Here is a 105,155-nt window from a genome sequence, read left to right as displayed (position 1 = left end):
ATGCTAAATAAGCCACGCCTACAGGGTCTGATTTAACCCGATTAAATCATCAGTCTGTATTGGAATGGGCGGAATGGTTTATAAGCCACGCCCACATGGTCTGATTTAACCCGGTTAAATCATCAGTCTGTATTGGAAAGGGCGGAATGGTTAAGAAGCCACGCCTACAGGGTCTGATTTAACCCGGTTAAATCATCAGTCTGTATTGGAATGGGCGGAATGGTAAATAAGCCACGCCCACAGGGACTGATTTATGCTTCTTTAGAAGCCACAAGTTAAAGAAGTTAACTCCTATTTTTTTTTGTTCGATCCCTCAAAATGTGTAGCCCACATGCAGTGCTTTATTTTGACGAGTTTTTGAGTTTTTTTTTATTATTAGCATATTTTCATATTGATACCTCCTCGAGGAACAAAATTATTACGTTTATGAGGAAAAAATTGCATAAATTGTAGTTATATATATAATACTTTCAAGCGGTTTAATTCGGAGTGCACTGCTAAAAGAAAAGCACAAACATGTCCTATGCATGTGTTGACGCCATGTGTTGATAACAGATGCACTGAAACTCCGCAGGAGGGCAGTAATGAGTCTATTGCGTGAGAAATCAATGCGAGACATTGCTTCCTGGGAAAGCAGTGAAGCACCGAAGGCAACACAGGCGCAGAGCAGACCTGAATAAACGGGCACGTATGTCTGTTCAAAATATACACAGGCTACGAATGGTTTCGGTGTTACATACCAACGACAATATGGGCAATTTGACAACCTTTCAACCAGCAAGAAGAAAGACGGGAGCAAATGGCATAGCGCAGCAACAGCAGGGATTGTCTGTATAGTAGACCTTTATCAACAGATGTGTCTGTGTCATAGTATAAGCACTGCGGCTGTGCAACCGGGAAGAGAGAGCTACACATAGTGCTTATCCACCAAGGTAGGATTTGTCTTCTATGCTACTTTAACGTGTCATTGCCTCCTCACATATGCAATTTAATCCCAATGTCGTTTTTCTCTTGAGTCTGAAGGGTTTTGTGCATGCGCCACTTCATTTTCTGACCTAGCCCTACGTCTATGCAACCTTGAGGATGCAGACGTGTCTGGTTTCGACCAACATCACTTTGCTACAATAAACACTAGTCCTGTCTGCGGGCTGGTATTTGATTGGGTGGAATATATTCCTGATCGTGAAAGTAAATTTACTTGAGGGGCACGTGAACACATAGCCACAAATCCTAAAGCCACACAAGTCCTGCTTGTTCTCCTCCAGCACCGTATGTTCTAGCCGTTTTTATGCAGAAGAAGCAGCAGTAGCCCTCACTGCGTTGTTCTGGTTCCGCGTGTTTTCCCTGCGAGATTGACAAGCGTCTCCCCTGCGTGATTGACATGCGCCTCTCCTGCGTGATTGACATGCGTCTTCCCTGCGTGTTTGGCATGTCTTACCTGCGTGTTGTCAGGTGTGTTCAGTTTGATCGAAGCGCGTGCGGGTAGACAACAACAGTTTTATTTAGAAGGCGGCCGTGATCGTTGAACGGCTGGTAACGAAGCAGACCATGGCAAGGGGAAGCACCACTAACTGGATGAGTCTTTTTGGATACGCCTTCGAGGTAGATTTGCGGAAATGTTTTTAATTGTTTCTCATTGTAGCCCTCGCGCAATGTCAGGGCATGATAGCACGGTTGTGCATTTGGGGAAATACATTACACAGTATTGTTACTACCGAAATCCTTGTAGGGAGGTAGGGCTCGGATCCGGGCACAAGAGAAACATTGTACGCCGTCTAGCTACTAGCCAAGTGGGTTTGTATATATGTTTTTGTAACACATATTTGTCTTATATGTTCCATAAAGAATCAACAACGCACAATTGATCAGCACTCAATGTAAATTTAGGAGAGTTGGTGTCTATATTGATTGAACCATTGGTAAAAGTTTAAAAGCAACCTTTAAACAACGCAATGGAAAACTATCCTGCGTGTGTGACAATCTGTGATGCAGCATGTCTGAGCCAGTCAGGGAAAAACACACTGGAATGTCAGTTTCCTAGGCGATCCTGTTTTATATGGAACCCACTGTTTCCTTCAATACTAATCCTTTCCAATCCCAGATTATGGTTTTATAATTTCTCATGCCTTCAGGGATTGGATAGAACCAAAGAGAGGATCATATTTGGTTGACCCCCACCCCCTCCCCCTCCCCCTCCCACCCAGGAGCTCTTTGACACCAGATCAGGCCAGATACATCCTCTACTCACCTGGCCCACGTGGATGTCTTGCTGTTGAATTCAACAGAGGTACAGACCGACCGCAACTCCAATATGGAAATGATTCCGTTTAGACTAATGTTGACTTTGGGAGAACTAAACAAAAGTGGTTGCACTTTGCCACAGGGAGCAATGGGGTTATACGAGCTATGGCAAGATTAGATCCTTGTGATAGGCCCGGTTTATTTTCATAATTGCTATTCCTGTTCCAATACTGAATGTACACAAGTGTAGCAAGCAGCTACCTTTTAGAGCAGTTAGAAATACAGAAATAAAGACAGAACGTGGTCGCTCAAGCCTGACTCCTCTATTTGGTAAACTGGTGCCGTCGTATTCATATACAACCTGTGGTCTTTGTTTTGTCATTTTGGAATACTAAGAGACGTCATTTTTTGCTGAGCAACACACCGGCTCTGCAGACTTGGTAAATAACATCTCATGTTGTGCCTTGGGAAGGATTTGGGGAAAAAAAAATTGAACTGAACCTTAAGCCTTAATGGTACGCACTCTTACCTGGTGAACCACCAGAGCGTCCCATTAGTGTATTTTTCTTACGGTGATATGACCAGATAAATACATATTTCTTCCATAAATAACACATGATATAACCTTTTGACTTCATCGACCACACCTTTGGTCAACAGAGATTCAGACAGAGCAGAGAGCAGGTTCATTATAATGCGACTCATTATGTCATGAGTCTGTTTTGCTTTAGAAAGTGACCACGTCACTAGAAGCTGTGTGACTGGGGTCCTGTGACTAAGACGGAAGGATCCAGTCAAATAGAAACCGTGCCTGAAAGATTTTTTGTTAGTATTTTGCTTGTTAGTAATTTGCTTGTATTTGTTGATGGTTGTTATGAATGGTGTTGCAACTTCAGTATCTTTATTAAGAGAACAGAGATCACATGTACAGTATGTGTTTCAAACAGGAAATGTAAAAAAATGCATGACTCTCTCCTCTCAGGAACATGGAGGCCCTCGCCACCCTTGCCCCCCAGCAGAGGGGCTGAAATCAACCCCCACAACCAGCACCGGGCTGAACTGACCGACCACCCCCTCCGCCTCGCCCCACCACCACCACCACCATGTCTGCCGGGAGTCCCGCCATGGCCCAGCCAGCCACAGGGGACTCCAGCCAGGTCACAGCCGAGGCCGGTGGGACGCCCCCCCATTCCAGTCCCGGGGGGACACCCCCCCGACCCAGCTCCGGTGGGACGCCCCCCCGGCCCAGCCCTGCTGGCACGCCCCCCCGGCCCAGCCCCGGTGTCCACTGCAAGCTGTGCCTTAGCGAGCAGCCCCCGGCAGCCACCCACAGACTGGACTCCTGCAGCTGTGTCTTCTGCACCGCCGTACGTACAAACGCACCAGGCTCTGCTGCCATATCACACCCTAGTACCCACTGTGGTGGGATCCAAGGGTTTCTGGAGAAACCCCAGTCACTGGCTGAAAATCCCCCTGTTTAGAGGCTGAACCTAAGCGAGTCCCATCCGATATTTAATCTAGAAATGTCATTCAAGCCCGTACCTCTTTGGGACTCTGTTACACTATAACTATTTCATGAACATTCCAAAGTCTAATTCCTATGGTAAAGATGAGGTCTTACAGGATATGTTGTATTACCTGTATAGCTTGTTTGTTGGGTTTGACTACTTTAGCAAGGGTGGTTGAGCACAAGAGAAAACACGGATGACTTCTGTCCAAGTCCTTTTTCGAGACTGGACTTATTTACTTGGTTGTGTGATGTTGTTATGATTTGGGCGCCTATCTGCTCTGGAAGGGAGCTTTTACGTTATCAATGTACACTTGTTTTCCCTCGATTCCCAACCTTTTATTTGGGACATCATGTGGGTGTATTGCCAATATATTGCTTTTACATAATTTCTTTATAATTCAGAAAGTGGCAGACTTTGTGGGCCATTATTAGGGCTGAAATACTCCCTCATGCATTTGCATTCAACAATGATTTCATTCTTTATTACAGGATTATAACAATGCCATGCATTTGAACCATGTTCAACACCAAGACCCACTCCACCAAGTTTTCACCCACAGTTCTTGCCCTCTACTCACATGAAAGGTTTCCCTGAGTCAGGAAGTCTGCAACTAGCCCGGTCCCTTCTAGGGTTGGCTCTCCCTAGGCCTCGGGTGTTGTTATTGGTTGTAACAATCTCTTCCGTTATTGGGGGAGGATTTTCCTCAGTGTCAGCAGTGGGCAGTGTTACACCTAGGCGTTGCCTGATATGCAACGTTTACACTTACATTTACGCTTCCTTCAGGAAGCCCGCCTAGTAACCTCTTTTCCGCTGGGGTAGTGCTAGTACCCGCATGTATGGTGCTAGTCCCCACAGGTGTAGTGCTAGTACCCGCATGTGTGGTGCTAGTACCCACAGATGTAGCGCTAGTACCCACAGGTGTGGTGCTAGTCCCCACAGGTGTAGTGCTAGTCCCCACAGGTGTAGTGCTAATACCTACAGGTGTAGTGCTAATACCTACAGGTGTAGTGCTAGTACCCACAGGTGTGGTGCTAGTACCGACAGGTGTAGTGCAAGTACCCACAGGTGATGTTAGTGGTGCATACTCTACTTTACCCTCTCCTACTCTCCCATGCCCCACTCTACCCTAACCCACCATCAAACCTACTTTGTACTCCCAACGTATCTCGTCATGGGCTTTACTCTTCCCTACATTACAATACCATACCCTTCTACCTCTCCTCTCCTCTAAAACCACCATCTGACGCACCCCTTTTCTGCATTATGGACTCCAACCATCAGTATGACTTGAGTACCTCTTCATCGACACCAAACTATAAATGTCTTGTGAACTGATATTATGCTATTATTATGTAAGTAAGCATCATTATTAATATTGTCTGGGCCTTGGTGTTTAAAAGGGGGGAATCTCAGGCACACTATTAACACACACTATTATTCAGCAATATAAATAATCTCATACAAATGTGAAAGAATACTGCGTAGTAAATTTCCGGCTGCTAAATTGTTGCTCTTGCACACGTTCCACTTGGGGTAGGTGACATGGGTACAGGTTTTTTGTAGCCTACTCCACTCTTTCATAACCTACTCCATCGTACACCTCTCCTTAAGCTTCTCTACGTCATCATACAATCTATGCAAAGTTGGAAACCTGGAATTTTTCTGCCCAAAATGACCTGTCATACAATGTTGCTTTGTTCACCTACAATAACATCTGAACCACAATGTTGGTTGTCTTTCTCCAAGTATGAGGGCACACCCACCCAGAGCATCGTAGGTATGCAGGAAGTGAGACTAAACATCTTATCAGAGGTTTCTATTGTTTATCAAGCTGCTGGCCACATACGCAGGAGGTCAGAGGATTTATGAGGCTCTGCTTGTCACATTTTTGTGGGTTTGTGGGAGTGATGATTACAGGAAAACCCATGTACTGTATTTGATATGACATATTCAACACTAGACTGATTTTATTAAACCTTCTCCAGTGACTCTGATTACAGAATAAATTCAAAATTGGGGTTGTTGAGTTCCTGAAAACTGTCCATTCTTTCGCAACATCCAACTTTCTGTCATGACCGCAGCTCAAGACAATCAAATGTATTTCACAACAGATCATCAGATTGCTGTGCTTGACAGTCTCACACACACACACACACACACACACACACACACACACACACACACACACACACACCCCCTAATGCCGCTGTTGTTTCCCCTGTGCTGGTCCAGTGTCTGCAGCAGTATGTAGGGCTGGCGGTTATGGAGGGCGGGGGCGCAGCAGTCACCTGCCCAGACATGGCCTGTCACAGGACTGGAGTACTACTGGACTCTGAGGTGAGGGTGTGCTTTTAAAAAAAAAAAAGCTTCTGTAGATCAGGTCAGAAAACAACTACCCTGTAAGAGCACAGCTGTTATTTCCCAATAAAAGCACTGGAATGTTTTGTTGTGTGCGGGCAAAGTTTCTTCTCTTCTCATCTTTTAGGTGTGAGGGAATGAATTGTATAGTAGTTTCCCCCACCCCCTTTTACTTGTTTGACGGGGAGAGTGTGGTTACTACACATGCAACTGTTTGACAACAAGGCAAGGGAACTCCAACGGAAATTCAAAATGTTTGCACTGCACTACTTGAAGGTTAAATGAAATGTTGCGGCATCTGTTGGCCCCAGAAGAGATATTTGAGAGGGGGAATACCTGCGGGTGTTTACTTGGAGCAGTGTTGCAGAAGCAGTCCACTGCATTTATTATGGACACACTTTCCATTGCCTATCTCTAACCAGAGATGTCTTCTAACCTTGACAATATATCTACCCATAGTGGAAGCACTATTTGGAGTATATTTAACATTTGGCCCGCTAAAGTTTTCAATGTGAACTTAGTAAAGACTATTTTTGGAATCTAGATTCTAGTGAATGCTGGGTATTTGGCTCCCAGTGATGCCTAACCACTACCTGCTCCTTGATGACGTGATGCATTTAAATGTAGTTCTAAATAACTAAAAGTGGCTGACATAGAAATTATGTTCATCAAACCTTGGCTAATGCTTTTTAGCTAATTGCTTTTTTTTTCTACATAAAGAACACAGCTCTCTGGCCAAATTTGTTACATATAATTAATTAAATTATTATTTTTTATTATATTTTTCTTCTCTGTGATTGCAGATCGCTAGTTTGGTCACTGGCGAACAATTGGAGCTGTACCAGCGTCTAAAGTTTGAGAGAGGTAGGTGTTGGCCTAAGAAGAGCACTGACCAATAGTGGTCTATGTCCTGTCCACCCCAGCCATTGATAGGCCTTACATCAATGGCTGGAAGTCTGTCACATAAATACCCAAATAATAAATCAACCACTAGACATATCTATACATGAATACTACATTGACCTCCAGCTTGGTTGTTGTATGCTTTAAACATAGTATTTTTTTGTGCTGAGGAATGGCATTGCATCTTTGTCTACAAGTGGCAATAGCAGTGTACTTGAGGGACCGGAAAATCCTGTGTCAACATCTCTGAATTAGATTTCATTGTTTGTTTACCTCGGCTATATTGCTCTTTCCCTATAGTCGAGTAATAAAACACTGTGTATCCACAAACAGTAATTGTTCAGGCAGGCCATCAATCACGACACCTTCATTCGATATTGGACTTGGAATAAACAGTAAGGCATACTAGTCTATTGGCAATGGGAAAAGATTAAAGTCCATTTTTGTGTGTGTGTGGCTCTCTCTCTCTCTCAGGTGTGAAGCTGGACCCCAGCAGGGCCTGGTGTCCGGTGCTGGAGTGCCAGGCCGTGTGCAGCCTGAGCCCCAGCACCACCGAGGGCGTGCCCACCTCCGTGCCCTGCCCCACCTGCCAGACCGTCTTCTGCTCCACCTGCAGGGGGCCGTGGGGGGGCCACGACCACAGCTGCTCCGAGACTCAGCCCATAATGTCTGCTTCCTCCTCCCCCAAGAGCAGGCAGGGCCCCTCCCACCACAGCTACAGTGTGTGTGTGTGTGTGTGTGTGTGTGTGTGTGTGTGTGTGTGTGTGTGTGTGTGTGTGTGTGTGTGTGTGTGTGTGTGTGTGTGTGTGTGTGTGTGCGTACATACACACGGCTCCGCTGTCCATATTGTGTAGTACTCAACCCTCTCTCCGCCCCCAGGGAGCGCACCAGCAGCGACTGTGACACGGCCATAAAGCAGTGTCCCATGTGTGACATCTACATCGAAAGGAACCAGGGCTGTGCCCAGATGTTATGCAAGAGCTGCAAGCACACCTTCTGCTGGTACTGCCTGCAGAACCTGGACGTGAGTCCCACACCTGCTCATTACCCTGCCTCTCAACACTTTGGTCGTACATTTTGCCAACATATAATCGACATGCAATATTTCAGGTTTTTTTTTTTGTTATCATTATGCTTTCATGATCAAGATTATCATCACTTAATTATATCAAAGTATTGGCAAATGATGATGACATCATGTGGGACAAGTCAGTCTAAGGTGAATTTCATTTAAATGAGTCTGCTTACACATCAGAATTCAGGATGTCTGTTGTCTATCTGTTGTTTTTTATTAACTGAGTACCACGTTACATTACAATTCATCCGTTTCCTGATGATATGAAACACCTCAAACCAAAGGCAGGCCAACTCCATCTCATCCTGGACACCTTGCCTTTTATCTTGAAACTGCAGGGTGACATCTTCCTGCGGCACTATGACAAGGGGCCATGCAGAAACAAGCTGGGCCACTCCAGAGCATCAGTCATGTGGAACAGAACACAGGTAAGAGCTTCTCCCAGCATGCCTCCCTGCCATGAGGCCACCGGGTAGTATTGACTGGCAACACACCAGCAGTGTCTGATGTGGTCCCATGTCTTGTATTGTTAGCTGCCTGGCTAACGAGGACAATGCTACAGTGATTATTAACCCACATCACTGAGATCTTAAGGAATATACATGTGGTTGCTCTAGTCTGCTATATCAACTAAGGACATAGAAGTAAGAGAACGTATAAGTTAACATTGACTTTTGAGTTGTTTAGGGTTTTCTGTATCAACTTCAGCGTAATCACATTTAGAGAGAGCAATTGTCGTGTTCTACTCATTAAAGTAAACTCAGTCTGGAATTAGTGCTTTGGGAAGATGTCAGCTGTTGACCAAATCAGTTTTTATCGTTTCCATGACTACATATACTCTACTATCCTCGTAGTCCTCCTTTTTTATTACAAAAATTCCCAAGTGTTTATAAGACCTCAACTGGTTTTAGCCAGAATACTTGACTACTCATTCAGCAAACAGGACCTATAAAGTGTTTGTAATCCGCTTGTCTCAAATTCCCTTACTTTCCCACTTAAGCTTCCTCCAGGATACTCGATTAGAAAGACCTTTGGGAGGCATTGTATAAATCTATGTGTTTATGAAACGAGTGACCCATTTCCGTTTCTATGATGGGATGATATGATGATTTCACTTGGGCGTCTATCCAATAATCTGCAGCAATCACCGCATAGCATCCGCCTTCATGTGTAAATTTTTATTTATTGCTTTTTTCATTATAGCGTTTCGGGCAACAATGATCTACTCGCACCTGGTTTTAACTTCCTGTGCATGTGTCAAACAGGGATAGACTGAGCACCACGGGCTAATATGATCCCCTCACTTGTATGAATGTCATTCCTTCCAGGTGGTGGGGATCCTGGTGGGAGTGAGTCTCATTGCACTGGTGACATCTCCTCTCCTGCTGCTCGTGTCTCCGTGCATCCTCTGCTGCGTCTGCAAGCCCTGCGACGCCGGCCAGAAGCTGAGGAAGAGGAAGAGGAAGAAGAAACAGAAGCCAGGGGAAGAGCGGGAGATGGACCTCAGCCAGGCGGACTCCTCTACATCATAGCAGAGCGTCTTCCTTCTGCTTGGACGGTTGGAAGAAGGAGAGTGGGCAAAAAAGACACACAAACCAGGACATGATGTCATGTTCAGATATAAATGTTAAACAGAGTGATGGACGTTGATGAGCGGAGGTCTTGTGTGTTAGCTGCAGAAATGCAAGGTTTTTTCAGCGGTTCCCTGCAAGGAGACTATCGAACTACTGTTGAACTGTTTTTGAGAAGTGCCCAGTGGAATAACAGACTTCAGGAGTCCGGAATGAGGAAGAGTATTTCTGAGCTGTGCTGCTAGTGGGTCCAGGGACAAAAGCAAAGATGCCACCATTTCTTCCTTGGTGTGTAAGAACAAAGCTCTTAAAACGATTTCACATGGACAGCACATTTTTTTCTTGCTATGAAACACACACAAAACACAGAAACTAGAAGCCTAACTGATTAGTTTCAGTTCATAGGATTAAAGGAGGGGCTTGGTAGCTTCATACATCATGTGATTCACAAACCTCACTTCCTGTTTCATTTTGGTTCCGATGTCACAAAATTAAAATGGATGTCATAAAAACGGAGTAGACAAAGAAGACGAGGCACCCACACGCCCAGTTCAGTACACAGTCCTGACTCCACCCTTGTGTGTGAAATGTCATCATGGCCAAACCAGTCGTGTTGAAGGTTCTATTTAGTGCCTCTCTCTACAGTGCCTGGTATTTAGTCGTTAAGTTTTTGCCTTTCATTCAATGTTCTTTATCTTATGCAATATGTTTAAACATTGTTGTTCATAGCGAGGAACAGCTGTTAAGTTGATGCTGGGACCCATGTCCTGAAACCATGCAAAACATCCTTCCATAGTTGTGAGAAGGTGTGTGTGTGTGTGTGTGTGTGTGTGTGTGTGTGTGTGTGTGTGTGTGTGTGTGTGTGTGTGTGTGTGTGTGTGTGTGTGTGTGTGTGTGTGTGTGTGTGTGTGTGTGTGTGTGCGCCGTGCGTTCTGTGCTGCAGAATTGCAATAGGGCTTTAATGGTGCACAGGGGTATACTCTGCTGTAAATGTTTGTTTTCACCTGGCATGTGTCAGACCAAAGGCTCTAAAAAATTGATGTGTGTTATTTATGGGTAATGTAAGTACGGTGTCCTATTATTGTTTCTACTTTTTTGTTGGTTTAATTTTGTCAGTACGATTTTGTAAAGCATAATTGTAATTTAAATAAACATGTTAAACATGTTTACTTAATGTGTTCTCTATACTTGCATCACATTTTGTGGTTCATATCCTTCCTCTAAAAACTCCAATGAATCGACTACTTCTTCATTTCTGACGTAGCAAATGTGCAAAGATGGATATTGACATTCTTTCCTGCCTAAGTCAGAAATTGTGTGGCACTTTGAAAACAGAGGGCGCTTAGTGACACCAGGTGGCTGCGGACAGGATTGCAGTTTTTTGGTTGCCGAGGAAGACGACAACTAGCACGTACAACTCCACAACATTACTTCGAAGTTACGCAGATTAACATGGCAACCGAAAAGGAATATTTCAAGGGTAATGGCCTTAACCACCGATAAACTGCGACATTGTGAAAAGTCTTCCTTTTAATGTGTATCTGGGTAGGCATTTTCTGCAGAAAGTCTTTTTTGCAGAGCGATTGAAATGAAAACACATGGAGTTATTGGACTCTGTCCCCTCCATTTCCTGCTGTCTGTTATCTTTTGCATGCTTAATGTTGTGTATTTCATACAAGATATCCACTTTCATTGCTTTAAAATAATTCGATTATTTGACTGTCTCACGCAGGTATTTCCAAAATCCCTTACTTGCCTAGCGCTGGACCTCATGACGTCATGTGCTTTAAGCAATACAATGCTCAGGAGGTAGGGGGCATCACAGCCTATATAAACATTGAAATGTAAACACCTTACGCTTCCAATTGAAGACATGTCGATATACAGTGCTCCTGATTTACTCTGTTTAGGTGCTGCTGGGCAGAAAGATGGAAGACTGGTTGAGATTCTCAGTCTGTTACTGGCATTCCTTCTGCGGAACTGGTACACACACACACACACACGCGCACGCACACGCACAATAAATGTGTGTGTACACAGTATTGCTCCATCAGGCCAAAGCATTACACCTAATATAAAGCATAATGAAATTAGGCGACTTGCCGGTTCTCTTTTTCTCCATCAGGTGCGGACCCTTTTGGTTCCCAAACCCTGCATAGACCCTGGAACCAGGGAACCCCAATGGAATCCGCCAGGAATCGTCTCAATGCGGCCTTCGAGTTCTTCACCAAGCTAGGGGTCAGTGAAATGGCTGCCATTGAATTTGAGTATATGTAAATTGTGTGTATCCTCCTGAGTCACCAGAGGGGTATTCCATCAACCAAGCTAAGCTTTCTCATAGGCTGTGTTGCACCAACATGGATTAACTCTTAAACTGGATTAAATCAAGGTTTAACTGTTAACCGTGTTGCACCAAACTTTAAACCTAGTTTCAACGTAGTTTAATATTAATGCTGATTATATTTAACCCTTTGGTAATCTTAACCTGGTTTAATGGTTATATTTAAACCACCTCTGGAGGAGGTTTATGTTAGGTTTATCACAGTTTTCTTGACAACATGGCTGTATATCTTCGCTGAATGGGGTTAGAGTAAAGAGTTAATCGCAGGAAAATTAGAGATAGGTTAAACCCAATTTAAATTTATGAAAATAGTTTTCACAGCTGCAGGATCATATCAATGATTTTCTTTGACCTGAGCTACCATGTTGGGGGAACCCAGCTAGAGGGTCCGTAATCATTGGTGGTCCTCCGCCAGTTTGAAACATCCGCCTCCTCTCTCCTGCCGCGTCCTTTTTTGCCTTTGCATTGTAATTCAAGGCCGACCTGGGCTGTGCCACTTAGGCAGGAGCCACTCATTTTCTCCCCTCTGTAAATATAGACTTGGACGCTGTAAATAAAAGCAACAAGTTAATCATTTATTCACGAGAGAGCTGGTGAATACATTGTGGTCCATCTTTATCAAGCATACATCGTAATTTTGTTCACATTTCGCCAGAATCCATCATCGCAGACACTGAACACAAACTAATCCTATTTTAATCCTTGTTTAAACTAGTTTAACTAATCCAGGGTTAAAACTAAGATGTGCAACGCGTCTCTGATTAATTATAAACCAGTTTAAACCTAGATTTGCTAACCCTAGATTAACCCTAAACCAGGATTAATTTAATCCATGTTGGTGCAACCCAGCCTTAGCCTCGCTTCTTTCAGCTAGAGTTGCGTTCCATTAACGTGACTTAAGGGAATCTCCACTAAGTAACCATGGCAACTTATCCGACCAAACTAACCTGAGGGGTATTCCATCAACCAGGCTAAGCGCAAAGCCGGGCTTATTTAGCTTAGCCGGGCTTCTTTCAGCTAGTGTTGCGTTCCATGAACGTGACTTAAGGGAATCTCCGCTAAGTAACCATGGCAATTTATCCGACCAAACTAACCTGGTCGGGAGCAGGTTAACTGTCAGGCTAACTTGAGCGGTGTTTCAGAGAAATCCATCTGTCAGCAACAATTGTACCATCAGAAGGTTCCGCCAAGCCTAGTCCTCACAATTTTGTCATAAATGTACATGAAGTACAAACAGCGTATATTTTCACTAAGGGTCTAAGATTAAATGATGCAAATGAAATAATTCAATGAATTGCTATCTATTATTACTGTGGCTATTTTTTCAACACATTTTTACACAAATCTATGTATTATCGCGTAATCTGGAATCAGCGGCTGGGTGAATGGTCTAGCACTTGCCCTGTGATAGGCGCGACCCGAGTTTGCGTCCAGAGTATGTCATAGTATTCTTGGCGTTGGCTTCATTTTGTAATTCCCTTTATTAATTTTATTAATTCCCTAATTAAGAATATTCAAAGAAATGGAAAATAAATGGCATGAAAAGTTATTTGATTTCTCTAGTAATCCTTCCTATATTACTAATTGTGTGGGGATAGAACCCCGGACGACCGGGTGCAAGTCTGACACGTTAACTCGAGACTATCTCCCTGCTTTCAAATCCATGGTCAATATTAAATTAAAATATGTTACGCTTAATACTACTTATGCATTCAACAGATCGCCGATTTTTGTGCCAGGCAGCCTCCCTGTTTCTATTAATGGTTACGGTGTTCCCTTTTTGAGTTAGCCTATTATATGCTTGTACTCCTCATAGACCTCCACAAGCAGCTTCTGTTCGCCGCTGGAAAAGATCCCACTTGGTCCTTTTCGGACATTTGATCCATGATTCGACATTCACGGTTATGGGTTGGTTACATATCTTGTGAATGCGCGTAATCCAGGATAACGTTAGCCTGGCTTGAACTAACCCGAGCAAGGCGCGGCTGAACTGCGTTGATGGAACGGCTTAAGCCTTAAGTGGAAGTTGGCACTAGTTCTAACCGGATTTAATCAACTAAGCGCCACTTTCGTTGCGACTTTGATGGAATACCCTTCAGGTCATCATGTCATCTCATCATATGTGTTTATTGTTTTTTGTTTTGACAGGTGAAATATTACACCTTTCATGACAGGTAAAGTAAATGAGAACTCTTTGTGCTTTTGTTTGGATTGAGGTTTGAACATCATATTCTAATTGTCTTGGGCACTGCCTGCAGGCAAAAGTGTTAACTTGTTGCTTCCTCATTGACTTAGTGTATAATGATGATTCAACCATTGTGAGGATTCACAACTTTAATTCATTTAAGAATATCACAAATATAAGTTTTTGTTAAAATGACAACCAAAAACCTTTTGCTTAGTTATATTTTCATATTGTGATCATCTTCATTATAACTATCCATATTCTTCTTCTTATTATTATTATTTTAATTTCAAGCTAACCGTTTAAATGACCGGGAGCAGTGTGCGAAATACCCTTCAATATTCGGGGGGGTCCCCATCTCCCGATTGTTGCGCAATATCTATCTAAAATTTTCTCATGCAGTAGGCCTATAGCATACTTAGCAGACATCAAGGCGCAAAGTCAAAGTACTTTGTGGGCGGTTCAATGGTGCTGTTGCTATTATGACGGCGAGATAAATTAGCTTTGTGCCTGGCGCAAATCTAAAATGGGTTGGGCTGAAACCCGTAGGTGTGTTAAACCAATGAGAGTGGAATCTCCCATCCCCTTTAAGAGCCAGCGCATTTTGACTTGACGAGTTGATTTTTGACAGCGCATTTGCAGTCTCCGCAGAGACAGGTGCATGACCACATGAATTTCAAACTTCAAATGGCTCAGTTTATGGCCAAATAATAGGCATAATTAACACATGTAATAGCGTTTTCTTCTCCAACTTCAGAAACACTGATTCGTCATGTAGGCCTAAATTGCGGCAAAGACAACTTAAAACATCCGGACGCATTCCTCGATGGCCGCAACTGTGGGTCTATTTAATGATATGCGGCAATACATTAACAAACATTGTTTGTTACCAGTATTGTATACATTATCGTTGTTGACTTGTGTTCATAATATGCATGTGTCCCCCTGTTAATATACATCACCATGGACTGCATTATGCGTTACGTGTTTAATTTGCGTGTGTTTAGACAGATGGGCGTGCACACACACACGCACCAAGCATCACCCACATTCATTCATTCTTTTAAACACTCACTCGCGGTAAAACAATGTTTTCTTACGATCAAATACTCATCAATCCTAAAAGTAATGGGCTTGTACACAATGTCTGGGTCAAGAACATATGTGTTTGCTGTACGGTGTTTGCAGATGCATTGATTCTTTCCCAAATCATTTAACCAATCATTTACCCTAAAACTAGATTTTGTTTTGGAAGCCTGGAATATACTTTGCTCGAATGTATTATTGTTATTATTATAATTTTAACGCATGACATAGCCTACTATACTTCATTCATGTTCATTCATGCAGCCCTATGGAAAAAAAGTTTCCACAATCCACACGCTATTTCTATGCAGTTTCACACGTATGAATAATCTTGGACATCATAATATTGAAATCAGGTTAATAGTTTGCATGTTTGTGCTGTGTTAGGCATGCAAACTGGTTTGGGGTAAAAAGACGCATTAGGGGGTTCCAGGGTTATACTCCGGGGAGTTAAATTTATTATTATTATTTTTTTAATTATTAAAAAAAAAATTATATATAAAAAAAGATATATATGAAAAAAATTCTAAAAAAATAATTATATTAAAAAATTTATATAATAAAAAAATAATAATAATAATAATAAATATCATTTAAAATAAAAAATACAAAAAATAAAAATAAAAAATCTAACATGCGTGCGCATGTTTTTTTTTTTTTGGACCTGCGCATGCAGGTTTTTTTTTTTGGACCTGTGCGCATGTTTTTTTTTTACCTTTTTTTTTGGACGTGCATGCAGGTAAAAAAAAAAACATGCGTGCAGGTCAAAAAAAAACGCGCGCAGGTCCAAAAAAAAACATATATATTTTTTAGATAATTAAAAAAAATTATATACATTTTTTTTATCATTATTTAAAAAAAAAATTTAATTCTTTTTTTTACTTCTAAAATTAAGGATTTTTTTTTCACAAATAAAAAATAATTGACCTGCGCGCATGTTTTTTTTTACCTGCGCGCAAATAAACGTGAAACAACTTTATTTATCTTATAACCAAGTCTCATATAAAAAAGAAATATGGCCTTGCTTTTTCTTTGCAGAAAAATAAAAAATTGCAAAAACACCAATGATGATTCATAATTTTTGTCAATCAGGTGCTTATTAGTTTTCTGGGGAACAGTCAGCCTCCTATCAACTATCAATCATTAAAACAAAGTCCTCATCTTCAATCATTGGGACTGCTAATCCTGTGTGTACAATGCATTTTGCTCTGGCGTCCTCCTTGGTCTGTTGTTCTGGGATGCACTAGCTTTATTTGCACTCACGCCTTCTGTACCTGTGAGGTAGAATGGAGGGGGGTCCGATTTTTCTGTCTCATCCACTCCCGTCTCTCACTCAAACATACGCGCACACACAGCTCCAAGTTGTCTCTATACTATATTTCTGCTCCTTTCTCCCGTCATAAGAACATTACTGTATGTAACCGTGGCTATCTGTTGCGTGGCTTTCCCACTAAGATAGTTTTCTTTATAAAACATTAGTATTCATTTTTAGTGTTTCTCATGTCACAGAAACCACAGTGAATCCTGTGTTTCTGTGCCCCGCTGTGGTGTCGACAGCACAGAGCTCCGGTACCGTTACAGGACAGCGGTGGTTTCTTTCAGCTTGTATTGTAATCCAATTTTAGCAAAAACACACATAACATTAGCTTGAAAGAAAAAAACTAAGTATGCACAGTTTTAAGTATGCACATGAATTTCGGGATGACTGAAGTTGGTTGTGTTTTAACCGGTGATTGTTGCGGCAAACTGTTTACAAAGGGACACTTGCTTGCAACGCAGCAAGCGCCTGCTAGTTGACCTGCCGGGCGGGATGATCAGTACTTCCCCACATAAAGAGCTTAGTTCTGATTCTATCGCTTCCCAAATCGTCCTGCTTACATTTTCGTCTCGTTTTTATTCGTTAACGAAAGTGTCAAAAGATTTTGTTGTAGTTTTTGTCATCCTAAATTGATTTTTATTTAGTTATCGTCTTGTTTTCGTCAGACTGTAGACCCCCCCCCTCCCCACCCCCAATGTTTTCTCAATGGATCTCCACAAATCACACAAGTAGCCAATTTTGTTAAAAAAACGGCGAATTTCACCGAAAGGTGACTAGTTTGCATGCCTGTGTGTATAGCCTACATGTGTGTAAGAGTAGGCTATGTTGTAGTTCCGACCTTCCATGGCACGTAAAAATAGCAAAAACAACTGCGCTATCCGCTATAGACCAGGTATTTTTCGGTCAGTGGCGCAATTGCATTGGCGCATTTTTTAGATCACTAAAATAGCACCAAGTATCATTTGCGCCGGAACACGCCCCTGCTTTTCGCCGACACGCCTCTCCAGGCGCAAGTGTAGTGGTGCCTGGTTGCTGCGGGAGAAAATCAGCTTTGCGCCGGGTGCAAACTAGCAACGACGCATGCGTCGGTGTAGAAAGTCAATTGCACCGGGCGCAAGATAGGGCCCTTCTTCTGTTTGGCGCACATGGCTAATTTGCATATGCGCACAGGACTGGCTGGCTCCGCTTGGCAAAAAATAGAACATATTTGTGAATAAATGTTTAAAATTCTGAATACTAGACATGGTGAGCTTAAACACATTTAAATGACCATTAGTGACAATAAAAAAAAATATATAATAATTTTGATGAAATTTGAGACCCCCTTCAAATTTTGCTTTTGAGGCTTTCAGGGGGTCTCATGGGTTAATCGGGCCCCTCCCCCCCCCGTATTTCGCACACTGACCGGGGGAGTGAACCCCCCTCCCGGGTAGAATAATAGTTAATTACAATTAAAATCATTATAACAAATTATTTTGGAAAAAAAACTGATTGATTTGATAATTCAATTGCAGTGGACCATCACATTCAGGTGCCTGTGGTGAGGACCCATGTTTCCCCTCTGCAGAGACATGGCCCCTGAGGGCTCCACTCTGGAGGAGAGCAACAGGAACCTGGACCAGCTGACAGACCTGGCCCTGCAGCTGCAGGCCCAGACCGGAGTCCAGGTGCTGTGGGTCACCTGCAACCTCTTCGCTCACCCGAGGTCAGCTGGGGTTATAGACACTCACCAACTGGGGCAGTGCTGTAGTGGGTTACATAGCAGTGGAGTGATCCTCCTGGTCCAAACCCTAATTTAAAAATGTAGTTTAACATGGAAATATGGACTCAAATGGCCTTCTATAGATTAAATGCATGCTATTGCATGGGTTAATTGTTACTGGCAGGTTTTTGTTCCGATGTTGCTGGATGAGATGACTCCCTGTCTAGGTTAAACACAATGCTTTTGCATACACAACCTAACTACAGTGTAAAATGTACAATTCCAGTACCAAAGCGTATGTTTACATTGAGCATCTGCAATTGTTTGACAGGTACATGAATGGTGCCGCCACCAACCCTGACTGTCATGTTGTGGCATATGCCGGGGCACAAGTGAAGAAAGGCCTAGACGTTGCCAAGAAGCTGGGGGCAGAGAATTTTGGTAGAAGAGATTAAGAACATACATTACACACTGTACACATTTTCCTCAGTTATAAATTTTCAAGTTAGTTGAGTTCTTCACTCAAATATTTTTCATCATTTCAGTATTTTGGGGAGGCCGTGAGGGCTTCTATTCCATTCTCAACACCGATGTAGCCGCTGAACTGAAGCACATGGCCAACTTCTTCAAAATGGCTGTCAGTAAGTATGGGGACTAATCAGATCTTATTCTCTCTGTGAAATTGCTTAATCTTGTCGTATTCATGCATTTGGGCAATGTCTGTGCCACTGTGATTTTGTTCTCAGGGTACAAAGAAAAGATTGGACTTAAGTGTCAATTCCTGATTGAGCCGAAGCCCAAAGAGCCTTGCAAGCACCAGTACGACTACGGTACGGCTGCTCCATTTACTAAAGCAAGAAGACAAATTTACTGATTGGAGCTTGCATGTATTCAAAAATAAACATGGCATTAAACATCCCATGTTTTTTAACGTTCACCAAGATGCCATGAGTGTCATAGGATTTTTGAAACACTATGGACTGGACAACCACTTCAAGCTGAACATTGAGCCCAACCACACCACCTTGGCAGGCCACTCTTATGAACATGACATCGTCATGGCCTCTGCGTAAGATGCCCTTTATTGTCCCCAAGAAATGTCTCGCCTGTACTGAATGTAAACCAGAGAAACAGCATGTATTTATTTTTCATTGGGTTTGAGTATGCCTACAAAAGCAATCAGCTTTTTCGTTTGAGCGCCCTATTGGCTGTGTCTCTTCTGTCTCTGCTTCCATGTGGACCAGTTTTGGCATGCTGGGATCGGTTGACTCTAATACCGGCAGCCCAGACTTGGGCTGGGACACTGACCAGTTCCCTATGGACACCAAAAACACCACTCTGGTCATGAAGGTGAGACAAGCCATTGGATTAAGAGGAAAAACCCAGAGCAGTAGGATGCTGATAAGTTCACAGTGCAGTCCCGTTGTTTCTGGTGGGTAAGGCATAATTTGCTAGCCTGACATCGCCAGAGCAATTAGTAAATGTGTATAAGTCTGGAACCTCTCAGTACATTTTCGACTTCCGAGGGGATGAAAATACATCACTATAATGTTTACATTTGTCAACCGATTGTTTGACAAATTGTTCTTGTTTATTCAAGGGTTTATGATCAATGTGTATAGGAAAATTCAAAAAAGCACATAAAATATATATATAAAATATATATAATATGATTTTATATGAATATACAACTTATTGAAATCAGTTAAGAAATGTAAACGCCATAGTTCCTTTTAGCCATAAAGAAATGCAGCTCCCTTCCCTGTATTTGTTTACAGCCCAGCATGTCGCCAGTCCAACATAGCAGCGACATTGACGTTCGCTTCAACGGCCGACGCTTGTCTAATATGTCGATGCATTAAAGTAGCAGACCCCTAATTAGTGTAATGAGCGACCCCTGTGTTTGTCCTGTGATGACTCCTCTGTGAAAATGGTCTCCAGGCAGTCATTGAACAAGGTGGCCTGCAACCAGGAGGGCTCAACTTTGATGCCAAGGTGCGGCGAGAGTCCACGGACCTGGAGGACCTGTTTATCGCTCACATCGGCGCCATGGACACCTTCGCCAGGGGCCTGCGCAACGCCGTGTGGCTCATGGAGGAAGGCCTCCTTCCTGGCATGGTGAAGGTACGACCGCCAGGGATGTTATCCGCCCGTTACCTTAGTAACGGGAGGACAGGATCTCAAATTAAAGTATCACAAAAGGATGTATCCATTACACACTTACAAATATCGTGTCCTGAAAATGTCAACAAGTTTATTAATAGTTTATTAAGTTCATTAATATACATCTCAATGTCAGCCGATAGCTCAGTCTTGGAAAGACTCAGGATTGTAGGGGAACGGTCTGAATTTACTGATTTTGCCTCTAATTATGTTTAATTATGAGTTTATTAGCTGACTTTGAGATGTATATACCTAGTAGTATATTACAGTTATAGCCAATTATGTATTTCTGTTGTCTGACTTATTATGTCATCCACCGCTAAAGGGATAATAACTAACGTGCTAACTCCAACAGGAGCGCTACTCGAGCTTCGCCCAGGGCCTCGGACTGACAGTGGAGGAGGGCACTGCCACTTTAGAGGACATGGAGGTGAGGGGCAGGCCCAGAGGTCCTTTGTACACATTACACCCTGGATAACATTATACACTATTTATCATTCCAGAACTAATGCTTCTTATCGTGTTGTATTGTCTTATCCCCAGGCTTTCATCAAACAGAATGGGGAACCAAGTCACATCTGGGAAGCAAGAAAAATATGAATCCATCTTTAACCATTATATTTAATATTGGTATTATAGTTTGTATATTGGACACATATTCCAGTATAAAGTATTCAGTGGACAATTGCCATTTTGTGTCCTGTTTTATGCAGGTGACTAATCCATGGATTATGCTATAGTATTTCTTTCACTTCAGTAACCTAAGAATGACTGTTTAGCTTGGTAGGCTAGATTCAGGATATTGTGCACAGTGGTGGAAACCATGTCAACTGGGGGGCTGGGTTGGGCCCAGTTAAAGGGTTAGTCCTCTATTGTTCTCTTAGTTTTACCCACTGCATTGCAGTAATTAAGAAACCACAAAACAAACTTAAATACTACTTAACATCGCACAGAACAGTGTTATATATCATGTATAGTCCTACATAAACATTTGTTAATCGTTGTTTACGTTTTGAAATGCACATAAAAATGCATCGATAATAAAAGATAAGCTATGCTGTCGAACTGGCAAAAGCATAATTTGCTATCAATAAAAATAAGTAAGACAAAAAGGCTAAACTTTTGAAGTTATTAATGTTACATCATGGCAAAGTGTTGTATCACCGTATGAAACCTGCACTTTGACGGTGACGTCACATCATACTACTGGCCGGCCAGCCAGCTGTCCAATCAGTGGCCGGGGGTTTTCCCGCTGCCAATAGCGCCGTCCTATCCGAGGATAGCGTGAGCTCTGCTCACTAACACGTCGTCTGTAATTGGACAGTGAGTGTGTGGAGAAGGTGGGAGATACAAAACATCAAATCCCAATTTAGCCGGCGTCCTAATTTGCATAATATATTCCATTGACTGTTCACAGGTTCCTAAATGATTCTGGTCCGAGGTTTGTTATTGTCTGGCTCTGTGTGCACTGGGCAGGTCACACCAAAATCAAGGAATGATTCTTTAATATTGTTACTCATTTAGATAATCTTTTTTTTTAATTTAGCAACCTTTACCTTGCATTTATACATTTTGATATATGTAATAGTTTTTTTTGACACAATGTGGACCTTCCTGGGAATAGCGAGCTTTACTTACATTTACAAAAAATGCGGCGCTGTCCTCGATTATGCTCACAAAGAGCTTGCAATTGCCGTAGCACTATCTCTTTTTTTCGCACTTGTGCTACTATACACCAGGTATAATAAGAAAAAAACCCTCTGGTTGTCTCGGGTTCTTGACCTTCCGCTGGATTTTCTCTCTTCATTACCACTGATAAGTCATTTTATCCCGAAATCATCAAAAGTTAAGCATAGTAATGAAGAGGTTCCGTGTAAAAAGGTAAGAGACTTACCCTTTTTTCTTGAGCGAACATCTCTTTGATTTACAAAGTAGCCTACAACGTGTCGTGTGGTCTAACCAGTTAATTCGCAGTCCTACTATAGGTTTAGTCAAAAGTTGTTCATATTCAGTAATTAACTCGACGCTTTATCCACTGCGATTTGCAGTTTGTAGCCTGTTTTCGTATTATTTAGATAGGCTACTACAAGTCATGAATAAACAGGTTTAAGGAGTCGGGCAGCTTGTTCTAGGATGTACATATAAGGCATAACCCCTTGTTTTATTTAGTACAATTAAAGTTTCAACATTTAATTTAAAATGTATACCATTGTTTATAGAGCGGGCGTCGAAGAAAACAAGCGACACCAAAGACGCACCGGGACCCAGACAGCGGGGCGTCCGCGGAGCAGGGGGAACCGGACGTAGTGATCGTGGGAGCGGGGGTCCTGGGCTCCGCCATGGCTGCTGTGCTGGCCCGGGACGGCCGAAGCGTAACGGTGATCGAGAGGGACCTCCAGGAACCGGACCGGATCGTAGGAGAGCTGCTCCAGCCGGGAGGGCTCAAAGCTCTTCAGGAGCTGGGTCTGGAAGGTTAGTAGGGGGGGCACTCAGAGGTCCTCTCAGTGGGAGTAACTCCTGGTCTGTTTTATTTGTTTACTTTTATTATTTTCGGCAGACAAGTCGAAATGTTTTTCATTTTTTCATCAAAAAAATGTAAAAACAAAAAACACCCAATGTTTAAAAAAGGCAAGTTGCCTTGGTTGGCAATGACAGCGCAGTGCTAGCTGTGGTTCTCTCCTAGCTTTAATAAAACATTACGGAACCCTTCATGCGTCACTTCGGTGTGAAATGAAAGCAGGTCCGGCATGAATAATGAATAGATGACGTGAAACCAAACCCTTACCCTCGTGTCTCTCAGTTATTCCTCCTCCTCCTCCTCCTCCCTGCTATAGGTTCTGTGGAGGGTCTGGACGCCCATGTGGTGAAGGGCTACGTGATCCACGACCAGGAGACCAACACAGAGGTGGAGATCCCTTACCCCCAGCAGGATAAGCAGATCCTGTGTGGCAGGGCCTTCCACCATGGCCGCTTCATCATGGGCCTCCGGAGAGCTGCCCAGGCCGAGCCCAAGTGAGTGGAAACACACTGACATCACCCCACCCCACTGGACCACATGTAGAGGCCGACGTTGACCCACTCAGTGTGGAAAAGGAGACAAAAATAAAAGCCATTTTTTGGAATTTGTTATTACGACACACTGTCTCAAGTTAGTGCGAACATGGCAGTGGTTAAAGTTTGTGAGAACACAATAGTTAAGGTTGAGAAGATCAAAGAACATATTTTCTTCCAAACAAATGAAAACAATCTGGTACTCTTGTGCATTATGGAGTATGGATATAGAGGATTCAGTGAGCACACCATTTGTAACCTTGACCTTTTCTCCCCCCTAGCGTCACTTTCATCGAAGGTTCAGTGACCAGTCTGCAGGAGGAGAATGGCGGGGTGACGGGGGTGCGCTACAAGGACAAGCTAACCGGAGACACTAAGGTAGGACTCAATACAACCCACTGGTCATTACAGTTCAATCCTTCTTTTTACATGTAAACAAACACTTGGAGTGGATACATAACGTGGAGCACTGTTTGTGTTTGCGTTGTAGGAAATCCATGCTGGGCTGACCATCGTGGCTGATGGATGCTTCTCCAAATTCAGAAAAAGTCTTGTGTCAGGGAAGGCTCACATATCGTCCCATTTTGTGGGCTGCATCATGAAGGTACATGGCTCTTTAACTCATCATCAGCCTCATGCATTTAATTGGACATTTTTTTTAACAGTATGCACCCACTGTGACACGGCTATTAATACACCTGATTACATTTTGACACACTGAATAATATTCGATACACTCTGTTGGACAGTTGATTTAAATCCAAACAGTTTTTTCAACAGTTCACAGTCGTTTTAGCTTGTTACAATCCCTCGAGTTTATGACTCTGGTGTAGACCGCAAAAATACAAAGCAGTAAATTGCATGTGATTATATGTGTATATTCTATTGAGAGACGTTACTAGTGTAAACAAAATCAGAGATTCCAATGGCAGAGGGTTCATATTGACTGCCTACCTAAACTTTAAACTTCACCATCTCATCTAAAGGATCTATCTCCCCCTCTCCTCCAGGATTGTCCCCAGTTCAAAGCCAACCATGCTGAGCTGGTCCTGGGCAACCCCAGCCCTGTCCTCATCTACCAGATATCGTCCAGTGACACCAGAGTGCTGGTGGACATCAGGGGAGAGATGCCACGCAACCTCACAGAGTACATGGCTGAGCGTGTGTACCCAGGGTTACCAGGTAACCACGCAATTTTTGTCTGTAAGCAGTTTGAAAAAGATCTTGGTGGTTAAAAAGATTACTATAGAAGATGTTTTTCAATTCTGTTGTTATAAAGGTAAAGGTGTGCGTGATACAATAGCACACACCCAGAGATTTGGACGTTTAAATAGTAATACACACAGTACTAGTGTGTAGGAGCCAGGAAGTTGCAATGGAAGCATTTGACATCACAGCTTCACCAGCCTCTGCAAACCTTAATCTAGCATGTTGACGGATCAATACATTTAGCTCCAAAACCAATTTTCCCCCCTGTGTGCGTGTGTGCTTGGCAGGCATGCTAGAAAAATCCATTTACTAAGACCAAGCTGAGTGAGTGAAATGATTTTCTGTATCTCTCTCACTCTCTCTCTGTCTACATCACTCTTTCTCAGAGCACATAAAGGAGCCTTTCATGGGGGCCTTACAGAACGACCGCCTCAGGTCCATGCCTGCCAGTTTCCTCCCGCCCTCCCCGGTCAACAAGCCAGGTACTAAAGTGGCAACGCTTGAGTATGAGTCTCTGACCGTTACCTTAAGCAGGGCATCTCAGCCGGGGGTCCCGACCACATGTGGGGTTCCCCAACATGCAGATTGTGTCCCAGGAGATTTCCCACGTCAATCATACCAATCTTACATAAATTAGGTTTAAATTATTATTATTTTTTTTTAGGGTTAGGGGGTTAGGGTTTGTTTTAAAGTTAAGGTGATTAAGGTGTTTGTGGACAAAATGACAGTCAATCGCCAGACAAGAGCTTTTCAAAATTTCTTATCACACAGTCAGAAGATGCTATTGCTTACCTTTGTGGCAGGCACGTTCACATGAAATACTCTTAGACCAAAGTATTTTTTACAAATTATATCTGTCACAGATGTTTAAGGAGAGACGCTTACAATGGATTGATCACCCGGAACAGGTTCTTCCTTAAAATAAATCCATAGTATCAAAATAAATACTCATGTTTGCCGTAAAGATTTTCCACACATAATCCTCAATATTGAGACCTAAGGGCAAATAAACACAAAACAAAATCTGGGGTTTTATTTTAAAGGCATCTCTTTGTTCTCCTCAGGGGTCCTTCTACTGGGCGACGCCTACAACATGAGACACCCACTCACAGGTGGGGGGATGAGCGTGGCTCTCAACGATGTCCAGATCTGGAGGAGGCGGCTGCGGGACATCCCAGATCTCTATGACGACAGGGTCATGCTGCAGGTACAGGACACAACTCATTCAGTCGGCCGGGATGGCCTGAATGATGTTGTAATATTACCGTATTGACCCGAATATAAGACCCTCATTTTTTGGAGGATATTTTTTCCAAGATCAAATCAGTTTTTTATAAAGATAATCCTTTTATTTGAAAATCATGATAGTTAAAGGAGAACTCTGGCGATTTTTAACCCCATTATTGTATTCCTGAGGGTCACCCCATGTCGAGGGAAGCTAAAAACCATACAAAAATTTATCCGACCAAGCCAGAGATCTGCACTGGCTGCCGGCGCTACGGAATAGCTATAATGCTAACCTATGGAGCAAGCTCATTATCCGCTTTTGGGGTTTCTAAACACATTTAGAAAAACATTCCAAGACATGTAACACGAGTTGGTTCCTTATGAGACACCACCATGCTCGTTTAACTCAAATAGTGTGGCTAAACAGTATAAACTTTGCGTTTTTGCATGTAAACACTCACCGCAGATTACCCTGTGGACATATCCAGAAAGCCCTTACTAGCCAATAGCAGAACGGATGCGCACGGATGCACAGCCACTGACTAGCTGGGGGCGCATCCGTTCTCTAATGGAGTTCTCCTTTAAAACACAGTCGTGTGAGGATAAGAACATACAGGACGCTCTACTATCCATACACACTGTGGGTAAATAACCTCCCCTAAGATCATGGATTCCAAGAGTTTGTAGGAAGTGTGTGGAACTTAAGCCATATACAGTGACAGCAATTAGCTGTCAACTAATGCATAGTACTGTTAAGGTGTGCAGCAAGGTCTATGTGCTCGGTCCACAACAGAGTAGAGAGCAAAATAAAAACACTTGCTCTCAGAACATGTAAACAGCTAGAGCCCACCTCTGAGGGGGAAAGGGAAGCAGCATAGAACCAGACGGAGTTGGTCAAATGAAAGGTATTTATTACTAGGAAGTTGTGAATGTAGATATTGACATTTAGAAGTCTAGACTCTAATATAAAACAACCCCACTTTTTCAGACACATTTCCAGGAACAAATCCTGGTCTTATATCCGGGTCAGTACGGTGTTTATATTGCAATGTGGCTGCATGGCATTCCCTTGTCGCTGCTGGAATGCGGCACATGCCTGTTGAGTGGGAGCGAGAAGCAGCCCATCTATTATGGGATGTACATCGCATCAAATATGCTATGTCGCCATTCATCCCCTGGGCCCGAGGTGAGTGGCGGCCGAACAACAAGTGATATAGCACTGAACTCTTTTTTTTCGTTCTCCTCAATAGGCAAAGAAAAAATTCCACTGGGAACGCAAGTCATCACATTCCTTTGTGGTGAACGTGTTGGCCCAGGCCCTCTACGAGCTGTTTGCAGCCACCGACGGTCAGTATCTGCATATGGCCGGCGGAATCAACCCATCCAATGGAATGATGGGGATCAAAGATGGTTATTTTGATATAATCATTGTGTGTGGGGGATACTACACCTCATCCACTAACCGGTGTCTAGCACTAGTAGTGCAGCAGACAATCTTGCGCCTTATTTGAATACATGGTCTGGAAAATTATTGTGAGATGATTATGTCAAAACAAAAACATGAATCTGGAGAACTGTTGAGCATTGAGCCTGATAAGAATAACCTCCTTGCTGGTTTTCTGTTTACTAGATTCTCTTCATGAGCTGAGGAAGGCTTGCTTCCAGTACTTCCAGCTTGGGGGCGAGTGTGTTGCTGGGCCTATTGGACTTCTATCTGTGTAAGCATCCAATAATAGTGTTAATTCTAAAGGTTGCCTCTTCATAACCTCTTCTTCGTTGATACACTGCCATATATTTTCCTCATAACAATGGTTGAAAGAACCATCAAAGTCAAATATCCGATATACTGCAACTGAATACAATCATTATCATCATTGTATCATTGTAAGGAAACTGCAATGTGTGTATCTTTATGTTTTGACCAGGTTGTCTCCCAAGCCTCTAACCCTGATAGGCCACTTCTTCGCCGTGGCCATGTTTGCAATCTACGTCAACTTCAAGTCGGAGTCCTGGATCACCAAACCACGGGCCGTGGTGAAGAGTGGAGTCATCCTGTACCGGGCCTGTACCGTTCTGTTTCCTCTCATCTACTCAGAATTCAAGTACCTGGTCTATTGACCAGAAAGTGCACACCCGACCAGTCCCCCATGAATATGAATATTCATTCACCCAACTTCACTTCGCCACATTATGACTGCACTGCTTTTTGGCAGATACTCACACACAGACAAACCCCTTTTCTGTGTTCAATTGTGACGTCCAGTTTAATTTATGGTTCTGCCTTCACCGGTTATAGGTTTGTTTATACTAAACAAATACTCAGAGACTGAAGTTTGGGCAGACGTTTTCAAAATGTTCTGCTCAATACACTTTTGAAATGGGAGCTGCAATGTTACTGTCATAAATGTTAAATGTAATTTTTTTAGCAGTGCCTTTCGTAGGCCTAATTGCACTTTGCTTTACAAATCTACGTTGTATTGCAGTGCACTTAAGCTTGCACCTTAACTTGTGATGAATTCCCAAATTACACCTGCCAAATGTACCTTGTAGGGCATGGAATATTAAATTTTGAATTTTATCAAAATGCAAAACTTGAGGTAAAACCACTTTTGTGCTGTACATTTTTATTGTATTGGATGTGATTATTAATGATCATTATTCATATTTTCTATCGATGATTGTTGGCAAGTGCTTTACCACTCAGCCTTCCATTTGTTGAATAGATACTTTTAATTGTTCAAGTGACATTTTGTCCATGTCAGCCTTTTGTGCATTCCTGCCTTTTCAAATGCCTCAAATTGTCTCCAAGATTGGTTGAGGGCATTAGATCTGAGGTTCTGATTGGTTCAGGGAATTAGATCTGAGGTTCTGATTGATTCAGGGCAGTGGACCTGGGCTTCTGATGGGTTCGGTGTATTTTCGTGTGCAAAACTACAGGGGACAGTAATGCAGTTTGCTAACCCGCAGCTCAAGCTTTCTCTTAATTGTTTCCATTGGCTCTACAGTTGTGTACAGTATTTTTGTAATAAATTATCAATTGGTTCACTGCTTTTGCCCATGACAACTGCTGGTGTTAACTTTTCCTCTGATTAACAGATTAAATAATTTAATGTATCCCAGCGTTTGATATGAATAAACGTTCCTATGACAACAGGTGCTTCTGGGTGTGTGTGGGTCCGGAGTTGCTGGACAGCAATGGCACCCTATCATAATGATGTATTTGAGGACATTTAACAATGTCATGTCAATTGTAATATCGGGTAATATACGGTGTCTCCACCTGGTGCTCCACCTGCACCCACCACTGGGTGCAGGTGGAGCTGCTGGTTATCGTCTCTGAAGACCTTGGTTCAAGTCCCGTCCTCTCATGGAAGCCTAATGTAATGATATGTTAATTGTAATGCCAATTATAACCTCCCACCAGCTCACAAGCTGATGTCCAGGTTGCGCACGGGAGACACGAGTAGCTCAGCAGCAGACGGGTTAGGGAGGACACACTGAAACCAGTAGATAAATGTATCACTTTTTCCAGGTCATGGACAGTTCGATTTTTGTTGACTTTGTTCTAAGATGAGAAAACCTTGATTGAAATTCGGTTTCCATGGAGCCACTTTCCGCAGGACAACATCAATTGGTTGTAGAATAACAACCAATTGATGGCACAAATATAACCTACAACTTGTAGGTTATATTTGCCATTCACATGATTTGAGTTTCCATAATGTCATTATGTAAAGTTTCCATGGTGACCGCACTTTGAGGGCCTCGAACCCACGTCACCAGAACTAATTACCAACAACAGCCCTCCCCACTGCGCCACTGAGACAGCAACTTAGCTCTAGTCTGAGATAATAGTTGATACTGTGCATGTTTTCCTCACTTTCCATTTTACCTGTTCAAACCGTTGAATCGCTGAAGCTGCTTGACAGGCTCAGGTATCTACTTGGGGACGATGCTCCATCAGTGAATCCCAACATGAAGTGCTTTGATGATTCTTTGACACAGTATGTGGCGAAGTAGTGAGAATATGGCAACAGGCAACAGATACGCCAATAAATGTTGGACATATGACAAAGTGTAGCAGTGAATATAGCAAAGACTAGATGGTAGGAGGTAGTTTAGAAGATAAATAATAAAAAAAGTTATTTTCTATGTAAAATACGTATCAAAGAAATACAGTGCATCATATTTTATACTATAAGAATCTAAAGGATCTTTTATCTTAAATGGAGTGAATGACATGTTAATTGTACATGGACATATGAGCCTACTATTGCTAATTTAACATGCCCTACCATTTGGATGTGGTCGATGGCATGCTAGAATAAACTCTGAATTGCCCTCCCAAAGAGGAAAAAGTACCCTTGGTTGTGTTTTGTTCCAACAAAAATATTTATTCTAATCAGGCAATGTCGTCAGGTCCTTGTTTAACTAAAAGAAAACAGAAATTAAACAAAACCAAAGTATATTCCAGGTTACAACAATTTCAGCTTTATTGTTATTTATACATCACTGGATACATTGTACTCTTGTGAAATATCTGGAAAAACAAAAAAAAAAAGAGCTGTATTGTGTGACTCTCCACGAGGACATACTGGTGTGGAAGACCAGGAAGGGTCTGGGGAGGAAAGCTGCTCAGGACGATGGCTATGTACAAACTTCTCTTCAAAGAAGCATAACAAACTTACCGGAGACCAGCAGAGGAACCAGGAGGTCCCTCTTGTTGAAATGTCCCCCATCCCCCTGCCTAGGAACAACCCTCCGTTTAGACACACATAGAGTACATCCCTATTGATATTGGGAGCAGCGAGCTTTCTACTAAAGTAGTAACATCATTGTGATCAAACCAAAAGAATACAAAATAAAAAAGGGACTGTACAGCTACTACTAAGAGAATCTAAGAACCTGGCAATGACACTTTTCACCAGATTAAAGTGCTAGAAGCAACCCACCAATCCACACTTTATATATATATATAGCATATGTATTTATATATATATATTTATAGGAACAAATCTACTATTTTAACATTAATTTACAGGGTAATATACATTATATTCTAACAGCTGAAATATCAGCACAAATAGATCACTGTCACACTTAACAGCAATATATATATATGATTATATAAATCCATATATAATCATATATACCAATATATAATTGTCATATATGCATGTAAAACAGTAAGACCACGCCCCAGGCTTTTCAAATGATAACCAGAAAAGCGACGGTGTATCAAGACGTAGAAGCTATACAAGGTTCACTCCCGGGACAGAGCGGCAGGCGGCGGCCAAAGTGCCGACAACCCGTGTTATTTGAGGTCACATGACAGTCATTTGCATATTCCACAGAAAGAAAGAAATCTATTGCAACACGTTACTGTCTACGAACAGTTCACGCAGCTCCCCCCGTAAGCTGGACTCGTACACGTACACCCACTGGACACAACGTTACGACGATGGGCATTCGGAGTACAGCTGTGTGCTTTCTGAGATGGTGGTGGAGGTGGTGGGGGTGGCGGTGTGGACGTGAACGACAGGACTACAAATTCACAATACTCTATAGTCTAGCCTCTGAAGAATGAGCCCTCCCCTGGATGGAACGGCGGTCTCCCCATCTTCCCATCCGATGTGTCCTTGTATTTAAAAGTGTTCCTGCTTGTGTTTGACCACAAACGTGACTGACTTTTTTTTTTTTTGACACTGCGCTTCTTCGACAACGGGGGTTGGATTTCATCAGCTTATGTTTTTTTTATATGTCCCTCCCTGCCCCATATGCTTTTAGTTGTTTTTGTAAATGGGGTTCTCCCTATAGCAAGGCTGACACACATAGTGAGTAATATCATACTGACTCGACTCGGTTGTTTTGTTGTGTTTTTTTAAAAGAGGTTAGGGAGGGGTGGGGGGGGTATGGGGAGGGAGGAGGTGGGGCTCCTTGAGGTTCTGTGTAGTTCAGAATCCGGGTGGACGCAGGGTGCATGTCCCTAACCTGAGCCATCGCCACCACCGGCCCTACCAGTCCGCACCTCTGACGGGGAGCGCCACGCCGATGGCCGCTCGGCCGCAAACGCCACCCCTCTTCATCTAGTCGTTTAGTAGTTTAGTTTTACCCTGATTTTCCCTGCTTTACACACACACACACACGCACGCACACACACACACACACACATCCCCCCCTGCTAGTCTTCAAAGATGCTGCACAAGGCCGTAACAAGATACACACATTAGGTAAGTTTTCACAAAGAGGAAAAACAAAAAGGTAACGTCAAACTCCGTAAATAACTGCAGGAGTAACGTGCTTCCGATAGGCTGGCCAGCCGCCTGGTGGGGGCCAGGGGGAGGTCCAGTTAGTCCACATCTCGTCCGTGTTCTTAGGAGGAAGTCTCCCTGTGAATTAGTCCTCCTTTTTACCCCAAAAACTTGAATTTTGAATTTAAAATTCTCTCTCTCTCTCTCTCTCTCTCTCTCTCTCTCTCTCTCTCTCTCTCTCTCTCTCTCTCTCTCTCTCTCTCTCTCTCTCTCTCTCTCTCTCTCTCTCTCTCTCTCTCTCTCTCTCTCTCTCTCTCTCTCTCTCTCTCTCTCTCTCTCTCTCTCTCTCTCTCTCTCTCTCTCTCTTATATATATATATATTTACTCGAAGGCCCAGATCTCTATTTCCTGCACGTAGAAATCCTCCTTTTTGGAGAGCATGGGGTTCCCGAAGGTTTTGCAGGAGTGGCTCCTGCCGTGGTAGAGGTCTCCGTCCAGCCATAGGCCAAACTCACCACTAGAGGGAGCAAGAAACACTCATTTAGTCACACATTGCCCTGCCAGGAACCAATAGCTGCTACAACAACTGGTCTCCTCAACCTGTAATGATCTATTAAAGTCAAACAATGCAAGCCAAAATACTTTCCAAATCATTAAATGGGCTGCCATTAGAGAGATTACAAATTAAATGGAAAGGGCCTTCAAAGCTGCCTTACACTTCATAAGAAGTTGAGTGAAAAGGCGTCCGGGACCCTTGATTCAAAATTCAAGGACACAATGCACTGAAAGTCATACCTTATCATCAGATTCAATTAAGGCAAATGCTAATCTGCTTTATGTTGCCTTCTCTATAATTGCTTCCCAGCAGTGGTCTGATACGGACATAAGCAAGCTGCTCATAACGCCTTACCTTCCTCCACCGAAGGCCAAGGAGTCCATGTCTCCTTTGATGAAGAACATGTTGTCACCTGTCCACTTGAACACCTGCACATGGGACACAGCATTAGTAACGGACGAAAGAGCTCATGTCATGTGTGCATAACATGTGCGTCACTGCCCTTTTCCCACTGCATTTTTAAAGCTAGGGTAGGCAATTTATGTTAGAAGCTTCTTTTGACATACTTATTGAAATTCTTAATTGACACCATGACAGCAATAACCAAATCAAACATTCCAAAAACAAAAGAATCCTGTATCTCTGGCTGAGGCAGGCCTTTAGCAATGATTGAACGTCGTTCGATCATTTCATTTGGCCCGAATGAAACTATTGGATGGCCTACCCGTCTGTCTACCTACCTACTCGGATACCTGCGCACACTCTGCCCGTGCACTCATTGATCATGACTGAGTTTTCCACAAGGCTAAGCAATCTATTGCTAAAGCTAGTGAGCTAGGCACATGTTTTGGGAGGGTTACCTTGGAGGGAGGCCTAAAGTTCCCCACCCTAGCTATAGTTCAGTTGAGGGCAGACCATAGGACAATTGCACAGACTTGTGATTATTGTGTTTCCCAAGTCTCAGAAATGTCAACACCATATAAAGCAAAGTAATTGAGGTTTAGATTGAAACGTTGTGTGGAAAGAAGAGCCGAATGAGACACAATAAATGGAGATGACAAGTTATTTACAGGGGCTGGACAGCTCAGTGGCTCAGCTCAGGAGTTCCAACTCACCGACTATATATACTATGCGTGTTCAATATATGACAACAGATATATGCTCAGCCAACATGCAGCCCTCCAATAGCAAGGTGCCCAAGTCCTAACGGTCCTGTGCATGAGTACATCAGCTTCGTCTCGGACACATCTCAACCCTGTTGTACATTATTTTCCAACAACAGTACACCTGGAGCGGTTTAATTTACTTATACCACAGTTACAATGATCAGACATGAATTATTTTAATCTACAATATTATAGTTTTTTTTACTAACTTAAATCAGCTGAAATTGTAAGTGTCTTCTGCGGTTCTTTTGGCATATTGTTTTAGCGTTGTCAAAGAAAAACCTGGTTGCTAGTTCTGTTTGAACGTGGTAGTGCATTGATTTAGAACTGTTAAAAGGCAGATTCGTCCCGTTATGGCAAAATAATGCACAGACCTGTGGAACGTTATTGACCAATTGGGATTAAGTATTAAACAATGCTGTGAGGTAATTCACTGGAACTAACTTGGATAAATGACAAGGAAATTATAAGCATACTAACATGTCATAGTAAATAGTTGACCATGTTGCAGAGAATATTGAGAAAATACATAAGGAGCTTGATCATAAAGGACTGCATACATTTCTGCAGATTAACCAAAACATGCTGGTTGGGATGCATGGTCTCAGACACTAGTGGCCTATTAGTGGTCACTGAAATAAAGGAAAAATTTGCCTTCCCCCCCCCCCCCCATCTCCACTCCCCACACCCCTGAACAGGCCGGAGAGGAGAACTCTCCAAGTCCCTCCATGATTACGCACATTTTTATACAGTAAAGGGATATTCTGTTTGAGTGATTTCCCTGGCCGGGTGTGGTCTACAGTCTGAGAGCAGTCTGCTCATTCTCCTCCATTACCACAGCCAGCCTATGAGGCCCCTTGAGTCTGTAGATGTGATTAAGGACTTTATTATTTGTGTTGTCTACAAAAGTTTATTTATAAACACTATGCATTATAAAAGAGTCTGAAAGCTGATGTCTAACTCTGCATAATTGTTGATATTAATATGTTAAAAGTTACATGAGTTTTCTGAGAAGCTGGCAGGTAATTAAACAAAGAAAGTGAAAATAGTAAGCTAGATACACAGGATCCACCTTTATCGCACATAAAACGACTGGCGAGACGAAAGGTTGTTCCAATCATACCGATGCAGTCAATGACACAGAGACGCAACAAGAGTTTGAAAATTTACATATTTCTTCCAGATAAGTCATGTTTCAAAGACAACATTTCAAAGCCCTTCGCCCGGCTGGGGGACAACGAACCACAGGGACCAAGAAACGCCACAATAAAAGTCTTGTACCACACACCTCAAACTCTGGGTTGAAGGAGAACAGGAAGGTCTCCCCGGTGCCGTAGAAGCCGTCGCTGACCTTGAACGGCTCGGAGGCCAGTGCTCCAAACACCTGGGGCGGGAAACAATAGAGAGCAAACATGCTCAACATGGATATCAAAAGCAGCAGCAGGTGTCCTTTTCTCCAGCTGAACCCAGAGCCCTTTGGCCTGCCCTCGGCCCAGCAGCAGCACACCGTGCGCCCTCACCTGTCCATCGCTGTCCTTGATGACCATGAGGACAGGTGTGTCCTGGCCCTGCATGGCCCGGTACAGGGACTTGATGCTCATGCCGTGCTTGGACGTGCCGAACGCCAGCGTCCACGGGTAGCCAATGGTCCGCGGGGGGAGGTTCCTGGCCAGCTGCACGTCGAGAAACATTTAACTTTGAATGTTATACTTGATACAACGCATGTGTACAGCCTAAAGGCACCATGAAGTCACATACAGCTTCACCAGATCTGGATTGTATTCTAGCAGCAGCCAGCAGAACTCCTGATGATGACCAGTCAATGCTCAGCACAACAACATTCACAGCACAATGAGCCATTCATAGAACATTTAAGAAAAGAAGGAAGGAAGCAGGAAGGTAGGTACTAGGGCCAGTCAAGAGGGTCAAATAATAAAAAAAAAATTAAATAAAGAAGGCCACAGCCATCAGTGCTCAATTACATCTGCAGTGACCTTTTAACACGGGGCGCCGTTTAAAGAAGAGTAACGGGGCCCTGTGCACTGAAAGCCGTCTCTCAGGAGAAACAAAGGGTACACCGCTCCCTGGGAGAGACAGCCTTTCCTACCGCTGGTAGACAGACGGATTAAAAGTGCAAGAGGGCGTGTGGGGAGACAGCACAGACCCAGCACATAAAGCCCACTGGAGCGGTACGAGAGGCACACAAGAGCATGTGCTAAAGTAGATTTTCAGAGTCATGCCACCCTTGCCTAAGAACACAATATAAAAAAACGTAGTTTCAGGGCAGAACAAGGGTCGTATAAAGCAGCACTGCGTGTTCCTTGTTTGTACCGAGTTGTTTATGGCTGCTGATAAATTCCTGGCATTCTCTACACATGACTTTCTGCTTTTCCTGCAGCCTCAGCATACCGTCCACTAGGTAGAGCAGCATCAGCTATGTAATTAGACTGGGGCGGAGAGAACGAGAGCGAGGAAAAAGGAGAAACCACAAGCTCATGACCCAATGAGCACCTTACTTGCAACAGCATTAAGCTGTGCCCGGCCCGTCTAGATCCAGGTTCATTCTGCAGTGATTTAAGGATGTAGCATATTGGCCATCTACCTAGTGTCAATACACCAACTGGGTCTCAGTTTGACTGCTCCTTGGCTGTGTGAGTGTACGTTTGTATGTGTGTGGATGTGTGTGTATTTGCACATGCTTGCTTAAAAAAAAAAAAAAACACAATTAAATCTATATTAATTAATAACTTCCAAGTGCCTAAAAACTATTGCAATTTCAAGCTAGCTCTAGTCAAAATGTTGAAAACAAAACGCTCTACACAGCTGCAGAGGCGGAGCAATTAATCAAAATGACAAGTTGCGTCTACATGACAGCATGCTTTTGAGAGTTCATTTTCTGGCATAAAATTATTTGCATATTGTACCTTTTGCACCTTTTGAGTAGCACCCACTACTTCACATACCTTGAGCTGATTGTTGGCACAAAACCTGTTGAATGACTCCTTATCTCCAATCCGCCAGTCTATAAACAACACCGAGCTGCACGTGAGGGCAGGTATGAAGGGGTTGACACAAGGGGCCATACCTTTTCTATCTGCTCAGCCTCCAGCAGGTCGCTAGGTTCACTGAGGTTGGGCTTGAAGGTCTCGGGCTCCAGTTCCGTCTTGATGGACGTGCCATGGTGGGAGTTGGCCTCCTCCTTGGTGGTGATCTGCCATGGGGAACCAATGTCAATCAGAGGAGTCAGAGACATCCGGGTACCAGACCTCATAGAGAGGACATTTGGATCTGAAGAACCTTCCAATGTGAATTCATACAGAGCGAGAAGAATTCTATCTTTGGCATCTAAACCACAGATTGTCAAAATAAGAAAAATTGTAAGTTTGCAGAATCAAACTCCATTTGTATTAAATTTTGATATACTTTAAATTGATTTAATTTCACAAGTAGATGCTGGAGAAACTGATAAAGGCCATGAACAATGACCTTTTACCAAGGCATAATCAAAAGATTAAGGTTGGCGGAGATACCCTTTGGCAGAAATTAGAAATTAGCTTGAAACCGCACCCTTAACAGGAGCAATGATCTGTAAACAGCAGATGAAGGTGACAGTGACAGGTCTAGAGCAGGGAGAACATCCACCACACAGTGCATCTACCTTGCCCAGGGAATCCCAGGCTCAATCCCTTATTTTTAAATGATCTTTTTTCAGTTTGTTCTTTATTCTTCCAAAGAGCATAGGAAGCAGCTTTTGCCTGCTCCACGGCCACTAGGAAATCCTAGAATTTGAATGACATCTTTGTTGCCTTTTGCCCAACGACAGATGACTAGGTCTGGCGTGGCAGAAGCATGGGAGTGGCCAGTCCCGTGACTGGCAAGGAGAACAAATGCAAAGTGAATAGGAAAACCAATCCAATAAATTATTTGTGCTCCGGCGCTCGAGATTTCCTTTGGGGTTGTTTATCTTTCTCCATAACCAGGCTTGATTGTGAAGTGCTTCGCCCGTGGTTGGCATGGGGAGGGGGGGGGGGCTCACGTTACAGTCCTCACCGAATCAGGGCCTAGCTGCATTGTTCTTTAGTAAACTATCCATCACACCGTCAATGGAGTCTCACTTCCCTCATCCGACCCCCCCTCCCCCACCTCTCTTCCATTCATCCATCATTCCAGTCTCTGTCTGGTAGCCATGGACTCCGCTCCTGAATCCTCTGCTCGTTCGAGCACAATAGCGGACTTGGTTTGTACAGGGAAGCAAGAGACAAGCGACAAACAGGATGACCCTGATTGGCTGCAGTTTCGCATTGCAAATCAAATCTGTGAATAAAACGAGGCTTGGGGTAGCCTACCACATAGATAAATGACCATGTCGACAACGGTTAGGATGTAAACATGAGGACCGCAACATCAGAGCAGAGCCAAAGGGACAGTGTGTTAGTATGAGTGGTGGTGGTCAATGTAGGGCTGGGCTGGGCTACACAGAGCAGAGAGATGGGTGGGCAGTTAGGGCTCATCAGGGCACCTGAAGTCGTTTGCAGAGCGAGCGCAGATCTTCGCTGTTTAGCGCATCAATCCTACGGTGGTACTCCGTCAGAGACACTACCTGGTAGTACAAAAGACAGGGACAGGAGCAACATGAAACTCTGCCGAGTGCTGCTCTCCGTTTAGGGGGAGATAAAAGGAATAGGGGAGGGGTTAACAGCAGAATGTGCATTTGCTGTTTTGCAAATTGTGTGTAAAAGTGTGTCAATTTGAAATACCAATGAAAGAAAGGAGAAAGTTTAGAAGTGTTTTTTTCTTTGTTTTTAAAAGCAGGCGAGTCCGAGGCTGGACCTAATTTCAATCTGAAAAATGGGTTTCAGTCGTTCCGGCAGCACATGGCTGCTGTAGTCCACAGTGCAGATAAACAGGCATTCAAGAGACCCCAGGCCGTTTTGCATGTTTGTGTAATATGTTCGCTATTCCAACAAGTTGTTCTTTAGTGTGTGTCAACCACACAGCACAAGTCCTGCCCTCCCAGAACACTGGTTTCCTACTTCCTGTGAATATAACAAATGAAGAAAACTTCCCTCACAAGACTGACACAGCCAAATTCACCCAGACAAGGAATTATACCCTACTGAGCCTATTGACATGCAATCAGCAAGTCCACATAATGTGAATATTCCACATACTGCAAATCTTCCCCAGCACAAATACACACAAATGAGAAAATGTACCATGCTCTCAGGCCGTTAACGCAGACATTTATCTTAGTAGTTCACAGAGCTGTGATTAATATATCACGCACATATAGAGTAAAGTAAGTTATATTAATGACTTAAAAGCTGAATACATCCATTCAAGATAAGTTACTTTCATCTCCTCATGCTAGCCGTTAATAATGTAGCAGAAAGAGCAAACCATATATAATTCTTATTAAAAAAAACGCAACTGTGCATCACTTAAACTTGCCATCAAAGTCCCATTCCTAGGTCCTACATATACAGCGATGCTAGTCGCGTTAGCTGGGACTGAGGGGGCATGTTCGCAAACAGGCCCTTAAACGTTAAAATGTAATAATAACAATAATAATAACAATAATAATAATGTAATACCAGGTTGCCAAAGACAAACCTCCAATTTACGTACATTTTATGAAAAAAAAAGTATCTTATCCATGCATCTCACTTTCATAAATCTATTCAGTTTACCAGGTTTCTGTAATTAGTCCATAGCCAGGCGGCATTCAGCCCCAAATGTGAACCACAAATCGCGCATAGTATTATTATTACTCCTAGTCTTCCGAAATGTATTAGGAAATTAGTACTAGCATCATCCCCATAGTCAACCTTTTGCCAGAAAGTCATCGTGTTTTTAACCTACTCTCGCCCAAACGTAGAGGAATGTCTGAGCGTGTTACAGCTAAGCCCTCTGCTCCGCCAGGAGACACCATGACGTCCACGCGGACCGAGAGCAGAGTGTTTGCCCGCTGCGAGCCCGGGAAGTTGTATCAAAAACATGTAAAACTGTTACCAAATGTTTGCTACGGGAGGATGCCGTGTGATCCACAAGGACGGTGTGGGATAAAGATAATAATCCGGACTTTTTGGGTCACGAATGAGCAGCAGTGAGGCTAATAATGCAACATAAAACACCAGTGTTTGGTCTGGTCTAACATGCTAGCAGGCGCATTTGCCAGTGAGCTAACAACAACAACAACAACAACACAAACACAAACACAACGTTGGATATTGTTTACAACTTACATGATATGTATACTTGGGGGTCAGAGGTTCTTCTTGAACCTTCACCCGTCTAGAAAACATGTCTTGCTTTCAGCACTAGTGTAGAGCCGTGATGTCTCATTACAAGTTTTTTTTAAAGTAATTCCAAAGGGCCGTGCGCCACAGACGGTGCCTTCTGTGCACTAAAATAGAATACTTTTTCACCACTGTGGTTGTTCGGATGATGTGTAAGACATCGGCAACAGCCAATGACAGCATGGCAAAAGAGTGACACCGGACGCTGATTGGATAAAAAGATTGCTCACTTTCCACAACCAGAGGGATTTAAAGACACAGCAGCCTTTTATCAAACATGTTAATAGGGAGTAGTCTATCAACACGCAGATTCACTTGAGATACAATTTATATATTTTTTTGTTGAATACACTTTGCCGTTGCATAACAAACAATACTACAAAACTTCAATTCTACAAGGCTTATTCAGTGTGGTTCAAGATTCATGTTTGATTAAAGAAAACAAGCAGGTGTCTATTTACTTATTCAAATGTGGAAGATCAGGTAGCATCCAGCTGGACAGCCAGTCTCAGGGAAAACAAATCATTCCACTTTGTTTCCTACATGACTGATTTACATTAAAATGTCACTCCAGGAGGTACCAAATGCATTATATCCATATCTTTACCGACAGAATCCTTGTCATTTAGACCTTGCACAACCTATCAAATAAAACCCCACACAAGCCGTCTACCAACATAGCCACAACGTGCATCCCTAAATCAAACTCTACACCTTGCACTACATAAACACTGCGAGAAACTAAGTACATAATAGGGACGGTAGAAGATTTCATCTCCAATTTATCCAAGACATCAGAGACATATTCAGCACATGTTTTACTCTATAAACAAAATCTAATTTGTGTAAATAGTCTTTAATTTTTACACAGTTTTGCTCTGTTTAGCCATAGAAAATATATTCAGTGGCTTACGAAACACAGCTCTTTTGGAAGAGAACTAACAAATAAATGCAACAACAAAACGGCACACTAACTCATAAAAAACAAATTACACAAACATGCAGAGAGCTTCGGTTGCAACTTGACTGAAGTGAACACATTTCCAAGAGAAGGAAATCGTGTGCAGAAATGACACACAACACTGACACACTTTGACACACAATTTTGCACTGATACATTGACACTTCAAACATACAGAACAAAAGCATGTTGCAATAACAAGCTAGTGATGGTAAAAAAAAGACACACAATTTGATTTACAAATACACTGTGCATAAAGCCATAAGAAAGATAAATTAACTGACAATTAAGCACTAGACAGATGCAACACTAAACACTACAAATATGAACACAACATTTTCAGATTCACAGGCATGTATTTATCTCAAATATTGATCCCTGAGTGTGCATGTATATATTATGTTTTTGAAATTATTTAAAAATTCTTGTGTTGTGACATCTTGAGCATAGAGCTCTTCCTAATCCATGCCATACAAAATAAATAAAGACAGTACAACACAGCTACATTGAAGAAAAAAAAAACATTGCCTACCTCCCACTCTTTCACATTGATATCAGTGACGGGCTCTTCTGCGGCCTTCTCCGAGTCCTGGTTCTTTTTAACCACCCTGAACCCTGGCTCTCGGCCCACCCCCCTCACCCCTTCCCCATACATGTCCGGGCTCCACTGGATGAAGAAGACGTACAGGTGCTCAGACCTGCAGGAGAAGCAGACAGGGGGTACAATGAAGCTCTTCACTGACCATTTGGAACTGGAGATAGCCCCATGCTGGCTCTATACCACTGGGTATACTAAAGCACGTTGAAACACCTCAGAGGCAGTGCAACCAAAAGTTCTTTAGCAAGCAGAAAGCTGTCCTAGTTTCGGTGGTCATGTCAGGTCACGATGCATCTTGGATTGTCAATACATGTATTAGAAAGCAGAGAAAATGTTATTAATGTTTTCCTTATGGTAACTATTATTGTAATTATTCCTATTGGAAACTCTTAGACCAGGTATTTTCAACGTAGTCTGCATATTTTCAGCTAACGGTTTCCTGTACAACAATAATGATATGCATGTGAGTACAATTCTTTTTTTTAAATCAATGAGTGAATAATGTCACGTGGTTCGTCTTGGGGAGAAGCCCTTGTCAAATACATAGCACTTTCCCCAGGTGTAAGGTGTCGTAGCCTAGCAACAGGTTGGTGACAACAAGATGACTAATCAGGGCTCACAGCAGAAAGAGCATTTTCCAGTATCTTTGCAATAGGTGCTAGAGGTCTGACAGCGGTATGCATAAGCGCTAGTGCACACACACACGTAACAGAATTACAATAATTTGTAACATGCAGGACATTATAAATGGAGTGTCTGTTTAAGATTCTCAGATGACGCCTGACGTTATCTTCTCTATACCGAGTGCCCTGTTCCCCCTCTCCATGTGGCCAACAAAGCGAACAAAGGCTCCAGTATGCTGTAGCCGTTCAGTAGGACTCAGCTGTGCAAATCAATTTAGCTCTTGTGTTTATGGGCTTCTCAGAAAATGAAATGATCGAATTAAGCAATTGAGACTAATTCAAAAGCAAAACATATTAATATGGGTCAATATCTCCCTGCAATGAGTCCTTGTTAAGGGTGATAACCTAATTGTGGATGCCACTGATTTGCCAAGCATCCAGATCACAGCAAAGCGTAGAGGGGGAAGTCCAATAAATCAGTTGAGTTTATAAAAACTAAATGTTGCCTGTGAAAAATCTTCAGTAGCATGGATAACCTTCTTCCAGGGACACCAAGAACCACTGCTCAGATAATTTGCATTAGTCGAACATTCTAGTGGGCCAACACAGAGTGTGCGACTGTTCCCCTGCAGAGTGGATGAATAATGAATTGTGGTGGTGTCTGGCTTTGTCAGCACAGGGAAATGGGCAGGCCAGAAGAGGCAAATGGGTGCCAGGCCCCACAACGAATGCATTTTGGATAGATTCTTCACATATTAAAAAGACAGGATGTGCCTTCAACAGCAGTATTAAACAGCAGACTGAATTCAAGCATGTGAATGTATCACATTCATTCTAGATCCCTACAACTCTTTTCATTTTTTTGCAGATGCTAGTCATGATAAATTGGTATCTAATGCTCAAGGGAATTTTTTGTTTTATTTTGCCCTGTATCTAGATCTAGGATTAGCTGCAGCGTCTAGTGCTCACACTGACCTCTCCTGTGGCACTGAGAACCAATACTCATGCTTCTTGCCCTGCTGGGCGTACTGCTGCATGCAGGCGCTGGCGTTGGATATAAACGTCTTCTTCATGGGCTTCCCCACGCGCAGACACAGGAACTTGTGAGAGCGGGGTTTTCGTCTCTCCACTGATCCTTGTATGGGGGGAAAATGTTATTTTTTAGAGAAAGACATGTAACGCCACATTGTCACATGACAATGCATACTCATCGTCAGTACTGCATTCGTGGTTAATATACATAATGACAGCAGGAAGAATACAAATACATGCCTATATATTACATGCATGTACATTTTTAAATGTACTAATTTGTTCAGTGTGTGAGGCCACTGTATATTTCCATGAGGCTGTGGTTGCTTGTGTGGGCTGAGCTAGTGTGCTCAGAATAAAGGGTGACCCTGCTGTGCAGCCGATAAATACAAGCGGATATCACAGCCCCCTTTTCTCTGTTGGGCAATAATTGCCAGAGACATAAATAACTAAACTTTAACTCTAAGCTGCGTTTCTCTCATCACGGGGGGGGGGGGGGGAGAAAGAACAACTTTAGCTACAACATAGCTATCTAAGCCAGTACAAATGAAAGTGGTCAATCAGATATCAAGGCAAAGATTAGGCCAACCAGAAGGCAATTGAAGCAAGGTTAAAGCCTGTGAGGGAGGGAGGGGAGTGGAAATTTGACTTTGTTCTCCGGAGGCGTTTGGGAATTTAGCATTTACCGCCTCACACATAAAGCCACCCAGGAGAAAATAGTTTTGTGGGTGTTTTGATGTTGGGTTTGAACATTAGCATACAACACCTTCCCCCTCCCGCCACCTCATCAGGTAGCAGGTGTGTTTGTACCCTTCTGGCGTTTGATAGGCTTTAGCTTATCGGCTGCAGGTAAGCACGCGACGCTGCAACCTGTGGTGCAAAACATCAAAGAGCCTTACAAACCCTTCGTTTAAAGCCCGCCTCGCACTGACAAAGTGATGACAACACAGACGCTGCAGTTTGCCTTCCTCTCATGATGCCAATTGCTAGCGATGAGGCACAAAGCAGATTGGTAAAGGTTATCAGGGAGCAGCAGGAGGGACGTGATCCTGACATAGCCAGGGGAAGGCAGACAGGGTTCTGCTTTGATAGTGGAGGTTGGTGGAGAACACCTCGACATTGTCGGCGATGGGGCGTTAGCTGTGATGCTCGAGCAAGTCATCCTAAAGTGTAACCGCGAGGAGTGGGAACACACAAAAAGTATGAGAGTGTTGAGCAGGGGTGACCCGTGTGATGGTGCAGTGCATTCTGTGCAATGCGCCGCCAATGAAAAGTGGGCGGAGCCGAGAGTGCAATTACCCTCTGCGGCGTTCTGAGGGCCCTCCTTCTCCGTCGGCTCTACCGTGTCCTTGTGTTCCCCGGCCCGGTGCCCAGAGTCTGTGGTGCCCTCGCCGCAGGCTCCCTCTTGGCTGGATTGGGGCTCGCTGGCGCCGGGCTCGGCCAAGCTCTCTGACCCGGGGCGTGACGAGCCATCGCCGCACCCCCGCGCCTGGCTAGTGGAGCCGTCGCCGCTTGCAGGGCAGGCGGCGGGTGTGCTTGCGGTGCTCTCTAGGCTGTGCTGCTTGGACACCGTAGAAGAGCGGGCCTGGGTTTCTGTTGCAGTGTTTGGTGGATTGTCCTCCAATGGGGCCAAAGCCTTCGCCGGTTCGCTGACCGACCCGTCTCTGCCCTGGGAGGCAGAGGGGCCGACGTCCACCTGGGTGACGGTCTGCACCGACTCGGTGGAGGCGCCGGAAGACTTGTCCATCAGGCAGAGGTCGTCGCTGGATGCCTGGTGCTCCTCCTCGCGGATGGGCGACAGCTCCGACTCGGTGAAGACGTCCTCGGAGACGGAGCCCTCGGTGCTGCGTGGCGCCGTGCTGCCGCTGTCGTTGGCCCCAGGCTCCCGGGGGGGCGCCTCGCCGTCCGTCAGCTGGGAGGGGTGTCTCTCCGCCGGCATAGGCTCCAGGTCACTGAGGGAGACAGAGAGTTGAACGGATGTCAAAGTCAGAGTCAGCTTTATTGCTTATTCCAAAATATGTGCCAGACAAACAGAGGAATCGAAATTGCGTTTGTCTTCGACCCACGGTGCAATAAGGAGAAAATGAGCCAAAATAAAAAAAGTTATATTTACAATAAATAAATTCTAAATAGTGCAAAATTATTCTGAATAGTGCAAAGGTAAGCCAAATCAAACAGTATATAAAAAATAAAGTAAAAAAGTAAATAGATTTAAATCTAGGGTGAGCACCTGCACAAACTCAACCAAAGACAATGTAATGGATATCATTTTGATTCATCTGTAGAGGAAAAGATGACAAGAGAGAGAAGACAGTAGGCCCAAATTAGGGACAGCGTTGGTGATTAAGAGAGGGAGGGGGAAGTGAGGGAATAGCAGACAGCTGAGAAAACAGCTGGGTCTGACAAAGAAAATAATCACTTGTTATACCAATAGCTGCCCTGGGGTAATACTCCACCTAAATATAGGAATAGCCTGTTGGCCCAGCCAACAATACATGAGACCCACACAGTACACACACATATACACGCGCACACACACACACACACACACACACACACACACACACACACACACACACACACACACACACACACACACACACACACACACACACACACACTATGATAAACACATACACACACACACACATGGCATGAACAAATTTAGCATGACTCAAAACTTTACACGTTGAGCGTATCACAGACGCCTCTAATGTGTCTGTTCCCTGCGCCGCATTTAAAACCAAATGGGTGAGCAGTTGCAACGTGGGAGGCTGAAAGCATACTTCATTAACCCCTGGCTCTAATTGCCACTTCCATTTTATTTTGGCATGGGGAAAAAGACAGATTAAACTGTTGGATGGCCGATGATGCAATCTCAGTCATCTGCGGACGTGCTAAAGTGATTACATCATGGTATGCGGCGTATTGGGGCGAGAGGTAGAGAGTCACACAGAATGAGAGAGAAAGAGAGGGACAGAGAGAGAGGTGATGTATGTGAATGAGACTGTAAACCATATTTTATCTACACTGATAGAAAGGGTGGAGGGGTGAGGGATTTGTCATTGCCATTAACAAGTAAAATAATTTGACTGCATGTTCTTCATTATTGTGAGAGCTTACGCAATGTGCTTTTAGACACACTGAGTCAAAACCACACGGCCGTGTCAGTACAGACGCAGTGTTTTGGAATCTTCGCCTCCAAAATAGACATAAATCATAATCATAGTCCTATGATTCTATTTCTTTTTTAGTTTGCGCTACAAATATGCACCGAAATCCACACCCTGTGTGCCTGCCCTTTGGACATTAAAAGCATGTTTGGGATTTCCTACCCGACCGCGCCGTCTCGGATCTTGGCGTCGGTGATCTCCTTGAAGATGGCGGCCGACTGCACCTCCTCCAGGGGACACATGATACCGTACTCCTCACAGCCGTGGGCCAGCACCAGGGGGTCCATACGCTGGGGGTCGAACATGATGTTGTTGGGTGTGACCAGCAGCACGCCATTCACCGCGCCCTGGGGGTGGGTGGGTGGATGATGAAGCACGCAGATTGGGAGGGGGGGGCAAGACAAAAAATAATTATTATAATTTTGAAGATTCAGAACAAACTGGGTTAAATAACAGCATGAGGGCTGTGGCGAGGAGCAGTGCTGATCCCAAGCGGATTCAATCGAGATGATGACTCTCTTCAATGTCATCGTGTCGTAGCTCACCTTGCCATCTGTGATGTATTTGCAGTTGATCTTCAGGAACTTCTCCGTCAGGGCCTCCTCCTCCTCAGAGGTAGACGACACCACTCGGCCATGGCGCAGGGCCGAAAACACCGGGGGGTGTACTCCTTCTGGTCTGGGGGTGCCATCCGAGTCCTGGACACACAGAGATCCAGCAAGGATGTTGTCAAAAGAAAGGGAAAACTAAACTAAATTTAAAAATAATTGATATGAATATTGGGAACGGAGTGGCAGGGATATCCGCTTGACCTGTGAGATAAATGAATGAATTAGAACATTTCCTCTGTTGGTAAAAAAACCAAAACAATGGTAAATAAAAAGGTAACTCAATGGTGATTGAGCCAATGGCCCACTGATGAAAGCCCCTTTCTTGGAAAGATTAGCACTTATCGCCAAAGGTGCCCCAGGAGAGAATTAAATAGTAATATTTGAGATATTACTTCAGTTATGAAATGTTCTTTTATAAAAATGAGAAGAGTGCAAAAGGAAAAACAAGGGAAACACCCATCCCTGTTTATGCAGAGACAACCCCAGGCTTAGAAGAAACGCCACAGTGCTAAAACTCAAAATCTCTGAACTTTTGGCATGAAAACTGGTTAGGTGTGTGAATATTGCATGGGCACATAAAACATGCTTCAACTAGGGGGCTGCAACAAACAACTGTATATGCAAATCGTATTCAGTCCGGATTAGATATCAGGAATCTCTGCCTAGCAACTCTCTTTTTATTGGATTGTGATTGAAACATTTGCAGAGCAGCATAACAACCCTATGGTTTACCTGCAGACGACTTTGGAGAACTAAACATCACTTTGGCCGAAAAAGGTGAGGTTTGCATGCCTGGCGCTTGGTTTGCAATGCAAAACATATCAACATTGTTTGCATCACGAGAGTGACACAAAGCAGAGATCACGTGAATTCTGTAGACGTTAGTCTTCACAGATACTTTATACAATACTACTATTAGCTCAGAGGAGTGCTAATGTAAAGTGAATCAATTCACCTACCATTGTCTGTGATTTATAGGGGCAATTAGCAAGAATATAATCATACCCTTTCGGAGCGTTAAGCATAATGTTCTCCTTGTCTGGTTAGCGGTGTTTAAATGAAAACTGACGAGGCCATAGAGAATCAATTCATAAGCCATACAAATATGGCATATTGTCTCTGTCAAAAGGAGTCATCATATTCAATACAAACTAAATCATTATCCTTAAACCAATATTTGCACAATGCATTGCCAATAGGGTTGTGTGAGGTTAGCCAGCCTACCCGATGAACCAAAATCCTAATTTAAAACACTAGTGCACAGTAGTGACCCCCCCCCCAACACTGTATGCACTGGGAACGAGCGTGTGCCACCTTGAACGTCATTTAATGGCTGTACAGAGTAAGCCATCAAACTGGCAGCTTGACACTCCTTCGACAGCTTTGTTATTCTCCGTTGCCCTACCAGCCGGTTTCAGTAAAAAAAAAGTTTCAGTAAAAAAGTTTACTGAAGTTTACTGTAGGCCTAAAAAAAAAAGACATTTCAAACTATTCCCATTTTCTGTATGAATAAAAACATTTGTTAGATGCAGTAGCAGCTATCATCGTCTCCCATCAACGCTTGGCTTTGTCATCCACCATCGGTCTATAGAGAGCGCTGCATAGCCAGGCACCCCTCTAACTAAGACCTCACCACACCAGGCCTATATGCTGGCAGGTACAATATATTCTCCATTCTGTTGTTGCCGTGATCCTTTGTCTCCAAGCCAACAGCGCTACGGCGTGATGTGCCACAGATGGCGCGACTGCTGGGCTGTGAGTGAGAGGAATGGTGGGCCAGCTGCTTCTACCGGTGGCTCCCTGCCATGCAATCTATGAGCCTGTGTAGCGGAAGACCGACTCACTGACTGACTGGACTGACTGGGGGTGTCATGTGTGTCTGCATAACTGTTTGACTGCAGGGTAAGAAGGGCCGGTGGTCGCTGGGCAGATGTTCAGCCTGATGGGCCTGTCTGGGGCAGAACAGCTGACTGTTTGTCCCCCTGAGTGAGCCTCAATGAGATTGAGAGACCGACAGCAGGTCAGGCTGAAGGAGCTCTCTTGATGGTATAGGTAGGAGGTGAGGTGGTGGCGGAGTGGGGTGAGGGTAGTGTGTGTGGAGGAAAAGATAATGAGGGAGTAGAGCCTGGAGGTACATAAGCAATATATACTGTGTGTGTGTGTGTGTGTGTGTGTGTGTGTGTGTGTGTGTGTGTGTGTGTGTGTGTGTGTGTGCGTGTGTGCGGCGGGGCATGACGAAGGCGAAGAGAAGGAGGAGGGCGAAATACAAACAAAAAAATGAAAACTAACCAAAACCAAGTGTAGCGCTGTGTGAATGTTGTCAAATGTCAAGCGCCGCCAGACGAGTAGGAGCCAGAAAGAAAACAAAAAAGCGTCTGCTGCACTGCTGACACGTGCACTGCCTACGTTCGCCTCCCTCAGCCTCGTCTCCCAGCACAGTCGACCGAAAAACTGCCCGGGGCTCCTGAACCACGTCGACACAACCAGCGCCGGCTCTGGGAGCCGGGGAAGCTGAGGGGGCCGACCGATCAGTTTCTCCAATAAAACAAGCCTTTGCTGTCAGGGAGACAGCGTGGCGGCGGCACCAGGAAGTGTTCCGTACACGGCTGTAGGTTTCGCTTCCAAGGTCCTCCTTTGAATGTCTTGAAAGAAATTTAAAAAAAGGGAGATTGTGTTTTCACGCGGATTATTGGTGGGACAGCCTTGAGCCAAGCACCTGGCGGCGTCGGGAAATAATGTCTTTGAATTGTTGCGTCCAAAATAGACTTTAGTCCAAGTGGAATAAAACAGCCCCATTTCATTCGCATTCGTGTGCGTTTGTGTTTCTGTTTATCTTTTGGATTGAGGTAGGTGGTAACAAACACAACAGAAACACTTTACCCCCTCCAAGAAGGTCTCAATTTCTCTGTCTCTGCCACCGCCCCCCCCCTCGTACATTAGTTAGTTAGTGCAACAGTTAGTTGCAGACATTATTTTGACACAATACCTTCAAATTATGTGCAAAGATTATCTGCCAACCCTCCATCCACATAAACAGTGGACACACTCGCACACTGGTGATAGACGATCGTCTTGCAGTCAACACATTACTCCCTTTTCATAGAACACTGGCTTATCATTGGAAATAGCAATGGAGAAAAAGGGTGTCAACCACCAATCACACACACACACAGGTGTCTGCAATTTACCCAGAGCTCACCAGGGAACTACTGTCAGACGTGGGTATTACGACCTGCTGACTCCAACAGTTTTGAGGCAACCTGTTCACCATGTGTTGACATGTTCATGCCTCTCGGCTGTTGACAACCGAGACGACTTGATCTCAAGACAACTATCTTTGATATGGAAATTAACACGTTCAATCAACAAGGAGTGACGGGGACTTATGTCAACGTGATGATGCTCCAGGCAGGAAAGCCTGGTGCAGTCTCAGTGAGTTCCCGTGCATTACTGTACACTACTGTGGTATACATATACATATATAAGCTTTAGTAGCCTGCAAAGACCGAAGATAGAGGTGTATGTGACTTGATGAAAAACGTGTTTGTCAACTTCTTGTCACGCTATTCATTTTCAATACGTCAAGGAGGGAGGGACCTCCTTGCTTTCCACAACTTCACCCCTTCTATGGAGGGGGTGAAGTTCTGAGTTCTCGCCCGGTTTCTTGTTCTGCTCTTATCTATGCATTAAGATAGCGGCCCTTGAGTGGGATGGGTGTACAGTATCACCGGTCAACATTTGGAAGTGGAACCTCCAATTTGCCAATCTGTCAATAAAAACTTAGGCACCGCAGGGTGTAGACCACTACACCACAGGGTGTAGTTTTGTGTAAACTACCAGAACCTTGAATGGTTTTCCACCAAACAATGGATTTCCGTCAAACCAAACAGGCCGCCCCACTGAAAGAGCAGGACCAAGGGCATTGTTTATGTTTAGAGGCTGTGCCAAACATCGTCCGTACAGAAAAACTGAACTCAAACTCTTGCTGCTTTCAATGTAGTCAAATGACCAGAGCTGAAGTCTTGGAGTCAGTGGCTTGAATCAAAGAAGGAGGGAGAGAGAGAGAACGAGGGGGCGAGAGAGAGAGAGATCTGATGCAGCACTGAAATGTGAAGATGAAAGAGTTCCTCGCCTGCCATGGGTGGTCAGCTGATGGTGGGCGGGGCACAGCATCCTTCTGTGGAAGAGGGGGTTGAGCAACACAATATGTAGTAAAGGACAGAAGAAGAGGAAGAGGACTTTGTGAGGATAAGTTTTCGAGAAGAGAAATAGAAAGAGGTAAAGTAGGGAAGAAAGAGAATATTGCCATGTACAGAGGCAACATTGCTGAACGAAGAAAAAAAAAGATGGAAATCAAAATCCACCATAGCTCTTCTCTTGTTTATCCATTCCCCAAGTCCCAGACAAAATAAGAAAATGAAATAACAAACTGCACAGATTTAATAGTTAACAAACTAACTATTAAATCTGTGCAGACTTTTTGATTTTGTTGCCCTCAGAATATTGACAGAAAAGGCGGGTGGAGTTTTAGTGATTCCATGGGGCTTTTGACCTTGACCGTGACAGTGTGAGATCACGCCACACAATATGACTCCACAGTGCCCTCAAGTGGACAGAACGATCAGGAAGCAGGACGTTGATTGACTTCATGAGGTCTAAAATCCAAGAGCTCCATTGCGTGATACCTTTTATTTTATTTGGATGTTAGCAGTACTGACTCAATGACCTGATTATTATCATAATAATAATCATAAAAATGTCTAGTTCCTACAGCTATTCTGCACTCATATCTGGTATTCTTTGGAAACTTGCCGAGCAGCACTTTAATTAGTAGTTGCCTCAGTATGGATTTCAATGATTTCAATCGTTCCCAGTCTCACTTGGAAGTCATTTTTGGATAACTGCATTAGCAAAATGACTCAACGTAAATGTAAAAGATATGAAAATGTTACGCATTTTATATGTCAACCAGGAGACGGGGCGGAGGGGGAGGGGGGACAATCCGGGAAGAAGTCCCGTGATTCTAAAATGACGGTCCAGTCAAAAAGCCGGGTGGATTCATTTGTGCCTTTAATGTCTCATTTGTCTAAATACTTACACGAGCGGAGATGTGCAACGGTGTCGGCAGACACTAAACACATCGCGGGGAGCGCACCCTAAATAGCCGTGGAGCCGGAGACTAAATGTACCTAATAAGTGGATCCAGTCCCAGCTCATGAAGAGCGCTCGTCATTCCACCAGTGCTAATTTTAGATCCCACCCCGGTAGAAGGAAGGAAGTAGAGGAGGGAGAAATGGAGAGAATAGAGGATAAAAGGTGTGGATGCCAAAACAGGAGGTGACGGGGGAAGGTCAGCAGTGGGCGGGGGGAGTGTGACGGTGCCAAAGTAAACATGCGTGTGTACCTGCATGTGTGCCCGTCTATTCCTATGTGCTTGTGAAGACTACATGCAGGGTGTGCGTGCGTGCGTGCGCAACAGAAAGAAAATTAACCTGTCTGCAAATGCCAGAGAGAGAGAGACGGGGATGGAGAGATACACAGCGAGAGGGAGAGGGGTCTGGAAGAGGCCATAGAGGACATGACTCCCCACACAAATGACCAGGGAACAGAGCATGCCAGCGAGTTGCTGGCTGCCGGATAATCTAATGACAGCAAGCCCATCAGGCAGAAAATGGCCAACATGCATGCTTTTGTTTTACACACACACACACACACAAAAATAAAAGGTTGAGGTTGGTGTGTAGATGAACACCGAGACTGTGCGACCAAGTATGTAGTATTCCTCAGGTACCACCCTACCTTGATGGATGAACGTCTGAATTGAAGTGATTTCCTTACAAATGATGGTGGGCGCATTGCAGCCATTAAAAATGTTACTAAGAATATATGACATCTATGGTGCAACAATAGTGCCCTTGTACCATTTCTCATCACACTAATGGTGAACCAGCAATTCCCGGGGTTACTCTTTAGGCTAGGGGAACATCCAGTAATAGGCTATTTAAACATCTGCCGCATTCAATGTATCAGTATACAGAGCAGACAAAGACAACAGTCTATTTTATTGCCTCCCCGCTATATATATGTACTTGTGTCCTTCTATTAGCGGCTGGCCTCTTTGATAAGATGATGGCACCAAGATAGTCTGGTAATTAGAAGATGTAGGGTTGTGGAGGAATAAGTTGTTATTATGGTTCTTCCTGGGCGTTTGAATCAAACAGCACCTGGAAGCTGCTTCCCCTGCTTCCTGCTTAAACAGCCCTTGGCAATACAGGCAGCAGACACACACACACACACACACACAAACACACACAGTCGTGAAGACGCACTTGTGCACACACACACACACACACACACACACACACACACACACACACACACACACACACACACACACACACACACACACACACACACACACACACACACACACACACACACACACACACACATAGATTGGGAAAAGAGAGCAGCCGCGTGAAAAAAAACAATTTTCCCAAACAAACCCAGATCTCGCAGACACACAAGCACACACACAGACATGCACACACCGCGGAGACGTCGTTCAGTGAGCCATCGGGCCCTATCTGCATTGCCTTTCCAGTGCGCTTCCTCTGCCTAAAATAATTGCCGCCTGGCTGCATGTCTGGTGGAGAGTGAGCGTCGCTTCCACCGCCGTCGCCGCGCTTCCAGTTGCTCCAAATATCCGACGCCACATCATTTTTAAAGGCTTAATTCCTCCGCAGTCGCAACCCGTCTCTCTCGCTCTCTCTCTGATCCTCCCCCCGTGGAGAGGCCGACACAATATGCTCTCATTCCTCCATCAGGCCTGACCTAAATAGATAAGTCAAGTCAACTGAGCAGGCCCTTCTTCTGGGTCTGCCACTGCTGTGGTGGGGGAACTACTGGTGGACGCGGGGGGGGCGGGGGAGGGAAAGAGGTGGGGGGGGGGGGGGGAGGGAAAGAGGCGGGTGACCCCGGTTCGATGGATGTGTGGTGGCTGTGAGGCCGTCGGCAGCAGCAGCCATTTTCCGGTAGGGGCAACAGAAAAAAAACCCACGGATGTCCGTTGCCGTGGAGATGGGAGCCAGCGGGAACAAACAGACTGTATTTCTTGTGGTGGTGGGGGGGATGGGGTCCACAGAGGTTCCTGCAGTGCTTATTGATTGGCTCATTCGGATGCGGACGACACGAGAGGTGACCTGCAGAAAAGGGGGTTTGAGAGCAACTGGGCTGGGGGGGGGGGGAGGTGTGTGTAATGTGTATATATGCCAGCAATTTATGCCGTTTCCATATTATCACTACTACTATTTCATACATACTTCATACTTAACTAGAAGGATTTATTAATCTTTTATTAAAGGGTTTGTTATTCTGCTTTTCCTCATGGGCTAAGCCCACAACTCTGTCCCGAGAACAACCAAGGTCCGAAGATCAAACACTATTAGCCCTTTAAAACGGGCTATCTTTAGAGCTGCTGAATCAATGCCTTCAATGCCAACCTTTCTCAGCAGCGTTCACTCCATGGAACGGCAGCAACCTTTTGTGAAGGCAAACTCCCAGCCACGTGGCACTCTTTCTTACTTGCTATAACAAACCAGCTATATGTTATACAAGAGGCTGGGCACTTACCTAGAGTTGCAGTAGCAGAAATAATGAGCATGTTAAATGGTAAACGGACTGCATTTAAATAGCGCTTTTCAAACCTGTGGGTACTCAAAGGGCTTTACAATTATTGCAATAATCATCATTCATAAACAGACGGCAGCGTCGCCCAGCCAAGGCAACGGGCCCCTGGTCTGGGGGCCCCTCCACACCTGCTGCTCCACCTTGTGAGCCAGGGGACTACGGGGACTGGGAGGTCCAACCATAGTAACCGTCTGTCCTGGATTCACTAAAACACGTTACCAATACAGCTTGTCAAAAGAGCTTCCTTGTACCAATTCTGTCCAAATGCATTTGGCATTTAGGAATGAATGTGTGATTGTACGGAATTGATGGACAAAATATATATTGCCATGCAAGTACTTAAAAAAAACAATAACACAAAGACCATTGTGCTACTGCTGTTGTTTACATTTGTAGCAGGCATGTTCACACGGAATGCTCTTTAGGCAGAATTGGCACAACAAAGTGATTTAGAAAAAAATGATATTGGTTATGGTTCGATCACCACGACCGGTATTGTCCTTTATCACAGACCTCTTTAACACAGACCCCTTTCGGCCTGACAGACCCGATGAAGCAATAACTGCACTGCCAGAAAATGGCAGGCAACAATATGCTTGACATCTAGCCCTAGGAAGCCAAAGGCCACATTACAAGTCCTACACAGAGAAAACAAAAGGCTATTACAGCCTGTCTTGGCCTTGGACAATATTACAGTCTCCCCCGCGTCCCTTGCCCACGTTCCTCATTGCTTGGACAATATTAGACGTTGTCCCTGGTGTGTCCTTGGATTATATGAGACAGTTCTCCCCCTGCTGCGTCCTTCATGACACATCCTTCTGGGTGGTTGCCATTAAATTGATGATCGATGTGACTTTGAGATGTCACAAAAGCAGGCCAGGCTGTGAGTGTTTCTGCAAACAGTATGTGTGTATGCCAGAGATGAGTGTGCAAGTGACATGTTTCTCTGTATGTGTGTGCATGTGGGTGTTTGCTGCCCATTCTAATCACTCATCAGAAAATGATGGCCACAAACTGGTTCACACGTGTGCATGTTGTAGATACAAAAACGTGACTTTGAGCATCAACCATCAATCTTACATCACTTTGTGTTGGACTGGGCAACAGGTACACAGATGAGCCCATTCTACTGTGTGTGTGTGTGTGGATACTATCCCAAAGTGCTATTTGTAGCAATAAGTACAAGTCATTGGCAAGTTGTATTTTGCAAGGGCTCCACAACCTGGACTGTGTAGCTGTGTGTCGGCGGGTGTGGGGGGGGGGGGGGGGGGGGGGAGGGAGGGGGGGGGGGGGAGGGAGGAGGAGAGTCCACGTACCGTCACCTTCTCCAGGTCAGCCTCGGAGGAGGTGGGAGACAGGGGGCTGATGGGACTGAGGGAGGGGGAACTTCCCACACTGGAGATGTATTCTGGATCAGGGACGTACAGAACCTGCACACAGAACACAAAGACAGCTCCGTATTTACACAGGCTAAGCCTCTGTGCAAACACTCATGCATGCATGCATGCATGCATGCAAGCAAAGGGGGTTGGGGAAAAAGGATCGGCACACATACAAATGCATGGATCAAATGTATAGTATAATATGAAATTGTGTATATTATATACGTATGTGTATTTTCTGCACATTTACACGCATGTGCAGAAAATACACATATATAATATACACAATTTCATATTTATTTTATATGAAATAGTTAGGGAAAGGTTTCAATGACTAACATGGGGAAAGAGATACACTTGGATGTACTGTATGTATGCAAGTACATACATATCTATAATACACACACACACACACACACACACACACACACACACACACACACACACACACACATACATACATACATACATACATACATACATACATACATACATACATACATACATACATACATACATACATACATACATACATACATACATACATACATACATACATACATACATACATATATATATATATATAGTGCTGTCAAACGATTAAAATATTTAATCGCGATTAATTGCATTAATGTCATAGTTAACTCGCAATTAATCACACATTTTTATCTATGCTAAATGTCCCTTGATTTCTTTTTGTCCCATTATTTTTTCTCATTTTAATACTCTTCAACATGGAAAAGTGGATCGGCTTGCTTTGTGCAAATGTTTTTTTTTAAAACAATGTTGCCATATTTTATTTTTTGGCCATATTATTCGGAGTTTAAAAAATTAACGCTGTTAAATTGGGTTTGCGTTAACGCCCTTAATAACACGTTTCACAGACAGCACTAATATATATTAGGGCTGTCAATCGATTCAAATATTTTATTCGATTAATCATGATTAACTATGATCTATGATGTAATACTCTTTTCAACATGAGAATAGACAAATGCTTGCTTTATGCAAAAAAAGCATGTTTATTTATTGCTACAATGAGAAATACTCTCAGTTCAAGTAACTAACATATGCAAACTGCATAGTAATGTTTACTAACACAGTAGTGTGTTGAACTTCACATTTGTCTATCTATTCATCCCCATTTTTGTTTAAGCAGCCATTTAACACAAAACAATGCCCCTCAATGCATTGCATTGCAATTTGCATCAAATTCAAAACAAACAGGGGGATGCACAAAATAACTTAATAATTTAAAATAAATAAATAAAGTGTCCATGAAACAGTGTTACAGAACATGACTCGAATGATAGTGCAGTCAGCCTATAGCCTATAAACAGCTGTTCTGTTATATTCAGCAGAGGCTGAACAACCCAACCTCCATCTCCTCTCTCCTTCTTTAACAGACCAAATAAACTAAATATCAGCCTCCATCTCTTCTCTTTTTTAACAGACCAAATTAATATCAAGTTATTTTGTATTTCGAAATATTATCGTCTTTCGTATTTCCAGTCGTATCGTATTTCCAGTGATTGGATGCAATGCGTATTATTTCACACAGACCGTCGTCCTCCACAATACTTATTGGCCTGTACGCTGTAGCCACACATTTGGCAACTGCCTTTATCCATTACTGCTCACGGGGTTAGTTTGTTGGCGGCATCGACCTCGTGTGCATTGCTTCCTGATTTCCCGAGCTACGGAGTGGCCCGAGGTTCAAATGTCACAGCGTTAATCGTGCGTTAAAATAATTAGTGCCGTTAAAAGCATGTTGCGTTAACTCGTTAATAACGCGTTAACTTTGACAGCCTTAATATATATATATATACAAATTGTGATTGTGAGTGCATCAGTAAGGTGGATAAATCAGTGGCTGTGGTTGTGCAGGAGTGCAGAGTGCAGCTCACTCAAGTCCCAGCCATGAAAACCAGAAGACGGCTGATGGCTTGGTAAGTGCTCTCCAGCCGCTCAATGTTTGGACACAGCTCAAGTTGCCTTTGTCTGTCCTTCCCCAAGCCCAGAGAGAGTCAGAGAGCTAGGCTTCAGAGTGGCTAGTCACCATCTACATTTTCTTTCAGAGGGCCAAGAAATTTCCTAGGAAAATATTATGTTGGATGCCTGCCGTTTCGCAATTCTAAAATATGGCTGTTGCTCAACAGTGCGAGATCTATCAAGACATGTGCATGCGGCACTGGTTTTAGCAGACTTAAAGCAGGTTAGCTTCCAAGTCAGTCAGACCAACAGGCATTTTAAGCTAAATCGAAATGAAAGAAACCCCTCCTAGTTGAAACAACATCATCATCATCTCCTAAAGAGAGTACTTCACTAAAAATAGTTTCCTGTTAGAAATAGCTAGCAGAAACTAGCTGAGAAAACTGCAAAAAACTGTACATAAATACTGCATATAACATGGCCAACTGGAGCTGTAAGACAGTTGTAAGAGAAGTATATCTTCTTAACTACAGTGTATTGAATAAGACTACAGGACAACATGTCCGTCCGTCGACCACATCTAAATTGCACAACATTTTATTTTGAACCACGTAATAGCCCCAAAGTTATGATTGTGTGCATGGAGACCTAGCCCCAGGTACCCTGTGGGCATTCAAGGCATGGTTAGTTCCCCATGAATGTGTGCTTGCATGGTTGTGTACTGTATGTCGGTGGGTGAGTGGTGGTGGGGGTGCACGACCCGGGTCCACACCTGGCCAGGCACCACGGCCCTGGAGAACAGCTTGTTGAGCTGCACCAGCTCATTGGGCGTGCTGTCGAACTTGAGCGCTATGCTGTTCAGCGTGTCCCGGGATTCCACCTGGACCACAAAACGAGAGAGAAAGGGGTGAGTTGGGGTTGCAGGCTGCATGGGAGGATAGAAGAAGCGGGTGAAAGACACGCCTGCCGTTAAGAACTGCAGGGTTGTGATGGGTTCTTCCATAAGAACTGCAGGGTTGTGATGGGTTCTTCCATAAGAACTGCAGGGTTGTGATGGGTTCTTCCATTAAAAAGCAGTGTTTTTCAGATAAAGTTCAACAGAGATGACTAGCTGCCGTCCTCCCCACCCCACCTTCCTCCGAGTGCAATGCTGTGAGAAAAGAGCTCAGATTGTAATGTCAGCGTTGTTATATAATGTAACAAAATCTCACCAAGAAACAGAAGATACAGAAGCAAGTCAAATGAAATGTAAATTTCATTTCCATTGCGTAGACCACACAAAGAAGAACCGACATAGTTATGTTGTTTGTTAGGTGATAGATGTAAGTGTAAGTGTAAGTGTAAGTGTGTGTGTGTGTGTGTGTGTCATCAGGTGGAGCACTTCCTCATGCACAGATGTTACACTGTTGCCACGTATGTTATCCCACATCTCTCCCAGTAAGCATACAGAGCGCAGCGTGTCTATGTCGCTTTATGCTGTACAAAAGGTGAAAGTATTCATGAACTGCCGTCACAAAAGCATAATTTCTGTCAAATCTTTTTTTTTTTTTAACCTTCCTAATAAAGATATCAGGATTTGTCAAAAACAATTTGTGTGTTACAAATATGTCAGATGGGGAGGGGATGACTTTAGCATATGTGCTGACACTTAGCCGTTAATAATGAGGGACAAGGAGACGGAGAGAGGGAAATTGAATGGAGCAGTCATGGGATATCCCATGGAGCCCTGTACATTTGACTAAGTGTTTCTTCTCACAAAGACACAGAGGAATGTTTATATACACACACACACACACACTACAGGACAGGGTCAGAATATATTTTCACATGACAGACAGAGGAACTAACTAAATATTTACAAGTGCTTAATGACAAACAAAATTTCAGGTTGTTTTTGTTCATAATACTCATAGCCTGAAGGTTTAAGTTTTCTGGAACCACTGGTTCCAGCCCGTAATCAGTTTTGAGGAAAAAGAGAAAAGTGTGTACTAACTGGACCCTTTATATACCTTTGAGTATATGAACAAATGGTCCAGTTGGTAAAAACTTTTCTTTTTCCTCAAAACGTATCACATGCTTAGATGTTGAAAGTTGCATGGTGAAGATGACCCAAGGAGCCAACCAAAACAAAGCCTGATGCAGTATTCTGGAGGAGCTGCAGCCTCCAAGGGGCAAGGTGAGATTAACCAACATAGTCTCCGGGAACAAGGCCCGTTTGGTTAAGCCAGACAAAGGTCTAGTGTCTGGAAAGAAATATTGCTGTCAAAGGAATACAATTTGAAAAAATGCTGTGTAAGCATGGCTTCATAAAAAAAAGATAATATACAACATACAAATAATAAAAAAATAAATAAAGACATATGTATACGTGTGTAAACACGCACCCACACACAAACTAAATCTCACTCGCTAGTTTTGTGATTTTCTAGCGGATTCCAAAACACTCGTCTGAAGTCCATTACACAACAGCCTTCTGCCTTCAACTACATTTGCAGGCTGATTAAATAGGCCGGCTTGATTAAATGCTAATTGCATCATTTTTCAAAACCAAATCACATCAAAACACAATTCCTCTATGAATAAAAGCGCCATGATATCCTAACATGCTGCTCAGCCATGAAGACAAATCTAATAAACTCACTAAGGACTGATATATGATCCCATGGACCAGGAGTAACAGACACACTAGCATGAATCGATTAATTATATGTATAAACAAACATGACATAAAACGGTATATATATATATATATATATATATATATATATATATAGTGTTTTTTTTTGTTATTTTTCTGCCAAAGGACAGGGTCCGGCTCTATTGACACAGCACCACAGTGTGTATTTTGGGGTGGGGAGTGGGCTGATGACGAATTAAAAAATGCCACAGATACATGCATGCACTATGAAGGCACAGCATAAAAAGAGTAGTGAAAACAAAACCTTAAGAAAACAAAATGTGTTCTGTTATGTTACAACAAATAATTAGTATACAACAATAACTCTAGGCTATGGTATTTCATAACTCAAACTTCTTAGATATGAGGTAAACAATATCTGATTATTCATTCCTAATGAATTATATCCTTACATTTGTTCTGGTATACTTATATAGAACAAATGTCTATTGAATATCATTATTGATTGGCTTTTAGACCTTTTAATGGGAATCCTAACAACGTGCTATAATGCTTCATGTAAAAGTTAATCCTTGAAGATGCATTTGTTTGATAATCAAGTCTGAAACAAATTACTTGAAAATGGCCCAAGGATGATGCCCATAGAATTCCAGCAGATAGGAAAGTACAGGGAAACTGTGTTCCCTGTTATGCACCTGGCAGTTCTCAGACTCCCATCAATGTTCATTATGCCAACATTGAGACACTGGTGCTCTGCTGTTTAGCCAATGGTATCCAACTGCATACTCCACAAATACCCTCCAATACATTAGTTGAGAGAGACTTCCGAATTGTTTCCCCTACACCGCAGTAAAAAAAATGACACAAAAGGCAAGACTGTTCTCTTTATTCAAAACAACACAACCTCACTGCACCAAAATGTAATGTTATGGTGGCCTAACGGGTTACGGATCCCATTATATATTTTTCTATAGCTTATCCAATACCTTACATTGATTACGCTCATGTTCGTACACGTGAGTGCAGGGAAAAAAACTGCACAAAGCATCTAATTACTGAACTGCGCCCTGCTGAGTGAATATGTGGCTAACCGGGACAAGCACTGCTTTATGCACAGCATCACTGCAAGTTTAAAACACCGTGAGGCAGATTTAAAACATTTAATGACGTCTTTAATTAGGTCGGGGAACAACAACATCAGAAACCTCACGAGAATGGTGACAACCGGGTCAGCATGACACACAGCGTATTGATTCTCCTGAAACACTACAGCTCTAATGTAAACAGTGAGCTATTTTCAAGTCGAACATCGACCAAACAACAACCACATAATATTGTACGAAATAAGACGGACAAATAAAGTACATGCAAACAGAAAGCCCAAGAAGGGAATCACACAATTCCATCTACGCCCACCTCCTGAGGGCTGCTTCAAATGTGGAGGATGTGCACAATGTACCAACATGATCAAGTGATGATCAGTCGCCGTCATCCACATACTGGGAAAAGATTTCAAATAAATAATATCAATTTGTTCTCCTGTGGCCTGGCTATGTGGGGAGCTCCCACCCCCTAAAACAGCGAATGAAAACAAAAAGAAGGCACAAAAAGGGCTATATCAGCGGGACTGTCCAATAGCAGTACATTTCAACGACCTTAAACTTGGTATCCTCAGTGAGATTCAGTAGGATTGAAAAGGTCAACACAAAAAAACATCCTAAACCAAAGCAAAATGTATTAGATCTAAACAATTCAAACACTTGAACAGATGAGAATAAATGAGGTCAGTATTATGCTTTGGAACAGATGTCTTACCTTCCTTTCATCCAGGTTTTCAATGTCCGGTTCAGGTTTTGCAATGACTTATGCAGTCTGGTGGTTGGACAAATACTTGGTTGGACCGTGGTCCAAGTACATTGAACCTTGTATAATTTAAAATATGTCCCGCTTTGTGGAACTTTAGCCCTGGTTAATTGTATGTTTTGTTGTTCTTAGGGTTAGGGTTAGGGTTATCTGTATATCCATCATCGATATCCTCCCTACTTATGTTTCTATTCGGTTGACAAGGTGAGGTTGGGGCTTTATCGACAGAAGAAGGTGACAAGTCATTTCTGACAGACCAGTCTGACAAAGGACTTTGCAATTCATCTGAATAGTAAGCTGCTGACTGGGAGAGTTCTCTCCAACTTTTATGGAGCTCTTAAATTCAACATGCAATAAATTCATGGCACAATCAAACAGTAATGGTTTTCATGGTTTTTAACATATTAATAAAATATCAATACCAAGGTCAAATTTTCTAAAATAGAAAATACTTTCATTATGATTCTGTGCTAATTGGAGTCACTTAATTGTCCTTTAAGATCTGCCGTACATCTAGTGCATGTTAGGATTGGCTGCAGCTCCTTGAAACCCTTACTACGGGAAGAGTTAAGGGTGGTGGATGGAATGGAAATAACTACCGGAACCAGAAGATAATTAGCCTATCGGAAGTGCAGCCTTGGGGTTTCCACTGAATCAAAATTGTCATCGTCATGTGTTCCATAAAATACAATAACAGTATGCTAGGTACTATTACTGTTCAAGGTCGTCATGATTCAGTCTTCTGCAAATGCTTGGTGGTCCTACATACTACAAAACGTCATCAGGGAAACATTGAGAGGAGCCTTGCAGGGTTCTCGATTAGAAGTGCTGCTATTGACAAGATAGATCGCTAACTCAATTGACTAGAAAACTGCCAACCCGTAGAAAACTAGGCCGTATGATACGGACCTCCTTATTGACTCATTGACCGATGTGGACGAGGGGAGGGAAAGAGGGATGGAAGAATGATCCATTACAACCTTAAGGGTCATGGCCCCCTAATGTCAAGAGAAGCCCTGTATTGTTTTACCAAGGATCAATCATACATAATTTCGAACTGCAACCCTGGATAAATAATTAAAGGCGCTTCCTGTTTGTCGACGACAACAACAACAACAGGTCTCTTCAAGGAGGTGGTGGGGAAGTGAGGCAGCCATTGTGAGGCCGGCTGATAGAGATATTGTGACATTACTCTGGCCCACGGTACCTGGGGACAGCGTATTGATCACACAAGGATGTACAATTGGCCACTTTCTCGCTCCCTCTGGGTTCTCAGAAGAAAAAGACAATATGCTGATATGATGATACGCTGCTTCAAGAGGCAATCGGGAGTCAGACGCGACCCAAATTCTATCGCCTTACCAGTTTTGTTACAGACAGTTCAATTAACAATTACCCAATTGACACGTGAAGGTAAACAAATGATATATATAGTAGTAGTATAGTAATGAAGTTTTCCACTGACTAGACCATGTATTCATACCTCACTGGGTTTGTGTCCATTTAAAATCGTTTCGTTTATTTTAAACACAGAAGAAATTAAACTACAATAAAACAAAAGCCAGAACATGCAAACAATAAATACAGAAATAAAAAGCCATAAACAAACAATAAACCCATCAAAGGCAAGCCATAATCAACACAATTAATTGAGTAAATCACCAAACTGGGAATTATTCTCCAGAAAATGTTTTAATCATCCATGATGCTCCATCAGAGCAGCCATCGCCCCGGCAGTTTATAATGAAGGGAGAAGCCTGGCTTTAGCGTTACAGTTGCTATGGCAACCTCATCGTTACTTCCCTAATGGCATGCGTACTGTGTGCAACTGCACTCTGGTCGATCATTGGGAGACCTAATTTTGGATCCATTACTATGTTGGGGTGGCGGGCTGGGGAGGGCAGCTAAGTCACATCATGTTGTCTCACAGGGACACAGAGCAAGTGGGGCAATGTTTATGTCTGCCTGGCAAACCGCCATGCATTGACAACTAATGGCTAATGTCCACATTGGTACTATACAATATTTGTTTGTATAAAATAACATTCAACACAAGATTAAAAAGTGCTTTGCTATGGGCTACGGCTAGGATCTATGTCTACACCAGAAAGCGAGTTTAATGTGTACGCATTCCTTCCTGTTCCACCTGACCACCGCTTGGGGCAGCGACCGCCTGCATGCGGACGGCCTGCGTCAAAGGGGAAACAGCCAGCACTGTAATTGTGACTGGAAGGTAATAGCAAATGGCTCTGATCTCGGATGTTATTCACACTTGATGTTCCCAACACAACCAAAATTCATAGCTGCTGTGGTGTGTTTACCTCAAAAGAGTGGTTTTGTGAAAATCTGAAATTTCTTTGAGCTAAGAAAATTGGAACGAGTACCCGCTGACATTTGGACTGTGTTTTCTAGGATTTTTTGAGGGGCATTTCTCGCACACCAAACACATCATGCTCTTTCAGTCCTCCATTATTCCTCTTCCTTAGAATCGTGTTCCGAGGAGGGTCTTTAGAACAGACACATACGCATAAACCCCCACCGCCCCCATCTGCATCTCCATCTCCCTCCGAGCAGTGGATAATGCAATAAAAACTGGCGGCTTGTGAGGATGTTGATGGGGCTCCAATTGATGCTGCTCCACCCGTCTCGTGGTGTACGTGCATGCACACCTTTGTGTGCGGTGTGTGTATGACTCATCTGATGGTCGCACCTCCTGCCCACTGTGTCTCCTCTTAGTCAAACTGTCTGGCGAGCAGCCTCACCATAACATGCAGTAGGCCCTGCTTCTGTTGTTGTTGCCAAACGCTTTCCTTTGCGGCTATAGGATTAGTATTGGGAGTTGGGAGCTGCAACTGTGATTGCAACAGCGATTGGGCAGCAAAAAGCAGAGGCTGTTTTGATTGAACCTGTCAATATGTCATAATCTGTATTCCTAGACACATTCTAAAAGGAAAGGAGAAGCATATGTACCCAACGGACGATTCCAGTCACCTTTAAGCCTGTGGAAACTCGAGCTTGGATACGGGGAAAATTTGGCATTTAGTGTCGGTTAATGCAAGTCAATGAGTTTTCGGCCGCCTCGATTAAGCTCCACGTGATGGCAAGGTTAGCAATGGTGCGTAGAGGATAAACATAATAATGAATAGCGTTCAACGTGTACCCTTTGGCCCCCATTTGGCTACAAGTGAAGGTGCCCCCTGTGGGGCTGCTGAGTGCTAACACAACAGTAGCACTGTTGAAGGCTCATTTCATCTGGAGATGCTCTGTCTGGTCTTTTCTAGGATGGTAAAGGCTTATTCTCTGGTAAACAAGCTAACGGAGCTAGCTTCTGCTGCATAGCCTGATTTGGGTTCTGTGTGTTTTTGGTCTGCCAATTTAGCGCAGCTTCAGCCTAGGGAGTTGAGACTATTTTAGTATGTTATTTCCAGGTGTGCTGGCCAATCCCTGGGCTTGTGGATGGCTGTAAAAGGCAGGTTTTAACAGCATTTATGGATATATGTTCATTCTGAGGAACATAATGGTTGCCAGAAAAAAAATAAAGAATGTGTGGGTTATTCATTATTATTTTTAATTAAAATGAAGTCTGCCATTGGGCAACTGGATCAGTAAGGAATTAGAATGAGGAAACATTTCTCTGCAATGCCTCCTCCCCACCCCCAACCCCTTACACGAGTTGCGGATGACTTTATGATAATGTCGCTCTCAATAATCTGAACATTGTCTACCATGCCTTCCTCTTCCGCTTCCTCCATCCCTCCCCTGGCCCCCTCTCTCCCACTCTCTCTGGCTAACTCTAAGCCTACGCAGATGGAAGTGAGGGTCCGGCTATAGACGGTCACCCTTCCCACGGTGTTAGGGTTAGCGTGCGGACGCCATTGTTGGGTAGAGCCCTGGTCGTCCATCAACATGTTCAACCCCATGGTGACCGGCACCAGGAGAACGATGGCTAGTGTGTGGAGCAGGATTGCAGTGGGGGCTAAAGATAGAAGAAGCCCAGGGACAGATACCAAACAGGCAAGGGTGAGATGGCTGTGAGCGCTTTCTGATAGAAATCAGTTTTTTTCCTGGGTAATCTCCATGCCTTCCATCACACACACACACACACACACACACACACACACACACACACACACACACACACACACACACACACACACACACACACACACACACACACACACACACACACACACACACACACACACTCTCTCATCCAGCCGCTTCCCCTTGTTTTTCTAGAAGGACGTCGAAGCAGTGACAAAGTGTTCTAGCCCCTGACAGATCTCCTGCTGTCATGGTGTCAGTAGGGGAGGGGGACGAGCGACCTGTCAATCATGCTGCTGGAGCCAGCACAGGCAGGGAATAGGGTGTTGTTGATGTTGTTGTGTTTGCAGGTGTTGGTATACAGTTGTTGTGACTGGGGAAGGGAAGACGACACAGAAGAAGTCCAGAGACAACAGAGTTGCATTCAGTGGATCGCTTACATACTAAAACGAAGTGAAGAAAAATAAGATACAAAAAAAATTAAGAAATTAAATGTGAAATTCTGGTCATGAACAGGTCATATGATTTAGAAATCATCACCACTGACACTCTACCCCACCTTTCCCTGGCTCTGCAACTCCCCCCTCCCTTACCCCTTCCAAATTATCTGTCCTTGCTCCCTTACGTTTCTGCTCCCTATTACTGCCCCCAGAAACGCACACACAGACACACACAAGCGCAGAGGGTCAGAGCTCAAGCCCGAGCCATGTAGCCCCTCCACTGTAGCCACGGAGACGGCAGCTGGCCGTCTGCTGCAGCTGGATCTCAGGGTCATTTCAAGAACACACCGAGGCGAGCGGGAGACGGCTCCATTTTCAGTCCGCGGCCAGAAATCTGAGCTTCCTCCACCTTCCATCGCTTTCTCTGTTCGCTTTGCCATCCCTCTCAACCAAACAACCCCCCCCACCCCAATCCTACACAACAAACTAAATCAATAGAAATGACTGTGCAGTTGGAAGGTCATGTTTGAGAGCAGCGGGCTCAGTGGTGGAATGCTCGCTGATGGAGACGGGAACAGAAACAAAACAAATACGGCTCCCGGCAGGAGAAGCAGTTCCTCTGCTCCCTCCCGCACGAGTGGATGCACACAGAATGCAAAAGCAGTGACACCTCACATTCTCTATGCATCAGGAAAACGGCAATGCACAATCCCTTGCGACGTGGTGAAGAGCATGCTTTTTGAAACAGACTAAGTCCTCCATCGTTTGACAGCATGGGCTCCTCTCTCTATCTCTGTGTTCCTCTCCGTCTTTCTCTCTCTCTTTCTCTTCCTCTCTCTCACTGCTGCTGTTGCTGATCAGCCTGTGTGCCCGTGCACGGAAGCCGCATCCCCATTTATGTAAACACTTGCCAAAAGACGCACACGTGTTACACCGGCAATATACTGAAATGCTCTGAGTACTAAGGCACCGAGCATTGGCAGGCAGAGTGCCACCACAAGCACAACACACACCGTCATTCGCTATGTCTACGATGTGCTGGAAGCTTATCAGGCTAAGGCACACACACACATACACACAGACACACACACACACACACGCACGCACGCACGCACGCACGCACACACATACATACAAACACACAGACACAGTAGCATTAAAAGAGAGAGGACGACCGCAAAAAAGGACAGCGGAAAAATAACAACAACAACACCACCAAGAACACGGCTCCAAAACAAACCCAAGGACGGTTTGCTTGTGCTGCGTTACTCACAGCATATTCGATGGTCCCTTTGGGTCTCTGGAAAGACATGCGCCTTCCATCCTTCTTCTCAGGGGTCTTCTTCTGTCCGGTATCTGAAAGCAAGCGAGGCAAGGTGCGCATTACATTCATGTTCGTAGTCCCCCAGCTTGTCACCAGCCGCTGTTTGCCAGACCCACGGGTGGACAGCTCATTCGTCAACAGTGAGCCTGTGAGCCAGCCAGCCGGAGACCACACTCTCTCGCTCGCTCTCTCTCTCGCTCTCCCTCTCTAGCTTGCGTTCTGCCTATCTCGCTCTCACTGTGTCTGTGTTTCTCTCCTTCTGCTCTCTGCGATGCAGGCTCTCTTGTGCTATCTCACTCACTCGCCCGCTCGCTCACTCATTCTGTCTATCGCAAGCTCTGCCTCTCTCTCTCTCACACTGGTGCCGTCTTCCTCCTTGACTCGAGCTTTATCCCTCTCTCCCTCCCTTTCGCGCTCTCTCACATACACCACACAGCGCAATTACAGGCAGTGAGCACTGTTCATATTGTCTCCTCCCAGTTGCCTCTTGAGTAAGGCGACCTCCAACACATAGGGATCGAGATGGAGAGAGAGAGAGAGAGAGAGAGACGGAGACAGGGAGCGCGAGAGAGAGAGAGCACAAGAGCCAGAGAGAAAAATAAAGAGAGACAGAGCGAGAGAAAGACGTAAGGGGAGCGAGAGAGAGCGAGAGAGAGAGACGGAGACCCAGAGAGAAGAGAGGGCGAGAAAGAAAGACAAAGACAGGTGACTGTTGGGAAGATGGAGGGATAGGATGGGGGGGGGGGGAGATGTACTGAAGGGGACATAGATGGCCGATCAAGTAAGAAAAAGGCAGGATTTATTATTAAGATACTGGAAGAAGAGGTGAAGAAGGTTTCAGGCATCAGACAAACAAGAGCATTAATGAAACAGTGTAACACAGAAATACATTTGATTTAGTATTTCCAAACAAGCCACTTGTTAAGTTTCCCCGGCAGGGTTGTTTGGTGCAGTTTGCCTGTTTAGACAACATGCTGGATCAGAACATAATGGTGAAACTGGTTAGACATTGGTGGATTCTGGTACTAGGATAAAACACTACAATTAAAGATATATCCATCGAATCATAAAACCATCTATCCTGGCTTCACTAAAAGCTCTGTTACCAGACCGGTAACAGATGTCCCCCAACAAAAGATTATTGGATCAATCCCATGAAGCCATCCATCGTTATATCAATCGCGTTGAAGGTGGGGGCGGTGGATGGTTGGGGTGCAAGCCGTGGGTGAGGCTTAGATGTAGATCACCAACAGTGGATATCAGCCCGGGAAGCAAATAAACTGTTTTTGTGTGTGGAAAAAGGCATGGGGGAGGGTAGGGTGAAGGATGGTGGGATAGTAGACGAAAGATCTGGGGGGTAGATAAAGGAAAATGTGAAAGAATTGTGGCTGGGCTGGTGTGTGCGTGTTAAAAGGTAGGGGGTTGGGTCAGAGAGGACAGAGGTATGGGGATGAAAGCAAGGAGATGAAGGATGGAAGAAAGACAGAAGATGAAAAGAGAGAAAAAAGGAAAAAAGCCAGGAGAACGAAGACAGGCTGATGGGAAGGCTCTGGAGATCTAGAGATGGAGGGTGAAGAACTTGCTGTGTGAGCCGGGCACACACAGCAAGGGCAGAAGGTTGTTAGGGAATGCCTAGATGCATGCTGGGTATAGGAGAGCCCCAGACAAGGTTCAGAGATGGCTCACTTGGCTTCCACTGAGGGTTAAGGTGGAAAGAGATTACCAAAACACATAATTCGCTGCTGCATACGCGTCCAGCTTAACACCTTTTACTGTTTTCCTGGCCGCCTGAGAAAACTGAGCATTCTCTTTACTGCTGCCTTTGTCATCGGGCGTCTCAGCTAGCTTATAAAAATGAGTCATACTCCCAGAGTGCTATTTCTGGGGCTCGGTACTAAGTGTTAGCGCAAGGGAGAGGGAGGGGTGGGGGGAGATAGGGCCAGCTTCAGGTAGAAACATCAATCTGTAAGAGAAACGGCAATCTTTCAGTCCTAAAAAAAAAAAAAAAGATTAAAGCCAGTGGAAAACCTTGGATCAGATGGCGGTGTTTTTCTAAGCAAGCACGATGGATAGGAGCACAACAATGAGCAAAGAATGGAGATGCTCAGGTCAAATGTTTTACGTTCGGGTTCAACTTCAAATCAAGCATGTTTCTTTGCAGCTTTTCTGTGTTGGGCCAGACGATGCATAGAGTAGCACACACTGGGATTCAGCATTGTCTTAAAGCATGACCCCAGTGAGCGGTACTGAGGTACACCCCAGACGGGTTTTGGTCAAGGGGTATATGATTAGAATCTCTGATGACCCACAGCAAGGCGAAGGCACGGCATATGGGATTGATACACATCTGTATACCTTTGATTCTATGTATAGATTTCAAGTAAATAAAAACAAATCATCATTATCAGAATTTTTCAAGGGGCTTAATTATCTTACAGATGTTTACAGTTTAAGCCTTCAACACTAGTTTAAAAAACAATTTCCCAGATCTCCTCCAATCATTCTCAATGTCAACTGCGACTGGCAGTTGATTAGTAGTTACGAACGAGCCATAGCCATCTGAAGTCACAGTAAATGGAAATTAATATTGTGGGTGGATGTGGAAAGGATTATATTGCAGTTGTAAAGTCACAAGGTAGTGCAGTAATTGTTTTATGTTGACGGTCTCCTCATTGACCTCATTGTTAATGTCAACTAGTCTAAATTAAAAACATAACCTCAGTATTAGCTTTTTTCCATTATTCATAAGATATTTCACAATTCCAAGCAGGCTGCACAAGGAACCAACCACAAGATAAAATGTCATGTGGCCCAGATTGCCAAAAAAGTACTGAGTGAGAGGGTCGAGCCCCAGAAATACATTAGCAGCTGCAGGGGTGTTGTATTTGTGCTAAGGCTGATTGCTCCAGGTGAATCTCACTGTATAGGGCAACATTAGAAGGAGTTTTTAATAACACCAAGTCCAGCACAGGAGTGTCTTGAAAAAGATCTGGACTCATTCCATTGCATCCTCTACAGTGCTAAACAAAGCTCATAAAAATATATTTTTTCTTTAAATCATTAACTTCCCCCATTATACATTAGGCTAGATGCTAAATGAAAAGTTAAGATAAGCCTGTTTCAAAGACGTGTTAGGGAAGTGTTGAGAGCACACAAACAAAACAAAAGGAATCCTGTGACTTTTCAAATAAAACCCATGATAACGTCACACTGTTAGCTAGAGGGAAAACAAAGCAACCACTGGGGGGAAATACGAATAGTTGGCTACACCTACTATCCAAACTATGTCATCGTGCAGAAATAGAACTGTCTGTTGTAGGTGTGGATATGGGACTAAGGTTTTTCATGCCACTCACTGTTATGTCCACTAAATCAGAAATTGGGGAACTAGGAATAACAGGTGATAGATCCTCTCTTAGAAAATTACCATAACCCAGAGACTATCCCAAAGATATTATAACAATTATGTAGTCAAGTTAATGTTTACAAAACACTTAATCTGAGGAGAGGTGGAGATATAAGATATGTTAAGATATAATCATTTGTTTGTATTTATATGAACCAAAAAGCTTGCCAATACATTTGCAAAAGAGGCTGTCTAAGAAAAACAACCAGGCTTTGGAGTTTCATTGCTGAACATACTCAGATAAGCGTTATAAATAAAACCTAGCCAAAAACACTAGCCAGTGTGCACTATGTGCTCAGAGGTTCTTCTGCCTCCAACCTAAGCCCCGCCCACAAAAAAACTTTATTTTGTAGTGACAGAAAAGGGGTCTATTATGAAACAACCTGTTGCAGGGGTTCACCAAGGTCAATAGATCATCTAATGGATGGCAGAGCAAAATAAAAATGAGTTACTACCCAACAAGCTATCCGAGTGTTGCCACTTCCCACACCATTACATTTGGCCTTATTAGCAGCTTGAATAATCACAACACAGTGCAAACACTGGATTGTTTGTGAACCGCCATGCTGTCCTACTGGGTGTGTGTGACGGGAGAACAAAGCGAAGCTCACAGCTGACTGAAGACGTCAACAGTCGTGCACGGCAGTCACAAGGCCTGTTCCCTGCCAAAGTAACCCTTACCCCAACCCCCAATGCATGATGTGTGGTGGGAGTCGTGGGATGGATGTTAGCCAGTTGTATCTGGATGTGCGGCCATTACCCGTGGTGGTGGTGACAAGTTCCTCGAATGCATGTACTCTGGGCTACAAAGCCCTGCAGTCTTGTTAAAAGCATCGTTGTGAAACCAGGTCCTGAGAGAAATACAGAGAGCAACCTGCAGACAATGAGTCATTTATTGCCCCATGGTCAGAGGCTGTGTGTGTGTGCTAACTTTGTCCGATGGCGAATGGTAAGAATGGTCGACTTTAATGTCTGATTGCCTCATCTTCGCTCTTCTGAAAAGGGTTTGTTTGGAGTGCAGGGACCCAGTGGAGGATGGGCAACAGAGCAGGACATGTGCTCACATCGGACTGAACATTGGCTTGACTGGAGATTAGTGCAGCTTGGGCCGCTGGCTGGTAGTCTCTCTTCCTCTTTCCATCTTACAAACAAAAAGCAGAAAAACAGCTTGCATGAGGGCCTATGTATAGATCTGTGGACGGCTTTTTGTGAGGCCATAACATGCTGCCCATCGGCCGAGTGGCGTTAAAATGCCTGTGTCTGTTATTGTCTGTCAAAATCACATCTGTGTGTTCAAGGTGACCTTGGACATCCCATGGAGACACTACCCAGTCCTTCATCAGAGTATAGCTTCAGAGGCGAGGTAGTTCATGTTAATTCATGGCGTTCTGGAAACTGCCTTCTGTATCAACAGAATCTGTTGCCTATGAATCATTCAGATTCCACTCATGGCTGCTAAAAATATCATGCCCTCTGTCTGTTAACAGCCATGACAAACTGATGCCAGTTAAAGTCATGTGGATGGGGGGGGAGGCATTTTTTTCCAAGTATATGACTACTATTCCCTCATGGACCACTACAACACACAACAAAAGCAGCCAATTTCCCCTCGCCTAGCTTTCTGCAGCCTTCCCATCGTCCATAAAATCCCTGTAGATATTTTTAGAAACCCTCCACACACAAACACACACACACATTTTGATATACACCCGAGTCAAACAGGTATACTGCAGAACGAGCTAAACACTTATAGGTGGGGGACAGGAGGCCGTCTGGTAATGAGTCAATTACCAGACAATTAATACATCACTTATTCACATATACTCTCCTGATCCGGCATTTGTCATATCTGGTGAGAGATGCAAAAGGTTGCGAGGAAGAAATAGAGTGGCCAATTTCCCCAGAATAAATGCCTAATCAAAACAGAATTCATCCTAACATGGTGTGTTTTCTGTACGCAGAGGATGCGTTTTGAAACCAAGGTAATCCACTCACCAGGATACACTGTACAAGACTGTTGACAGCCAACGAGCAAGACACACAAAGTACTATCCTCGCTTCAGCCCCATTAGCAATGCAACTTGTACATGGATTACATTACTTAACAGTCAAGAAAACCGTAGGGGAAGGTGTGTCAATGTGGTTCATACACTAAGGGAAATCAAAGTCACGAGAGAGAGAGAGAGAGAGAGAGAGAGAGAGAGAGAGAGAGAGAGAGAGAGAGAGAGAGAGAGAGAGAGAGAGAGAGAGAGAGAGAGAGAGAGAGAGAGAGAGAGAGAGAGAGAGAGAGAGGAAGTGCTTACACTGCACAGTGTGCTGTGTCAAGAGAACATACACCTATGGCTCCTAACTGCCAGGCTGGCAAGTAGTACGAGCCCTTTTCTAATGTCATGAATACACATGGGAGGCTGGAGCTGTCACCTAAAGCATAGGAAGACCCTGCATGACAGCCAGCTTCCTGAAAACAAACCCACAATCTCTATATTATGCTGCTAAACCATCATGGGCCAGACTATGTGCATAAAATCACACAAGTTTGCACAAGTGAGTATTTCCGGGTACATCTCTCTATCTCTATCTCTCTCTCCCTCTCTCACGCACGTAGTTGTAAGCAAACCGAATTAGTGTGTGTGCACTGTTTTGTTAATAATAATTAAGCACAGAAGGAACCTGATAGGAAGCAGTCCATGTTGTCCCTTCATCTGGTTAGGGAACATCTCTGAATGAATATGAATCTCAATATGAGTCTGTCTACAGCTCAGTAACATTTAGTATCTTTAAACACAACGCACTGTAAATGAAATTGGTAACATGAATCATTTTATTATTACCATAAATTATAGCATAGATGATTATGGAAAAAATGCAGTTCTTTTAAATGGTTGTGGACCAGCGGGGAGCAGTCAATTGTTTCTATTGTATTGTATCGTTAAATGGATACATTCTATGTGACGATTTCTTGTGTTATTTAACATGTTTTATACATTTAATTAAACAACAACACATGTCATGTTTCCAATGTTTTACACTGTACAATATAACCCTGCCCAATGATGATCCATTCACTGAAAATCATCCTGTCTGTACTAGTGCCTTAAAGGTCAGTTGTTTTTTTCTTGTTTTTTTAAATCTATTCAAAATCAATGACTTCAATATGGAGCAGGAACACTTTTGTATCAGCCGCGAGTAACACACAGATTACTCGACTGTATCGATCCATACCAACTGCACTGCCCTGGTGGTGCAGCAAACAGCCTGCATACCGCTCCAGTGACCAATCATTTGGCTGTAAGGGTTATCGGCCAAGTCTCTAGATAAATGCCAATGACATGGAAATATGCGCTTGCGTTTGTCTGCAGAATGATATGACTGGCCTTTACAGCAACATTTCCTAATTTGGCCAGGCCTAATGAGGAAGAGGAGAAGAGAGCGGAACAGGGAACAGCATGTGTGGACCAGGCGGCCAGTTGTTGGTTACAGCCTGGTAGCATCACCTGTTGGAAACATCCCACCTCCCCCACTCCGACTCTGCAGCTACTCTTACCTCTCCGGTTACAGAACTGATCAATGGAATGCAGAAGTGATGAGATAATGAGAAACACAAACTTTGCATTACCATCACTTTTATTGAGGCCAAAAGACTGTCGCAGCCCAAGTTTCGAATTTTCAATATGTTCGGTCCATATGAAAAAAAAAGCTTAGTAAATTAGAAAAACCTAGAACAATCGACTCAAATAACTGAGTCAGTGCAGGAGTACACGACTTCAAACAAACTGTGGCCATGGCCGTAGTTACTCAACTTTAGGAGCACTTTGAGGACGGAGTCATGAAAACAGTGCACCCCACCTTCTAACAGACAGAGACGCCTCACCTATCAGGCAGAAAGAGCAGCCCACAGAGCTCCACCTCTCCTCAGATCAATCTGCAGGGATCCCAGAGGAGACCATGTGACAATATGATGGACCTTATGCCTCTGTTTAGTCACAACACCCAGCTAATTTATCCCGCAGATATGACAGCTTTAGTGGCAAGTCCTCATCCCTTTCCAGACAGCAAGGGCAAAGAAAGAAGTAAGATACATGCCATATAAATGGAGCTGGTGAAAATAAATTAAGTTGAAAAGTCCCATACGAGTTAAGTAAGTAAAGGATTGGTTTTCATACTGGTTTGCTTTTGTGGGCATGAGTTGAGACGGTTTTAAAATACAGGTCATTGACATAGCATCAAAAAATAAATAAAAAGGTGTTTGTGTGTGTGTGTGTGTGTGTGTGTGTGTGTGTGTGTGTGTGTGTGTGTGTGTGTGTGTGTGTGTGTGTGTGTGTGCACTGTTTCAAAAAGGTTGTTTCACACACACACAAAAAAAATACTAAATGATGAATGACTAAATGAAAATAAAGGAACTTGCTCTGACAGTTATTCTACAATCTCACTGATGTCCTACATGTAGGCTACACCTGATTTGATTTAGGTCTATCATGTCTGTAAAGTGTGATAACAGACCAGAATACTAAATTACGCTGAAAAGTCCCCACATGATTACAAATGTTTCCCAAATGCAACTCCCATTATATCTATGATGACAATTTAACCGCAAGAATTACAGCTATTTCAACATTGTCGAACATCTATGCCTAATGGTAAGAGAGAGAGAGCCAGGGGGTGTATTCAACCTATTTTGACAAGTAATTAGTCTATAATCAGATTGTATAACGAGACAGTGATCGAACCTCCCTCATCAGTACAGCTGACAGGAACACATTCACCTCGAGTGCGCGCGCCTGCATGTGTGTGTGTGCAAAGCTGAATCAGCAACACCCTGGGTATTTAGGTTGCACGGCCATGCTGCTGGATAAGTCACCGTGTGCACTATCATGTCTCCTATCCTGTTTACACACTTGTTAGTGCTACGATATGTTTTAGTACATATTTTGTACTAGGACATTTAATTTTAGATGGAACGAAAATCCATACAATGATTATCAATGCCGGCGGGTTTTAAATATTCAATAAAAAAACTTAATTATATGAATAAAATGGATTTATATAAATATAAATATGGATACACTCATCTGCCATGTTTGCATTTGCATTCTCAGGTTGATGCATTAACAGTGTCATCAAAATGCCTTCCAACACTGGAACCAAATGCCTGTTCAGTGACATTTGCCTGCGATTACAATATGTAATCGGTTATCCATTAACTGACAGGAAATGTCAGCAATTCAAAGGAGTCAAAGACACCAGTTTCCTGAAGCCTTGTCAATTACGGATGCACCGATTCAAGATGTGGCCTACCAGTATGTACATGCTACTTTTAATGTTGTTACTTGTGTGCTGATGTTGAGTCGCCTGGGTCAGATGACAGTGACTGGGTACCCTATCTCCACCAACTTTTGTTGATTTACTTTTGCAATAATTCCCTCATATTTTATTATTTCTCACCTATCCATGTATCTGCCTCCCTCATACCACCAGCTCCCAGAGGCAAAACAGGCCAGACAATCCCAATCCCCATTGTTTTTTTCCCCCACAATTCTTTCCTGACCTCCACAAACCTTCCTTCGGAACTCAAGATGTGACTGTTGACTAACTATTTACACAAGCCCCCCCTCCGTCCACCCTGTGGTTGCAGGGGAGAGAGCAGTACTGCGAGTGCTAATGAACCCGACTGCCATCCGTGGTGTTTCCAGGGAAACAGAGCATTGCATCTTATTAATCTTTGTCCTAATTAGATCCAACAATTAACCCACATGCCACGGAACTCTCTCAGTCAGCCTTTGCTTTGTGAGCCCTCAAAAACACACACAGGCCTTTAGCCTAACAGAGATGAACAGGGCAGGGCAAAAAATGTGCTGCTATTGCAACATTCTGTGTTTTTCTGTTCAACAGACAAGCAAGAGGTTGGGGAAAAAGGAAAACAAAAGCTATGGGTTATTTATTTTTTTCAAAATGCCTGTACAACAATATGAGACTTTGAGCAAAGAGCAGAATTCCAGAGAAAAAATACAAAGGAAATAGAACAAATCAGATAATGATCCCTTATTTGCAAGGAGGCTTATTTAATGTTTCTGATCACTTGTTTGGACATGCAATGGTGGCCGATGTTAAAGGTTATCCCTGCCCTTCACAACACTAACCTAGTTCCCAGGCGTTGGGACGGGTTGCGTTGGGACGGGTTGCGTTATCGACGAGGGAGGGGGCGGGACTCTCAGTTACATGGGTTAAGAGGCGAGAGACAAGGTAGGGACTTCTTATAAAGTGATATCCGCTTTCGTTACCTGTTACGGATATTGCGCCGTCAAATTGTTCGACTACATATTTATTGTCCTTGTCGCTTTTACACCTGTCATGTTCTTATTCTTCTTGCTCCAGGAATTATGAACTGGCGTACATTGCTCAGAGGACATAAGCGACCGGATATAGTGTACGGTAGACCGGAATAACGGTCATATACATGCTCTTCCCTCAGCGTACAACAACATTCATGCCAGGGAATGTTTTGTAAATGCGTTTAGACACATTTAAGTAGAAATCGGCCATGCATACCATGCCTGGTTTCATGCCTGTGACAAATTGTACATTGTAGGCCTACACACATTTGCAATTCACGTGACTTTTGGTTCTGAAGTTGCAGATCGGAAACTTAAACGTGTTCCCAGTCAATTGTGTTATGCTCACTTAACTACAGGAAACGGTAATGACTGCCACTAGACACCAAACGTATAGACAAGTTTATGTAAAAGGGTCGTCGTGAACCCCAGGTTGTCTTACCTGTTTTGCAGATGAAGCTGTCGCTATACCCTAAAGGTTCATTAGTCGATCCTTCTTTGACACCTTCTTGCACTGTCCAGATTCTGTGCGTGATCGCGTCCCGCACTGCTCTGCCACCGAACGACATAATGTAATTCATACTTATACCCCTGAGCTAAAACTAACCTAAGGCCAACGTATACGTATATACTGTACGCACAGCATATACAGCACATCCATGCACCGCAACACGCGTAAACCAACCCAGCAGCGTATAAGTTGTTACTCCAACACATTCCAAAACAGGAACTATCCATTCCAAAACACAACTTTTTTGCCCCTAGTGGTTGACCCATTTAGTTTTGCTTCACAAATACTCCTTAAATAATCCTTACTCATAGCACGAATCAGATCAGTGGTGGCATAATATACAACTGTTGTTAAACCAATAAATGTAAATATATTTTCATAGTAACATAGATTAAAGTTCGTTGTTGATAATGTACTTTAATAAAGGGAGAGAGAGAGAGAGCCCAGAGAGAGCAAAAGAGGTAGAAAGAGTCGAGAGAGAGAGAGAGAGAGAGAGAGAGAGAGAGAGAGAGAGAGAGAGAGAGAGAGAGAGAGAGAGAGAGCGCGAACAGAGAACATGCTTCATGGCAAAATAAGGAAAGGAAACCAACCCATTTTCAGTTGTTGCTAGGATATTGAATAGCCATCAAATGCAGGCGTTTATAGCACCCAAGATAATAACACCCATCTTACATCTATAATAATAATATTGTAATGATTAGGAGTTTCACTCGCCGCTCTGGCAGGTCCAATATAAGAGAAAATATTAGGAGTCTGAGGGTGAAGGAGCTATTATTAAACAATATAAAATGTAAGGGGTGAATAGGAAACCGTCAAAAATCACTTAAACAGAACTTAATGCATACGGGGAAGTGGAAACACTGGAATGTTCTATTTATTTAGGCACAGGTCAAGATAAAACAGGAATAGGGAATTCATGGAAGGAATTCATGTTGTACACATTGAAATGTGTTTTGATGCAAAGAAGTCGAGCCGTTCACTTCAGCACAAAGCTGTGCCAGTGTTTGTGTGTCTGTAAGTAAAGAAATGCATGACAAAATTAGATCAACCAATAACTAGAATACAATATTTCTGGCTTTCACAAATAAATTAGACCCTACATTTAATTCTAGAAAGCCTGCATAGTCAATTTGTTTTGAGTACTACCTCTGAGTTCTCCCAACACCAAATGTGCTCCATCTGTTGGTTATAAAAATAACTACATTTATTGTTATTAAATTACCACAGAGAAGGTGGCTACAGCAAGCATTCAGGACAATATCAAAGATAACATATCCAAATTCCTCGTAGCAACAAGAACGATAACTGTAATACACCTGACAATCCGACAGCCAGGCGTGTAGACGAAAGAGTGCAAAAGAACGCTTCCTAAACCGTCTCTTTCATGGTGCCTTCAGAACCAGGACTCCTTCGCAGTAAATCCACAGTACATAAACAGGCCAGCGACGCAAGTCTATCGACCTGATTCAGAACTGGATATTCCCCCACCAAGACTATATGTTTAGAGCCGTGTCAGACCAGCCTATGGCAGACTCTCCAGAGTCCGGTTGGGCCATCCATGATATATTTTGTTGCTGCGCTACAGCTGCCCAGAGCGGCTATGAAATCAGCTGTGACAACCTCAAGAGAGACTCGCGTTGGCGTTCTCCTCGCCGTTTCCTTGGTTCAGACATAATAAGGTAAGATAGGAAGATACTTTTCTACCGAAGGTGATGCAACAGTAAAATCCATAATCGAGTGGTGGTGAGGGATGTGCTCCTGGCCGGGTTCTCTTGAGGGTTTGGTTAATTAAGATGTGATTCAAGATGGTGGTTTGAAAAGATGATTTTCCTCTGTGCTCCTTTGATTAGAAAGGCATTCATCAGTGAGAGCACGTCATTCCTTGTTTTACTTTGGCTAATATATTTTAATGGATTACCCATATTATATTAGCGGTTCATATAAAACGTAATCGCTTTTGCTATTACGGCAGTGGATATCTGTGAATCTTATGACTTCTATTATACAACCCCTGAGATGGATCGACTGGGAGCAGGATTTAACTATGTCTATGATAAACAGATTTAAATGTATTGCAACCTCTGTAGACACGTGTTGAACACAGTGCTTCCTCAAAGTCTGTTCCTTTGAGAGGAACAAACAGCTCATCGAATAGATTGCGGCACGTTGAAAAAATAACCTACAACCTACAAGAGCCAATTCATACGACAAACAACCGCAAAACCAAGTGCTTTGTGTGAGATCCGGCTGCCACACACCGGCAGCCCCTTAGCGCTGCTTCTGTGTGTGAGGCGTTGTCAAGGTGTGGGAGCAGACTGTTGATCTCAGTGGTTGTAAGGACCGAACCTCATCCCGACAACAGGAAGCAGGCTTTCATTAGGGAGACACTGAACAGCAGCGTGAGGGAGCCACGGAGCGCCGCTGTCAGAGGCAGGAGGCCCAATATTCAAGAAAGTTATTTTTGCATTAGGCTTCCACGCTGAAGTGTGAACACAAACGCGGGATCACATACACACGGGTGAGCCCGCACACACACACACACACACACACACACACACACACACACACACACACACACACACACACACACACACACACTCCATGTTCAATTAACTCATGTGGCACAAAAGCACCTGCTGGCAAAAACAAACACGCATTTCAGCATGTGCTAAACATGCAGGGTCCCCAGGGTATGTACAGTAGATATGTTCTTGGCTCAGGGGTTGTTGAGACGGTTATCACGCTACCTTGCATGCTTACAGGAATAGGTAGAATTCACCCCCAATCAGATACACTGCAACAGGTGTCAGTGTCCTGCATTTGTCCTGAACGTCTCGGCGTCTGGCTGCGGCGGCCAGACAATATGCAATCACAGGTGTTAAAAAGGACTGTCACTAACACCCTCCCTCTCCTCCTGATTGGGGGGCTCGGTGTCCTTGGTGCTGTCAACACAAGAACAGATGAACGTGTTTTTCCCTTTAAGTATTCATGAGATGGGGAGATGATTTGGATGGTAAGAATGGAGCAGACAGAGGGTTGACAATACCAGGCGGAGCGACCAGATCCTCTGGAGGAATTGGGACATTTCAACGCTTTCTCTCACACTGGCAACAAGGTAGGACATCATTAGAAAAAAGAATGACAGCTTTATGGATTGCCTTCTTTAAACGACTAAACTTTTCTTTAAGTTTAGTAAGGACAAGTAAGGACCGGATGATTCAAGATCATAACCATCTCTCCTGGCTTTAACATCCGTTACTAATATATAAATATATATATACTGTAGATATTCTATATTAACAATAATACTACTAATAATAATATATTATTATTATTATTATATTATACTATATCTATAATACAGTCCTTTACAGTGAGAATTGGTAGCAGCCTCCTGCGCTGCCAACTGTGTCAGTTCCACCTACATTTTAGAACTACGATAAATTCCCATGATTGCAATTCACAACTAAAGTGGCAACGAACGCCAATCATGGGAAAAACATAATACATACTCAATCACTAATCAGGCCATAGATGTCATCACTTCAACAGTGCTACATTGAAAAGTAGAGTACTTCCATCCACATTATACAAGGTTACAAGAATAAATATTACAACTATTGCCACATCAAGACCTATTATTGCAATACATTTGATGGGAGTACTGGACTAAAGAGAGACTATTAGAAAATAATCTCCTGTTCCACACAAAGTCAGACGTCATTGTACTAGAGGATTAAGTGGTAATCATTAAACGATTCCTCAGATTTATAAGGGTTTAAGCATCAGCAATGTGAATTCTCCTTTTACAACGATATAAAACTACATACTAGACGTATTCCGCATGCATCATGTTATGATGCCTTTCATGCCTGCCTTTGGTTCCCACAGGCCCACCTCATGGAAAGTGCACATTGATTTTTTTCCTTTTGCCTGCGTCACTTTGGAACCGCGTGAGAACTAATCTGCAAGGTGCTGCTGCAGAGGCCTATTAAGTGCATGCCTTACTGTCTCCTAGTCTCTGCCAAGGAGCTCACCTTTACATTGAAACATGGCACAGAATGGAGCCACAAAGCACGGGGACCGCTGGTGTAGGGCAACAAATACAAATACAGCCAATCTCTCCACCGTGACTAAAAAAACAAGCCGCTGTCAATAAGGGAACGACAGCGCCAACCTAAAAGGGAAGACAAAGCTCTAAAGGGAGATTTACATGAACATCCAATGCTTTTGCAAGTGATGCAGACAAGGATCCCATCTTGTCTGGCAATAAGATTGCATCGTTAACATTGTTTTTATTAGGGAGAATAGATACCTTGAGAGCAATATACAGTGGGCAGACTCCACTCTTTCAAGACAGATATTCCCTCTCCAGTGTCCTAGGGGCTCTGCACTGCTACCCGATCCACCACGACATTCCCTGAAGTAAAAGACGGGCTAAAAATAGGCAGCCCCGTAAACAGAAAACTATAATCACATAAAAGTCACTGCTCTATTTCATTTCTTTATTTTTACGAAAAGCCGCTTGTCACAATCAATTGTATTCTTTCATGCATCTGTGTTTTCCCCTACTAACTCTGCCCTAATTGGTGAAAGAGTGGCCAAAGGGCTTTGCTCCGGGAGAGACAGCCTAGCTCGCCACAGAAGCTATATCATTGAATAGAAAAAAATACATGGTTTATAAAAAGCTAACCATTTGAATTATTATAATTAATGTCATTCCACAGATTGTTTACAGGAAACGTTTACAGTGGACAAAAGGAGCCCGGTGAAAAATATAATTTGAAAAGACGCAAATTATAACTGCTTATTATCGGAGTCCAAAAATGCTTTCAACATGCCGGTGCAATAGGTTTGAGGCTCTAGAATGCTAACAAGCTGTACAATATTTTTACAACTTTAGAATGCTAACAAGCAAGTTAGACATGGTTAACTGGAAATTGCTCACATTTCATTCTAAATATAGACCTTGAGTGGATGTCTGTTGTTTGTTTTTGTTTTTCTTGGCACCCTGTTAATACTCAGTGAGCTACACGTGATGGATGAGGAGTACTGGTCAGGTCCGGTCAGGGCAGCAGGCTATCTCTCACGGCCTCATCAGCCGGCCCTGCTCATGGCCATCCATCCTCTAGGGGTTCCTCTGGCCTGGGGTGGTCCCTAGGACTGATGACCAGTGGCATAACAGAGTGAACACATCCATCTCTCCCCCTCTCTCCCTCTGCATCCCTCTCTTCTCCCTCTACATCCCCCTCCCTCGCTGCATCCCTCTCTCCCTCTACATCCCCCTCTCACTCTGCATCCCTCTCTCCCTCTACATCTCTACATCCCCCTCTCTCACTCTGCATCCCTCTCACTCCTTTTTTTTTTCTCCCTCTGCATCCCTCTCTCTCTCCCCCCCCCCCTCCCCCCCCACACACACACACACTCTCCTTCTCAAGTCCCTGGCTAGCCCACCGTTTATGATGGAAGGAGCAGATGCCAAATCATCTGTAGTCTACAGAGGATGCTTAATTTCTGGAACCAGGTAAAGTAGAGAGGGAGGGAGGGAGGGTGGGAGGAAGGGTGAGTGGCAGGGAGAGAGATAGAGAGAGATGGGAATAGAGGGAGGGTGTGAGAAGCAGAAATGGGGAGGGAGGAAGTGACATGAATCAGAGACGCACCACTGCTCTCTTCGTGTGGGCAATTTATTAAAATAATAATGGCCGGCCTGGCGCCAAAAGGTTGACTCCACAATGCCGCTGACGAGGGGATGAGCTAAGCAGAGGCATCATTAACAACATAAACAAAACAAATTTTCCTTGTTTTCATTTGTGTGTCACCATCAAGTTTCATCTCCGCCTGGGACCCAGCGGACAGGGAGTTAATTGCTTTCTTTTAAAAGTCAGCGGGGGCGGGATGGCGGTTTTTTCCATGTTATTCTAAAGACCCCGGTGCCCACGTGGATCCTAATGTTCCCCGGGAAGTGCAGGAAACGTAAAAACACAGAGACTGCAGTACAGTAGAGTAGCTACATAAGGCTCTCCCAGCGTCTGACAGTCCAGCGTGGGCTACTCAGGGCAGAGTCGCTGACACATGCAGTGCAGTGGGATGTTCAAACATGAAGCAGGAGCAAGCAGACAAAGATGGTAAGAGATAGTAGTAAGAGATCCACGGACTCCCTCTCTCTCTCTCTCTCTCCCCCTCTCTCTCAGTCTGCCATAAAGCCGTCCTCACCCCGAGCTCCCTGCGTTTATCACTCAGCACCACAGATCCACAAGCACACTAAATTGGATAATGAATCTCTCTCCCCGAGGAAGTACACTAAATGGATAATTTGTCGGTTAAATGACGAGCCGGGAACATATTGCATCATCCGAGGTGGAAGTTGTTAGCGTGGTTAAATAAATGCAACCTTTTTTTTGTATTTTATAAAGCCACAGGACCGAGCAAGAGTAAATGAATGATCCAATGAAGTGGTAATGGAGCACAAATAAGGGACTTGGCCGAGCGTGTAGGACTACATAAATGTGTTGTTAATGGTACAAGCTCTTTCTCTCTCAGAGAGTGGCTTTTATTTAAAAAAATAAATAACTAAGCGACAATCTCTCCATAGGTAAATGTGGCTTGTGAGCTTGTGAGGCCGTGCGGAGAAAGGTCAGAGATGATGCACCTTCTACAGGAAGGATCAAAATGGTTTCTTATTCAAATTAGATGCCAAAGATAACATTTATATATATTATATTATATTATATTATGTATATTAATTTTGTGTTCTTCCCTTTATGAGGAAAAGGAAATGGAGAGATGTAATGTTTTCCTGCCGAATGATGATTTAAAGTCGAAGTAATTACATCAGTTGCAATCATCAATCCTCTGTCTGATCATATAATAGAGTGAACATATCCCAGAGCAACACAGCACAACAATGACTATTTGTATTTGATATTATCTTCAACATTTTTGTACAGCCATTGAAGACTTTGCCATTTTTATGAATCAGATGTGCACAGAATGTAACAATGAGCGTGGCACAGCAGCCATGTTCAACGTATTGATGTCCTTAACTCATGTGTATTCAAACTTAAGTTTGCAGAGAACGTCTGAGGCTCTTTGGGTGATCTATGCACATTCATGCAGGTTTATGTAAATTACTACATATGATCTGTTTTTGTACATGTATGTGACTTTTCTTTATCCATTTGCCACACAATTCCTGTAGAAGTTTGCCTGAACTAAACCACACATTTTTGTTAACCCTTTCGTCCACCTCTTCCATCGTAATCATCGGTGGTCATCCACGGCTCACATGCACCATGCAAGACTGCCAGCGTAGAGACCGCCAGAGGGAGGTTCTCAAACTGCAGGCGTGCAGCCTCAGCCTCCAGTGTGACAGTGTGCTAGAGCGTTGGCTAGGACAGACACACTGAGCAATGACCCATGAGCAACACCGCTGCATACTGCAGTGCCCTGCTAAATTAAATCCTCCAGTCATTCTTCCCCTTGGATAAGCCGCTACAGAGCCAAGCCGGCCCTTGAGCGTGTGCAAGTCCTGATGCTAACGGATGGGTTCAGGGGCAGCGGGAGCGGCGTGCATAAAGGTATGTCCTGATGCCCATTCACCATGCTCACGTTTCGGTTCGGTGAGTGTTTCATCATTATTTTTCAAATAACCCAGAATTCTGATCTAGAGTACTGCATGTTCGGTCCAATCCCAGTTGAGACGATGGAGTTTAGGCTAGAACATTTCTAACATTTCTCATCTAGAAAGGCATCTAGAAATCGTACCATAAAAATTGTCCCACCTGAGGATTTGGCTTTCAGTTTCCTCCTGCAGCTTCCTCCACCACTCCAAATGCACACACATTGCAAACAAATTGAGTATATATAAATGAAAGTATATATAAATGCAATGGTTATCACTTACTAAATCTAAATAGGGAATATGTAGTCAAATAATGCCAGTAAATATAAGATAACATTCAGGATAATCTCTTTCTGTGAGTAGCTCTATATAAAAGCCTATCACCAGCAATATATATCCCTTTTAAAGCAACTTCGATCCTATAAAATCACAAGTCAACACAAACAAATATCAACAGTTATGTGGAGTGGCAGATTGCATTTTCCCCTCTCCTTGCTGTAAAATGAATCGATAGAAGTGCCCAGGCCTGGTGTTCAACGCTAGAATACTGCTTACTCTTCATTTGCGCTAGATGTAATCAATCCTATCCAAGGGTTGGCTGCAACCCTTTTCCAAACTAAGTAGGGAAACGGCAAGATTACCAGCACTGTGTGGCATTTATAAATTGAGCACAACAAAAAGAGGACCGCCGTGGGAGACTCCCGGGCCATCGTAATTACACCAGGAGGCCAATAAATCCTACAGAGCCCTTACAGTAGCAGTGCTGTAAATTCAGCCGCCTCGCTCCTTTCCCTCTTAGCCCGGCTCGCTTGCACTACAGGGCCCAAACATCGCTGTTGCCATCTCAACTAGGAATAAATAGATTATGAATGTGACCTTGGCTGCTGGGATTTCTTAAGAAATCCTTGGGTGCCGGGAGGTCACGGTGGATAACATCCACAGGTAGCCAAGCGGTGAGTCACGTCCATGATGGCATACATTAGATTAAGAGCTTGGTGTGCGCTGTCCTTGGGTGGGTCGAGGTGCTCTTCAAACTCTGAGTGCCACTCAAGACATTAATCCCTGGTGAATTCAGGAAGAGCATTCGGAAGAAGGAAGAAAAATACAACCCATGAATTGATTCGAAGCAGGACTCCATTGTCTACTGGGACATTATTAAATGACAGACGTCTTTGGGGGGGTAAACATCTCGGAGGACGACTGCCGTGTTTACCCCGAGGCCGTGTTGTCATGCAACGGTGCGTCACGCAGCGCAAGCGCCGCGACATTGAGACAGTGCGACCCGACATGTGATTCCGTTAATGAAGGTACATCCATGGACTCACGGTGCGACCTGACCTCATTGATTTATTGGTTACCCGCTCCATTCCGACCTTGCTGCAAGTTGATCTCTGCCATTGTTTCTTCCTCATGCTCATAAATAGCATGCGTCCTTCCATCAGATATGACATTGAAAAGGGCCGGGCTGGATTCAATTAGAAGCGCCCCTGTTTTGTCCCGAGGGGGTCCTGAGAGAGGCTTCTGTAATTCACTCAAAAAGGGTCCCTCTACCCGGAACGATTGGAAACCCAGAATCTGGTTAGCATGAAATCGATGGGATAAGGACGTGTTGATTCGGCTTTTTATTAAATTGGGACGGACAAAGTGAGTTAGGCTCACCTGCGTTGGAGTACGTCGGAGTGCGGGGCCAACGTATTCACATTCACAGTATTCACCACTGCTAAAGTCTTGCTAAAGCATTCGACCGCCTGATAGGGTGAACCACGCCTTATGTATTACCATTTAAGAGGAACTCTGTTTGTTTCATAGTGTTTCACAAACAAGCAGAACAAATAAAAGGTGGTTAAATCAATAGGGCAAATAAAGGTGATGTCTCCCTTCCATTACAGGATTTACATCAAAGCTCCACCAAAGTCCCCTCGGGGAAGAACAGTGTTCTTAACCTTTGTAGACATTGTTTCTGTTCAGCATGTCGTGGGTCTGTCCATGTGTGTTTGTTTGAACATGTGAGTGTGTGTGTGTGTATGTGTGTGTGTGTGTGTGTGTGTGTGTGTGTGTGTGTGTGTGTGTGTGTGTGTGTGTATGCGTGTGCATCACTCTCTAATGTATTGGGGGTGAGAATAGAGACGTTTAACAGAGTTCAGCACAATGGTACTGGCAGTGACATGAGAAGGTCTGTAATCCGCGTGCACCCATCCTTGCAAGGGCTAAAACATGCAAGATTGGGACCACCGTGCGGGAGATGTAACCACCCTATAGACATATGGGTGGCTGGCAGGATAGCTGGCAGGCCTGCTGGACGTGCACGTGTTCACTCACACGTCCACACAGGACGGAGTATTGAGAAGTCCTGCACTTTTGGAAACTCATCACCTGGACCCCGAATGTGCCAAACCTGTAATGGATCACCTGTTGAAAAATAATACATTTTCGGTCTGGTTTTGTTACAGAGTAACTAAAATATAAGACAAAATGCAGGGAAATAAGAAAAAAGCATACAGAAGGATGTTTTGGTCTCTCACCCTTCAGTTTGATATGAGCACCCCCACGGGCCTGCTGTGCAAGGTCTTTCACATATTTACTTTAGTGCTCAACCTGAAAATCCTATCCTGAAGGCACAACATCACACACAAGCTCAAGTGTGTGGAGTGTAGACTGTTTTTGTGTGTGTGTGTGTGTGTGTGTGCGTGTGTGTGTGTGCATGCTTCGTGCATGCGTTTCCTCAGCAGGCCTAAGAGACAGGGTTGCATGTGTGTGAATTAGGTAAATATGATATTCCTGCCTCGGACCACCTTGGCGAGGAAGCAACGGAAAGACCTCCTAGATCCTTGTACAAAGAGGAAAACAAACAGCAACATTGAGTACGTCAGGAAAATGACAGCACGGGCGAGTGGTGACAGTGGACAAGTGCGTAGAAAGAGAAAAACATGAGTGAAAAGCGATAGAGAGAGCATGAGAGACAGAGAAAGAGAGAGACAGAGTGAGAGAGAAATACAGAGAACACGGGCGAGAGAGAGAGCGTGATAGTGTGTGCGGAGGGCGAGAAAGCCAGAGAAGGGTGAGATAGTGTCTTCTCACTGGGTCTGGGTCTGGGCTGAGCTACATGACCGGCCCGCACGGCCAGGAAGGAAGAGGAAAGTAGGCTGGGGCTTATCTTAACACACACAAGCAGCTCAGCTGGCACAGCCTCTTTGGCATGGCTAGGGGGTGGTGTGTGACAGATAGTTCTGTCTCTCTGTCTCACTCTCACTCCCCTCACTCCTTCCCACAGCTTTTTTTTTACCAGACATACAGGGGACATATAAGGGGAATAAACTACAAAGAGCAGGCCAAACAGGCACAGGAAGTTATGGGACAGATGTGACGAGATCATAGCAGAAATACCAGAAGAATGTCCAATGTGAATATAAAAGAACAAATTTGAACGAAGCACAAATGAATCTCAGCACCTCTCTAAACTTTCCAATTTCTTTGTAAAAGACAAAAGAAAAACAAAAGGAGAGGTGACCAACTGTGCATTTTGTGTAATTGCTACAGCTGGTTCTTGCAATGATCCGCCATGTGTAAGCACAGGGAGATAGATTCTCCTCAACCTGGGACATCACATCAAGAGAGAGACGAAAGAGACGATAGACAGACTCTGGTGCCTCAAGTATCTGGCCCTGGCTTTCACTGCTATAATGGTTAGCGCTGGGTTTGAAACATCTGCCGTGGAATAAAGGAATGCTGCTCTGAACATGAATAGTGTGTTTGCTCTCACACAATCTGGACACACACACAGAATAACAGACACACACAGACACAGACACACACACACACACACACACACACACACACACACACACACACACACACACACACACACACACACACACACACACACACACACACACACACACAACAACCCAACGGTACCAGCACAACCGCCCTGAATGTGTGAGGAGGACTGAGTCCACCCCACCTGCCTTCGATGTATTGAATGCCTGCTAATTGAATTCCAGCCACGGAGTCCCTCTCATGGAAGTGCATATCAGGCAGGTCAGTGTATTGCTCCCGCAGCAGATCCGCTCTATCCCGTGTTCGACCCGCGGTCTCCTCCGCGAACACAATGAGTTCCCGACATGGGGATAATCCCTCACATGTCATGTGGAGGCAGAGCCGCGACTGCTTCGTGCTTATTAGGGTAGCACGGTCCAAGTCATTGGCATCTTATCAGCTGGGCATGAATGTAGATGCTCATGTGTATTTTATCTTCCTGCACTCGTCATGATTTCATCCTGTGAATACATAGAATACATTCATAGGTAGAATGAAGATGTACTGTATGTACTCTCATACACACACACACACACACACACACACACCAAACACACACCCACACATACATACAGAGTAATGCAAGGACACACACACATCCACACAATTCTCTCAAGGACATAGGGATGCCTTCATCATCTTGCTACCAGGTTCCATCCCTCGTGCCTCTGAGGACGTCGCGTAACCTAACTCTAGGTTGGGTATTCTGGGGGGCGTCCGGGCGCTCTCAGACAGGGGTCAAGCGGTCGTTTATCGTGATTAAACGCCACGGGATCAAAATGGCCACTAAGGTTGGGGCGCGACGGTGGCGTAGCGGTCCCATCTGTCCGACCTGGAGACGGATCGTCTGTTCTCCCGCCGGCTCCCTCGGGTCAGCCCACCAAGGAGAGGCATTAGGGAGTAGTAACTTTAGAGTGGGAAGACAGAGGGAGGAGGGAGAGAGGATGTAGATAGAGAAAGGAGACACAGAGAGAATGTGGAGAGAGAGTGAGAGAGAGAGCGAGAGAGAGCGAGAGACAGAGAGAGAATGTGGAGAAAGACAGAGAATTTAGTATAGAGATGAGATGAGAGAGAGAGCGAGAGAGAGAGAGAGAGAGAGAGAGAGTTTTTGAAGGCAGATTTAGAGAGAGAAAATGTGGAGAGAAAGGAGACAGAGAGAATGTGGAGAGAGAGCGAGAGAATGTGGAGAGGGAGAGAGAGAGAGAGATAGAGAGAGAGAGAGAGAGACAGAGTTTGGGAAGACAGATTGAGAGAGAGAACATGTGTGGAGAAAGGAGACACAAAGAGAATGTGGAGAGAGAGCGAAAAAATGTGGAGAGGGAGAGGGATGAAGTAGAGGGATATGAGATAAAGAGACAGAGAGAGAGAGAGAGAGAGCTGCAGAGGGATGTATAGGTGAGGGAAAGGGGTGTAAACACACGTTCACATGTGCACCATCCGGTGGTCATGAATATATCATGTCATGCAATGCATTTTCACGGTGAAGTCCATTTGACCTCAGGTCAACTTATAAACATTTTCAAAACCTTGAATACGATTTTGCATGGTCGAATCAGATTCGTCAGGCCAGACCCATCGTCGACTGATCATCTTTTTTATGTGACTTTTTTGTAGTTTAAATGTTTGACAATAATAAATTGGATTCCTGACGGCTCCGACGTAGATGACTGTAGATGCATGTGTGTCTGTCTGGTGAGTGGAAGAGTTACAGGCTGATCAGGAACAAAGTCTACAGCTTGTAGTGTGTTGAGGGTGTTTGTGAAGGGCTGCAGACTCTCTGTAATGATGTAAAGGTCAGACACAAAACCGGGAGCGCTGAGGCCGTCAAACCCAGCAGGCTTGGTGTCTAGCGGTGGAGGTGGAGGCAGAGGAAGAGGAGGAGGTGGTGATGGGGGAGGAGGAGGTGATGGTGATGGGGTGGTGGTGGAGTAGTTGGTGGTGCTGGAGGTGCTGGTGGAAGAGGAGATACTTTTTGGGGGTGGTGGAGGAGGAGGTGTGGTGGTGGAGGTGGAGGTGGTTGTGATGGGGTGGTGGTGGAGGAGGAGTGGTGGTGGAGGTGGAGGTGGTTGTGATGGGGTGGTGGAGGAGGAGTGGTGGTGGTGGTGGAGGAGGTGTGGTGGTGGTGGTGGAGGAGGTGGTGTGGTGGTGGTGGAGGAGGTGGTTGTGATGGGGTGGTGGTGGAGGAGGTGTGGTGGTGGTGGTGGTGGGGGTGGTTGTGATAGGGTGGTGGTGGAGGAGGTGTGATGGGGTGGTGGTGGAGGAGGTGTTGGAGGCGGGGGGCAGTGTCAGGTGTCACATGTATGCAGCAGAGGAACCCTGCTGGGGTCCTGTATTTCCATTCTCTACCTAGCCACATCCCCCCACTTCCCTTGACTTCGTTCCTGTACTCCTCCTTATTCCTGCTTGTACTCTTCCATGGTATTCATCTCCACCTCATGCTGTGCTGGTGTGTTTTCCCAGGGATTTATATCAGCATCAAAATGGCCAGATGACAGCTGATACATAGTTCAGTACACTGTACACTGTACACTGTACACAGATATACATACACAGGCACACACACTTCATGTTCCCTTGGACAGATTCAGCACATGTACTGTCTTGCTCTTTCTCCTTGTCTCCTTGTTTCCTTGTCTCCTTGTCTTACTTTCCTTCAGTGTTTGAATCCTTATCTGTATTACAGATTAGAAACTGCTTCCCTTACTAGTTACAAGTACAAGTTTTGAAAAATAAACTGGATCGCAGTCTTACCTTAGCAACTACAAAAAATGAACTGATGGTTTCGGCCATAGGAGCTGACTGGTGACATGTTAATTGTATGCATGTTTGACCCTGTTCATTCAGCAAAGGACATTTAGGAAGACTTAGTATGCAGGACACGGCAAAGACTTTGAAAAGTATGTTAAACACATAAGGAAAAACAGTAAAAAACTAAGTCAATACATCCATCATCCGTTTCCCTCAGAGGTGAAACCCACGGCTGGTATCAACTCTGCAGGAGTCTCATCAGCCTGCTTATTAAAATGTGTGCAGTGTGTGTGTGTGTGTGTGTGTGCAGAGTGTTAGCTAATGACAGGTCTGTCTGAAGGCTGCCAGACTGCACAGCCAGCAGCCGCCCTGCTCTTTATTACTCTCCCATTAGAATAAATTAGCATTGTCGGCCCCGGCACAGATGCAGAAGTCCGGATTGGACTATGCGATGATGCCCCTCGGCTAGGCTCTTTGGATCACCCTCCGGATATAGGAGGAGTGGCGTTTGAAAATTGGTGTCAAAAGTAGAAAAAAATAAAAACAGAGAGAAGAGAAAGGGGTAAAAACAGATGCAGCCCTTCATTTTATTTTCTGCAGGGTGATCAGAGCTACCCTGAACATATTCAGGACATTAGCCTTAGTAACTGATGCGCTGGGGTGAGTCATGCTTTCAAGGATGATAACGCCGCCCTTTGTCGCCAGCAGAGTAGAATGACTCATTGCCACATGCGATGGGTTAGCATGGGTGACCGTGGCTCCTAACTTAGCGCCACAAACAGCGACCGACGTCAACTCCCGCTGAGCGGACCACAAGACAAGAAGACATAGGGACGAAATATCAGTGTACTATGGACTTCGGTCCGTCCGTTTATATAACTGGACAGACTTCCGAGCCTCTGCAACGATTGCTCCGGTGAACCGATCGGGACGAACCACAAACTGTCCATTCTGCGGTCAATGGCTCGCCTGCTGGGGGGGCTTAGTCAATACGTGATGACTGCGGGGAGGGCTTATCAGCCGGTGACGCTGGCAGCAGGGCCAGCCTGAATAACACCGGCTCATCCCTTGTTGACTCCCTGCCTTCTCACTGATGCAGAGCAGAGGCCTCCCGTGCCACAGGCCGCTGCAAACCTCTTGCTGCTCTCCGTCCACGGCTGAAGAACAACAACAACCTCCGGTGTTTTTTAAACAGCATGGATTTTACGTGAGGCATAAAACACTCTGGGCTGTCCCACTATCGTAAGCTAATGGACAACGTGGGTGGTGATATGGCCAGGGTGAAGCCAAGGTTGTTTACCACTGCCAGAGTGGTGCCCAGAGTGGTTTATTCCGCTTATACCACAGTTACCGACAATTATTAGATATTACTTAGTTTCTACTCAGCTGAAATTAAAATATTGTTCTGAGGTACTGGACGATAGCGCTGTCTGAACGTTGTTGTTCATGTTGGTTTTGTAGCACATTGAATCGCAACAATTATAAGGGCTGTCCCGTTATTGGAAACGAATGCACTCACCCTTGGAACGTAAGTCACCGATCTGGAACAAGTATTTGACAATGCTGTGGTATAAATGGCTTATCAACTACATTGTGATGATCAGTTCAAAGTGGATGTGAATGACGAGTGTAGTTATTATAACAACTACAGCATTGATGATATGAGTCACACTTTGACGCAGGACTTATGACAACATGCATGTAAAAATATATATTATTTTGTCGCCAAATGAAGTTGTGGTTTTAAAATACAGTACCATGCAATGTTCGAAACATGTCACTTTCTCAAAAGCCAATAATAAGGAACATTTTGATCTTTGGAAGTTGTCGACAAAGGAAAGGAAGTTGTTGATAAAAGCAGCATGAGATCAACTGATGAGTAAGAGAAAAACAAATGGCAAAAGATGAATGCAGATCTGAGTGTGGAGACAACAATGGGCAGAACACAATAACAGCAGGAAGAAGGAAATGTCATTCTCATGCCAGTTCCAATTATATATATATATGTGCGTGGTGTGTGTGTATATGTGTGTCTTTGTGTGTGTGTGTGTGTGTGAGTCTTTGTGTGTGTGTGTGTGTGTGTGTGTGTGTGTGTGTGTGTGTGTGTGTGTGTGTGTGCGTGTCTGCGTGCCTGCTTGTGTGTGTTTGCGTGTGACAGAAAGAAGGAGCAAGACCCCTAAGATGAACTGGCTTCCATCTTCAAGTTATTGCCTTATGTTCTTCCTATAGCCAGCTGGGATATGAGGCAGCCCAAAGAAAAAGCAAATAGTAAAGTAAATAAAAAACAATGAAAGGCAAGAAAAAAAATTTACAGGTTTATTTCTGCAGTATTCGTAAACTTTCCTTCTCCCAATTTGTCTTTCACTTATTTGAAATGATTTGATCTCTCTTATCTCTCTCCAGCCACCTCCCGCCCCTCTCCCCGGCCGCCTGCTTCACCCTCTGTCTCTACAACACGGCTTGTGTTCTCCCGACTGCAGCCGACGTACACTTTCCTAACCTCCTAAACTCTCTGCAGCGCCCTAACTGCATTATCCCAGCCGAGAGAATTGAGATGCGTTGCACTTATGAGTGTGGAATTAGTTTAGCTCAAACTCATTTAATCTGAAGTCAGCACCGGGCGCACACCCTTCCTCTCAGGGAGCTCCCGCTTTCCACCCCCGAAATAGACTTGGATCAGACAATCCCTCCACCTCCCCGACAGATGATTCATCGCAGTAATAAATATCATCACAGACATGTAATTATAATGTGTTGGCAGCATACGGGCATGAAGAAGATGAGAAAGTAAGGCAATGTCTGGGATGAAGACGTTGTGGGCGGGATGAAGTTACATTTTTTCTGCGAGAAAAGTTTGTAGAAGTAAAAAAAAAGAAGAAAAGAAAACCACTACTGCTGGCAGAGGAGAGTTTTGGATGGTGAATCGCGAGCGAAACACAGACAGCAGACAGCAGACAACCCGCTGTACCTCCTGGTTAAAAAGAAAAGGCAGCTTACCTATGGTGTATCCTCGCTTGAGTTCACTGCACCGCGGGCTGCGGTGCTGCGAGTTGGTGGCGTTGTGTTCTTTTACGGCGAGCCCTGCGGTTGTCCTGGCGACGGGTGAGGGTGAGGCGGCCCGGTTGAGGGGCGAGGCCGGCGTCAAAGTCGGGGAGAACCTTGGACCGGCGATGTCCACCGACTGGGACTTCTGCTTCAGCCTGGGATAGTGGGACAGGAACAGATTGAATTGCTTTGTCCGCAGGGGCCACTTTGATTGTTATACTGAAGGCTATAATTGGCAAAGGACAATTCACAATTGATTGTGAACCAATGCAGGGACTTTGCCACTCTTCAAGCCAAGGCAAATATAAGGCAGACCGTGTAGAATTAGAAATCTTTCATCCTTAGCCCTTTTGAGATAAGGTCACTTCTCTGCTGATGACATCCAGCTGTACATTAATAACAGACCTTCTTCCTATGCTGCTTGCACCCGTCTCACCTCCTGCCTTGAGGAGATAAGGGCCTGGATGCAGTAAACCCGGGCCCTCCTCTTTGGCAACCCCCCCCCCCAGATCCTGCACTCCAATAACCCACCTCAGCGTCGCCACACAACCTATTCTCTCTCCGCCTCAGTCCCTAACCTTGGCATAACACTGCATCCCTCCCTCTCCAATAGCGACCCCATCAAACCTGTGTGTAAAAACCTACTTCTATCACCTCAGGACGTTGCCAAGAAATGGAATGGCCCGGTCATGGAAGACAGGGCGTTCTGACCGCCGTTCCTCATCAGTGGAACTCACTTGGAAGTTTGAAGACTTTCCCCTTTAGGAGAGCCAACCCGCAGTACACACATTTTAGTGGGTACCATTCTCTGTCTTTATCAATATTTATAATTTTTTCTTAACTGCAACATCAACAACGTTATTATGAATTATAAATTGAATTTATTATTATTATTATTATTATTATTATTATTATTATTATCACTGTTATTATGACTGTTATTATGATTATCACTGTTATTAGGATGTACATTTTGAGGTAGTCTTAGGGTAAATTGCTAATTGAATGCTTTTAAGCAGATCCCGTATGTAAGAGGACTCAAACAAACGAGACTACTGAGCTGGGTCAAATCAAAGCTACCTACGACAGCCACCCTGATCCTATTAAAAGACGCAAAGAAGCTTGGGCCGTTTCGGAATTATTTAACTGGGCTAATCCCGGCAGGTAATCCAAGTAACATCCCCCGTCAAAAAAAGGTATGCTGGAAGTATACAACGTACTGTAGTAGTTAGCCTACCAAGTCTATCAGACAACTAAAGTATGGCGTCACTAATTGGCAATGTACACACACACACAAACACGCACACTTTTACACATGCATGCACACAACAACACGCACCACACAACAACACACACCACACACCAACAAACACCTATACACAAGCACACGGTAGCAAAGAAAACAATACCCTTCTTGAATGTGCCAGCACAAACTGACAAAAAGCATGAAACTACTCCCAAAACACTATATCTCTAGTTCATCCTGGGCACACACCGAAAAAAATCCTGAAATAGCAATGCAAGGATTTCCAGCCCTGCGTTTCCTTCCAATCATCCTTACAGAAACTGCTGAAGCAGACATAATCTTTCAAACCATTTCACACAAGCGCCCATCCCTGATAGAACCAAAGCAGCACGTGTGACATAGCGACGACTGGATAATGAAAACGCATAATCTCCATGGAAATGCTGTCCATCACTTTTGGGGTATTTTTTAATGAGTTTGTTTTTTAATGTAAATGACAGCAAAAACAGACTATTGGCACGATGGGGGGGCGTGGAACCCCATGTTTGTGTTCGCAGCTGCATTCGCCCCCCCCCGACACACACACAAACACACAGACGCACACACAACTCGCCCTCTACCCAACACCAATTTGTCCAAAAGTAATTTACAGAACTTTACTTGATGAACAGTAGGGTGGGTGGGTGGATGTAGGTGGTCGAAGAAATAACTCCTTGTTTCTCTATTATAAAATAGGCTAAAGCCCGTTTCCAGGACGGGATCCGGTACGTCGGAGTTGACAATCAGTTTATTCCATGGTGCGCCATGAATGCCAGGCTAACAAAAGGCAGGGCTAATTTAATCGTGCGCTAGCTCTGCTGCTAACGGCTGGCGAGAAAAGCCGCGGCGTGTTTGGAAAACACCTAATGAGGCTGGAACGTCAGGAGGACGACACACCTGGAAGTGCTAATAGCTTTGGAGGAGGGGGCGAGTGAATAAAGCATAAAGGAAAATAACACACAAGGGGGACGAAGGACTCGCGCGAGGGGGGGAAAGGACGGATGAGAGAGAGGAAGAGCGCTACCAAGGCGTTGGGAAGTCTATCTTGGTTCCCTTAGGAGTTAGCACTAATTACTGTCTCATTAGCGGAGCACAAGCTCTGTGACACCGGCTCCGTTTGGCCGAGCACCGCGGCCAGAGCAGAGATACAGTGTCGCGACACGCGAGTGTTTACACAGTGGAAGCAGAGAAAAAAAACGAAAGACAGAAAGAAAGACACTAAATGTAATTCCACATTGATATGTCCGTACATCTGCCCTTCTGTGCAAATAGGGATGTGTGCATGTGTGCAGAATGCTCTCTATCCAAGAGGACAAATGGGCCTGTCTGTTCACGTGACAGCCCACTGTCGTCATCTTTATAAGGCAGACGTATAAGTGCTTTTATACGTCTGGACTGGAGTCGTCATATGCAGGGTTTTTTCGTATCCCATTATACTTCCATTAGTTGTCAAAAAAAAAAAGAAGGAAGGGGAGTTTGGCTTAGTCTCATTGGAGAACAGCCCTAATGGGCAAAAGGACCACGGCTGGGCCGTGGTCCTTCCCCGTGTTGATGTTGTTTGTCCAGCCGCTGTAGAAATTGATGATCAGGTGCTGCAGTGCCATAGTTACACTGACAGGAGGGAAGCCGCATGGCCAATAGACACATTCCAAAGATCTTCTCATCTCTGTATCTCACTTCTGGCTCTTTTGTTAGGCAACACCTTTTTCTACAAAAAGGAAAGCTGTCGATATTCTCTATTGTGAGTCGTATTTGTGGTCTCCGTAAAATTTAACACATCAAGAGTCTGGTGTAAGTTTACATTGGTTAGCTGTGCTAGCCAGAGAGCCAATGTGCCCAGCGGTGACTCATCAGTTTGAGATTGATTGAACCATTCAAAAAGTCAAGCAAAAATCATGATTTGTTTTTGCATGACCCCCGATGAAATCCTATTTGTATGAGTATGAGTCAGCCCATCAATGGAAAAAAACTTCAAGGCGTGGACTGTGATGTCATGCTGTCCATCAATGAGACGTAAAGACAAAACCGATAGTGGGCAAGAAGTGGGTAAGACACAGAGAGAGACAGCGACAGAGGCATTTCCATCCAAAATGTTTAAACTGTAAGAGTGGTCTGCCAGGGAAAAGAACATTGAACCTCAACAAAAACTTTTTATGCTTGAAAGAATTGGAAAAGTCGGTGTATCGTTAAAACATAAATTCAGTAAATAAATAGTAAATGCTGAGGCCAAATAAAAAATATTAATAAAAAATCTTGTATTATATGAGAGAGAGAAAGAGAGAGAGAGAGAGAGAGAGAGGCAGAGAGAGCTGGAGGCAGAGACAGAGAGGCAGAGAGAGTATGGAGGGAGAAGTGAGTGAGTAAGAGAGAGACGGATGAGTAGAGATGTTGGTCCAAGGTTTGCAGTGAGTCAGTGAGGGTCACTGACAGAGCCAACAATGATTGAATGGAGTGGCTGACTGCTCGCCTGCGTCTCCTAGCACATGTTCTCCAGCCCAACTCGCATCCCATTATGTGCACTCCACTAATAGGCTCCAAACACTCAACCTGCTCAAACTGCTACAAAGTTAAACGGTACTGGTACATAATTGCAGCAAGATTCATATTACATTTATCCCCCTGGTTACCAAACACAAATTTAAATGGAAGCGCACACACACACACACACACACACACACACACACACACACACACACACACACACTCGACACCATGAGTACCTAAGGAGAGTGGGGCACTTGATGTCAAACCATCACTTCTGGCTAGTTTCCGTCCATAGGTAAATAGACAGTGTGTTGGTGTGGTGGGGGGTAATCGAACAGACGCTGGGGCATTTCTGTTTTTTACGCCCTCGCTGTTCTGCTCTGACCCCGGCCAGGAGGAGCCCGGGCGTCGCTGCCAAAAGTCCCGGCCCTCACTCAGATTACGGTGAGCTCAACATGGGAGAAGCCCACGTGGTTCAGAGAAAGCCGTGCGTAAAAAAAAAAAGTGTGGTGTGTCAAAAAACACGCTTATCGCTCGCCTGCTTAGGTGGATTAGAGGCAGAGAGAAAAAGTGAAAAGAAAACAGGGAGAGAGTGCAAGTTTGCCTGCATTCCTCTTTCCTTCCCTGCTCTACTGCCTCACAGCACACACATAAGAAGACAAAACATTTCAACCCCAAAACGTTGAAGCCTTTAGCACTACTACGATGCAGTGCTATATGAAGCCTATAGGGGCTGACAGGCTGTAGGACTCATGCTGTTAGCAACGATAGCAGGAAAATAGGGTTGTACATCACAACATCACATCGCAACGCCTCTTCTCTCCTTCCTTTTTTAAACAGAGGCACATTGGAATGTCGGGTATTATGGGGGTGGTCATGTTTTTTTTGGTCATTGTTTATTAATTAATTATTATTATTAATTATTCAATAATGTCTCATTATAGGGAGACATTGATTTTCCTGAAATTGCCTATTTGAGTATTTTATTAAGCAACGTTTTCATTTTTTTCAGGTGACGGTATATTTACGTGGAATCAGGATTTTACAGTTTGACTTCTGTCTTGAGTCCTCTCAAGTACCGCCAACATATAATCCCATGATGCATTGCATTCTGACATACAAGGCCCTATCAGCTGCCAGACTGCAATGCCTCGTGTTTGTTATTACTTAGTTGATTGTGTATTATATAAGGGATAATGTATAGAACGCCGGTCATTATTGGGAACTAAGCCCCGACAGGGCGAACCGGACACTGATGCGAAGCGGAGGTGTCTTGCTTCGCCCTGTCGGGGCTTATTTCCCGATAATGACCGGCGACGTTCTATACATTATCCCACTTATAATAAAAGATTTTTAAAAACTACACACGGTGTGACTTTTTACAATTTATTTGTTACCAGCATTCGTAGTGTTGATCAGCAGAGAAATAGTCCGCCAAAGACATTGACGTCGCTTAGCAACGGAATACGCTGGGGTTGATAAGTTACCAGACAACTTGCGGAGTGATATTATTAAAAAATAATTGACCGCCGGAAGTCGGGAAGGCTCATGCAAGTGAACAGCGCATTCCACAGCATTGAGAAGAGCCTTTTACCAGCCTCTTACCAGCCAATTCTGACACCTTTCCAGAATATTTTCTCAATGTGTACTGTCCCTGTCAAATTGACCAATAAAACAAATGTCAAAAAACTTTGGGCAGAGGAAAAGAGATAGAGAATAATGACATATATAGGAACTAATTCAGGGAGAAAAGGCCCCACGGCATGCAGGTGCTCCACACTGCGTGCACTTGGCTTGTCTGGGGGTAAACTCATGTAAATACGTCCAGGGGAGATGGGGTTTGTTGACTCCAACAACTCATGTCATTAACACGAGCTGAAAGGCTAATGGAGGTGGACGGGTGATTGAAAGCCCGAAGGCTGGCCTGCCCCCACCCTGCTCTCTCAGTCTCATCTCCACCGTTTAAAATGCCAAAGCTGTAAGGAGCAGAATCAGGGACAGTTATGAAGTGTGCGTCTGTCATGTCTCCACCACAGAGGGACTGTGATGTTGAATGCACCCTCAAGGTGCTGGGCACTCAGTGACAAGTGGCTTCAGGAAAGACGGTAGCTATTTTCTTTGACCCTCCTTTGTAACAGTTAACCGCAACAGCCTTGATTGAACAACTATGAGTCATAACTAATACAAATTGATTAATAAACGTTATGTGAGTACACAGCACACCCATCGTCTTGGGAAAAACTTCTGTAAAAACTTACACCTCAAACCCACATTACATCAAAGTTTTCACAAGTTATATCGTTAACTGCTTATATCATTAGAGATCCAACCACACTAGAGACATATGTCAGAATAAAGCAAAAATAAAAATTAATATGTAAACCCTCCATGTCCCCAAGGAAGAATGCAACATAACATAGCCAGACCACAACTGGACACGGAAACCAGAAAGAAACATAGACAGAGAGAGAGCGAGAGAGAGAGAGAGAGAGAGCGTAGGCAGCAACACCCGGCAGAGACCCGTTAATGATGGCCCTTCGTAGCGTCGGGGGACCCTGTGAAATACGGCCTCGCCTTTTGCTCTTCTGCTCGGGGGGGGGGACACACCTACGCGTCATGATGTATGGCACTGCGCCACGTGTCAGGCACCTCTGCCAGAGCTGAATGCCAGGGCAGCCATTATATTGTGGTGGGGGCACGGCGGCCATTTGCAGCCCTACCAAAGTGTGTGCGTGTAGAGGGGGAGCACCGGGGTGGCGTGTGTGGAAGAACAAACAAAGATCAGTTTCTGCCATCGACTTTGTGATCGTCTGCGGATTATTTCAAACATGCGCAAGAACTTTATGACGGTAAAACCTAAATTCTTTGGGGAAAAGTGACTCATTAATGCCTGAAAACTCTTGAGGACCACAACCGCATTCCCCAACGCCTTCATTGTTTACGGAACACCTTAAACAGTGATGACGTCAACACTCACATCGAGCCCCGATGTCTGCTGTCTAACAGTTCAGGCTGCCATCCTGATGCAACTCACAGCTAAATGTGAAGTTTGGAGAAAATTCATGCAAACAATGCCACGAGTTTTGACAGCAACCAACTTGTGAACGCTCATTGCCAGAGAGGAGACTAAAAGTATGCACCCTTCTCTTGCTACTTGATACCTGAATTTAAAAAGCAATTATTTTTAAACATGCACATTGTGCCAGGTACCCTTTCATACTCACCAAAGCCCCATCTTATCACACAAGCACACATTTAGGCTACTGCACAAGCACCCATAGCAAACCATCTCTCACATAAAAAATGAATAGATAAAATGAACAATCAGAGATTCAAACAAATCTACACATCCTTAGCTGCAGTTTCTTAATGATTCCTCCATCGCTCAATAGCCAGTGAAATATATAATGATTTGGAGCACCATCCTGATTAAAAGGCGGCTCTCGTAAACACAGCTGCTGCTCTCTATTCTAATGTTTCTTTAAGATGGTCAAGCTCTTTCGCCTTTGAGCAGTTGAACATAATAATATACTTCAAAAGTGTACCTGAATCACAGATAGTGCCACAGCAGTATTGAATTGTGTAGATCACGTGTGTGATATAGCTACAACTTGGATTATGTTGAAGTGCTTTAAGAACACAATGAAACTTGGTTCCAATATTGCTCGAGGATTGCTAATATCAATCTCAGATGGTACATATAAGGTACATAATAATCAGATTCATCCAGGGACATTGAGGGATAAAATAGGGATTAGCATAATAACTGGAGTCTCCCTTTAAGTTTCACATGTTAAACCCATGAGTGGCTGTGATGGTCTCTCCTTGTATTTTATAAATCACACAGTACACAGTAGGCACTGTGTTTTGGATAATTCGCACTGTCCAAATGCCTCCGGAATTTCTGAACGGCTCGTCACTGCTACATAATGAGAATCTTCCTAGAAAAGGACGCTGCCTATAATTTACTAACAAAGGACGAACACGGCCGCCGCAAGGCGAGCACTGAAATTAAATGCTGCCTGTGAGTCTATCTGCCATATTTTCATGCTCACAGTTGGTCAGACAGCTAGAACATAGACCTATATCATGAAGCAGCACACGCAGCCTTCTCTCCCTCACTCCCTCAACAAACAAACAAACACACCTAATGAGAGACACACATGCGCCAGAGTCTCTCAGTCACTCCCTGCCCTTGGTGTTTGATTTAGCAGGGATACACCGGGGCCTTGGGTGCCTTAGCGCTGTCGCTGCAGCCTTCCTGAGGTCTGCTCCTCCGTTGCTAGCCGCAGCCCAGCACCCGCACTCTGATTGGCTGAGCTTTGACAACAAGCCGATGGATGATTGGACGGCGGCTTTAATAGATGCAACGTCATGCCGATATGGCTTGGGGGCTGTGCTGCGATCTGTGACCAGCATATTAGGAAGATTTTTTCAAACAGCGTGCGTGTGTGCAGTGTACCGTTTTGCTGTTGGCAAAACACAAAAACATTTGCTTATAGAATACGTCCATGCAGAAAAAATAGGATGCAGTGTTTGGATGGCAAAACGTCAATTCTTATCAACTTGAACAATGTATAGTTCAGATTAACACCTTGATATCATGTAGCCGTTAATCATTACTCCTTTTTCAGTTCTGATAACTATGTTTTGTTCTCATTTATTTATTTAGATTTTAATAAAACAGTATGTTCATGCTATTCAACATAGAATCTTAACTGATTTGCAGTTTAATTACCTCTCTGTATCAAATGATTGCTCTTCTTCAGGCAAGGCTGGCTAATTGGAAGATTTATCAAGTGGCTATCGGCAATGACTCGCTATATCGGCCATCCACTGATCCTGCCTGGCATGTCACACAGTGGAGGAAGAAATGGAAATGCCTTCCTTGGTATTTTGGGAAAGAGATATTGGAAGATAATGATGCCGGAGAGAAATAATTAAAATAGATTTGCACATGCTTCATGACTAGAGAGACAGACATTTTGTGGTAAAACTTGTTACATACACGTTACATACAATTGATACTTACAAAGCCCCTGCTGTTATGGCGTCTATTATGTCAAGCCATCCCATTGTTCCAGTCATAATAGATCTGGCCCAGTATGGAAATGCGGTTCTATATTTGGATTTGGATGTGGTAGTTGCATCCTTTGAACAGGGAATATTGAAATGGATGGATATATTATGGGCTCCCCCCACCGTCCCCCCCAACTGAAGAGTGAAGGGATTGAGCATCGCCATGAATCTCACATAATGTTTAGATTTTTCGATGATAGAGAAGGAACAGGAAATGTCAGGCAGGATCTGAGACTGATTCTGCAGAATCGGATTCTGTTCAGCCAGCCCCTGTACTCTTTTCCCATCCCGTGTGATCCACAAAATTA

At 44.0% G+C, this 105,155-nt stretch overlaps 4 protein-coding genes across 10 annotated transcripts; 3 read left to right on the top strand and 1 right to left on the bottom strand.

The window, feature by feature from the left end:
- Positions 1-670: 670 nt before the first annotated feature.
- Positions 671-10,824, top strand: rnf144b (ring finger protein 144B). Of its 4 annotated transcripts, XM_084472100.1 has the most exons (10): positions 671-932; positions 2,205-2,287; positions 2,638-2,681; positions 3,224-3,608; positions 5,985-6,089; positions 6,914-6,974; positions 7,488-7,707; positions 7,893-8,037; positions 8,427-8,516; positions 9,417-10,824. In XM_084472100.1, the coding sequence occupies exons 4-10, from the start codon at positions 3,345-3,347 to the stop codon at positions 9,618-9,620; spliced, it is 1,089 nt and encodes a 362-aa protein (XP_084328226.1). In that variant the 5' UTR covers positions 671-932; positions 2,205-2,287; positions 2,638-2,681; positions 3,224-3,344; the 3' UTR covers positions 9,621-10,824. The 4 variants fall into 4 exon arrangements, with proteins under 4 accessions (XP_084328226.1, XP_084328225.1, XP_084328224.1 ...); XM_084472099.1 differs by lacking the exon at positions 2,638-2,681; XM_084472098.1 differs by lacking the exons at positions 2,205-2,287; positions 2,638-2,681.
- Positions 10,199-21,555, top strand: LOC311351938 (uncharacterized protein). Its single transcript, XM_084472097.1, has 15 exons — positions 10,199-10,310; positions 10,995-11,139; positions 11,392-11,468; positions 11,570-11,642; positions 11,785-11,897; positions 14,149-14,174; positions 18,157-18,294; positions 18,623-18,732; positions 18,837-18,932; positions 19,038-19,121; positions 19,234-19,360; positions 19,536-19,641; positions 20,233-20,415; positions 20,810-20,884; positions 20,998-21,555. Exons 2-15 carry the CDS (start codon positions 11,112-11,114, stop codon positions 21,052-21,054), a joined length of 1,293 nt encoding a protein of 430 aa, XP_084328223.1. The 5' UTR covers positions 10,199-10,310; positions 10,995-11,111; the 3' UTR covers positions 21,055-21,555.
- Positions 21,556-21,916: 361 nt separating this feature from the next.
- Positions 21,917-29,092, top strand: sqlea (squalene epoxidase a). Its single transcript, XM_084471427.1, has 11 exons — positions 21,917-22,335; positions 22,674-22,926; positions 23,289-23,466; positions 23,787-23,883; positions 23,996-24,109; positions 24,516-24,687; positions 25,101-25,196; positions 25,779-25,921; positions 27,192-27,288; positions 27,572-27,659; positions 27,867-29,092. Exons 1-11 carry the CDS (start codon positions 22,057-22,059, stop codon positions 28,057-28,059), a joined length of 1,710 nt encoding a protein of 569 aa, XP_084327553.1. The 5' UTR covers positions 21,917-22,056; the 3' UTR covers positions 28,060-29,092.
- A 1,323-nt stretch (positions 29,093-30,415) lies between these two features.
- oxr1a (oxidation resistance 1a) lies at positions 30,416-78,977 on the bottom strand (the record flags this gene model as incomplete). 4 transcript variants are annotated; one of them, XM_084471710.1, is made up of 16 exons in its annotated part: positions 78,701-78,977; positions 68,473-68,555; positions 58,987-59,094; positions 56,217-56,330; positions 47,146-47,298; positions 46,763-46,947; positions 44,727-45,379; positions 43,371-43,530; positions 41,707-41,872; positions 38,434-38,514; positions 37,000-37,125; positions 35,435-35,587; positions 35,203-35,298; positions 33,103-33,176; positions 32,578-32,709; positions 30,416-32,330 (listed from the first exon to the last, which is right to left on the bottom strand). In XM_084471710.1, exons 1-16 carry the CDS (start codon positions 78,837-78,839, stop codon positions 32,315-32,317), a joined length of 2,439 nt encoding a protein of 812 aa, XP_084327836.1. In that variant the 5' UTR covers positions 78,840-78,977. The 4 variants fall into 4 exon arrangements, with proteins under 4 accessions (XP_084327836.1, XP_084327837.1, XP_084327839.1 ...); XM_084471711.1 differs by having other exon boundaries at positions 43,371-43,524; XM_084471713.1 differs by lacking the exon at positions 38,434-38,514.
- Between the last annotated feature and the right edge of the window lie 26,178 nt (positions 78,978-105,155).

Source organism: Micromesistius poutassou (assembly GCF_964030765.1).
Source record: "Micromesistius poutassou genome assembly, chromosome: 8".
In the NCBI taxonomy this organism is placed as follows: domain Eukaryota; kingdom Metazoa; phylum Chordata; class Actinopteri; order Gadiformes; family Gadidae; genus Micromesistius; species Micromesistius poutassou.
Note: the sequence above shows the minus strand (reverse complement) of the source record. Positions and strands in the feature narration are given on the sequence as shown.

Excerpts from the sequence above, each read along its gene's own strand:
- rnf144b (XM_084472098.1), top strand. The coding sequence starts at position 3,345 with ATGTCTGCCGGGAGTCCCGCCATGGCCCAGCCAGCCACAGGGGACTCC. Across the intron at positions 3,609-5,984 it reads GCTGTGTCTTCTGCACCGCC|TGTCTGCAGCAGTATGTAGG; the intron begins GTACGTACAAAC and ends GTGCTGGTCCAG. Across the intron at positions 8,038-8,426 it reads ACTGCCTGCAGAACCTGGAC|GGTGACATCTTCCTGCGGCA; the intron begins GTGAGTCCCACA and ends TTGAAACTGCAG.
- LOC311351938 (XM_084472097.1), top strand. The coding sequence starts at position 11,112 with ATGGCAACCGAAAAGGAATATTTCAAGG. Across the intron at positions 14,175-18,156 it reads TATTACACCTTTCATGACAG|AGACATGGCCCCTGAGGGCT; the intron begins GTAAAGTAAATG and ends TCCCCTCTGCAG. Across the intron at positions 19,122-19,233 it reads CAAGCACCAGTACGACTACG|ATGCCATGAGTGTCATAGGA; the intron begins GTACGGCTGCTC and ends ACGTTCACCAAG.
- sqlea (XM_084471427.1), top strand. The coding sequence starts at position 22,057 with ATGTGGACCTTCCTGGGAATAGCGAGCTTTACTTACATTTACAAAAAA. Across the intron at positions 22,336-22,673 it reads AAGAGGTTCCGTGTAAAAAG|AGCGGGCGTCGAAGAAAACA; the intron begins GTAAGAGACTTA and ends CATTGTTTATAG. Across the intron at positions 23,467-23,786 it reads GCTGCCCAGGCCGAGCCCAA|CGTCACTTTCATCGAAGGTT; the intron begins GTGAGTGGAAAC and ends TCTCCCCCCTAG.